Source organism: Budorcas taxicolor, chromosome 5 (genome assembly GCF_023091745.1).
Source record: "Budorcas taxicolor isolate Tak-1 chromosome 5, Takin1.1, whole genome shotgun sequence".
Taxonomy (NCBI): domain Eukaryota; kingdom Metazoa; phylum Chordata; class Mammalia; order Artiodactyla; family Bovidae; genus Budorcas; species Budorcas taxicolor.
Genome location: NC_068914.1, coordinates 146,743,456 through 146,881,868, shown reverse-complemented (window position 1 = coordinate 146,881,868; position 138,413 = coordinate 146,743,456). Strand labels below are relative to the sequence as shown.

The following is a 138,413-nucleotide window of genomic DNA, read 5'->3' as shown; positions in this document are numbered from 1 at the left end:
AGGTGGTCCAAGAAGGTAAGTCCTGGCAGGAGCTCTCCCATCTGTCCTAGGGGTTCTGAATTCTGTCCTGATGGCATGTAGCATGACTGGACCTCGTTAGCTCAGCCCCAGCCTGACCCCCACTCTGCCCAACCACACACAACAACCTTGACTTATACATAGTGTTGGGGTTTCCTGGTGGATCAAATGGTAAAGAATCTGCGCACAGTGCAGGAGACCAGGGTTCTATTCCAGGGTCGAGAAGATCCCCTGGAGAAGGAAATGGCAACACACTCCAGTATCCTTGCCCAGAGAATTTCATGGACAGAGGAGCCTGGCAGGCTGCAGTTCATAGTGTAGCAAAGAGTCAGATAGGACTGAACAACTAACATTCACTTCCTTCACATACTGTGGTATACCCTTGACTTACACGCTGGACAGAAAGAATGAACATTGCTCAGGCACTTGTCTTGAAACCAGTACTTAAGACATTGTTATATTGATCATGCCTTTTAAGATTTGATTCTGGGGAGAAAAACATTTCTCTCTTAAGTTAATAGATGTTATCCCTCTGTGGGTATATTTATATCTATATATCTATATACCTGCACCTATATCTACCTTGAGACATATCTAGATATAGATATATAGATACAGAAGTACAGACTCCACTATTTCCTAGATTTTATTTAATGAGTACATGTTACTTTTATTTATCTTACTTGTTTTTATTATTGAAAATGTGGTATGAGTTTCTCCCTACCAAGGCAAAAGATATATTCCTACATATTCTAACATTGACTTGCTAGGGGGAAAAACTCATATCATGTTTCCAATAATGAAAACAAGTAAGATAAATAAAAGTAACATGTACTCATTAAATAAAACTTAGCAAATAGTGGAGAATAAGGGAAAACAAAACTGCCACAATCACTAAAAGTAACTCAGTTTAATATTTTGAATACTTTATACTATCCATAGGTTTAAAAATGGAACTAACCACATGTATGTATAACTCTGAATTCTAATATTTTTCAAAGATAAATTCAACCTTTAACCATACAGCTAACTTGACCTTGAAGGCTAGCAAATTTGCTTTCTTCTGTTTTACAGTATTCATTTTCTATTTCCATGTGAAAAACTGCATTTTATTTGGTTCTTTTACTGTGCATCAGCTCAGTTCAGTCGCTCAGTCATGTCCGACTCTTTGCAACCCTATGGACTGCAGCATGCCAGGCTTTGCTGTCCATCACCAGCTCCCGGAGTTTAGTCAAACTCATGTCCATTGAGTCGGTGATGCTGTCCAACCATCTCATCCTCTGTTGTCCCCTTCTCTTCCCACCTTTGATCTTTCCCAGCATCAGGGTATTTTCCAATGAGTCAGTTCTTCACATTAGGTAGTCAAAGTATTGGAGTTTCAGCATCAGTCCTTCCAGTGAATATTCAGGATTGATTCCCTTTAGGATGGACTGGTTGGATCTCCTTGCAGTCCAAGGGACTCTCAAGAGTCTTCTCCAACACCACAGTTCAAAAGCATCGATTCTTTGGCGCTCAGCTTTCTTTATAGTCCAACTCTTACATCCATACAGGACTACTGGAAAAACCATAGCTTTGACTAGATGGACCTTTGTGGACAAAGTAATGTCTCTGCTTTTTAATATGCTATTTAGGTTGGTCATAACTTTTCTTCCAAGGAGAAAGCATCTGTTAATTTCATGGCTGCAGTCACCATCTGCAGTGATTTTGAAGCCTCCCAAAATAAAGTCTCTCCCTGTTTCCATTGTTTCCCCATCTATTTGCCATGAAGTGATGGGACCAGATGCCATGGTCTTAGTTTTCTGAATGTTGAGCTTTAAGCCAACTTTTTCCACTCTCCTCTTTCACTTTCATCAGAAGGCTCTTTAGTTCTTCGCTTTCTACCGTAAGGGTGGTGTCATCTGCATATCTGAGGTTATTGATATCTCTCCCGGCAATCTTGATTCCAGCTTGTGCTTCATCCAGCCCAGCATTTCTCATGATGTCCTCTGCATATAAGTTAAATAAGCAGGGTGACAATATACAGCCTTGACGTCCTCCTTTTCCTATTTGGAACCAGTCTGTTGTTCCATGTCCAGTTCTAACTGTTGTTTCCTGACCTGAATACAGATTCCTCAGGAGGCAGGTCAAGTTGTCTGATATTCTCATCTCTTTAAGATGAAAAAAAGCATCAGCTCAAGTCCTTATTAAAATTAAAGAGTTGGTCTTTTCAGGTGGAGTAGTGCTTGATGGTGGGGACAGGGTAGTCCAGCAGAGCTGGGAACACCTACAGGAACGTCTACCCCAGGCTGGGCTCACAGAGGCGTCTGCAGTAGCGGGGCCAGCAGGAAGGTGTGAGCGCCTGTTGTGATCTTCCCCAAGGGAATGCCTGAAAGGATGTGGGGTCTGGGGAGTGGGCGATACAGCAGGTCTTCAGGACACCTAGAGGTGTTGAGGTGTGCTGAAAAGCACCTGTCTTCGCTGTCCTGTATCAGCTGTGGGGTTTGCAAAAGTCCCTTATCTCCCCGAGCTTCAGTTTCCTTCTTGGTGAAGCAGCGGATAACAACTCAACCTTTGCAAAGTTGGTGTGAGGAGTCAGTGAAGTAACACGGGAAGCGCCTGGTTGTCGTTGTTGTTTTTTTCTCTGATTTAAAACAACAAAAAGAGCTACGACTCCGAATGCAGCCATGGGTTGTGCTTGGTGAAGCCAAGAGTTTGAGTATTTGAAGGTGGACTACAGGGGCTTTGGAATGTTCCAGAAATGAAATGAATTGAGACTACTCCTTCAGCACTTCAACAGGGGGTGAGAAGGCGACTGGACCCTAAGAGAGTATAGAAGAAGCTGCGTCTGCAGGAGATGGTGTTCAGAGCAGAGGTTAATGGGGCTTCCCGGGTGTGGCACAAGTGCCCTGGGAAGATGGAGGGTGAGGAGGAGGGGCTGTGGGAGGCAAGGATTTCTCTGGCTCTGTGGCCTAATTAGGTCTCCCTGCCTCCACCCGCCCACGCCCAAGGCGCAGTCCTGAACCCAGCCCTCTCCCGTCTGGGCTCCACAGTGGGTGCCCAGCCCAGCCCCTCGGGGTCAGTCCTTCTCACCCATCACTCGCCGGATCCAGTCCACGTAGTCGAGCACTTTGGTGTAGAAGCCGTACCCTTCGCCACACCCGACGCCCCAGGACACGATGCCCGTGGCCACCCAGCGCCGGGCGCGATCGTCCCACACCACGAAGGCACCGCCGCTGTCCCCCTGGCAGACACTCTGCGGCCGCGTCTGGTCCCCGGCGCAGAACATGCCGTTGGTGAATGCCTCGGGCCTCTGCCTCTCCCGGAGCCAGGCCTCGCAGGCTGCCCTCGGGGCCACGGGCAGCCGCGAGTACTTGAGCTTGGTGCTCAGCCAGCCCATCTCCACGCCAAAGCCGCTGACGTAGCCCCACCGGCCGGGCCGGTACAGGGCCTCGCGGTCCGGCAGGCAGACTGGGAGGAGGTGGGGGCCCAGGGGGACGCTGTGCTCCAGCTCCAGGAGCGCGATGTCTCCGTGGAAGTCGTGGGGGTCGTCCTGATGGTAGTCCGGGTGCACGACCACGCGGTGCACGGGGTGGCCGCCCAGCTCCAGCATCTGGTCTGTGTCTGTGTAGCCCAGGAATACCTGGGCGCTCCGGTTCCTCCCAAGCAAGATGCTGTCCTTGGGGTGGATGGTGTGGGCTGCGGTGAGAACCCAGCGGTCGCCCAGCAAGGCCCCGCCACCCCTGCCATAGATGCTGGTGAGGGCCTGCCAGGGGAAGCTGCCCAGCTCAGCTCTGGAGGTGCCAAGGGACTCCCGGGTCTGCGAGATGGGGACCACTGGCCGTCCACAGACTGAGAGAGAGGAGAGGTAAAGTCAGCGCTGTGTCAAGAGACGCTTATTGAAAACCTGCTTCTGCAACCTCCACTTCCTCCTCAGCCATTTTTAAAGCTGCTTTTTAATTTTCATCTTTATTTATTTACTTATTTGGCTGCACCATGCAGGCATGTAGGATCTTAGTTCCCTGACCAGGGATCGAACCCATGCTCTCTGTAGTCGAAGTGCAGATTCTTAACCAGTTGCACCCCTTTTTTCCTAAGCCACTTTTTTAGACTTCCTGCCACCTTCTTTGAACAGTATCGTGCAGCAAGCACCGTTTGTCTGTGGTGTCTCCTGTCTGTTTGTGTGTCATTTCTGTGTTTTTGACATCTCCCCCTCCCGGAGCATGAGGTCAGGCTGCCCCTGGAGCTTTCTGTGGCTCTGGAGTAAAACCTGACAAAGGTACTAAGATTGGGTTAGAAAGGCAATGTTTGACTGAGTTTCAAAAATGGTGGGTCTGAGGGAATTCCCTGGTGGTCCACTGGTTAGGCCTCTGTACTTTCGCTGCCATGGTAATTCCATTCAGTCCCTGTTCATTGAACTAAGAGCCCACAAGCTGAATGAGTCAAAAAATTAAGAACAAAACAAAATAGACGACCAGCCAGCAATGCTAGATTTGAACTGTCCTCTGTTGCTGGTAGGAATGTAAAATGGTTCAACTGCTGTGGAAGACTGTGTGGCAATTCCTCAAAAAGGTAAACACAGAGTTAGTGTGTGAGCCAGCAATGCCACTCCCAGGCCTATACCCAAGAGAACTAAAGGTGTTCTCGCTGTGGAATACCCATAAAAGGCAGAAAAGTGTAAATGACCCAAATGTCAACCCACCGCTGAATGGATAAACAAAGTGATTTGTCTGCACAGTGGAATTCTATTCAGCCATGAGGAGGAAGGGCTACTGACACGTGCTATAGCGTGGGTGAACCTGGAAGGCAACACACTAACTGAGAGAAGCCAGGCACAAAAGCCATTATAGGATTCCCTTGAGATGCCATGTCCAGAACAGGCAAGTCCACAGAGATAGAAAGTGGTTAGTGGTGGCCAGAGGACTGGGAGAAGGTAGAGCTGGAGTCTCTTTTGGGGATGATGGAAATGTTCTAGAATAAGTGCTAATGGTTGCACAAATCGTGAACATGCTAAAAATGACTGAATCGTGCACTTTAGTGATTTTTATGTTATATGAACTTTACATTACACACACACACACAAATGCTTTAAAACAATGCTAGGCTTTCAGGCACTACAGCATCAAGGTAGGGAGATTTTTTGGGGAAGAGAGCCTGTCTGTGTATCCTTTAAGCAGACCATGTCAATAGAGGGTTTTCTCTTATTTCAGCTCATCTGTTTCTCTTCCTCTTTCATTTTCCATCTGGTTAACTTCCCTCTGGCTTTTCCTTTCTGGGTTATCCCTTGACCCTCAAGAAGAAGGGGTAAGCTTCTTGCTTCTCCTTTTCTGGGCCTTCTTGGTTCCCCTTTCCTTCCTCACTTTCTGCCTTTCCTTCCCCCTTTCTATTCTAAGGCCGTCTGGCACCCACAGGCCCAAACGCAGCTGAGGCCCTTCTGGGAAGTGGCTGTCTTCATGGCACCACAGGTGCCCACTCACCAGGCACACAGCGGGGAGCCTCCTCCCTTTCCTGGGTCTGCTTCCAGGGCACCTGGACAGTGCAGGTGAGTGTTCCTGAGGAGCGAAACGAGGGAGGCAGAGAATAGGCTCAGAGCAGGGAGGTAGGGCCTGGAAGAGGCCTCAGGTCTCTCTGGGGTGGGAGGGCGTAAGACAGGTAGGAGCTGAATCCTCAGCAGCTGGGGACTCACCTGAGGGCTTGGCCTTGTAATAGGGCTCCTGGCAGCAGCTCTGGCTCTCAGTGGGGTTGTCTCCAGGTTTGTGGATGGCCTTGGGGCCCCCAGTGGCCTGGTTGATGGGCTGAGTATAATTCACAGCTATAGGAAAACAGTGGTCATTAGTACGGAGAACAGAATTGCAAACTGGCAACCCAGGGATTGAATCTGGTCTGTGGCTATATTCAATTTGACCTGCACAGTCTTTTGGAAATTTTTATTTTTTAATTTATTTGGCATTGCATCACAGCTTGGAGGATCTTAGTTCCCCGACCAGGGATTAAACCCAGGTCCTTGACAGTGAAGGCATCAAGTCCTAACCACTGGACCACAGGGAATTCCCAGCAGTCTTTTCTTTTTTTAAACATTTGAATTATTTGAATTGTTTTTCACCAATCAGATTGTTAATGCTAAAAAAGTTTGAAAATAACTGTGAAATTAAGGAAGGGGAAACAGACATTTTTCATATGTGGTTAGTGGGAGTGTAAATTAGTAAAACTTTTGTAGGGAAATTTAGCAATATAAAAATTAAAATTGCACACATTTTTCAATTTTTTATTTCTAGGAATTTATCCTCATGCATGTGTTCAATGATGTATATACGAAGGTATTTAGAGCAGTACTGTTTGTAGGATCTATCAGTGAAAGACTGATTAAATATACTATGATGCATCAATAAAGGAATATTGTATGGTCTTTAAAAACAATCAGGCAATACTAATTGCCTAAACCCTGGTGGTGCAGTGGCTCGGACTCAGCACTTTCACTGCCAGGGCCTGAGTTTGATCTCTGGTCAGGGAGCTAAGGTCCCGCAAGCTACAAGGTATGGCATATATATATATATATATATTTTTTTTTAATTGAATGAAAAAGGGCAAATTTAAAACATCGTGACTAGTATGCAACACACACACACACACCACAGGATTTGTATTCGAGCAGCCTAGAATTCCTTTGGAAGAATACCCAGGAAACAGAACAGGGTCATTTTTGGGCAAGGGAGCCAGGGACTAAGGGCCAGAGATCAGAGGAAGATTACTTTCATTGAAAATTTTACTCACGAGCATGTCTTATCTTTCAAAAAGCCTGGGGTTACCATTTGTAAATCTAGGATTTCACTTAAAAATCTGAATATTCAGCTTCTGTTAAAATATGAGATGATCTGCCAGCACTGGGCCTGTCAATCTGCACGGAAACAATGGAGCTGAGCTGGTGCCCCAGGTACCAGGCTACTCAACAGAGGGCAGGCTGGGCAGCAAGGGGCTAAGCCCCAGTGTCCCAAACCCCCAGTCTCAGCTTCCACTGGTCACTTCAAGATACCAGGGAGGGCTTCCCTAGTGTTCCAGTGGTTAAGAATCTGCCTTACAATGCAGGCAACATGAGTTTGATCCCTGGTCGAGGAAGATCCCACATACCACGGAGCAACTAAGTCCGTGCACCACAACTCTTGAGCCCATGTTCCTCAATAAGAGAAGCCACTGCAGCAAGAGGCCCGAGCACCGCAACTAGAGAGTAGCCCCCCTCACTGCAGCTAGAGAAAGCTGGCATGCATCAGTGAAGACCCAGCACAGCCAAAAAAGAAAAAAAAGATACCGGGGCCAGGGCTGTGGGCAGGGACTTCCCTCCCCGCACCCCGGGGGCACCCTCACCCACGGCTTGGTAGAGGGCCAGGAAGCCCTTGTGGAGGCCTGGGGTCTTGTCTTCAGAGGCCCGTGCACTGAAGGTCAGCCGCAAACTATTCCCCGAGGACACAAACTCCCTCTGACCAGGGGGCCTGCCAAGCAGGGAGCCCTGCTGCCCGCAGAACTTGCCGAGATCCATCCCACTGGCTGTGATCTGCAAGGGGAGGGGGTAGGCAGGTGTGAGGAGAACCTGACCACCCGTGGTCATAGGGTCATGTCAGAGTGTGGACCCCAGCCCCGCCTTGAAGGTTCTGCACACTGTTGGGGTTTGGAAGCTGTGTCACCTCCTGGAAACTTCCTTAACTCAGTTCCTGTTCCATTTCTGATTCCCAAGTTTCTTCAATTCATGACCAGATACCTAGCTGATTTCTTTAGCCTGCCATAGTTACATCATACAGCCCACCTTATTTCAAGAATTGAAATGGAAACTCAATAACTGGATTGTACAATGCTATGGATGGAAGTTCGTAACACTGTACCAGAGGCTGTGATCAAAATCATTCCCAAGAAAAAGAAATGCAAAAAGGCAAAATGGTTGTCTGAGGAGGCCTTACAAATAGCTGAGAAAAGAAGAGAAGTGAAAGGCAAAGGAGAAAAGGAAAGATATACCCATCTGAGTGCAGAGTTTCAAAGAATAGCAAGGAGAGATAAGACAGCCTTCCTAAGTGAAGAATGCAAAGAAATAGAGGAAAACAATAGAATGGGAAAGACTAGAGATATCTTCAAGAAAATTAGAGATACCAAGGGGGCTTCCCTGGTGGCTTAGAGGGTAAAGCATCTGCTTGCAATGCAGGAGACCTGGGTTCGATCCCTGGGTCGGGAAGATCCCCTGGAGAAGGAAATGGCACCCCACTCCAGTACTCTTGCCTGGAAAATCCCATGGACGGAGGAGCCTGGTAGGCTACAGTCCATGGGGTCACAAAGAGTCAGACACGACTGAGTGACGACACCTTACCAAGGGAACAGTTCATGCAAAGATGGACTCGATAAAGGACAGAAATGGTATGGACCTAACAGAAGCAGAAGATATTAAGAAGAGGCGGAAAGAATGCAAAGAAGAAATATACAAAAAAGATCTTCATGACCCAGATAACCATGATGGTGTGATCGCTCACCTAGACCAAGACATCCTGGAATGTGAAGTCAAGTGGGCCTGAGAAAGCATCACTACAAACAAAGCTAGTGGAAGTGATGGAATTCCAGTTGAGCTATTTCAAATCCCGTGCTGTGCTCAATATGCTAGCAAATTTGGAAAACTCAGCAGTGGCCACAGGACTGGAAAAGGTCAGTTTTCATTCCAATCCCAAAGAAAGGCAATGCCAAAGAATGCTCAAAATACCGCACAATTGCACTCATCTCACATGCTAGTAAAGTAATGCTCAAAATTCTCCAAGCCAGGCTTTAGCAGTATGTGAACCATGAACTTCCTGATGTTCAAGCTGGTTTTAGAAAAGGCAGAGGAACCAGAGATCAAATTGCCAACATCCGCTGGATCACTGAAAAAGCAAGAGATTTCCAGAAAAACATCTATTTCTGCTTTATTGACTACGCCAAAGCCTTTGACTGTGTGGATCACAATAAACTGTGGAAAATTCTGAAAGAGATGGGAATACCAGACCACCTGATCTGCCTCTTGAGAAACTTATATGCAGGTCAAGAAGCAACAGTTAGAACTGGACATGGAACAACAGACTGGTTCCAAATCGGGAAAGGAGTACATCAAGGCTGTATATTGTCACCCTGCTTATTTAACTTATATGCAGAGGACATCAAGAGAAACGCTGGGCTGGAAGAAGCACAAGCTGGAATCAAGATTGCCGGGAGAAATATCAATAACCTCAGATATGCAGATGACACCACCCTTATGGCAGAAAGTGAAGAGGAACTAAAAAGCCTCTTGATGAAAGTGAAAGAGGAGAGTGAAAAAGTTGGCTTAAAGCTCAACATTCAGAAAATGAAGTATCTGGTCCCATCACTTCATGGCAAACAGATGTGGAAACAGTGGCAGGCTTTACTTTTGGGGGCTCCAAAAACTGCAGATAGTGATTGTAGCCATGAAATTAAAAGACGCTTACTTCTTGGAAGAAAAGTTATGACCAACCTAGATAGCATATTCAAAAGCAGAGATATTACCTTGCCAACAAAGGTCCATCTAGTCAAGGCTATAGTTTTTCCAGTAGTCATGTATGGATGTGAGAGTTGGACTGTGAAGAAAGTTGAGCGCCAAAGAATTGATGCTTTTGAACTGTCGTGTTGGAGAAGACACTTGAGAGTCCCTTGGACTGCAAGGAGATCCAACCAGTCCATCATAAAGGAGATCAGTCCTGGGTGTTCATTGGAAGGACTGATGCTAAACCTGAAACTCCAGTACTTTGGCCACCTCATGCGAAGAGCTGACTCATTGGAAAAGACCCTGATGCTGGGAGGGATTGGGGGCAGGAGGAGAAGGGGATGACAGAGGATGAGATGGTTGGATGGCATCACCGGCTTGATGGACATGAGTTTGAATGAACTCCGGGAGTTGGTGATGGACAGTGAGGCCTGGTGTGCTGCGATTCATGAGGTCATAAAGAGTTGGACACAACTGAGTGACTGAACTGAACTGAGGCATCAACAGTATGTGAACTGAGAACCTCTAGATGTTAAAGGTAGAGTTAGAAAAGGCAGAGGAACCAGAGATCAAATTGCCAACATCTGTTGGATCATAGAAAAAGTAAGAGAATTCCAGAAAACCATCTACTTCTGCTTTATTGACTACACCAAAGTCTTTGACTCTGTGGATCACAACAAACTGTGGAACATTCTTAAACCAATGGGAATACCAGACCACCTTACCTGCCTCCTGAGAAACCTGTACGGAGGTCAAGAAGGAACAATTAGAACTGGACATAGAACAACGGACTGGTTCCAAACTGGGAAAGGAGTAAGTCAAGGCTGTATATTGTCACCCTGCTTATTTAACTTCTAAGAGTACATCATGTGAAATGCCGGGCTGGATGAAGCACAAGCTGGAATCAAGATTGCCAGGAGAAATATCAATAACCTCAGATATGCAGATGACACCACCCTTATGGCAGAAAGTGAAGAGGAACAAAGAACCTCTTGATGAAGGTGAAAGAGGAGAGTGAAAAATCTGTCTTAAAACTCAACATTCAAAAAACTAAGATCATGGCATCTGGTCCCACCAATTCATGGCAAATAGATGGGGAAACAATGGAAACAGTGACAGATTTTATTTTCTTGGGCTGCAGATGGTGACTGGAGCCGTGAAATTAAAAGATGCTCGCTCCTTGGAAGAAAAGCTATGACCAACCTAGACAGCATATTAAAAAGCTGAGACATTATCTTGCCAACAAAGATCTGTCTAGTCAAAGCTATGATTTTTTCCAGTAGTCATGTATGGATGTGAGAGTTGGACAGTAAAGAAAGGCTGAGCACCGAAGAATTGATGCTTTTGAACTGTGATGTTGGAGAAGACTCTTGAGAGTCCCTTGGACTGAAAGGAGATCAAACCAGTCAATCCTAAATGAAATCAAACTGAATAGTCACTGGAAGGACTGACAATGAAGCTCCAACACTGGCCACCTGATGTGAAGAACTGACTCATTGGATAAGATGCTGATGCTGGGAAAGATTGAAGGCAGGAGGAGAAGGGGACAATAGAGGATGAGATAGTTGGATGGGATCACTGACTCAATGGACATGAGTTTGAGCAAGCTGAGGGAGTTGGTGATGGTCAGGGAGGCCTGGCATGCTGCAGTCCATGGGGTCGCAGAGTCCGATGCGACTGAGCAGTTTAACTGAACTGAACATCCAGCTCCTGAGCCCGACAGTGCAGGCACACAACTTACTTGATGATGCATTTTTAATGACTGACGTGTGAGTTCTTGCTGTCGACTCTAGGGATTTGCAGTGTGTGTGTGTCCCTTGGTAAGGCTTCCTGACCTGTGGCCTTCTCTCTCGTTGGTGGGGCCCAGATGGCTGGGTGCACAGGTAAGCATGGTGCCTCAGCTGGGAGACCCGCCCTCCTGGGTAAGCCTCGAGTTTCAGGCCCTGGGCCCCTCCCGCTGCCCTGGGCCTCCAGCAGGGGCCCTCCCCATGTGGAGTCCCTCCAGAACCCCACCCAGCTCACTGTGATGGAGTCCTGCTCACAGTCCGGGGACGGCTCCAGGTCAAAGTCCTGAAACAGGAGCCTCACAGCATAGCCCTCTGGAGCCTTGATGTCCGTGGAGCTCTCCTGGCCTTTGACGTATGGCTCCGGGTACCCAGGGGATGTCAGGTTCTGGGGCAGCCACTGGGCCAGGAGCACCACGGAGCCCTGCGTGGGGAAAGCCTGGAGGACTCCCCAGAGGAGGAACCACCACCTGGGAGTGGGCCAGGGCAGAGGGGGCTGCGTGCCTGTGGCCTGTGGCCTGAGGAGACATGAGGGGGCAGGCGTTGCTAAGACTGAGAGGCCTGGGCACCTCTGTCCACACTCTTATGGCTCCTCCTCCCCCAATTCCTTCAGCCTCCTGGTCAGCCTGTGCTTGGACTGTGGGTTTTCCACCACTGCCCACCTCCCTGGAGAGGCTCATCCAAGCAGGGGCTGCTTTCTGTCTACTTCAGTCAACCCCAGCCCACCCTGGTGTCTGATGAGCCTGGAGGTTACAAGTGAGAGACATTTAAATATGATAGTGTCCTGGCTGGAGCTTGAGCCAGCACACCCCAGGGAAGGTTGCTGGAGGCTATATGCGTGTGTGTGTGTGTGTGTGTGTGTGTGTGTGTGTGTGTGTGTGTGAGCATGCACATGTCCCGGGGGGCCCTTCCCATGTCTCCAAACTTCTCTCAGCCTCTTCGGCCTCGAAACTCCTCAGCCTCCCCAGCCTCCCCAGCCTCCTCAGCCTCTCCAGCCTCCTCTGCCTCTCCAGCCTCCCCAGCCTCTCCAGCCTCCTCAGCCTCTCCAGCCTTCTCAGCCTCTCTAGCCTCTCCAGCCTCTCCCTCCCCAGCCTCCCCAGCCTCCTCAGCCTCTCCAGCCTCTCCAGCCTCTCCCTCCTCAGCCTGTCCAGCCTCCTCAGCCTCCTCAGCCTCTCCAGCTCCTCAGCCTCCCCAGCCTCTCCAGCCCCTCCAGGCACACTCACATGTTGCCTGGGCAGCGGGTGGAGTGAGGCTTCCCCAGAGACAGTTCCCGCAGCTCTGAGACCAGGCATCTGGAACCCGACATCTTAGCCCTGAGAGGACTTGGCCCGAGTCTGGGAACAGGAAGTGGGGCTGGAGAAGGCCCTGTGGGGGAGGAGGGAGAAGTTACTGGAAATGAGTTGAGTAATTCGCCTCAGTTCCCTTTTCTCTAATTCTCTGGGTTGAGCGCCACCTTCTGTCTGATTCAAGAAGAGCTCACCTACCCTGAAGCAGAGGAAAAAGCTCCACAACCGCCCTGGCCAGGAGAGGCCATCAGGGGTGGGTGAGTGCACTCACTGTTGTCTTTTCCGCACTGTTTAATTTTTACCATGTCCGTGTCTCACACTCGGTAGGATGGCTCCTTCTGAGTTAGCCTTTCGCCTTTAATCAGCAAAAGTTCTCCCTCCCTGACCTCCTGCTCATTCTGTAACCAGCCAGCCTCTTGTACACATCGAGCTTTATGACCACCGTACCTCCCGCCTCCCCAAACATGGCTGGGGGCCCGCACTGAGGCAGTCCTTGAATCCCGCCCACAGGACCCTGACGCTGCTTGTCCAGCAGGCTCAGGCTGACGCAGGGCAGGGTCAGCTTCAGGCCAAAATTTCTGTAGGCAGGTGTTGGGGGTGCTGCGGGTCTGTGGACAAAGGGCTGCCCTGTCTGAACGCCCAGCGCGTGCCATAAAGCTGATTCCTGTCTCTCCTGGTAGGTCACAGCACAGGGATTCCTCCTGTTAATTCAAGTACCTGCAGGCTCCAAAGCTCTTAAAAACTTTGGGGGGAAAAAAAAGTCAAGCAGAGTAATAGAATTTTACCTTTATGCTAGAAAGGAGAAGAGAGTCCCAAAGGTATCTGTCTGGTCTAACAAATAAACCACAGTCTCACAAGTACTTATGCTTTCTGGAAAGGGAAGAGGCTAATTAGTTAATTTACTATTATTTTATGGACCATTTATAAAGTCTTGATTGAATTTGTTACAATATTGCTTCTGTTTATGACTCAACTAGTAAAGAATCTGCCTGCAATGTAGGACACCTGGGTTTGATCCCTGAGTTGTGAAGATCCCCTGGAGAAGGGGAAGGCTACCCACTCTGGGATTCTGGCCTGGAGAATTCCATGGACTGTATAATCCATGGGGTCACAAAGAATTGGACACAACTGAGCGACATCCACTTTCACTTTTCTGTTTTACGTTTTGGTTTTTTGGCTGCAAAGTATGTGGGACCTTAGCTTCTGGATCATGGGTTGAACGTGCACCCCCTACATTGGAAGGTGAAGTCTTAACCTCTGAACCGCCAGGGAAGTTCCTGAAGAAGTTAATTTAAATATCGTTTTCAGAGGAATAAGTTATTAATGGCTGAGCAGAGTTGCAGCCTTTTATTTGTTTGTTTTGGGGCTGTGCTACACAGCAGCCAGGATCTTAGTTCCCCAACCAAGGCTTGAACCTGTACCCCAGGCAGTGGCAGCTTGGCATCCTAACCATTGGATTTCCAGATTATTCCTGAGTTGCCGCCTTTTAAAGTTTATAGATGCCATTGTACTGCTCCTATAGCAACCATCTCTGAAGTCTGAATATCTTAAAAAGATTCCTCCATACAAGTTACACTCCCAAAGATGACAGAAGTATAACAGAGAACAGGATTACCTATCTTCACTGAATGTTCTCGATTCACCCCTTTATCAGGATCAACTCTGTGAAGAAGAATCATGTCTGATTTTCTGCAACTCCAGGATAAGAAGGATTATACTCTCATCTTCCTGAGATTTATTTCATGAGCATTTGTGGGCTTGCTTTCTAAAACCAAGTGCCAGCATTTCATTATAGAGTATTTAGAGGAGGAAAAAAGGCAGCTTAACACGTTCAAAGGAAAAGAGAAAGTTAAATGGATATCGGACACATTGCGTTTTCCATCTTCAGGTGGGAGAACGGTCCTTTCCCTCCAAGCAGAGTGTGAGGACTTGGCCCAAGCAAGGCCGTGGGACTGTGTCTGGGGAAGGCTCAAGGAACAGGTACAGTGGAAAGTTCCTGAAAATATAGTGATTGTCAGCATGACCTTAAAAAAATCTCTAGAGTAGATACTACTGCTGTCTGACTCAGGGGTAAATATTGGTGATGGTTTATTTTTATTCTATTTTTTCGCCCTGTAGCATGCAAGATTTTAGTTCCCCAACCAAGGATCGAATCCTGGCCTTCCTAGGTTGGAAGCTCAGAGTCTTAACCACTGGAGCACCAGGGAAGTCCTGAAACCTGCCCTTTTACTGATATATAACTCTTAGGGTCATAAGGAGCACCTGGGAAGCCAGAGACATCCACAGGCGTGAACAACAGTACTGTCCATGATCCACCTGGTGGGAAGAAACCAGTTGAGGCTCCCATGGGGGCTGGGGATCCTCCTCTAGTCTTCCTTTGGAGCATCAGTCCCTGTTCCCTTGGACAGTCTGTGTGGGCTGGGTTGTACTCTGCTCCTAAGCTTGTGCTCCCTTCCTAAGAGCAGGATTTAGTGGAGTACCTTGGCTAGCCCATCGTTCCTGGAGACATTCTGGAGGAGAGGAGGAGGAGGCCCTTAAAAGAAAACCCCAAAGCAGGCAGGACGCCAATTTGCATGGGACTAAAAGCCTTCTTGGGATGTAGGGCTCTCAGTTTTGAAACTGGGGAAATTCTGGATGAACCAGGACAACTGGTCACTCTAAATGGACAGGGGGTAAAGTGCTGGGTGGGAAAGAGGGCAGGGGACCAAGAGGGTGAAGGGGAGTGACCCCTCCTGCAGCTGGAGTCTGGAGAGGCCCAGGGCCTGGACATAGTCCCCATTTTGGTGAATCTGACCCTTTGCACAGGAGAACCTGACCAGGGCCCACCTGGATGGTGCAGCGATAGTGTGTGTTGGGGTCAGGGGAGAAAGCCACCAGGGACTGGGGAATGAGAAGGAGCCTCAGCTGGTGACTGCAGGCCCTTGTGGAACTAGGGGGGCTAGTGAGGCAGGCCCATGTGGGCTGTTGGGGGTCAGCAGTTCCCCAGTCCTGCTTTCAGGATAACCTCCCCTCTTTGGGGCCTCCTCTCCAGCTGGCAGGGAGACAGAAGCAGCTGTTGCTCTGCAGTTTGTAAGCTGGGCAGAAGAAGCAGAAGTAGCTGCCCCATCGATTATGGCAGAGATTTAGGCATGGAGGGTCCTCAGGGCTGGGAGTGGGGAGGTAGGGGAGCCTTGAGAAAGGGAGCAGGTCTTAGGGAGAGCGAGCATGCCTTTCTTAATTTCTGCACCACCGGGTGCTTTTGCTCACCTCGACCTGCATGTGGGCACAGGCCATGTGAGGATAAGAGGTGGGGGCCATAGCATTGAGCCTGACCCACCTTCCTGAGCTCCAAGCTCAAGTGTATCATTCTCTCACTGTGTGATTCTTGGCTCATAATCCGGCTGTAAGCTACTTGAGTGTCTCAGATGTTTCTTCATCATTCCCCTCAACAATGGCTGCTTGGGGGCAGGCTCCAGGCAAACCAGCTAGGACTAAAAGAAGATGACTTAAATTTGGGCTACTGCTCATCTCAAGACAGTCTACAGGTTGAGTGAACCAAGTTAACTGCCTACTTGAAAAAAAAAATCAATAATTTTTGGAGAAACATCACTGAACCCACAGACTTTATAATGTCCAGGATATAATCCACAATTACTCCAAATAAGAAGAAACAGGAAAACACAAACCACACTCTAGAGAAAGACAACAGACCAGCCCCTGAGATGACCCAGATGGTGGAGTCAGAGCCCAAGGACTTCAGCACACAGAGATGCAAAGCTACAGTCCATCGGGTAGCAGCCTATGCTCCTTTGAAAGAAAAAAGACAGGAACACAAGCGGAGAAACAGAAACTTAAAATATAGAGCCACAGAGAGGCAGGATATGAAATTTTAAAAAAATCACTGGCTTAATAGAAGGATGGAGATGGTAGAAGAGTCAGTGACCTTGAAGATAGATAAATAGAAATTAATCGATCTGAAGGACAGAGAGGGAAAAAAACTTTTAAAATGAGCAGAAACTCGGGGGCATGATATTAAAAAAACTCTCTAAGATATGTATTCTTGGAGTCCCAGAAGGAGAGGAGAGAGAGAGAGTGAGGCAGCAAAAATATTCAAAGAAATAATGGCTGGAACTTTCCAGCTTTTGTGAAAGGCATATATCTTCAGGTTCAAGAAACTTCATAAACTCCAAGCAGAATTGAAAATAAACAAAAAGGCACATCAGAGTCAAACTGCTAAAAACCAAAGATAAGAAGGGAATCTTGAAAGAGGCTGGATAGAGATAAAGGACATGCTGAAAACAGAGAACAACATTCTCAATGTCACTGCTTTCTCATCAAAAACCATTTAGAAGCAAGCAGTGTTGCAGCATCTTCAGAACACCAAAAGAAAAAAAGTCCTCAGCTCCGAGTTACTTTGCCAGTGAAAATGTTCTTCAAGATTGAAGATGAAATGAAAGCATTTTCAGATAAAAGAAAACTTCAAGACTTTGTCGTGAGCAGAGCTGCTGTAGGAGAGATGCTTCTAGGGTTTGTAGGGTTATGGGCAGGAATCAAGGTGAATGAGCTACTGGAGGACAGATCAGGAGAGGCGGTACCCTGATGGCTCAGAGGGTAAAGAATCGGCCTGCAACTCGGGAGACCTGGGTTTGATCCCTGGGTTGGGAGGATCCCTTGGAGGAGGGCATGGCAACTCACTTCAGTATTCTTGCCCAGAGAATTCCATGGACAGAGGAGCCTGGCGGGCTACAGTCCATGGGGTTGCAAAGAGTTGGACACAACTGAAGCAAGTTGGTGCATAGTTGATTTATAGTGTTGTGCCAATCTTTGAAGAAATTAAGAAAGGCTATTGACAAAGAATGCTAATGCTGCAAAAAGAAACTAGAAACTATAAGGAGGAGTAAAGAAAAATTAGAAAATACATTTGCCAAGGACCAACTTTTGGTCCTTGGCTACCAGCTCAGGCCACATAGATCCTTTCAGTCCTGGGAGCTTATGCGGTGTGCTCAGCTGCTTCAGTCGTGTCCTACTCTTTGTGACCCCATGGACTGTAGTTTGCCAGGCTCTTCTAGAAGCTGAGTTAAAGGCCCTGAATAGCAGAATGAATAATGCAGAAGAAAGACGAAATGATCTCAGTACTTTTCAAGGGTACAGAGTTTGAGAAAAGTTGCCTAGAGCAACCACTAAAAGAAAATTTTAAAATAAGAAAAAAAAAAAAAAGAAGGCAAAGAGGTAGAGCTGAGGCCAATCTACGGATTGAAATGAAATTCTGAACTCTAACTCCATTTAATTTAGGAGGACTTGCTTCTAGTAGGGTGACCTATTAGAAATCATCCTGGTTTGTCTGGGACATGGGGCTTTCAATCCTAAAACAGATTTAGTCCCAGGCAGACTGGTAACTTCTTGTCTTTCAATCATCTATTCTGTCTCCTTTCCCTTAGTCAGATGTGAGCCTCTAAAGAGTAGAAGTACATTTGCTCTGTGGAGGCCCTCACCCTCAGCAGGAGAACTGAATAAAGAAAATAAACAATGAAACTCTAAGGACACTATGTCCACAAAAATAGAAAACACAGAAACAGTCTAAAATAAATACCCTCTAATATACAGGAACAGTATATTAGAGAATAGGGCTACGGATGGTTTAAAAAAATGTTACTCTGTTTAGTGAAATTCTTGTAATGTTACTAAATGACTTTGATAATTACAAAAGGGCTTGGTAATTATGGACGGACTGATGCTGAAGCTGAAGCTCCAATACTTTGGCCACCTGATGCGAAGAGCTGACACTGGAAAAGCCCCTGATGCTGGGAAAGATTGAGGGCAGGAGAAGAAGGGAGTGACAGAAGATGAGATGGTTGGATGGCATCACTGACTCAATGGCCATGAGTTTGAGCAAGCTGCGGGAGTTGGTGATGGACAGGGAAGCCTGGAGTGTGGTCGTCCATGGGGTTTTGCAAAGATTCCAACATGACTGAATGACTAGACAACAAAAATGATCATTGTGGCCAGCCAGCCCTTTCTAAGCCAGATGAGATTAGAAGAATGAGGCCGTGGATCCTGAAGACAATGACAGACCTTGGCTCTGGGGGCATCTTGAATCCATAGGATTAATGGAGAAGAACTTTTGGTCCTTGGCTACCAGCTCAGGCCACACAGATCCTTTCAGTCCTGGGAGCTTATGCGGTGTGCTCAGCTGCTTCAGTCGTGTCCTACTCTTTGCGACCCCCTGGACTGTAGTCTGCCAGGCTCTTCTAGGTTTCTCCAGGCAAGAACCCTGGAGGGGATTGCCATGCCCTCCTCCAGGAGTTCTTCCAGACCCAGGGGTAGAACCTGGTTTCCTACACTGCAGGCAGATTCTTTATTGCTGAGACCACCGGGGAAGCTCCTGGGAGTTTATATCTCAAGGCAAATCCGTATCCTGCTGTCTTTACTCTGCCGTTATCTCCAGTTCTCACTTACACCTTCTGAGCCAACTTCTGGGTCTACTGAGTTGTGTTTCTCATTAACTGAGGAAGGCAGAGGGCTGAGGTAGGGAGGGGGGCAGTCTTTAAAGCTGTGGTGGGGGATGGAGACAGAGCCGGGGGAGAACACGGCCACCAGGGCACTAAGTACAGAGACTCATTTTCAGTTTGGATTTTTATTTTTGCTTTTATTTTTTTAAAGTAAATCAATAAATTTACTTCTTTTTGGCTGTGCTGGTTCTTTGTAATAGTGCCCGGGCTTCTCCTTGCAGTAGCTTCTCTTGTTGCAGAGCATGGGCTCTAGAGCTCAGGCTCAGTAGTTGTGGCGCAGGGGCCTAATTGCTCCGAGGCATGTGGGATCTTCCTGGATCAGGGATCGAACCTGTGTCTGCTGCATTGGCAGGTGGATTCCTAACCACTAGACCACCAGGGAAGTCCTTTGGTTTTATTTTGGCAATTCCCATTGGTGCTGCCACCTGCTGTCCTGTGTGGGGAAGGGCCCATGGGGGCAGGGATGGCAGGGTGGCGGGTGGAGGTGGGGTGCTGGGTTTTCCAGATCAGGAAGGTTTTTCTGCAGCCTTCATTAGACCTCAGAATTTAAAGAGGAGTTTGCTGTCTCTTGGACTCCAGACAACCTCAGAAGACCCTGGGCTGAAAGGGTAGGGCAGTTTCCTGTCTTTAGACAGCTCGCCCTGGGTCAGGACAGGTTCCCTGCCCAGAGTCAGGTGAAGAGAGGTACAGGAGTGAGGTGGAGAGCAGATGGGGCTAAGGAGGCCTGAGTCAGGGATCTTGGGCTTCTGTCCCTAATGGTCAGTATAGATGTGGGCAGACCAGGGATTTAGAGGTAAGAGTGACTCTGCTGGAGATGGCAAACCAACTTATAGACAAGGGTTGAGGGGAAGAAGGAGAGGATGAAATGAATGGAGAGAGCAGTGTGGAAGCATATACTCTACCATGTATAGCATAGATAGCCAATGGGAATTTGCTGTATGACTCAGGGAACTTAAACCAAGCTCTGTAATAATCTAGAGGGATGGGATAGGGTGGGAGGTGGAAGGTGAGAGGTAGGTCCCAAAGGGAGGGGACATATGTACAGTTCAGTTCAGTTGCTCAGCTGTGTCCAACTCTTTGCAACCCCATGGACTGTAGCACAAGAGGGCTCCCTGTCCATCACCAACTCCTGGAGTTTACCCAAACTCATGTCCATTGAGTTGGTGATGCCATCCAGCCATCTCATCCTCTGTCATCCCCTTGTCCTTCCGCCCTCAATCTTTCCCAACATCAGGGTCTTTTCAAATGAGTCAGCTCTTTGCATCAGGTGGCCAAAGTAATGGAGTTTCAGCTTCAACATCAGTCCTTCCAATGAACACTCAGGATTGATCTCCTTTATGATGGACTGGTTGGATTTCCTTGCAGTCCAAGGGACTCTCAAGAGTCTTCTCCAACACGACAGTTCAAAAGCATCAATTCTTCTGTGCTCAGCTTTCTTTATAGTCCAACTCTCACATCCATATATGACTACTGGGAAAACCATAGCCTTGACTAGATGGACATTTGTTGGCAAAGTAATGTCTCTGCTTTTTAATATGCTCTCTAGGCTGGTCATAACTTTCCTGCCAAGGAGCAAGCATCTTTTAATTTCATGGTTGCAGTCGCCATCTGCAGTGATTTTAGAGCCCCCCTCAAAATAAAGTCTGCCGCTGTTTCCACTGTTTCCCCATCTATTTGCCATGAAGTGATGGGACCAGGTGCCACGATCTTAGTTTTCTGAATGTTGAGCTTTAAGCCAACTTTTTCACTCTCTTCTTCCACTTTCATCAAGAGGCTCTTTAGTTCTTTTTCACTTTCTGCCATAAGGGTGGTGTCATCTGCATATCTGAGGTTATTGATATTTCTCCCAGCAATCTTGATTCCAGCTTGTGTTCATCCAGTCCAGCATTTCTCATGATGTACTCTGCATATACGTTAAATAAGCAAGGTGACAGTATCAGCCTTGATGTACTCCTTTTCCTATTTGGAACCAGTCTGTTGTTCCCTGTCCAGTTCTAACTGTTGGTTCCTGACCTGCATAGAGATTTCTCAAGAGGCAGGTCATGTGGTATTCCCAAAGAGATGGGTATTCCCATCTCTTTCAGAATTTTCCACAGTTTATTGTGATCCACACAGTCAAAGGCTTTGGCATAGTCAATAAAGCAGAAAGACATATGTACTAATTCATGCTGATTAGCAGAAATGAAACCATTGGCAGAAACGGAACCAACATTGTAAAGAAATTATCCTTCAATTAAAAAACAAATAAAATTTTAAAAAAGAATGACTCTGTTGCAGTTGGGTCTGTCCTTCTTGCTCCCCTACCCCTGAGTCATCTCTGGTTTCAAGCTAAATTCCATAGCCTAAGGTATTTGGGTGGGATTGAGTCACTCTGAGAGCTTCTCAGGTGGTGCTAGTGGTAAAGAACAAACCTGCCAATGCAGAAGACTTAAAGAGATGAGGGTTTGATCCCTGGGTCAGGAAGATCCCCTGGAGGAGGTCATGACAACCTACTCCAGGATTCTTGCCTGGAGAATCCCATGGACAGAGGAGCCTGGTGGGCTATAGTCTATAGGGTTGCAAAGACTTGGACATGACTGAAGGGACTTAGCACGCGTGCACACACACACACACACACACACACACACACACACACACACACTCATGAAACAATCTGAAAGGCAGGTCTGCCACTAGCCTTGCCCCTCTTGTCCACCTTCCCTATTCTGTCAGCTGTCTGTCTACAGTATCCGCTGATCACACTCCTCCCCAGTTTAAAACTTTTCATTGACTTTTCTCTCTGATCCTCAAGATGAAGATCAAGCTCTTTCTTTATCAGGGCACCTTCTTCATTACAGGCCTGCAGAGGTACCCATCTATATATGTGGGTGAGCTCCTGCTGGGGGGGCAGAGCGTGAGAGCAGGCGTCAGGTAGCTGTTGGAGTTTTCAAGGCAGGTGCCCAGGGAGGAAGAGAGCCCATGGTGGACAGTGGCGCCCAGGAGCTGGGCTTGGCAGTGGGAGCGGATGGTCAGGGAGAAGGTGCCTGAGCATCCTTCCTGCTCTGATCCAGCGAGGGAGGGAGGGAGGCTCACCTCCAGTGTAACCCCGTGCCCTTCAGTGCTCCGAAGTGAGAGTTCCAGCCTTTGTCATGTGACCCCACCCCTTGATGCTGTGTTGTTGTTGTTGTGTCTAACTCTTTGCAACCTCATTGACTGCAGCACTCCAGGTTCCTCTGTCCTCCACTGTCTCTCGGAGTTCGCTCAAATTCATGTCCATTGCATCAGTGATGCTATCTAACCATCTCATCCTCTGTTGCCTGCTTCTCCTCCTGCCTTCAACCTTTCCCAGTATCAGCGTCTTTTCTAGTGAGTTGGCTCTTTGCATCAGGTAGCCAAAGAACTGGAGCTTCAGCTTCAGCATCAGTCCTTCCAATGAATATTCAGGACTGATTTCCTTTCGGATTGACTGCTTTGATCTCCTTGCAGTCAGTCCAAGGGACTCTCAACAGTCTTCTCCAACGTTCCAGTACAAAAGCATCAATTTTTCTGTGCTCAGCTTTCTTTATGGTCCAACTCTCATATCCATACATGACTACTGGAAAAACCATAGCTTTGACTATATGGACCTTTGTCAGCAAAGTGATGTCTCAGCTTTTTAATATGCTGTCTAGGTTTGTCATAGGTTTTCTTCCAAGGAGAAAGCATCTTTAATTTCATGGCTGCAGTGACGGTCCATGTTGATTTTGGAGCCCAAGAAAATAAAATCTGTCACAGCTTCCACTTTTTCCCTTCCACTGCTGGGTACCTTGCCCTTTGTTAGAGAGAGCAGTCTTGCGGATGGATGGTGTCCTCGAGATGGCTCGGCAGGTCCTCACCTGGTGGCCTGGCTAATATCCACTCTGGTCTTTATTTGGTGGCAGGGCTCTGGCACTGCGGTGGATCTGGCCTGGTGAGTGTTCAGAAGTCACAGTGAGGCTGGCCAGGGGGCTGCCTGTAGTCTCCGACCTTTGGAGAGAATACAGGGACACGGAGCCATTAAGACACCTTCCCTCGTGGCCTCCCCTTTCCCGTCATCAGATTTGGTTAAACCCGCTGGCATCTGCTTTGAGTCTTCTTCCGCCCATGTTTCTCCATCTCACCCTCCCTCTTTTCAGCAAAGAAGCATCTGGCTCTAGGATCACTGTGCTGGCCCCTGAGGGCTGGGAGGATCCCAGAGATTCCCTACTCGGCGAGGTATCCCGAGAGTCCAGGTGCAGGTACGGCTCTTCCCAGGCTTGTCTGTGTGGATACCACCCCACCCCCACCCACACTGCTGCTGGTCTTCGGGTCCCTGCCTCTCTGTCCTCTGCAGAATTTGTCAATCAGCTCCCCACCAGCACAGATGTGACTCTAGCTGAGACTCCCTCCCTGCCTCTGGACGGGCACGCTTTCTAATGGCGTGAGACTTACTAAGGTGGACTGTGCTGCACTATTGAAACCACAGAGTAAGTAAGGCCACACACCTGTCAGAGGGGCGGGGTATCACCTGAAGACGCTGGATGTTCTTTGTAACAATCACCTCAGGAAGAGGTGGGTTCTCAGATAGTGGTCCAGCAGGTGGGCCTCTAAGAGGAAGAACAGAGGCCACCTGCCTGTCTTTTTAGACAGGCAGGCCACCTACCTCCACTCTTTTTAGACTTCTGAGGACTGGACACTGAGATGCGGGCCCTGGTTCTGGGTGCTCAGGTGTCTGAGCTTAGGGCTTGGATGTAAGGGCCTATGACACTGGATATGGAGCCATAGCTTCTTGTGGATGGACAGGTTTTTATTGCCCTAAATCATCTTCCCTCGATTCTTTAAAATTTTTATTTTATTTTTTTAAATTATGAAAGTATGATAGCACATTCATAGGCGACTTGGAAAATACAGAACAAAGTCACATGCATTGTTGTTGTTAAGTTGCTAAGTTGTGTCTGACTCTTTGTGACCCCATGGATTGCAGCACATCAGGCTCCTCTGTCATGGGATTCAAGAATACTGGGGGGGGGGGGGGGGGTAGCCATTCCCTCCTCCAGGGGATTGTCTTGACGTAGGGATCGAACATGAGTCTCCTACATTGCAGGCAAATTCTTTACCACTGAGCCACCAGGGAAGCCCGAGAAAGAGCAAAGCGGGGCCCAAACGGCTTAAATTAAAAAAAAAAAATTATGGAAGAGCTCTTGACCTTAGATGTACTCTCTTAACAAAATTTTAAGTGTACAACGGTTAGCTATAGGCACAATGTCTTACAGAAAGTCTGAACTGTCTTTTATAATCTGGCCTTGGAAGTAACACAGTATCCCTGTTGCCATGTTATATTGGGCCCACAGACCAACTCTGAAACAATGTGGGAAGAGACAACTCCAGGAAGGGAATTCCGAGAAGCAGGGATTCTTGGGGGCCAGATTGGGGGCTGGCTATCACACAAGTAGACAGATTATTTTATTTTATGGTGTTTCTTTCTTAAGAATTGATTAATTAATTAATTATGGCTGTGCTGGGTCTCATCGCTGCATGGGGGCTTTCTCTAGTTATGGTGCCAGAGGTCTACCCTTCTTTGCAATGTTTGGGCTTCTGCTTGTGGTGGCTTCTCTTGTTGCAGAGAACGGGCTCTACGACATGTGGGTGTTAGTAGTTGGGGAGCATGGGCTTAGTTGCCCTGCGGCAAGTGGAATACTCCCCGCCCAGGGATTGAACCTGTGTCCCCTGCATTGGCAGGCAGATTCTTAACCACTGGACCACCAGGGAAGTCCAGAAGTAGACAGCTTATTTTAGTACAATAAATACAGAGGATCACCTAGCAGGATGTCATTTTTGCTAGACATGGTTGTATTTTAGATGCAGTAACCTGACGTCGGACACGACTCAGCGACTTCACCTTCATTTTTCACTTTCATGCATTGGAGAAGGAAATGGCAACCCACTCCAGTGTTCTTGCCTGGAGAATCCCAGGGACGGGGGAGCCTTGTGGGCTGCTGTCTACGGGGTCGCACAGAGTTGGACGCGACTAAAGCGACTTAGCAGCAGCAGCAGCAGCAGCAGCAACCTGAAGTCTGAGTGCCTTTCAGGCTCTGACCCTCTGCTCCTCACCCCTAACAACCAAAACACTCCTTCATCTACCCCATCAAGGATTGCAGAGATCAAAGTACGACCTACAGGGGACCAAACATGAGAAGAGGTGGGGATTTGGGAAGACAGCCAAGGGTTAAAAAGCACCAAGAAAAGGAGAGGGATGGGTAAGGAAAGAGGAGCCCCAGACAGGACGCCCTTTCCAACCTTGGGAGGGTAAACATAGTGAGAATCTAGGACTGCGGTTCCCCGCCAGCAGATCGTCCAAAGCGACGAGTTCAGACGCTGGAGGTTTCAGTTCCAAAGCTCTTACCCCCTCGGGGGCTTTGTGCTGACTCTCAAGCCTGAAATAAAGTCCTTTAGTGAAGGACTCTTTAAACATAGTGTGTATGTGCCTGGGTTGCCAATGGGCAGGCGGTTCTGCTGCAGCCAGCACCATCCCTTCCTTTGACAATAAGGAGTTTGTGGGCAAGGCTGCACTTGGACCTCAGATGATCCACTTCCATCATACTCTCTGTTCTAGCTCCTTTTGTTTTCTCCAAGACTTTAACAAACCCTTATTTGAAGCAGTGCCCCTTGTCACATCTATGCTGCTCACAAAGAAAGGAAGGGAGTGGCAGCAGAGGCAGGGGAGCCCTCCTCAGAGGACTGGGGGAGTGCTCTGTGACCTAGCTGCCCTCCCCTTGTCGGGGTTCTCTCTCCATCTGGGACCTCACACATTAAGAATGACAACAGGTTCTTCACCGGTGGGTCAAAGACAGCAGTGGGCAAGGTTTGTCTGCAAACAGCTGGGAGGAGAGAGGAGGCTGAGGGGAGAGGTGGGTGTGGAAGGCAGGATGGTAGATGTTACCCAGCATGGAGGCTGAGTGGACAGGTCCTGTGAAGAGGCCAAGGCTCAGCAGTGAAATAGTTTGCCCAAGGTCACACAGTGAGGCAGTGACAGCACCTTGGAAAGCTGTGTTTTTAGGTTTGTCTTGCCCAGAACATGGAAGAGAGAAGGGCTGGCTTCCAGCAATCCTCTAGAATGTGGATGACAGGCTGCACAGATGGGAGTTCCCTGGTGATCCAGCAGTTGAGAATCTGTCTTCCAATGCAGGAGATGTGGTTTTGATCCCTGGTCATGGAACTAAGATCCTACACGCCTCAGGGAAACATGCCGAAGATACAGAAAAGCCCCTGCCACAATGAAGAGCCTCACAGCCATCCCCCCACCCCCGCCTCTGCCCCCGCGATGGAATACACATATTCGTGGCTTATCTGCCAGGCTGGAAGGACTGGGTAGGCCCAGCACAAATGGAGGGATGGCTGGAGCCTCCTTCCTTCAGAGGATAACATTTGAGGGGAAGGAATCGGGCTAGGACTCTGCTCTCTCTTTTGGGACTCCAGGGTTTGCAGTGGCCTCTAAGAGTCCCCTGACGAAGTAGGGTCCCGCTGAGTTACAGGATCAGCTCCTGGTTGGGACGCCTTTGTGTTCTGCAGGTGAGGACTTTCCTGCTGCTCTTTCAACCTGCAAGTCTGGGCGCATGGGGTAGCTGCATGGAGATGGTGGCTAAGGTGAGGGGGCAGCTTGAGGGATACACAGCTTAGACTTTGTCATTCCTGCCCCCTGTGGAGCCCCAGCCAGAAGGTAGAGTCTGATTTCTTGGGCAACATGGCATTGTCTGCTTCAGGGCACATGCCCACTCCTGACCTCTTGTCCAAGTTGGTTAGTTTCTTCTGAGCGGAGGGATCTGGACTGACCTAGGGTAACTCAGCTGGTAAAGAATCTACTTGCAATGCAGGAGACCCTGGTTCGATTCCTGGGTCAGGAAGATCCCCTGGAGAAGGGATAGGCTACCCACTTCCTGGGTTCGATCCCTGGGTTAGGAAGATCCCTTGGAAGATGGCAAGGCAACCCACTCCAGTATTCTTGCCGGGAGCATTCCCACAGACAGAGGAGCCTGGCAGGCTATATAGTCCATGGGGTTGCAAAGAGTCAGACACAACTGAATGACTAAGCACAGCACAGAGAATCATTTGGGGCTCAGGCCTGGAAAGCTGCTTGTGTTCAGGCCTGGTGGATGCGGAGGGGTCAGGGGCCTGGCATGGGGCTGGGTTAGAAGGGTGCAGTCACTCTATGTCACATGGAGATAAACATCCTTGATTCCTGATCATCTCCCTAGGGGCTAAGACTCTGGTCAACAAAATTAAAGCTGATCCTGGGAGCCACGACTTTGTGATCCTGGAAAGGCTGGGATGGGACAACTTGTCCATAGCTGTTTTGCCCGCACTCCAACCCTTGCCTTTTCATCACTCACCCATCAGTGCCCCTGGTGACTAACTCCTCCATCTGAGAGTGAGTGGTTCAGCCTGATTTGAATGAGGGGTAGGGGCTTGGCATAGTGAGCCCATGTGGGCTGAGAACTGGACTGTGTGTGTGTCTGTCTGTCTGTCTGGCCAGAGTAGGGATGGAGTGTCTATCCAACAGGGTGTTGGAGGAGGGATTGAATTTGGTGGGTAACTGGCTCCCACTGCAGCAAGCAGCGCCCCCTGCTGCCCACAGGGGAAATAGCAGCCCTAATCTGGGTGGGTCCACTTCCACTTGGAGGGACCCCAGGCAGGCAGCTCAGTCCATACTCAGTCGGACTCTGTTGTGTCCGACTCTGTGTTCCTTTGGGGTCTGGAGGCCTCTTGTTGGATTCTGGCTCCTGGAGGGAAGGGGTCCAGGGGAGGCTGCCGATCCGCGGTGGGGAGGGTGTGGGTGCTCGCATCATAGGAGTCCCGGGGGATGAGGCTGCTTCTGCTGGGGTCCAGTGGTCACAGGGGAGGCCAACGTGCTCCCGGGTCAGGCCCTCTGGAGAGACCCCAGCCAGGGACCGACATGCAGAGCGCAGCGGGCAGTCCTGTGCGTAGAGGCCTGGACATGTACTGTGAGCTCCGAGTGGCCAGGACCTGGTGAATACACACACCCAGAGCATTTTTCCCATGGCTTCCCTGTGCCCAGAAGGGACAGGTAGGGTGCCCAGTTCTCGGAGGGCTCTCCCTTCCCCCCTCTGCTGGGGGCCCTGCAAAGAGGCTGTGCAGGGAAGTAAGGGCTCAGTTCCGCTCTGAGTTTGTCCTTGTCTTTTCCAAATTTGTTCCAGGCTGGTGCGGGGGTTGAGTGCTGCAATCCTAGTTTGTGGCCGGAGCCGCAGAGACCATCTCAAAGGTTCAGGGGCCCAGTCATTGCAGGAAGAGGAGGCAGGGGTGTGCATCCAATGAGCACCGGCCAGGGACTTTCCAGCAATCCCCTCCCCTCCCCCAGCTCGGCACTGTCCCCACCCGACCTGAGCCCTCTCTCTGTGCTCTTGCCCCATGGGACTTTTATTCTGAAAGAGCCAAGGCCTCTGTAGGTAGGGAGGTGACCAGAGGCTGCAGCTGGCCTTGCCTCTGGACAGGCCCTACCCTTCTGGGCTGTTTTCCAGGGCAGCGATTCTGGGCCCCTATGGGAGGAGCCATGCTGCCTTCAGTTGTCCTTCTTACCTTCTGTCCCCAGCCTTGCTGGACTGTAGGCAGAGGGTCTTTGAGGCCTGTTGCCTTCACACCTACTATTGCCTTCACACCCTCATGTCCTTCATCTTTCAGGTCCTTGGCCTTGAACCCTCTGAGAAATGGGGTCGTAGTGCATGCCTGCTCAGTTGTGTCCGACTCTTTGCCACCCCATGGACTGCAGCCCACCAGGCTCCTCTGTCCATGGGGATTCTCCAGGAAGAATACTGGGGTGGTTGCCATTCTTATCTCCAGGGGGTCTTCCTGACCCAGGGATTGAACCTGTGTCTCCTGTAGCTCCTGCTTTGGGAGGTGGATTCTTTACTACCGTGCCACCTGGGAAGCCCAGCCATATCATTAAACAAGGATATCATGGCCAATATCGAGTCCGGCCCTCCAAATGTGAATTTCTGAGCCCAGAGGGCACCCAGGAAGAACAATGCCTGCAATCCACCAGCTGTCAGGCTGCAGCCACTCCCTACCGTCCATCAGTTGAGGAACTAAGGATGTGAAAATCAAATCAAATCAAATCAAATTGCAGGATGCTGCCCCCAGATAGCTGAGGCGCATATGAAAGGAATGCTTTCAGTAAGCCCAGGCTCTTGCATCTTCCCATACATCAGTCAGTTCAGTTCAGTTCAGTCGCTCAGTCGTGTCCGATTCTTTGCGACCCCATGAATCGCAGCACGCCAGGCCTCCCTGTCCATCACCATCTCCCAGAGTTCACTCAAACTCACGTCCATTGAGTCGGTGATGCCATCCAGCCATCTCATTCTCTGTTGTCCCCTTCTCCTCCTGCCCCCCCCATCCCTCCCAGCATCAGAGTCTTTTCCAATGAGTCAGCTCTTCGCATGAGGTGGCCAAAGTATTGGAGTTTCAGCTTTAGCATCAGTCCTTCCAATGAACACCCAGGACTGATCTCCTTTAGGATGGACTGATTGGCTCTCCATACATAGAAAAGCGCTAAGTTCCTTAACTTGAGATATTTGGTTTTCCTTAATTAACAATAATCTTTTGATGTTCAGATTACCTGCCCCTTGTTGCAAAACTTCTTCACAATCTGACTGACAACGCCCACACCCCAACAGTTCTCTCAGGGTCACTTGAGATGCTGTCTTTTGGGTCTGAAGTCTTAAGAATTCTCACCAAATAAACCATAACTCTGAACTTTCAGGTTGTGACTGTTTTTAAGTGGACACCTTCATCTGTTTCCCTTTTCAGTCCTTTTTGACCCTCTTGTTGCCTGTCATTCCCAAAGCAGACATGGAGACCACCTCACTATTTAGAAACTTTCCGCCTCCCCTGGCACCAGATAAAGGTCTCACCCTGACCCATTCCTCTTCCCCAACATGTAGGATGCAAGCATATGATTGGCAAGGCTCATTAGGTGTCAGTCAACATGTCTGTTGAACTCTGTGTGGCTGGGGCCATGCCTTGGGCCTGGTTCTATTGAGCCCAGGGAATTTCTCAAGAAGAAGGACAAGGAACTGGACAAGAGCCCCAGTAGCTCCTGCTTAGATTCTTGAGAGTCCAGTCACTTTCTCAAAAGCTCCACCAGGATGGAGTTTCCACTAATGCTCCAGTGCATGAAGCTGAGTGCTTTCCTAGACGGAAAATAAGAGGCCAAATGAATGAAAGAGAGTGGAAGTCCGTTATTCTCAAAGGCCCTTTCCCTTTGTGTGTTTCTCTCATCCAAGAGGCCAGACCTTGAGCTGGATATGAGGTCACTATTGGGCAGTGGAATGTGAGAAGGAAAGGACTTTGGCCCGGGGGCTGCAAGTTATAGATTAACATGGGGTGGGGGAGGGGGGACACAGAGGCAGGGTAAGTGGCCTGGGACAGGGACCGCTGACCTGGGACCATCTGGGGCTTGAAGGGGACACAGGCAAGAGGAATCTGGGACTCATGTGGTCCAGGAGGGGAGAGCGGCCCTCAGCTCCTCTCCGGCTATTTGACCTTCCTGAAGACACACTGGCACACTGCATCCCGTGCTGTCACTTCCTGGGGGCAGAGTAGGAATAATCAGGACAGGGAAGATTCTTACTTCTTCTCACTCCCGTTTCTCAAGTTTCTTGACCTCCACTGAATCCTTCAGGATACGTCAGCTGGAGTGTTTGATATATGCGGAACTGTATCCTTTTTCCAAACCCTCAACTTTCCACCCCAGAAGAAGGAAGGGAGCTGGTCAGGGAGCTGAAGCGGCTAAGTCTCCATGTCTCCGGTCATGATTTATGGACACGCATCTGACCTGCAGCCAGGGCCCACCATGGCCACTTGACTTCTTCCCCTCTCCACTCTTCCCAGGGCTCCCATGTTCCTTCCTTGCCTTCTTTGGTGGGGGTCGGGCTGGAGTAGTAGACTTAGTTGATATGGGCAAGGGAATGGGTCCTAGCTGGAGGCCCCCCTCCCAGACACACCCTCATGCATCTCCTCTCCCAGTCTGCACCCCGCTCACCTGATGTAACATCTGTCCCTCCAGCCAGAGTCGCCAGCCCCGGTTAGGGACCTCTCCTCTCTGCACGCAAACCAGCTGCTCCTCTTCCCAGGTGACTATGGTCTACAGAGAAAGCAGGAATAAAGGAAGACTGGGGGGTGTTGCAGGGCACCCCAAATGCATCGCCTTACTCTGCTGGGCTGCCCCACCCCCTGCATCACAGCAGATGCTGTCTTGCTCCAGCCCCTTCCTTCTGAGTGACTCAGCAAAACTCCCTTCCCCTCCCACTCCTAAAGGCCACTGGAAGGGGCCCCACACTGTGTGGCAGTGACCATTTAGGTAGAGCGGGGATGAAGCAGGATAATCCCGCGGTTGGGGGAGATGAAATTGGAGGTTGGGTGATGAAGAATGGAGAATTTGTCCTGTGATACTTCTGGCTGACCCAGAGGAGACTTTGGGAAAGAAGGGAGATTGGTTGGGAGACAACCAGGGAATCTCTTTTCTCCTCTTTCTCAGTCTCAAGGGCAGCTGCAATGTCCTTGAGAATGAAGGGTCAACTCCCCAAATCAGAGCTGAGTGGACCAGAGCTAGGCATTCCAAGCAGCGTTATTTGGACCCCAATAGTCTATGTGTGTGCTTAGTAGCTCAGTCGTGTCCGACTTTCCATGATCCCATGGGCTGTAGCCCACCAGGCTCCTCTGTCCACGGGACTTTTCAGGCATGACTACTGGAGTGGGTTGCCATTTCCTACTCTGGGGGATCTTCCCAACCCAGGGATCGAACCCCCGTCTCTTGTGTCTCCTGCTTTGGCAGGTGGATTCTTTATCACTAATGCCACCTGGGAAACCCCAATAGGATAGACCCTACCCAAACCAGGAGTTCAGAATCCTATGCGGTTTTTTTTTTTTTTTTTTTATCCTTTTTGGCCATACCACATGGTTTGTAGGATCTTAGTTCCACAACAAGGGATGGATGGAACCCAGGCCCTCAGCAGTGAAAGTTCTGAATCCTAACCACTGGACTGCCAGGGAATTTCCAAGGAGCTCAGGATCTTGATCGGTTAGAGGAGAGGTCAGTAGGTATTATATCTGTGATACCAACAAGACTATTGGTGATGGGAGCAGAGAGGGAAGAGCTGAGTCTTCAAGGAAGGGAGTTAATTAGATTGGAGATGGGAACTTTCTAGCAAGAAAAGAAACAGAGGTAAGGAAGAAGAGTAGATAGTTGTGAGGGGGCTCTAACCTAGCGTGTTTTTTTGTGGGGAGGCCCTTGGATGCTGTGTGGAATGTGTGGACCTTACCTGGAACATACCAGGTTGTCTGAAAGGGTTTAAGTCAGGGAGTGACATGGTCACTTTTACATTTTAAAAGTACTGTGGTTATGGTAGGCAGAGTGGATTAGAGGAGAGTCAAGAATGGGAACCAATTTGGGGCACCAGATGAGAAATGAGGGCCTGAAATAAGGTGGTGTTAGAAAAGCTAGGAAGAAACAGATGAAAGCCGTGTAGACAACTGATGCTCAATAGAGTCCTAAATGCTAGCCACATATATAATTTTAAAAATTTCTAGTAGCCACATTAGAAAAGCAAAAACAGGTGAAATTAATTTTAGTATTATATTTTATTCAACCTAAAATATTATAATTTATCATATGTAATATTATATTATATATATTTCAACCTAAAATATTATAATATTTCAGCATGTAATCAATATACAATTTCTGAGGTGTCTTACACTCTTGTTTGGTATTGTCTTAAAAATCCAGTGTGTATTTCATACCGATAGCACATGTCAAATTTGGACCAGTTACATTTCAAATATCTATATATGGTTAGTAGCTGCCATATTGGACAGCACAGAGCAGTTATAAAGGCTTCTTGACTAATTACATGTGGTGCACATGTGCATACATGCGTGTGTGTGTATGCACGCATGTGTTGGGAACACAGAGATAAGGGAACATAAGGCAATAACTGTGACTCCCAGGCTTTGTTCCCGCTGGTTGTTGCCATTGATGGAGACAGTAAATATAAAGGCAGGAAGAGGTCTGTGTAGGAAGATAATGACTTTGGGTTTGACCTTGGGGCATGCAGATGGAAACATTTTGCAGGCAGTTGAAACTTGGCCCTGGAGCTCAGGTGGCACCTCTGACTGGAGAGTTTGTGTCTAGAGCAGTTTGTAGATTTCATTGAACACACGGGTGTATATGCTTTAGCCCATGGATAGTACATAGACAAGAGGGAGAAAGTCAAGACAAGATGCTAGGGGATTGCAGCACTATTTGCAATAGCTAGAAAACAGAAGAAACCTAGATGGCCATCAACAGATGAATGGAGAAGGAAGTTGTGGTACATATACACAGTGGGATATTACTCCACTATAAAAAGGAACACATTTGAGTCAGTTCTAATGAGGTGAATGAACCTAGAACTTGTTACACAGAGTCAAGTAAGTCAGAAAGAGAAAGACAATATTGCATATTCATGCATATATAGAGAACCTAGAAAGATAGTACTGATGATCCTGCTTGCAAGGCAGCAAAGGAGACACAGACATTTTGGACACAGTGGGGGAAGGAGATGGTAGGATGATTTGAGAGACTAGCATTGAAATATATATATTGCCATAAATAAAATAGACAGCCAGTGGGAGTTTGATGTGTGATGAAGGGAACCCAAAGCAAGTGCTCTGTGACAATCTAAAGGGGTGGGATGGTGAGGGAGGTGGGAGAGGGGCTCAAGAGGGAGGAGACATATGTTTACCTAATGTCGATTCATGTTGATGTATGGCAAAAACCATCACAATATTGTAAAGTAATTATCCTCTAATTAAAAAAAAAAGATACTAGGGGAACTAGGGTCTGCAGAGGAGGTCAATAGGAACACGAAAGAAGCAGAAAGGACTGCACAGGAGCGGAGTTACAGAGGTTGAGAGAAGGGACTGTGGTGTCCACAGGGCCACAGGCTAGAGGGTGAGCACAGGCTTGCTCATTGGCCTGAGGGTCACCTGTTCCTGTTGCCCTTTTGGCTGGTGCTCAGAGTGGGCAGAGGAGACACTGGAGAGAGTCGGGGGTGGGTGGGTGACATTAGCAGTCTGTTATCCCAGGGCAGGCTGCTGTGGTCATCGTTTCTTCTTGCTGTGACAGGTCATTTTATTTCACCCCCAGTTGTTAAGAGCCCCCATGCTCATCCACAGCCCCTTCCTACAGGCCTGAGAAAAGACACCTGGCATTTGCGTCCATCCACGATCCTCAGGTCCTCCTCAAACTCCACTCCCACCTCGAATTTCAGAATGTAGTTCCGGAAGGTGCTGAGGGTCTTCACCATCATGTGGTTGCCCTGCTGGTCAATCTCCTTGTCAGGCTTGAGCAGCAGGGCGATCTTCCGCAGAGCCATGTTGATATCTGTGGGGACCATCTCTGAGCAAGGGTCTGAGCGAGTGTCCTTTTAGCTGGCCGGGGGCTTCCCCACCCGCATCAGCAGCCCAGGACTGGGAGCATCCCCTTGCCTGGGTCTGGGACTGTGGATTTACTCTCTCCTAGCAATGCCCCTGGCTAGAAAAGGGGCCCAAGTCAGGTGCCAGCACCCCCTACCCCCAGCCTATGATGTCCAGACCCCAGCATCACCCCTTCCTCAATGGATTGGAGGCAGGAAGAGAGAGGGGAAGAGGGGAGTGAAAGGGTTGAGAGGGGTGAGGCCATTACTCAGAGCTTGCAGGTAGTCCTCCAGGTTCTTCTGGGAGACAAAGCGGTAGTAGCCGGTGAGGTTGGGAGGCATGGTCCAGGCTGGCCAAGGTGGAAGTCAAGATTTCAGGAGAATGTAAGACACTGGGGGAGGATGAAGGGAGTGTTGTCTGACAGGTGGGGCTGAGAGTCTCCCAGCCAGGCTCTTCACACACTGAGGCTGCCTGTGTAAGGTCCTAGCTGCCAGGGTTTTTATAGCGCTGGGGGCCCTGCTGCAATAAGAGTTCCTGTCAGACTTTCTCCCTCCTTCCCCCACGATGAGCATGAGGCTGGTGTCCGCAGCCCCAGAGAGGGGCAGGGGACTTGGCAAGGCTGTGCCTGACCTCAGCTTTTCCTGAGGAAGGAACCTGGACCAGGACTGGGGGCTGTCAGTCAGGCAACACTTGAGCCTTTCCGAAGGTGAGTTCTGGCTTCCAGCCCAAGTGTGGAAGGCTTGGAAACTATCCGAGGCCCCCCGGGGGCAGACTCCCCAGGGAGGGAGCCGACCTTACTGGATGGCGGGGAGGGAACTTTCGGACTCACCCAAGGATGAGTTCTAACAATATCTCACCTGAGATCCTGGGGCTGGCTCAGGGATCCCAAAAGGTATGAAGGGGAGGAAGGGGTGGGGAAAAAAGTGAAGACAGCCAGCTGGCCAGGAGTTCCAGTGAAGAAAATCCTCCAGCGCTGGCCCCCACAGCTTCGTCACACAGCTCTGCTGAGCTGGGGCAGCGACGCTGGAGTTCAGGACCCTGTCCTGCAGGACCGTGAGGAGGGAAGCATAAAAACTGCAGAGGGGGCTGTCTGAGTTGCTGAGTTCAAAGTCTGGAGCAGAAGGTGAGGGAGGAGTTTGGCTGGCTGTTCTGGAGAATTCTACACTCTTTGGCTTGGGACCCAGGGATTTCCCCTCTCCCTCTGGAGTCGTGGATGGCACCATCAGCTACCCTCATCCCCAGCCCTTGCACAGTCCAAGCTTCCCAGATGTATTCTCTTGCAGGCAGAGGTTGTGTGCTCTAGCCCTACCCTCCCCCCTCCCCACCACACTACACCACACTCTTCTCTGCCTCTCAGACCTACCAACTTTTCTGGCTTCTGAACCAACTAGGCTGGTTTGGGTAAACACGGTTTAAGATGAGAAATTTGGGGAGAGGGAGGCAGGCAGGGTAGACAGCAGGAAAAAATTCCACCTGGTGGTGAACTGTCCCAACAGGTGCGTGGGGTGGGTGGGGGAGGTGGGGCACAGACATCTCGCTTTTCCTCGGGTCCCAGAGCTCGGTCCACCGACTTGCTGACCACCCCTTGGCTTTCTCAGAGACTCGGGGCTGGGACCTGAAAGGCTAGCATCTCTGGGGCTCAGGTTGTGGGTTTTACTTGGCGGTTCCCGGGAGGCACCCAGCAGGGTCCTGCTGATGGAATGGGCTGTGAAAAGAGGTTAACGCAGAGTTGTTGGTGGGGTGGTGGTGGTGGTGGGGTGACGTGAATACTTGTCCCTCCTCGCCTCCCTCACATCTCCGTTTGACGTCTCCTCTTCCCACCCCCGGGCTTCTAGCTGCGCGATCCTCTCCCTGTCCCTCTTTTTCCCCACCTCCTCTACGGCTTTCCAGCTTCCTCCCCAGCCCCCGCAGTTCCCTTGCTCCCCCAAATTGCAGTCAGGGGAAAAAGCCCTAACACATCCTCCCGCCCCTGCTCCCCAGTCCCATTGGCTCCCTCCCGCCCTGCAGCACCTGGCCCCCCCAGCCACCCGATTGGCCAGCGGCCCCATCAATCCGCGCCTGGCCGTGCTGACGTCATCCTGCAGTAGCGGGGATGGGGTGGGAATGAGAGAGAGAGAGTGAGGACGCCCGGCTCCAAAACGAAGGAGCAGCAGCCACTGCCGGTTCCCCCTGCTCAGCCGCCCAGGTTGGGGTCTGCCCGGGTCTGCCCTATGGACTAGGGTGGGCGGCAGGCTCCTTTCCGTCTCTGCCCTGCTCTCTGCCCTCTCCCCTCCCCTCTTCGGAGAGCCCCTGCATCCCTTGCCCAAGGTGGAACAAGCAGGGCTCCAGGCTCTGGGGGCGAGCAATCGGGGCCCTGCCCTGCCTACACCACGCCATGACCCCCCTGCTGTTTCCCCTCTTGGTGGCCTCCCTGCTCCCCTCCAGCTCCTGTAACAAAGGTGAGTGTGGGGGTGGGGGCACAGAGGGAGGGGGTCTCAGGCCCCGCGATGTGGGGGTCCAGGCGGGCAGGCGCCCTTTAAGGCTCCCTGGAACACGACAGGTGGTTCTTCGCACCATCCCCCTTTCCATCCATTTTCTCAGACCTGTCCCCTTCTCTTCTCGCTGGCATCCCCAGAACCTCTCTCTGGTCCCTCCTCTCTGGTCCGTCTCTACCCATGTGCTTCTGTTGCTCCTAGGTTGGTCCCCATTCCCATCCTGGGGTCTGTATCTTCCCCTCCACCCCACCCCCCTCACCATTGCTCCCTGCTGGAGCAATCTCGGGTCTCAGAAGGACCTGTCCCTGAGGGGGGTGATGGACCTCTCTGGGCAGGTCCCCGTTTCTCGGGGTGTGTCGGCGCTGAGGGTGTGTGGCCACATCCATCTGGTCCCTCTCCATCTCATCCCGGGGAGGAGCTGTTCCCATAGTTCAGCAATTCGGAGCACGTATGTGTTGGCGTGTTCCTCTGCATCCATCCCCTTCCGCCTGCATACACGGCTGGGCTGGGGGTTACCAGAGCTGCCCTCTCTGGCAGACAGCTGATAAATTTAGCTGGGTGAGGCTGTTAGAGGGGCCAGGAGAGAGGGAGCGGATGAGGGCCAAGGGTTTAGGTAGGTGAAGACAGCAGGAAAGGGCAGAGGTGTGTGTGTGTGTGTGTGTGTGTGTGTGTGTGTGTCGGGGTGCTAATGAGTGGGGAGAGGGGAAGGGAGGTGAAGTGCGGGAGGGGATGAGCAGCGGCTGGACCAGGGTCAAGGTGGAGGCAAAGGAGAGGGAGAGGAATCAGGAAGAACAGGTGAGGAGAGGGTGAGGGGAAGAGCTCAGGAGGAAGCGGGGAGACCCAGGGAGAGAGGGCAGGGCTAGGGGCAGTGGTGAGCTGTGTGCAGCGTCTCCACCTTCAGCTCAGTCTCTGACCTCAGTGGGCTTCTTAGCCTCCCGACACATCCTGTGCTGCCTTCTAGGCACCATCTGCGGCTTTCTCCTCTGCCCCTAGGGAAGGGGGTTGTGGTGGTCCTCAGAGAGGAAGGGACAGGCATACCAGATACCAGAAGGCTTTGGGGGTGTCACTGGAGGAAAGGATGGAACTCGGGATTTCTCGCTCACCGTGACAAGCTGGGGATGAGTGTCCTTTGGGTGATTCCGTTTCTGTCTGATGATAAGTCTTCAGGTCTCAGTGATGGGCCCTTGTGGGTGTGCTTTGGGAGCCTGGCGCTTTGGCTTGATGGGATTCAATAGAGCAGGCAGTGGAAGCTGGGGTTGGGGGTGATATAGAGGGAGATGGAGCCCACTGAGCCTTCCCCAGAGCCCCACAGGGGCGAGTGGGCACTTGGCCCTGGGAGGAGACGGGACTGAGTTGAGTCTGGTAGTGGTTAAGGAGACATGGAGGCTGAGTGGGTTGCACTCCTGTCGTGGATTGGCCAGTGGTTGAAGGGAACAGGGGTGGGATAGGCGAGAATTAGCACTCAGCCATGACTCTATAAGAAGGGGGTTCAGGGTGTGTGGGGTTTGGTGGCCTTCTGGGGGACATAGGAGTCAGCTGGTTATGATTATGAGTGTGTTCTTTTGGGTGTGAGGGCGAGAAGCAGGGAGGGGATTTGTCGAGTTTCTAGGCCAGTTCGATAATCCCTGAGGATGCCAGCTCTGCTGGGCCCCGTTGTTTGGCATTGATTCCTCTGCTCCATCCCTGCCCCTCTCTGTCCCCCTCCCTCTGTCCTATATATCTCCCTTCTCCATTCTCTCCTCTTTCCTCTCCTCTGGAAGAATGACCTTAGGATGGGGCTTAGCCAGGAAGAGAAGGGAACAGGACCAAAGTGGGGTGGTGGTCGTGGTGGAGAGGATCAACAACCCGGACCTCAGGAAACGTCTAGTCTTCTTTTCCTAATCTCCACTCTGCCCTTAATCTATCCCTTCCCTTTCCCAGGGCCCTCTAATGGCCCATTGCTGCTCCCTGGAGGCCCAGCGTCCACACTCCAGCACTTGAAATGCCCAAGAAAAGTCTCCATCCTCTGACCAGGTTTCCCAGGGGAGATGGCAGGACCTCTTCCTCCCCACAGGGCAGGCTGTTGCCATGGAAACTGTCTATCCAGTGACCTCTGACTCCTTTCATGGCTGATTTCTTGCCCTCAGCCCTTCCCCCTGCGGGCGCTTCTGCAGGGGCTGAACAGGGTGGTGAGCCTGGAGTGTGCTGTCTAGGTCAACAAGGGTTGTGAGGTTGTGGAGGGCCAGCTCACAGGTGCTTCCTCTGCTCTCCCTGGGGGTGGGGTCAGCCAACAAGCACAAGCCATGGATTGAGGCAGAATACCAAGGCATCGTCATGGAGAATGACAACACGGTTCTGCTGAACCCACCGCTCTTTGCCTTGGACAAGGATGCTCCCTTGCGCTATGCAGGTAAGTGGGGCTGGGGCAGGGCAGGGTGGGTGGGACAGAGAGAAGTGGGCGGGAGGGCAGGGGCAAGGGAGGAGGGGGTAGGTCCTGGGAGGGAGAGTAGTGAGGACTTGGGCAAAGTAGAAGAAGGAGGCTCCAGGAGGGAACCGGGTGATGGTGAAGAGCAGTGGCACAGTGAAGGGAGTCAGAGGAGGATGTGGGCAGGCAGGGGTTAACACATCCAGATTTTGCCAGCTCTCAGAGCTGGTCGCTCAGAGGTTGTTGCTCAGGGAACCTGGGGTTGGAGTGAATGTTCGATAATTAATGCTTTTCCACGTGCAAGAAAAGGACTGGGTCTGGGAGGAGAGGTGAAGTGGGGGCCTGAGGGGAGGTCAGCGAGTGATGGAAGGAGACCCTGGAAGTGGAGCAGGAACCTCATCCTTGCCCCCCCACACCCCCCTGCCCCCCGGCCAGGTGAGATCTGTGGCTTCCGGCTCCATGGGTCCGGGGTCCCCTTTGAGGCCGTGATCCTGGACAAGGCGACAGGAGAAGGGCTGATCCGGGCCAAGGAGCCGGTGGACTGTGAGGCCCAGAAGGAGCACACCTTCACCATCCAGGCCTACGACTGCGGCGAAGGCCCGGACGGGGCCAACACCAAGAAGTCCCACAAGTGAGGACACCCTGCCCCTGCCCTTGCCCTCTGCTGCAGGTCCCCCCACCACGACCAGGCCCCTCACTTCCCTCTGTCCTCAGCGTCTTGACGATCTATCCCCTCCCCTCTCTGTTCATGGGGTTTAGGAGCCTTCAGCCAAGGGGGACAGGAGCATGTGGTGAAGCTCAGTGGGACCAGTCTGGGCTCCGTCTCTTTTGACCATGGACAACTTCTCAGACTTTCTGGATTTGCTTTTCCTTGTCTGTAAAATGGAGCAATGATGATGCCTACTTCTTCAGGTCACTGTGAAGGTGAAAGGAGGTGGTTTGTGTCAAAAGCAGGCACCGCGGTGCCTGCCAGTTGGGAAAGGATTCAATGCACAGAGATAGGATGCTAAGAGAGTGAGGAGGAGGATGGCACCTCAGTACAGCCCCGGATTCCTTCCCACTCACACACAGAACGTGCACTACACTCACACACAGAACGTGCACTGTGCACGTGCACAGCAGTGGGTGAGAGTGGGCAAGAAGGAGGCTGGGACCCGGGACTCCTACCTCTGTCTGCCCCCAGCTCACATCTCACTTGAGAATGGTGGGAAGGTGGGTGGTCAGGACACCGGGGCCACTATGAGGCGCTGGATATAAACTGCTTTGCTTGATGACTCAATTTCCCATTTGGAGATAGGACCTTTGCCTCTGGGCTTTGGGTGCTTGGATCTGGGCTGGGGGCAAGGCTCAGCATGAAGGGTTTAGCCCCACCCCCACCTTCTCTGCTTGCCCGATGGGGGCCGGAGTGGGGAGTGGCCACAGCTCACTGCACACATCAGATGACTTGAGACTCTGGTACAAAACCACTTCCCTGAATATGTGTGTGTGTTCAGTTGCTCAGTTGTGTCCGACTCTGCAACCTCATGGACTGTAGCCCCCCAGGCTCCTCTGTCCGTGGGGTTCTCCAGGCAAGAATACTGGAGTGAGTTGCCCTTCTCCAGGGGATCTTCCAGACCTAGGGATTGAATCTGTGTCTCCTGCTTCTCCTGCATTGCAGGCAGATTCTTTACCGCTTAGCCACTGGGGAAGCCACTTCCCTGAATATGGTTGTTTTTATTTTGGCTTTTACTCTGTATCTGCCTTGATTGGACCTGACTTTGTGAAAAAACAACCTGCCAGATTCAGAATCCTGTCTCACGCATCTTGCCATCCTATCCTTTAATATTCTGTACAGAAGTCATCAAAACCAGCCACTGATGGCCCCCAGGGTCATTCGTACCCTGTACATCAGTCACCCTTTCTCCTGAGGTTCCTCTCCCTTTGTGGTACCTGGTACCCCTGAATGGGGGACGGATGAATGTGACCAGGCTCTGGGTCACCCTGGTTCCATCTCCTTGGCTTCTGGTGTGGACTCCCATCGGGGGCTGACTCTTCCTTCTTCTCTTCCTGCTCTGGTGCCTGCAGGGCCACTGTACATGTGCGGGTCAACGACGTGAACGAGTTTGCCCCGGTGTTTGTGGAGCGGCTGTACCGGGCAGCAGTGACCGAGGGGAAGCTGTATGACCGCATCCTTCGGGTGGAGGCCATCGACGGTGACTGCTCCCCCCAGTACAGCCAGATCTGCTATTATGAGATCCTCACGCCCAACACCCCCTTCCTCATCGACAATGACGGTGAGTCCAGCCCCTGCCGCCCCAGCTGCTCAGCCCTGGGTGCCCACATCCCTCGTGATGCCCCGGGGCTGCGCCCTCCACTTGTTCTGCCCCTCACCTCCTTATTCCTCACCCTGCTTCCCAGGTATGGAACTTCTTTCCCCAGATTCCTTCCTGCCTGCTTCATGCTGCCTAATTCACCTGCCCTAAAGTTAGCTCCTGAGTCCTCCCCTGGACTTCCTCTAGTGCCCTTGACCCTCTCTGTCCCCCACCCCAGGGAACATTGAGAACACAGAGAAGCTACAGTACAGTGGTGAGAAGCTCTACAAGTTCACGGTGACGGCTTATGACTGCGGGAAGAAGCGGGCGGCGGACGATGCTGAGGTGGAGATCCAGGTGAAGCCCACCTGTAAACCCAGCTGGCAAGGTGAGGAGCTATGCTTTGGGGCCCATGATCCATCCTTCACCTTGGTCTCCTTCTTCCTCCCTTCTGACAACCACAGGGGCCAGGCTAGGAGCTGGGGAGGGATATTTGGGGGGCCACCTGATGTGAAGAGTTGACTTATTGGAAAAGACCCTGATGCTGGGAAAGATTGAGGGCAGGAGGAGGAGGGGCCGACAGAGGATGAGACAGTTGGATGGCATCATTCATTCAATGGATATGAACTTGGGCAAACTCCGGGGGATGGTGAGGGACAGGGAAGCTTGGTGTGCTATACAGTCCATGGGGGTGGACGCGGCTAAGCAACTGAAGGACAGCATTTGGGGGGCGGACTTGTAGCTGTCTCCCCTGGCTGGCCATTTTCTTAGGAACCCAAGGCCATCAGCAGAATGGGTAGGAGGGGCTGCCTTAACCGGCTCTGCTCCACTGCCTGCTCCCTCTCACCCCTGCAGGCTGGAACAAAAGGATTGAATATGCACCAGGCGCCGGGAGCTTGGCTCTGTTCCCTGGTATCCGCCTGGAGACCTGTGATGAACCTCTCTGGAACATTCAGGCCACCATAGAACTGCAGACCAGCCATGTGGCCAAGGGCTGTGACCGTGACAACTACTCAGAGCGTGCACTGCGGAAACTCTGCGGTGGGTGTGATCCCTTTGTGGCCCTCCCCCCATCCTCCCTGCCTGTGCCCATCGCCCATTCCCCCAGCCTTTTCCTGACCCTCCTCTACCTCTCTTAGGAATCTGTCTTGGGATTTCCCTAGCAGTGCCGTGGTTACGACTACATGCTTTTCATTGCAGAGGGCGCAGGTTCAATCCCTGGTTGGGGAACTAAGATCTTGCAAGCCATGCCGTGCCACCAAAACCAAAAAGAATCTGTTTTACATCTTCTTTTGCCCATCCATAAGTGGAGTGAAAGTTGCTCAGTTGTGTCCAGCTCTGTGTGACCCCATGGACTTTACAGTCCATGGAATTCTCCAGGCCAGAATACTGGAGTGGGTAACCTTTCCCTTCTCCAGGGATCTTCCCAACCCAGGGATTGAACCCAGGTCTCCTGCATGGCAGGCGGATTCTTTACCAGCTGAGCCGCAAGGGAAGCCCACGAATACTGGAGTGGGTAGCCTATCCCTTCTCCAGTAGATCTTCCTGACCCAGAAATCAAACTGGGGTCTCCTGCACTGCAGGCGGATTCTTTACCAACTGAGCTATTAGGGAAGCCCATCCATAGATGTATATATATCAGAGCTTCCCAGGGAGCACTAGTGGTAAAGAGCCCACCTGCCGAAGCAGGAGACATAAAACAGACTCAGGTTCGATCCCTGGGTGGGGAAGATCCCCTGGAGGAGGGCATGGCAACCCACTCTAGTATTCTTGCCTGGAGAATCCCATGCACAGAGGAGCCTGGTGGGCTGCAGTCCATGGTGTTGCAAAGAGCTGGATACGACTGAAGCGACTTCGCATACCACACACTGTATCTATGGGGGTTGTGGCATGTGGTTGTCTCTTGTGGCCCAAAGAGCACATAAACATGTGGTTGGCAAAGATGCATGATTATGGCCCAAGAAAATCACCAGATAAAATACAGAACAATGGCAGGGAGCGATGAAGAGCTGGAGGAGCTGAGGTCACTGGAGAGCTGTTCCTAGCCCTTCCTTTTTCGTCTCTGAGAGGCCAGAGGAGGTGGTGACAGTAGCTGTAGGGGGTCTTTTCCTGCCTGCATCCCGTCCCCCATCTGCCGCCTCTCGGCTCCAACACCTGTGCCTCTGGGGCTCCTGCAGGCGCGGCCCCTGGGGAGGTGGATCTGCTGCCGATGCCCGGCCCCAATGCCAACTGGACAGCGGGCCTCTCGGTGCACTACAGCCAGGACAGCAGCCTCATCTACTGGTTCAACGGCACCCAGGCGGTGCAGGTGCCCCTGGGGGGCGCTGCGGGGCTGGGCTCCGGGCCCCCGGACAGCCTCAGTGACCACTTTACCCTGTCCTTCTGGATGAAGCATGGTGTCACTCCCAACAAGGGCAAGAAGGAAGAGGAAACCATCGTGTGTAACACCGTCCAGAACGGTGAGCCTTCCCCGGGGCACCTGTCTAAGTGTGGAGAGGACTGGCTTCGTGTCCGGCCTCTGTCACTGTCCAGTCGGTGGCCGTGGGTGGGTCATTTCTCTCTCCCTTCGTATGTAAGATAGCAGTGCTGGGTTTCACAGTCCAAGCAGGACGAGCTGAGATCCTACTGCTCTCTGCGTGATGGGACCGCTCACCGGCCTTCTCATTTGTAGCTGCCCGATCGCCTTGCATCCCCTGTGTAGTAGACTACCTCCCCAGTCTGCTCCCTGTAAAGCCCCCTATCAGAATGGAAGAGGCTGAGTAATGCTGTGCCCCGTTCTTTCCCTTCCACCACCACCCTGGCCTCCTCCTATAAGGGCTTGTGAGCTCCAGCCTCCAGGACCCCCTTCCCTCTATGGCAGGAGGGTGTCCCTCTCCAGGGGGCTCAGCCTTGACCTACTCTTTCATTTCTGCCTCTTCTTGGAGCTCATTTCTCTTGATATGAAAAGGATCACTACCCATGAAGTTTGTATTAACCAAAGGAGCAGTAAAGATCTGGGTAGGAGCTGGCTGGTCACTGTCTCCCCTCAGCCAATCAGAGTGCCTGAGAAAACCCCAACACTGAACTCTGTGTATGTGTGTGAGTCTCAGAGAGAGCTGGAGAGAGAGTGACAGATCCTGAAGAATTAGAGAGAGACAGAGAGAACCTGAAAGAATAAAGGAATAAAGAGAATCCAGGGAGCCCTCCTTTCTGGCGCTTTGAATCTGTTCTTGCCTCCAGTGCTGTGTTTGACTCCTGTCTCCATCCTCTGCCCCCAGAGGACGGCTTCTCTCACTACTCACTGACTGTCCACGGCTGCAGAATTGCCTTCCTCTACTGGCCTCTACTTGAGAGTGCCCGGCCAGTCAAATTCCTCTGGAAGCTGGAGCAGGTGAGGCTGGAGCCAGGCTCATGGGAAAGCTGGGTGGGTGTAACTTGCTTTCAGGGGAGGAGGTCCTAGGGCAGGGCTGGGCATTTTCTGGGTTGCCCTGTGTCCCTTTTTTCAATCTCCACTTTCAGTTCCTGACTATTCTTACATCCCCCTGCCTTCCACCCCAGTTCCATTCTCTGGTTCTCTTTTCCGAAGGCTTGTCTCCTGCAGAAAGCACTCCTGGGTTAAGAGCAAGTAGGGAACAAATTACTACTAGCCCCAAACCAACCAACCATCCATCTCCTCTTGTTTTATTTCATCTTTCTTATCTGGAAACTTAGTGTGGATTCTGAACTCTCAAGCAGTTAGTGTGTTGTAATCAAGGAAATAAGTAACCTAGGGTACACAGATTGGGTTTTGGCTTCCCTGATGGCTCAGGTGGTAAAGAATCTGCCTGCAATGCAGGATACCTGGGTTTGATCCCTGGTTTGGGAAGATCCCCTGGAGAAGGGAACAGCTACCCATTCCAATATTCTTGCCTGGAAAATTCCATGGGCAGAGGAGCCTGGCAGGCTACAGTCCATGGGACTGCAAAGAGTCAGACACAACTGAGCGACTGAACACATATATGTATATAAATCCTCACTATTATTCAAAAAAGGATAAATAAAATGAGCAAAAAAAGAAAAAAGAAAAATCTCTTGAGCTAACAGTTGCAGCCTCTTCTTTATTCATCTCCAAGCTGACCACAGGGACCATAGGGACTAATTGAGTTTCCATCTCCTTCTGTTTTTCTTGTAAGCCCTGGTGGACTGGCTGAGTAAGCAAATGGCTGAAAAAAGGCAGGATGTGGAAGAGAGAGAAAGGGGAATGAAAACCCACAAACTCAATAACTGAGGGCTACCTACAAAAGTTTCTGTTTTCTGAGGCACTCTTTTAAAGAGATAGTCTGCCATCTGCTTCTTGATCTTTCCCCCGCATTGCTAATATTGGTAACATTCCTCTTCCTATTTTTGTTTTATTTATCCTTATTTATTCAACAGAGATTTAGTAAATACAAGTACCCTGCCGTTCTGCTAGGTTATGGGGATACAATGCAATCTAAGATGGAACGAAATCTCTGCCTTCATTGAGTATACATTTTAGTTGGGGAGATAGATTTTTAAAAGTAAGAAGACATGTAGTAAGAGCTTCCCTGGTGGCTTAGACAGTTAAGAATCCACCTGCAATGCAGGAGACCCAGGTTCGATCCCTAGGTTGGGAAGACCCCTTGGAAAAGGGAATGGCTACCCACTCCAGTATTCTGGCCTGGAAAACTCTATGGACAGGGAAGCCTCGTGGGCTACAGTCCATGGGGTCGTAAAGAGTCAGACATGACTGAGCAACTAACGCTTTTACTTTTCAGACATAATAAAAAAGATAAGTTGTGCTAACGCTCTGAAAGAAGAAGCAAGGAACCAAGGTAGAGAATAGGAGGCAAGGAGAGGGGAAGTCATCTCAGACTGGATGTTCAGGGAAGGCCTGATGGAAGCGAAATGTAAGCTCATCCTGAAGAATCCAGGCAGACGGAAGAGCAGATGGAAAGGTCCTGAGGCAGAAAAGTGTCCAGCATGTTCCAAGCATGGAAAGAGGGCCAGGCAGTTAGGGCACAGTGAAAAGGGCAGACACTGGATTTGAGGCTGGCGAGTTGGGCAGTGATCAGGTGTACGGTGGACTTGGTTAGCTAAAGTCATTTGGATTTTGTGCTATGAGAGATGGGAAGTCTTTTGAAAGGTTTATAGCTGGGATGTGGCCTGATCAGACTCACATGTTAAGAAGATCCTTTTGTATATGTATAATTACTTTATTTTGCTGTACACCTGAAACTGGGGCTTCCCTGGTGGCTCAGTGATAAGGAACCTGCCTGCCATTGTAGGAGATGTGGGTACAATCCCTGGGTAGGGAAGAACCCCTGGAGAAGGAAATGGCAACCCTCTCCAGTATTGCCTGGAAAATCCATGGACAGAGAAGTTTTGCAGTCCATGGGTCTGCAAAAGAGTTGGACACGACTTAGGGACTAAATAACAACATCACCACCTGAAACTAATGCAACATTGTAAACCAACTATTCTCCATATTAAAAAAAAGAGTTCTAAATTTTGAAGGCGTTGCTCCACAAATTTAGGATGTATTTCTCAATTAAAGATAAATTTCTGTTGCAAAAATGTTAATAATTTTTCTAATTATGCATCTGAAAATATTGGTTACAAGTAATGTATTTAATTTGCAATTAGCTATGATTTTTCAATAATTGTCATTTATATCTGGGAACGTTTGTGAAGTGAGGAGAATCCAATCTTCTCAAGAATAATGACTTGTTAGTGAATACTGTTTGACAACATTAAATTTGGTAGTGATTTAAACACCGGAAAAAGGAAGGCAATCCCTTTAGGAACTATGGGAGGAGGATATCAGAGAGAACTGAGTGCAAGTGCTCAGATGAGGGTGTTGCAACAGTACACACGGAAAAGGTTGGGAGGACTTGCCTGGTGGTCGAGTAGTTAAGACTGCCTTCCAGCACAGAGGGTGCAGGTTCCATCCCTGGTGGAGAAGCTAAGATCCCGCATGCCTTGGGGCCAAAAAACCAAAACATAAAACAGAAACAATGCTGTAAAATTCAATAAAGAGTTTAAAAATGATCTACATAAAAAATAGTCTAAAAAGGAAAAAAAAGAAAGACTGAGGATGGGTATGATGTGTGGACATGGAGACGGAAGAAGACTGCACGGAAACCTATAGCTGTTAGTTCTGTCTGGACTCGGGATGCGCAGCACCTGCCAAAGGACACAGTGGTGCTCCTCTTAGGAATGTTGATGGAGTTAAAGGTTTATGGAAAGAGTGGAATTTTAGGTAGTTTACGTATGAGGTTGAGCCTGATCCATTCTGGGCAAGGATTCCTTGAGCTGGGTTGGCAGCAATTCACTAGCAAGCCCTGTTGATAGACCAGGGAACACGAAGGGCTGTCTCCTGCCCCCCAGGGGGTGGGGCAGTGCCTGGGGCTCCTTCCTGGGGATGCAGTACCCGAGGGCTTCCTTCCTTTCCCTGTTCCCAGGTCTGTGATGATGAGTGGCACCACTATGCTTTGAATCTCGAGTTCCCCACGGTCACACTCTATGCAGATGGCATCTCCTTCGACCCCGCCCTCATCCATGACAATGGTCTCATCCACCCACCTCGAAGGGAGCCCGCGCTGATGATTGGGGCCTGCTGGGCTGGTAAGTACCCCCGCCTCAACACTGAGCTTCTCCATGGAGGCGCTCATGGTAGAGGTGCCGAGTGGTTGGTGAAGGAGCAAGGGCAGCTTGACCTTATGACCTCGTCTCCCTGAAGTTGGGCAGGGAGGCTGGGAAAGCTCTCCGATGGAGGAGACCACCGCCCCCTGGTCTCCTGCCGGCTGGACTAGTCATCCCCTCTGACTCGGCCATCACCAGCATCTCACTTTCTGTACCTGCAGCCGCTTCATACTTTGATCTGTCCCCATCATGATTTCACAGCCTTTTCCTCTGCTGGAGGACAGTAACCCTGCAGAGAGTCAGCAACCTTCCAACTTTTAAGCTGTTTCTTTGATTTTTTCCTTCTGGGATGGGGGGTGTGTGTGTGTGTGTGTGTGTGTATGCGCACGTGAATGTGGTGTGTGTGTGTCGTGTGTCATATGTTTGTGTATGTAGTATGTCTAAGTGGTGTGTATGTGGTATGTGTGTATGTGGTGTGTTTGTGTGTGTGGTGTATGTGTACATGTGGTATGTGTATGTGTGTAGTACATGTGGTTTGTGTGTATAGTGTGTGTGGGGTGTGTCTGTATGTAGTATGTGGTACATTTGTGTATGTGATGTGTCTAAGTGGTGTGTATGCACTGTGTGTATGTGGTATGTGTGTATGTGGTATGTTTGTGTGTGTGGTGTGTCTAAGTGGTGTGTATGTACTGTGTGTATGTGGTATGTGTGTATGTGGTATGTTTGTGTGTGTGGTGTGTCTAAGTGGTGTGTATGTACTGTGTGTATGTGGTATGTGTGTATGTGGTATGTTTGTGTGTGTGGTGTGTCTAAGTGGTGTGTATGTAGTGTGTGTATGTGTGTAGTGCATGTGGTTTGTGTGTATATTGTGTGTGTGGTGTATCTGCGTAGTCTGTCGTATGTTTGTGTATGTAGTGTGTATGTATCTAGTATGTGTGTATGTGGTGTGTTTGTGTGTGTGTGTGGTGTATTTGTATATGTGGTGTATGTATGTAAGTAATGCATGTGGTTTGTATGGTGTGTGTGTGTTGGGGGGGTACCAGAGTCCTTGTGTTTCCTCAGCAGCATATCTGGGTTTTGTCTACAACAGAGGCCTGAGATAACCTCAGACAAGACGAAAGAAGGGTTGGGACTCAGTTAGAGGTTCAAGTCCACATGGCCGGGGGCAGCCCCCGGAAGACCTCCCCAACCTCTCTGTCGATCTGGCCCCGGCATCCCTGAGTTCACTGGTGCTCTTTCTCCCCCAGAGGAGAAGAACAAAGAGAAGGCAAAGGGAGCTGACAACAGTACGGACGCCACAGCAGGTACTTGTGTGAGACCTGGAGGCCTGCAGAGCTCGCATCTCAGCCTGGCGCTCTGGGCTCCGCATCCGTGCGGTCCAACCCGGCCTTGCGCTTCACCGCCTCGCGCGCCACCGGGGTTACAGCCTCCGAGCAGCGTGGCCAGGCGGAGAGAGTGCAGCCGGATGGAGCCGGCTGGGAGCCGGTGTCCTCTTCTGTCCACAGAGTGACATCCAGGGTTCCCGCGCTGGCTTTCTGCGTGGCAGAGCACAGGGGGCAGGAGACGGCCACGCAGCCAGGAGAGCTGGGCATCCCTGAAGCTCCCACGCATCCCTGCCGGCGCCCCCCGCATGCACCGCGGAGACTCCTTCGCTTACTCTCCTCTTTCTCCTTGGGTCTCTTTCCTCCCTTTGGTCCTGCTTTCCTTCTTCTCTTTATCCTGGAAGCCTTTCTCATTCTGTGGCTTCTATTTTTCGCCTTCCGTCCCCCTCTGCCCAGGTTTTTATTTTGTCTTCTCCCTCTCCCATCTCCCCTTAGCCTCCCTTGCCTCTCATCCATCCTTTTAGCCCTACCTGGCTCCTGTCTGTCTTCTTTCTCCAGCTTGCTGCTCTTTCTCTGTCTTGTTCTCAGCCTCCTCTACCTGGGGCCTCCTCCGCCCTCCCCTCTGTCACCTCTTACCTCCCGTCCACCCCTGTGTTCCTGCCCTAGGAGACCCCTTGCCGATCCACCACTACTTCCACGGCTACCTGGCTGGTTTCAGCGTGCGCTCAGGCCGCCTGGAGAGCCGTGAGGTCATCGAGTGCCTCTATGCATGTCGGGAGGGGCTGGACTATAGGGATTTCGAGAGCCTGGGCAAAGGCATGAAGGTATCGCCCCTTCCTCTGGCCCCCTCCCTCTGGGCATGCTCCCTGTCCCCACCCCGCCCCACCCCACCCCCTCGGCTCCCTTCCTCTCCGTCCTGCTCTCAGCCCTGTCTGTGTCTGGGGCCCAGGTCCACGTGAACCCCTCGCAGTCCCTGCTCACCCTGGAGGGGGATGATGTGGAGACCTTCAACCATGCCCTGCAGCATGTGGCTTACATGAACACTCTGCGCTTTGCCACGCCTGGCGTCAGGCCCCTGCGCCTCACCACTGCCGTCAAGTGAGTGTCTGGTGGGTGGGCAAGTCACAGAGCCAGACAGTGTCAGAACTCTTTGGCCTTAGATGCCATCGACAGCTAGGCACATAATGCATCCCCTCCCCTCTGGTTTTAGGGATGGAAAACTGACCTGTCCAGTTGCCACAGCAATGCAGCAAGAAGAGTCTGGACTAGACTCAGATTTTTCAACTATGAGTTCATTACTCTTTCCACTTGTTAGCTCAGATGGTGAAGAATCCACCTGCAATGCAGGAGACTTGGATTCAATCCCTGGGTCGGGAAAATCACCTGGAGTAGAAAATGGCAACTCACTCCAGGATTCTTGCCTGGAAAATCCCATGGACAGAGGATCCTGGCGGGCTACAGTCTATGGGGTCACAAAGAGTCATACATGACTGAGCAGCTAACACATACTCTTCCCACCAAAGCACACTTCCAGCATTTAGGAGTTTTAATCTCTGTATCTCTGTGCTGACATGTAAAAGGGGACAGAGGAGGGTCCTGGATTGGGCGCCAGGAGTGGTGGTTTGATTGCTCAGTTGTGTCTGACTCCTTTGCAACACCATGGACTCAACCGCCAGGCTCCTCTGTCCATGGGATTTTCCAGGCAAGAATACTGGAGTGGGTTGCATTTCCTTCTCCAGGGATCTTCCCGACCCAAGGATTGAACCCATGTCTCCTGCATTGGCAGGCAATTCTTTACCGCTGACCCACCCAGGAAGCCCTTAAGTATATTAGTTATTTAAGAATACAGATTGATTGAGGGGTCATGAAAACACAAGAGTTATAGATACAGAGTTTTTACTTACTAGCTTTTTTAGTACTGAGAAAGTGCCATCAAACAGAGATACAATAGAATCTAACTCATGGAATTGTTGTGAGAGTAAACAATACTGAGTTCAGATCAAATGCCAGCAGAGTGCCTGTTCTGCACACTTAATGAAAGTGAAAGTGAAATTGCTCAGTCACGTCTGACTCTTTGTGACCCCATGGACTGTAGCCTACCAAGTTCCTCCGTCCATGGGATTTTCCAGGCAAGAATACTGGAGTGGGTTGCCATTTCCTTCTCCAGGAGATCTTCCCGACCCAGGGATTGAACCCGGGTCTCCCACATTGTAGGCAGATGCTTTACGGTCTGAGCTACCAGGGAAGATTATTACCTGAAGGCATTTTCACCACTTATTTTTTTTTAATATAAATTTATTTATTTTAATTGGAGGCTAATTACTTTACAATATTGTATTGGTTTTGCCATACATCAACATGAATCCGCCACGGGTATACACGTGTTACCTGAAGGCATTTTCACCCTTTATGTTTGTAGGGAAGTTTTAAGAGCTACTGCCCTCTAGTGGGAGCATCACACAATGGAGGGGTCAGGGTTTCTGGGTTCCCTTCTCCCCTGCTCTGCCTCAGTTTGTCCAAAAGCTGTCTGAAGAGAAGCATCTCTGACTTGCCCTTATCCTGGCAGGAACAGGTTTGGAGAGAAGGCTCTGAGCCCCAGAGAGTGATGGGCATGGTTGTCAAGCCTCCCAGTTGAAGCTGTGGAAGACGGGGCCGGGTTTGGGGAATAGGGTATGGTCCTGGTGTGGAGCTGAAGGCTATGGGCAGATGAGTTCTCGTGGACAACGATCAGTGCTCAGGATGGGCCCCGCCAGGTTCCAGTGAGAACTCTAACTGTTAAAGGGCTCTCACCCAGCTCTGAAGGTGCCAAGGTCTTCATCCCTCAGGGACGAAGAATTGATCTCATCTCTTTCACAGGCTTAGGGGCCATGTCAGAGGGAGGGCTCTGTCTTCTGGCTTAGGATGGAGCTTTGCAAGGGGCAGCCCCACAAGGTGGGAGTTGATGCCCTCTCTGTTGACTGGCTCATCTGGATTACTCTGACCTATTGGGCTTCCCTGGTGGCTCAGAGGTTAAAGTGTCTGCCTCCAATGTGAGAGACCCAGGTTCGATCCCTGGGTCGGGAAGGTCCCCTGGAGAAGGAAATGGTAACCCACTCCAGTATTCTTGCCTGGAGAATCCCATGGACAGAGAAGCCTGGTAAGCTACAGTCCATGCAGTCGCAAAGAGTTGGACATGACTGAGCGACTTCACTCACTCATTACCTTGGCAGGTAATCTGGATTACTCTGACCTATTACCAGGGAAGAGGCTTATCTGAGGGTTGGGAACCTGAGCTCTTCCTTTAGTAGAGGGGTGGGGCCTTCTTCCTTTGTGAGGTTAAGAGGGAGGGAGGTCTCATTTTTCCATTTCAGGGTTTCCATGTGGTTAGTGCTACACTAACACCTCATTGAGGGCCTTCCCTGGTTGCTCAGCTGGTAAAGAATCCTCTTGCAATGCAAGAGACCCTGGCTCCATCCTGGGTGGGGAAGATTCCCTGGAGAAGGGATAGGCTACCCACTCCAGTATTCTTGGGCTTCCCTTGTGGCTCAGATGGTAAAGACTCTGCCTGCAATGTGGGAGACCTGGGTTCGATCCCTGGGTCGGGAAGATTCCCTGGAAGAGGACATGGCAACCCACTCCAGTATTCTTGCCTGGAGAATCCCATGGACAGAGGAGCCTGGTGGGCTACAGTCCATGGGTCCACAGAGTCAGACACGACTGAGCACTTTCACATGCAACTGTTCAGTCAATGTAGGTTTTCCCTAAGTTTTTTTTTTTTTTTTTAATCTTTCTGGAATTCTTGGAAAGCCCATCTCCTCATGGCATTGACCACTGAACAGATGGCCACCACATCCTTTTTTCTAGCTCTGTTCGCTCTCCCTAGCTCTTGAATTTCTATGTGCTTGCTGTAATCTCTGTCTGGGAAGTTCTGCCCACACCTCAAACAAACGAGCTAAAGCTTAATAATGAACTTCAGTGCCTGAACCAGCCCTGCCCCTGAATTCTCTGCCTCAGTGGCGGTGTCTCTGTCCTTGCAGTCACCCTGGCTTGCAGCCTCTGACCTGCCTTGGAGCCTCCCTATGTTTATGCGCCACCCCCGTCAGTCATCTGGTCACCCAGACCCCTCTGCACCCGTGTCTGGTATCTGCTTCCTCTTTCCCCATGTCTGTGTTATGGCTCCAGCAGGCTGTCATGCCCACTCCTCTGGCCTCTTGAGATAGCCTCCCAACTGGTGCCTGTCTAGTATTCTAGCTTCAGTTCCACCTCCACCCAAAGGCTAGGTTAGTGATCCGAAATCCAAATGTCCATCCTCACACTTCCCTGCTGAAGACGACATCTGTGGTTCCCTCCTGCCTCTCACAAAATTGCGCTCGGAGCCCTGAACCATCTGTCCCAGCCTTTCCTGCTTCGTGTTCCTCTACTCCCCTCCGTGTGCTCCGCACCATCCACTCGAGGGTCAACTTTCTACTTCCTTCAAAGGCTGGGTCGCTTGCTGCTTTTTCCCAGTATTCTTACGCTCCCTGACCAAATACCCCACTCCCATCTCAGCCAGAATAACCTCTCCCACTTTGAACGCTCTGGGTTTTGCATGTGCTCCATTTATGTGATGGTGACCACATTGGCTCTTGTTTGAAGGTTTGTGTAGAAATTCTAATTTCTCGACCAGATCATCAGTGCCAGGGCCAGCCCCCTGGTCCCCTTTGGGTCTCCTTTGGAACACCCATCGCAGTGGGAAAGTCTGCTGGAGGCCAGCCCCTTGGTTCCCTTTGGCCCCCTTTTGGATCACCCATCACAGTGGGAATATCTGCTGGAGGCTGTGCTTCCGGAGTCAGCTGGACTTATTTCCCAGGAGGCTTTGATGGGGTCTCTCTAGGACTGTGTGGACTGTCTCAGGCCCTGCTCCTTAGGAACTCAGCAGGTTGTGGGTTTGGTTCCTTCAGGGGCTCTGCATTCATTGTATCCACTGAGGTTACGCCTTCTCCCTTTTGGCTCCAGTAGTCAAGCTGGACTCACTCAGTAACAAAAATGACAATCTTTTTAGAAAAATAATTTCCCTTAGCTGAGGCAGGTGGACCGCAAGCCCTGCTCTGGAATTGCCTCCTCCCCTGTGAAAGCTGCATGTTCAAGGGGGCACTTTTTTTTTTTTTTCCTGCACCATGCAGCTTGTGGGATCTTAGTTCCTCAACCAGGGATTGAACCCAGGTCCACGGCAGTGAAAGTGCCAAGTCCTAACCACTAGATCGCCTGGGAATTCCAAGGAGACACTTCTTTATAAATAAATTCGATTTGTGCAAACCCAGGTTCCACATGGTGGCTGTGGGTTAGTGGAAAGGTGTGTACTTGGAATGAGAAGAATGGGTTCAAGCCTGGACTGGGATGCATATTTCTTATGTGGCCAAGATGCTTGACCCAGGAGCTTTGGCTTCTGCTCCTTCTTCCAACAGCAGTGAAAGAAGGTTAAGTGAAAACATATGGGCAAAATGCTTCACAGTGCAGCAAGTGCTCTGGGGATAACCCTCAGATTGCCTGGAGGAGATCCTGGGAGTGTGTTCTGGAGTGGCTGTGATGTTGGTTGCTCAGGACTTAGTGCTCTTGGGAGGCTTTGTCTGGCACCAAGGCCAGAGAGGCTTCATGGGATGGTGGATGCGGTCTGAGATGGTCAGATTAGCTTGCCTACTGAAGAGTGTTTCTCTGGTGCTGGACCAAATGAGTGGAAGATACACCTGGGAGGAGGATGTCCTTTTTTTTTAAATTGTAGTTGATTTACAGTGTTGTGTTAGTTTCTGCTGTACAGCAATGTAATTCATTTATACGTATATATACATACCTTTTTAATATTCCTTTCCATTATGCTTTATCATAGGATATTGAACCTAGTTCTCTGTGCTATACAGTAGGCCCTTGTTGTTTATCCATTGTATATATAAAAGCTTACATCTGCTAATCCCAGCCTCCCACTCCATCCCTGCCCCAACCCCCTCTCCCTTGGCAACCATCGGTCTGTTCTCTGTGTCCGTGATTCTGCTTCTGTTTGACAGATAGGTTCATTTGGGTCATATTTCAGACTCCACATATAAGTGATGTGCATGCATGCATGCTCAGTCGCTTCAGTTGTGTCCAACTCTGCGCGACCCTATGGCCTATAGGCCTCCAGGCTCCTCTGTCCATGGGATTCTCCAGGCAAAAATACTGGAGTGGGTTCCCACTCCCTTCTCCAGGGGATCTTCCCGACCCAGGAGTCAAACCCAGGTCTCTTAGCTCTCCTGCATTGGCGGGCAGGTTCTTTACCACTAGTGCCACCTGGGAAGCCCGTACATATAAGTGATATCATATGGTATTTGTCTTTCCCTTTCTGACTTACTTCACTTAGTGTGATACTCTTTAGCTGCAAATGGCATCGTTTTGGTTTTTGATGACTGAGTAGTACTCCGTTGTATATATGTACCACGTCTAATTTATGCATTCATCTGTCAGTGGACATTCAGATTGTTTCCACATCTTGGCTATTGTGAATAGTGCTGCTATAACACAGGGGTGTGTGTATCTTTTGAATTATAGTTTTGTGGACATCCTTTGACACACTTCCCACTCCCACCCCACCTTTGTTGTTGAATATTTTTTGACACATATCTACCAGTCCAGTAGTTAAGACTCCGAGCTTCTACTGCAGGGGTCGTGGATATTGAGGAACCAGGATCCCTGCATGACTTGGTGTGGCCAAAAATATAAAAAAGAAGGTGATAGATTCCCCATATAAGTGATATGTATGGTATTTGTCTTTATCTTGTTTGTTTCACTTAGCATAACACCTTCAAGGCCCTTCCATATCATCACAAAAGGCAGACTGAATAGTATTCCATTGTATACATGTCACATCTTCTTGGTGCATTCACCTATGGACGGACCCTCTGGTGGTCTCTGTGTCTTGGCAACTGTGAGTAATGCTGGGGTGAACATGAGGGTGGAGCTAGTGCTCTGAGATAGTGATTTCATCTTTAGATATATACCCATATATACTCATACTTGTTTTCTTTAGATATATAACTGACTCTTTGTGACCCCATGGACTATACAGTCCACAGAATTCTCCAGGTCAGAATACTAAAGTGGGTAGCCTTTCTCTTCTCCAGGGGATCTTCCCAACCCAGTGATCAAACCCAGGTCTCCTGCATTGCAGGCGGATTCTTTACCAGCTGAGTCACAAGGGAAGCCCAAGAATACTGGAGTGGGTAACCTATCCTTTCTCCAGTGGATCTTCCTGACCTGGGAATCAAACCGGGGTCTCTTGCATTGCGGGAGGCGGGAGGATTTTTTACCAACTGACCTATGAGGGAAGCCCTCACACACCCAGGAAGGGAACTGCACTGAATGTGTGCTCAATCACTCCGTCGCGTCCGACTCTTTGTGACCCCATGGTTGATAGCCCACCAGGATCCTCTGTCCATGGGATTGTCCAGGCAAGGCTATTGAAGTGGGTTGCTGTTTCCTTCTCCATGAGACAGTGATTTCATTTTCTTTAGATAGGTACCCAGGAAGGGAATTGTACTGAATATGCTTTTTAAAAATCAAAGCAACAAAAAAGCTCTTAGATGAAGAGCTGTGTATGTATTTACATTTCCATAAGTTCAGTTTGTAAAATACAGTTCTATGGTCTTGGGATTGGGCATTGGTGATGTCATAGGTCAGGGTTGCCTGACCTTTGCCCCTGCCCCTTCTCTGCAGTGGCCTCCTCCTGGGAAAGGGATCTCCCCCTCCAGCTTTGCTGTATGTGTGTGTGGGTGGTCTGCAGAGACACTGTCCCCCTTTCCTCCCCTTTCCCTCTCTGACATGGGGTGCTCTCTGCAGAGGTGGGGGTCCCGACTGATGGCCAGATTACAGATTATCAGGGAGCGGGTGCTGGGCTCACAGGCTGCCTCCCTCCCCTCTCCTGATGCAGGTGCTTCAGTGAGGAGTCCTGTGTCTCCATCCCTGAAGTGGAGGGCTACGTGGTGGTGCTACAGCCGGATGCCCCCCAGATCCTGCTGAGCGGCACCGCTCACTTTGCCCGCCCAGCTGTGGACTTCGAGGGACCGGAGGGGGTTCCTTTGTTCCCTGACCTTCAGATCACTTGCTCCATTTCGCACCAGGTGGAGGCCAAAAAGGACGAGAGTTGGCAAGGCACAGGTAAGCATGCCTCCCAGGGAGGGGTCGGTGTCTGGAACCAACGTGAAGGAGAAAATCTGGAGCTGGACATGAGAACAGTGTCGCCCCACATTCGCTTTTCGAGAACACCTGGCTACTGGGAAGGAGGGCTGGTGGGAGGCCCCCAGGTATAAGGAGGTTGTCAGGTAGTGACCTTCTTGACAGCGATGCTGGCAGCTCTCAGGGAATGACCTGGGAAGGGGAGGAGGAGCAGCCAGGAGGTGGGCCCTTCAGCTCTGACCCGACCCCGACTCCCTCCCGTCCAGTGACAGACACTCGCATGTCAGACGAGATCGTGCACAACCTGGATGGCTGTGAGATCTCCCTGGTGGGGGATGACCTGGACCCCGAGCGGGAAAGTCTGCTCCTGGACATGGCATCCTTGCAGCAGCGAGGCCTGGAGCTCACCAACACATCCGCCTACCTCACCATTGCCGGTCAGTGGGGCCCGAGAGGCGGTCCTCTTTTCTTGGGACACCCCCGTCCATGACTGAGTCTCTGGGGAGCCCAGAGGGTCCTCCTTCCAGGTCCAGGAATGTGACCAAGTGTCCCCTTGCACCTTCCCCACCTGGAGGTCCTCTGGCTTCCAGACTGTCCCTAGAGGTGGGGGCCGGGGTTAGGAATCCTGATGTTTTTTTCCCAGCGTCTCTGTCCAGCCCGGCTCACCTCCGCTCTGGGCTCCACTCTTCTCTGGCTCAGGCTCTGCCTGAGCTGTCTTATTCTCTGGCCATTTGCTCCTCACCATCTTCTTTGTCTTCCATCTCACTGATTTCTTGGATTCAGCATAGCTTTTCTTTTCTTCTAATATTTATTTATGTGGCTGTGCTGGGTCTTAGTGGCACGCCGGGTCTTTTTTAGTTGCGGCATGCGGGGTCTTTAGCTGTGGCATGCAGACTCTTTAGCTGCAGCCTGCGAACTCTTAGTTGCAGCATGTGGGACCTAGTTCCCTGACCAGGGATGGAACCCGGTCCCCTTCATTGGGAGCATGGAGCCTTAGCCACTGGACCCCCAAGGAAGTTCCTAAGTGCTCATCTCTTAATGTTTGGTGGTAATGACTTGGCAGCTTTCCAGGGAAGCCTGCTCCTCTCCAAAGGACCCTCTGTTGGGGAGAATAGAAGATGAGGTGGCCAGTCCCTTCCTGTTTCCATTCCCTTCCAGAGCCTCATGGAGGGCTTCTGTGTTTGCCCCTCACCGTCTCCCCGCTGCTGCCTCCTCCCTCTGTCCTGCATGCATCCCTGTTTTCCTTCTCTCCATCCCTCCTTCCAGCTTGCAAAGGAGGGCAAATGGAGCCTCGGTTTCTCTGTCCCAGTCAGGCAGAGCTGGCGGGGTGCTGGGGAGCCTCTCTCCCTCTGAGGACTCCTGTTGAGTTGAGGGGCGTCAACAGGTGGGAGTCTGGGAGAGAGACCCCGGGCCTCCTCGCTGGCTCCTGCTCTGAGCCGCCTCCGGTTCCCAGGGGTGGAGAGCATCACCGTGTACGAAGAGATCCTGAGGCAGGCGCGTTATCGCCTGCGACACGGAGCAGCCCTCTACGCCCGGAAGTTCCGGCTCTCCTGCTCAGAAATGAATGGGCGTTACTCCAGCAATGAATTCATCGTGGAGGTAACCCGAGCCCCCTCTCTTCCAACCCCCCCCTCCCCCCCGCCCCCGGGCGAGGAGCCGGGATGGGGGTGTGGACTGAGCCCCCTAGTGGTTGGGAATGGAAACTGCAGCTCGGGCAGGGGACTCCTGGACCCGGGCTGTGGGTAGAGAAGGAGGGGAAGTTGATGCGGGGGTGGGGGTGGAGCGGGGGGTGGAGCGGGAGGTGGGGGTGGGTGGAGCGGGAGGTGGGGGTGGGTGGAGCGGGAGGTGGGGGTGGGTGGAGCGGGAGGTGGGGGGGGTGGAGCGGGAGGTGGGGGGGGTGGAGCGGGAGGTGGGGGTGGGTGGGCGGGGCAGAGGTGAAGAGATGGGCATCCGAGGGCTAGAGGAGGACTGAGGAGAAGGAAGCGTACCCACTGAGCCCGTGCTTGCCCCAGGTCAGCGTCCTGCACAGCGTGAACCGGGTGGCCCACCCCAGCCACATGCTCAGCTCCCAGCAGTTTCTGCACCGCGGTCACCAGCCACCGCCTGAGATGGCTGGACACAGCCTGGCCAGCTCCCACCGCAACTCCAGTACGTAAGGCTGGGTGGGGCCAGGGGGCAGGTGGGCACAAGCATCCTCCCCCCACCTCTGGGGGTGGTGGGTGAGGAGGAAGGGATGGAGCCATGGATTCTGTGAAACCTGGCATGGTTGATGGTTCCGATCCAATCCCTTCACCCCTGGCTCATTCACTTTCCCTAGTGGAGAGCGCGAGCCCCGGGTCATCACAGGGTCACTCATATCCCGGCTGATGGTCAGTGCGGGTGTAGTCTTTGTTGTTGGTGCTGCCAACAATATCAAGTCAGCCCCGGACTTCGGGATCTTCAGTAGTGACGCTATCACGTATTAAGCACCTACTGTATACTAATGCTGTCGACAATACCATTAAGAATACAATTATAAGGTAGATACAGTTTCTATTCTAAATAAGGTTGGTGCTATTGCTTGTCAAATTATGTGCTATATGGCAACCCACTCCAGTACTCTTGCCTGGAAAATCCCATGGACGGAGGAGCCTGGTAGGCTGCAGTCTATGGGGTCACTAAGAGTCAGGCACGACTGAGTGACTTCACTTTCACTTTTCACTTTCATGCATTGGAGAAGGAAATGGCAACCCACTCCAGTGGTCTTGCCTGGAGAATACCAGGGATGGCGGAGCCTGATGGGCTGCCGTCTATGGGGTTGCACAGAGTCAGACGTGACTGAAGTGACTTTGCAGCAGTAGCAGCAGCATAAAGTCATAAGGCTACTTCTGAAACAAAATATGCAAACATGTGAAGTGTTACATCCAAATGGACTGATGCCCTTCAGAGCCATCTTGTTCCTTGGCCAGGGTTGCTTACTAGTGATGCAATTTTTAATTCATGATTTGAAATGCTTAATTATAGAAAAATTAGAAACTATAAGTGTAAAGAAGAAAAGTTATCCATAATTCCACCACAGTTGACCCATTGTTAATAGGGTCTCAACCCAGTTTTTGCCTATGCGACTGTTTTCTTTTCTTCTTTCAACAAATATGAGATCAAACTATTTTGTAACCTAATATTTACACCTAATATTATAAATTGAGTCTTCACATTGTTAAAAACTGCAGTGATTCTGATGTTGCTGGAAGTGATTTTTGGAATCCCTTTTTTAGCATTGCTTTCAAAGTCAGTTCATGAGATGCATTTATTTTTGTTACTTTCAGGACATACCTTGCCTTTGGCCTAGTTCAATGTTACCCAACATCAGAATCCACTTTTGTCAGAGTTGGCTCTGGATAGCATTTTGCATTTGTACATGTAAAACCCACTCCGGAAAGGCAGAGATGTGTCACGTATTAGGAAAAGTCAGGGACTTCCCTGGCGGTCCAGTGGTTAAGACTCTGTGCTTCCCCTGCAAGGGGCACAGGTTTGATCCCTGGTCGGGGAACTAAGAGGCATAGCCAAAATAAAAGAGATTAACAAAAAGTCAAAAGGCGAGTTGCAGGCTCTGAAGGCAATTCCCTGAGGAGTTCCAAACACACTTTCTTGGAACAAGGTCCTGGTCACTCACTGAGCCTTACCCTGAAAGGACAGCTCTCTTGTCAACCATGTAATTATTGAGAATAGTGAACATTGGTGTGCCAAGCACTTTGCCTGTGAATTTTACACCTATTAACCCAGTGAGTCATTATAGACAACAGATGAAATAGGCACTAGAATGATCCCCCCTAAAGGCAAGGAAACAGAGACCAGAGAGGTTAAGTACCTTATCCAAGATCACACAGCAAAAGTATAGTGGAGCCAGGATTCGAGTCAAGCCAGCAGAATTCCAGAACCTGTGCCCTAGCCATCACGCTTCATATCCTCTCCATGTTAGATGCTTAAAAAAAAAGTCTCACAACTTTATAGTTGCACCTAATTTGGGGGAGACTTTGAGGGCTTCCCAGGATGTCTCTGACTGAGGCTGGCTCCTGGGCACCCCTCAGAATTCAGTCTGGTTTCGTCTCCTCGGGCAGCGGCCCCCACTGTGCTGTCTCTTGTGTTTGCTTCTCCCTGGGACTGGCTCCCCTCACCCTTGCTCTTCCTGAAAACAACTGCAGACCCCTTTTAATTGTTTTCCTGTGATGCCTACAGCAAAGCAGATGGAAGTAGGGGTGAGGAGGGAGTGTAAGGCATAAGCAAGCTGCAAGGTTCTAGGAAGCTTCACACAATCTTGAGAGACATGTGAGTGAACTCGACCTGCTTTTGTTAAATGGGCTTTTGGGGCCATGACTCCCTAGCTCTTCTTCCAGTTCTTTCCTTGGCAATCATCCCACTCAGCCTTGTTGGGGTTGGATACTGGGTCTACCACTCAGATTAGGCTCAAAGTGGGTCCTGGTTGGCATTGCTGTTGGGCTCAGTAACTCTCATCCTTGTTATCTCTGCTTGTTCTGAGATCCCACTTGAGAGCGGCAGCCTGCTTTTCCTTTCCCCTGACTTTGGCCTGAGTAGGGTACAGAGTTCATAGTTTACCCGAGGGCCTTGGTGATTGACAGCTCCTGAACTTATCAGGAGATCCATTTTGTCCATGTACCTTTCCTGACTCTTCAAAGTGTCCCCTTTCTCTCCCTTCCCTCTAGCCCTGAGAGTGGAGTTACAGAATTGTGGTTTAGCGATTTCAAACTACTCTGACCATGCAAAAGAGGAAGAGATAGAATTCTCTCCAATGGGAAGGGTGGTTCATTTCTCTGAAGCGCCTAAGTGCACCAGGAAAGAGCTCAGTGTGAACTGGCACAGTCAGCCAGGGAAGGTCTGCTGGCACATTCAGAGCTTGACCTTGAACCTGGAGGGTAGAAGGGAGTCTGGATGGACATGAGAGAGAACAAGAGTGTGAGAACTGGGGGCGGGGGGGGGGGGAGGAGGTGGCTTGGGGGGTTGTGTTTGGAGAGAACGATGCTGCCTGAGAAGGGTAAGATGAGCAATGAAGACAAGATTTATCCAGTCCTGCCAAATTTTGATGCACATCAGAATCGCCTGGGAGCAGTAAAAACACTTAGTGCCTCGGCCACATCCCATACCAGTTCAATCAGAAGGTCTGGGGTGGGGAGCCAGGCTTCAGTGGGTTTTTAAAGATCCTCAGGTGATTCCAATGTGCAGTCAAGTTAGGAATTATTTCCTTGCTTTGTTACCTACAAGTATTTGAGACTTTGTGGAGAGACCCACAGTGCACTAGGATGAGAATAGAAAATGAAGTTGGACGTGAGGCAGAAAGGACAATGATGGAAGAAGATGAAGCCAGGGAATAAGTCAGTTCATAAAACATATGCTGTGAGATACTGCACAATTGCTTGAGTGGCCAGAATTTGGACCTGAGCTTCCTTGGAGCTGAAACAGGAGAAAATCTGAGCAGATAGGAACGTCATATGATGGGACCCACCAGTGTTTCTGGTTGGAGGTTTCTCCCCAGTCTCTGCAGAAAGGGGGCTCCACGCAGGGCTGTGGACAGGGCATCCACGGTGCCTTACACTCACACAGAGCCAGGGGTTTCACATGGGCTACTGGCTAGAACTCAAACACTCCTTCCTGTTGGCCTTGGAGGTAACTCGAGGCCAGAGTCAACTACTTGGAGCTAATGCAGTAAGAAAGGTTGATGATGTTTTTTGAACTCTTGGTTTCCATCCGTAGCTAACTTAAAAATCCTCCCATCTCTCTGGCCTCCTGGCTCAGTTTAAACTAATTAACTGTGCTTGTTTGCCTGCACATGCAGTGTCTGCACTTGGTCTTTCCTGTGGTCCTTTCTGATGGCCGGCAGTCAGCTTGTCACTTCCTTTACCAGGCCAGGGGCTTGGAGGGACAGATGCGTTTGATTAGGGCACAGAGCAGAAGCTCTGGCTCTTCGTCACTGTGGCTGTGGAGCCAGTTCACCCGCTGTGGCCTCCACCCCGAGGAGGCGTTTCTACTTCTACAGCCTGGGCTTGGCTACGGGGGCATTCTGCTGGTGGGGGTCACTGTTCTGGGATCCTGCCCCACCGACCTGGAGACCCGAGAGGGGCTTTTTCCTGCAGAGGAGCCGACAGGCCAGCTCGGCCTCCCCTCTCCTCCTCCTCCACCCCCAGGCAGTTGAGAAACACTCATTCAGCCAGGCTCATCTCTCCTCAGAGCCGGCGCCCAGGGAGCCCGCCTCCCTTGCTCTGCAGAGTCAGTTGTCATCGGCCCCAAATGGGCTATGGGTCGGGTCAGAGTGGGGACCGACTTGGCAGAGCACCATCAGGGCGGCCTCAGGGAGGCGTGAGGCCAGTGCGACTGCTCCCACACCTGCTTGTGTTTCCACACCGGGCTGGCTCTGGAGCATGTGGCAGCGTGTGCGTGCACTCTCTGCTGGAGGACGGGTGTGCACCAGGGTGTGCCCCACGCTGCGTGCTTCCCTGTGCTCTGCTCCGTCTCTGGCCACGTGAGTCTCGGAGGCTGTGGGTAAACTTGTGTGTGTGTGTGTGCGTGTGAGACGCATATGCTAACAGCCCCTCAGCAACGGGATCACCCAGGGTGTGGGTCCTACGCAGCCTCTCTGGTCAGTGAGGCGCTGCTCCTACGTGGCTGGCAGGAGTGGGCACGCATGTGGGATGTAGTCACCCAGCTGCCCGTGAGGGCACTGGGCCTGGGGGCACGCCTGTGGGGTCTCTACCTCCACCTGCTGTCCGTGGGGCTGTGGGCCCCTCTGTTTTGCCTCCTCCTGCTTTTCCGCGTGCTGTCCATGTGTGTGCAGGAGCTAGGCAAGGCTGTGCTCACGGCTGCTGCCTCTGTGGGCGTCTGGATCCAGGTCTGTGGAGGGTACATTGTCCTGCAGGGGCTCGCCTGGACTGCCCAGCTGGTGGGGAGCTGCGTGGCGCTGCACGTGTGGCTCTGCTGTGCCTTGATGGAGACTCTCAGGCACGTCCTTTCCGTCCTGCCATGTGAGCAGGCCGTCAGGTGGCTGGTGCGGGCAGGCGTGCTGGCTGGCAGAGGCCTGGCGTGGGTGCGGGGCGTGGCGACCCTGGTCCAGGTGTGCACCCACACCCTCTTCCTGGGCGTGTACCTGTGTCTGCACGTGTGCTTTGCCGCCATCAGCTCCAAGGTCCGAGTGAGGGTGCACGCCCCGCTTTGGGTCTCCCTGCCCTTTAGGGTCCACGCCCCGCTGAGCCTGGGCTTCAGAGTGAGGCTGCAGGCCCAGAGGCACGACAGGGCCCAGGGGACGGGGGGTGCATCCCGAGGGGAGCAGAGCCCCCTGGTGTCCAGTATGCCCCCAGTGTCCAGGACGCCTCTGGCATCCAGGAGGCTCGAGCCCACAAGGAGACGGGAGGCATCACGGAGCAGGGGTGAGCTCTATCCAGGTGGGTACTTGAAGGGGCTGCTTTCTACCTCTTGGTCCTGTCCCCAGCCTTGGGTGTCAGGCCACACTTGGAGCCCACTTCTCCTCTTCAAATGAAGGAGAACATTCTCTCCTCTTGTATCATCAATCCTGTGTGGCCACCTCTCTCCTTTCCCGTCTGGGCTCCTGGGACCTCCTTCTTGGACTGAGTGGTCCCCAGGGAAGGCGCAGGCAGAGGACCTGGGCAGGGTCCAGGCCTTGCCCTGTCTGCCGAGCCCAGAACCACTCAGGGCAACATTGGGCTGAGGGCCCTTCTCCTCCCCTTGCCCTTCCTCCTGTGCAGACCTCCTCCCTCCCTCAGGCTCTCAGTCCCTCCAGCCGCCCCCTTCCCTCCCCGTCTCTGCCCTTCCCTGGGTGAAAGTGAAAAGAGAAAATGATAGTCGCTTAGTCGAGTCTGATTCTTTGTGACCCCTTGGACTGTAGCCCGCCAGGCTCCTCTGTCCATGGGATTTCCCAGGTAAGAATACTGGAGTGGGTTACCAGTTCCTCCTCCAGGGGATATTCCCGACCCAGGGACTGAACCCTGGTCTCCTGCATTGAAGGCAGATTCTCTACCCGTGGGATTCTGCTTCTCTTCCAGCTTCTACAGTGGAGACCTCTCTTTTGGGCCATCATGGACCCTCTCTTTTGCTCAGAGATGCCCTCTCCCCAGGCCCCTGACGCCCTCCTGCCATCCCCTCCCCCCTCCCCCGCCGGCAGAGTTGGCTCAGGTGTGCCTGGCTCTCTCTGCAGTGGTCCCCAGTGCGGCAACCCTCATCATCGTGGTGTGCGTGGGCTTCCTGGTGCTCATGGTCGTCCTGGGTCTCGTGCGCATCCACTCACTGCACCGCCGCGTCTCGGGGGCCAGCGGGCCTCCCGGGGCCTCCAGCGACCCCAAGGACCCTGATCTGTTCTGGGATGACTCAGCTCTCACCATTATCGTGAACCCCATGGAGGTGAGTGGGGGGCCTGGCAGAGTCAGGGTGCAGCTGGGGCGCACTCCCAGCAGGAAGACTCCCAGTGAGCACCCCCCCTCCACCCTTCCCCAGTCCTATCAGAGCCGGCAGGTCTGCGTGGCGGGCGCTGCGGGTGGCCAGCCGGATGACGAGGACAGCAGCGACTCGGAGGCAGCCGACTCGCCCAGCAGCGATGAGAGACGCATCATTGAGACCCCCCCTCACCGCTACTGAGGACTCTGCCCCTCCCTAGACAGAGAATTCTGTCCCGGTGAGACAGACACACCCAAGAGACAGAAGGACCTTCTTAGAGGAGAGAGACCAGGTGGGGTGGAGGAGAGAGCTCTTAGGAGTCCTCTCCTAATCTCAGAATCCGGGGGCCCACCAGAGCCCGCCCCCTCCCCCTCAGCTCCCAGCCCACCCCCGCTCCGTGCCTCTGGGCTCCTACTCCCGGGTGGGGGAGATTCTGGCTGCCTTCTCTGTCCGCCAGGCAGCCACCCCCTTTGCTGATCCACGTCTGTCTCTTCCCCCACCGGCCATGTGCTATATGGGGGGGAGGGACTGAAGGAAACCTTGTCCCCTGCCCTTACCTTCTCTCCTGTCCATGGGGCCCCCTGGCCGGGCATTCTCTGCTTCTCGTAATGAGCCCCCCCTTTCCATTTCACTTTGGGGATCCCCTCCTCTCCTGGCCCCCTTCCCTCCTCTTCCTCTCCTGTCCCCCCCTCTCTGAGACCTGGCTGTGGCTGGGCTGTAGGGGTGGGAAGTGCGGTGGGGGCCCCGGCTGGATTATATATAATGTATATTTTTTCATGTTGTCGTGAGCGCAGCCCCTGTGTTCCGTGTGCAGCTCACAACCTTGTGTGCGTGTGGCATTGTCACGTCCTGGGGTGGGAGTGGGAGTTGGGTGGTGGGTGTGTGAGGGAGGGGACACACCCTAGGGTTTTCAAATAAAACAACTGGAGAAAAGCCTGGTCAGCTGCCTCTGGCCTGCTTGATGCCTGGTGGGCGCTCTGTGGGTGGCCGCTCTGGGGTCTCTGAGCTGAAGTGAGGGGCGGGGCTGGTTTTCTGGGTGCTGTGGCCAGGATCGGATGGCTCCCACTGCACCCCGGGAAGAGTGCAAACAGTTGAGGGGATGCTGCATACGCCAGGGCTTTGTGGAGGACATTGTCATCACCCCCATCTCTGGAAAATTTTCACCTGGGGTGCCTGTGTGCCCAGCCCCAGGGGAGTCGAGGGGGAGAGGGCAGGCAACCCTGCTATTTGTTTTTTAAAAAGGGGTTTCCCTTTTAAAAATTAATTAATTGATTAATTATCAGCCACACCTTGTGGCCTGTGGGCTCTTAGTTCCCCCACCAGGGATTGAACCTGTGCCTCCTGCAGCGGAAGCACAGAGTCTTCCATGGGACCAGCAGAGAAGTCCCAATCCTGCTGTTTGTAAGAGAGAACGGGCTCTGAGAGGTGTCCCCCAGGTAGAAGGGGCAGGAACCAGATGGGGTTATTTCCGAAGAGTACACTGTAGACGGAGCATCCTTCCTATGGTGTCCTGGCCCCAGGGAAGACCAGGGACACAGGTCTTAATTACTGTGTGTGAGATGAGGGGCTTAGAGTATCAGTCATGTTACCCCAGGTGGCACAGTCGGTAAGGAATCCGCCTGCCAATGCTCTCAGGTTTGATCCCTGGGTTGGGAAGATCCCTTGGAGAAGGAAATGGCAACCTACTCCAGTATTCTTGCCTGGGAAATCTCATGGACAGAGGAACCTGACAGGCTATAGTCCGTGGAGTCACAAAGAGTTGGACATGACTGAGCCCACACATGTGTTTGCACACACACACACACACACACACGTTATCCCTACTTCTCTGTGGTCCTCGTGGACTCAAGGGGGTTGGGGTGGAGCTTACTGGCCCACCGCTCTGCCACCCATGCCTGGTCTTCCCTCTGCCAGGCACCCATCCTGGCCCCTGGCTTCAGCTACTGGCCATGTGTTGATGTCCACCCAGACCTCCTGCCCAGCTACCTAGTGGCACCTCCACTAGGGCATCCTGTACTCCAGATGCAACCTTGACCCAGATTCTGCTCTGTCTGTTTCGCCTTTCTCCCAGTTACCTGAGTCAGAGACCTGGGAATGGGTTGGGATTTCTCCCTCTCTCTTAACCTCATGTCCACATGGTGACTAACCCTCTTGTTTTTACTTTTTACCCCTTAAAATCTCTCCAGTGTCTTTTTCTCCCTGGCACCCCATTGCTGGTGCTGCCTTGGTTTTATCGTCTTCAGCACATGCCTGGTCTGTTGCAAGAGCCTCTTACATGAGGCTCCTGCCTCCTACCTCTTCTTGCCTCCTACCTCTTCTTGCCTCCAGTGTTTTGCTCCACTCCACCTGCCTCTGGGTCGGAGTGACTTTTCTAAAGTGCAGGTTCTCCTCCTGGAACCTTCCCTACTTCCAAATCACTGTCAGGGTCAAGTTTGGACACCTTGAGAGGCCCCTCAACCCACCACCCCCCATCTCCCTGGCCCTCCCTGCCACCACCCCTGCACATCTAAGTACCAATCACACAAACCACCAGTCTTTCCCCAAACCTGCCCTGCTGCTTCTTGTAGCACGTACCATTCACTCTGTCTAGTGTGCCCTTTCCCCTTCGTGTGCCTAGCCATCTTGTCCTTATCACTCAAGACATAGCGTTGCCTCTTCCAGGGAGTCTTCTGTGCTCTGGCACCTCTTGATCACACCTCTGTCACAGCCCTCTTCGCTACATGGTGGTTCACATCTGTGTCCACCACCAGACTCTCTGTGTCCTCAGAACTTACACAGGGTCTGGCACGCAGTAGGGGCTCTGAAGGATGAATGAGATGCATGTGGCTCTCAGATTGATTCTATGAGAAAAGATGAATTGATAGGAGGGGAGGGGGACCTGCTCTGGTGGCCCGCTGGCCTGGGGGTGTCAGTGCACAGAGGACAGATGTGACCCAGCAAGTGCCTGCAGAACCCTCTCCTGGAGGGGCCCTTGTGGATGCCAAGGTAATGTTTCCATGTCTGTGGCAATAACACGTGGGAGGCAGCCTGCCCGTTCTCCCTGGAGCTGCTCAGAGCAATGGCTCAATGGGCAGAGCCTTCAGATATCGAAGCCTCAGTGCTAACAAGGTGTGAGAGTGAGATTTTAGTCATTGGTCTTAAACTTCAGAGAGCTCACCCCCTCTCCCCTTACTGTCCCTCCTAGTCCTCACGCATCCCTGGCCTCAGGGTCCACAGCTTCCTACACAGAGCAGTGAAGTCAAGTGTTTGCCCTCCTGCTCAGTCACTCAGTCGTTTCTGACTCTGCGACTCCATGGACTGTAGCCTGCCAGGATCCTCTGTGCATGGAATTCTCCAGGCAAGAATACTGGAGTGGGTTGCCATTTCCTACTCCAGGGGGTCTTCCCGACCCAGGGATCAAACCCACATCTCCAGGTTTTCTGCACTGGCAGGTGGATTCTTTACCATTAGCGCCACCAAATGGGAAGCCCATTTGCCCCTGGAGCCCCCACAGTGTGGCCAAGACTCAGGACCCGGGGTCTTCACTCAAACTCAAGCCCCAGCTCTTGGGAGCAGGTGGGGCAAGTACACACATCGGCAGCACAGAGTCCATCTCTTAGCGTCTGCCCAGTTCCGGCCTCCGTGGATCATCCATCTCTGGGACCAACTGAGGTTTCTTCTGAAATGCACCCTTTCTGCATTCGTTTCCTGGGGACTCTCCAGGGTCATGGACCACTGACTGTGTCTTACAGGTACAGCCTTTCCTGTCCCTCCTGTTCATCCCTAGTGCTGACACCCCAGATGCCAGCCCATGGCTGCCAGAACCTCCTGACATGACAGCGGGGCAGGTGGTCCTGTCACCATGGGGTGGGTGGGTGCCTGGAGAAGACTTTGAAGCCCATGTGCCCCCACATTGCCCCAAGTGACCACTCTTGCTTGTGGACTCAGTCTCCTCTCTCAGTCAGTCTTTCTCTCTCTCTCACACACGCACACTGGAAATGGGAATCAGGAGTGAGGCAAGATGGTGACTCCCATTGTGCAGAGAAGGGGTGGCAGGCAGGAGTCCAAATGGGTTTCTATTTTGTTTCTCAAGATCTCCTGGAAAGTTCCCCAACCTCCCTCACAGAACCTCTCAAAGCCTCAGGACACCAGGATTTGGGCAGGGCTTCCCATTTCTCTCCTCATGTAATTTGATACAGCAAACATCTCCTTTGGCCTCATTCGGATCTTCTCTTTCGCACTGAAAGCCTGTTTTCCTGTTAAGTCCATTCTCTGCAGTGAAAATTGATGAGCTTCCTGGAAAGTGCGTGATGGAGAGCCAGATCCTTGAGAGAAGCTGTAGTGGCAGAGACGGTAACCAAGTGATCAAGAATCAAGTGTCTGCATCCTATTACTAGACCAGAGACCTGAACGCTCACCTTTGTGTCTTCTGGGAAGTGGACACGCACGCACGCACACACACCAGGGCTCTGACCACGTCAGGATTCCACCACACTGCAACCTTTCCACGATCCTAAAACCTGCATTTCGGCAGCTGCCAGCCCCTGCCTTGGGGGCTTTGCTGGGACAGGTCAGGCATGACGTGTCTGCTCCCAGTCTCCTAGCACCCGTGGAAGAGCTCATATTACCTTCACATTTTAATCTCCATGTTGTCCCCCCAAAATATGTCCTCTGGTTCCCCTCGGGGTTCCTCTGGACCAGTCACCTAGATCCTGGCCTTTCCTGGTGGCTCAGATGGTAAAGAATCTGCCTGCAATGCAGGAGACCTGGGTTGGATATCTGGGTTGGGAAGATCCCCTGGAGGAGGGAATGGCAACCCACTCCAGTATTCTTGTTTGGAGAATCCCATGAACAAAGGAGCCCGGTGGGCTACAGTCCATGGGGTTCCAAAGAGTTGGAGACGACTGAACGACCAACACACACACACCTAGACCCTAGGACGTTCCCAGGGTGCCTGTAGCATGAGCTGAGCTTGCATCCTCAGTGCTCCTTGGTGCACTGTGGGCTCTGGGCGTCCTGCACTCTGCCTCCCGGGAAGCCCTCTTCTCACCCACCGACCTGCTGAGGTCTCCCGCTCCGGGGCGCCCCCTCCTGGAAAGACGAGGAGCGGCAGGAAGGGAGCCGGTGCGGAGGGAGATGGGTGAGTCCAGGCCGGCAGGCAGGCGCATCTGAGAGACGGAGGAACTGGCACGCTTATTTTCATCGCGCTGGTGTCGCTGCGTCTTCCGCGGCACCACGCTGCTGTCGCTCCCTAAAATAACCTCGTTCTACAGGAAAAGGACAGATGAGGTTTAAATTTAGCAACGGTGGGTGGGAGGGGGTGGGGGAATGCAGACTCTGGGATGTGGTGGGGCTGGCTTTTTCATTGAAGGAATTGGAAGCCCGTGATGCCTGCCTGAGGATTCTCACCCACAGGATAAGGGAACGTCCAGCCCGAATGTAATGTCCAGTCTCGAAGACCTGCCCTAAATATCCGAAGTTCTCACCCCAAGTCTGCAGTCCCGCCCACCTCCTCACCAGACGTGATCTTTTCCCTTAAACAGCTGAGTTGGGGTTATGCTGCCATTTCTCCACGGGCTTCTGCGTGGCTGGTTCTTTGGAGAGAGGCTGTTAAAGGGCAAAAGCAGAAGTTGAGAAAACCCCGGAGTTTCAGTCGGCCTAATGAAGGGAGAGGAGTCTTCCTGGGCTCAGGGCGCCACGGACAGGGAGAAATCCAAAAGGCACAGGAGCTGTGGAGAGACGGTGATGTCACTTGCGGATGGCAGCAGGGCAAAGACCCAGGGCACCAGGCCCAGGCGACTCAGCTGCCTAGTCCCCCTGGAAGTTCGGCAGCCCCCCAACAGACCACCCAGCCAATGACCCTCCACCTCGGGGCCCGCTCTTCCTGCATCATCTTGCTGTTTTGAGGAAATTTCAAAGCACAGGGGGCACCTCCTGCCAGGGATGGTATGGGGAGGCGGAGTAAAGGAGGAGGGAGGAGGGACTGGGGAGCCCCGACCCCACCCCCCACCCCTATGTTCACATCTCAGCAACTTAGTGTTCAGCCTTGGTCTTCAGCTTCTCTAAGCGATGGCTCACTGGCTGTCAAAAGAACTGCTTACTCCAAGGGTTCAGTGAGGCTTCAATACGATCACTTTTTCTGGCCCACGCCATGAACAGCCTAGGGGAGGCTTGCACCTACATGAAGCGCGTGCACCCACCAGTGCTTCAGAGTACTTCAGTCACTGGTTTGCCAAGAAATTCCTCAGGGGGCACTGCTCCAGGGTCCCATGCATTGACCTCTTCAAGCACTACCATCAGTGTGTTCAGATCAGAAAGCAACAAAGGAGAAGGAGATTCCTGGTGAAGGACTGGAGTTCACGAGTCATGGCAAAGAAAAGCCTGAAAGCTCTTCTTGACCTTGACAGTCACCTTGAAAATGGATGTCTCAAATCAGGAAATTGAGGACTCTGGTTCTTGTCAGTTAGAACTGAAGATAGCATTGATTTGATTAATTTAGGAGGGAGGAGTTTCCTTTCCTCCTTGATATTTTTCTCTCACTTGTAAAAGATGGTGAACCGTCACTCTTTGCTTTGAGATTTCCGGCTTTGGCATCTCAGCAGGAATATCGGTGTTCTAAATAATGGGATTTTGGGGGATTATGGTTGTAATACTTGGTCTGGGGTCAGTTTTAAATATGTCTTATATGAAAACACTCGTAACCTTGTCAGGATGTCTAAGATTGCCTGACCTTGAGTCATTCTTTGAAGAACTTTACAGACACTCTACTGGGGTTATTTGTTCTTGGAAGTAACTGGTTAAGATCTCTTTTCTCTGAGGGAACTAGTGCTCCAGAAAGGGTTCCCAGCACAATAGTTGCAGTCAATGCTTGGGAGCACAGTTTTATTTTTATATAGTAATTTAACTGTTAAGGTTGCTGGTAGACTGGGTTAGCCAAGAGGAAGATGGATTTCAGTCTTCCTGTTAAGACAGTTCCCTATCTTAATAAGAGGTGTCAGAGCTCATATTAAGATGTAAAAGCTTCATGAATGCTGCATTTCAGAGTTCATGGTGTAGTTCAGGAATTAAAATTCTTGAAGTGGCTATGGAGAAAGATCCTAAATTACAAAGATTTGCTGCTGCCAGCTACCAACCTAAGTCAATGAATTAAGTCAACCTGTATATCCTAAAAATGCCAAAATGCTGCCTATGATTAAATGGGGGTGGGGTGGGATGGAAAAGAGGTTGCTTAATTTGCCTTGTTTATTCACCCTGCTCTGTAATGCCTGTAATCATGAAAATGGAATAAATTGTAATATTTAGTTTAAAAAAAATCACTTTTTCTGACGCAACTCAGAATCGGCATAATATACGTGAGCTATCGTTATCATTAATTATTGGGAGATGGGCAGGTGATGAAGGGGTCTTTAAAACATGGCCTCTAGGGGATGGCAGGATCGCTGAAGTTCCTTGCCCCTCCGCCACCGACCCCAGACTCCGACAGTATGGCTTGTAGAAAAAAAAAACAAATGGTGATTGCATTTATTTCTAATGTGTATGTATTTATTTATTTTGACTGTGCTATGCAGCATGTGAGATCTTAGTTCCCCTGACTATGGATGGAACTCACAACCCCTGCATTCGAAGCACAGAGTCCTAACCACTGGACTGCCAGAGAAGTCCCCGGGCTTGTGGTTTTGAACACATGCTTTGGAGCTAGACATGCCTGGGTTTTTCTTCACTTGGCAGCTTACAGAAGATTACTGTGGCCAATGCCCATAGGAGAGGGGCTATTTTCATAGTTTTCAGGCTGATTTAAATAAGCACAGGGTTGTTTTTTTTTAATAGGTGGGGGATCTTGGCCACAGGAGTGGCTAAGGTCTCTATAAGCAAGAGCTCACTGGCTTTCAGGTGCTGACTTCATGGTCAGAGGTGACCTGGTACTATAGATAAGGCAAAAATAGAGGTTAGTTCACCAATAGATGGTCTTTCCTCAAAATAGGCAGGATCTTAGCTATAAGTGCTTTCCAGGTAAGACTCCGGTATGGAATAGCTTTTTCTTCTGTAGTGGTTTTCAGTCAGAGTTTTAGGTTGAGCTCAGACCGCAAAAGGAGCTGAGTTTCATGTTTCACTCCTGACTGTGTGTCCGTGAGCCTGTGCAGGCCCAGGTAGGCCATACCTGTCCTTGTGAACTGTGTCAGTCAGGGACAAGGGAATGAAATGTGGAGAGTTCAGTATCTCAGGTCATTAGGCTTATCCACAAGCTCTCATGAGATACCCACAACTATCTCCAGGTAGCTCTGGAATTGTAACCTTTATCATCCTTTTGTCAAGTATATAGTCCTTGGCCAAGCATTTGAATTTTGGACTGTGATTTTAGCTACCAAGGGTGGTATATTTTTTTCTAGTGAAGATACCAAAAGAGTGAAGATTGCTTATTTAATAGAGGATATGCCATTTTCATGTGAAGATAGAACAATAATTGAACTTATTACCCTTATATACAAGGGTTTGTGAAGGCAATTCAAGAGGGCAGTGTCTGGAATATTCTAAGAAGCATGCTTGCTCAAGGAGTCAAAAAAGAACTGCTTAAAAACAACAACAGCAAAATAGGATTTGACCTTTCTCCTGGAATAAGAAAGGTGAAACTTTTGAAGGAAAAATATTGGGTTGGCCAAAAAGTTCATTCAGAGTTTTTGTATGATGTGACAGAAAAAATTCGAAAGAACTCTTTGGCCAATGCAGTGCAAGGCTGATTGAGCTGGAGGAAGATGTCGATTTCTTTGGAAGAAAGGTCTGTGGTCTTTAAAGACAAGCTAGGCACATATGGGAGGAGTGTGAGGTCTTAGAGGTCAGGCAGGTTTGAAAAGGAATAGGAGGCTTATGCGGGTGGGTCTGATGACCCTTAATTAGAGGCTTAGAAAAGAGGCCATTGACAGGATCAGGTTAAAAAAAAAGGGTGCTCAGTTGCATCTGACTTTGCAATTCCATGGAACTCAGCCTTCCAGGCTCCTCTTTCTATGGAATTTTCCAGGCAAGAATCTTCCCCACCCAGAGTTTGAACCCATGTCTCCTGAATTGCAGGCAGATTCTTTATCGCTGAGTGACCGGGAAAGCCCCCAAAAGAAAAATACAGCAGACTTATTAAGTGAAGGAAATTCGCTGACCTCTAGGTGGGAGCGTGGTAGCCGTCCATCTGCCCAAGGTGGGATAAAGATGCCCTGCTGTTGTGAACTGTGAGCTAGTCCAGCTGAAAGCTCGCCCTGCGGTCAGCAGAGGTAACTCCACCTGGAAAAGTCTCAGTAAGTTCACGGTGGTGGAGGTAGGGGGTTACTGTGACTGCCTGTAGCCCCTGAGCTCTCCTGCTCTGCTCTTCAATCTGACAGCCAACTGTTTACGGCACTAATTTTTTGACCTGCTAACCTCAGCCTTTCCAACAAGGTCAAACTGGTCTCCTGAGGAGGTGTAGAATTTAGTATAGAGATGGTGAAGTAATCGTAATATTTTGATGTTAAGGTAAGCTTTGTGTTTCCAACTTGAAATATCTATTAATTTCAGAATTATGAGTTTTAGTTGAAAGGTGTAAGACACTGCTCAAGTTTATAAACAAATAAATGAATAAACAAATTTAAACAAACAAAAAAATAAACAAAGTATTAGAACATTTAAGAGAAATCAGACAGCAGAACATAGTGAATTAAGTAATTAGATTTACAAGAGCTGCGTATGATATAAGAACGATTTTGTAAGTATTTTTCAGTCTACCTTGTCAGGCAATTGAAGTGCACAAGGGGAAAAAAATCAGATATATCAAGCATATGAATATGGTGTAAAACAGTTATGGAAATTTTACTAACTTTGTGGATGAGACTAATTGCTAAAGAAATGTAAATCTGTTCAAGTTGATTTAAACATCAATCAAAGAACAAGTGGAAGCAATTAAAAAAAATTAGTACATTTAGAAATAGAGTTTCAAGATTTGTAAGTTGAATTTCAAGGTTTGAGCAAAACTGTGTTTTATACTCACAATTTTAATAAATTAAACATTAATTTAAACCCCAGGTAACTGGTACTAGATTTTTCTATGCACACCAGACATCACGAATATTCACAATGATGGGGTATTTGTGGAGCTGGTATCAGTGATTGGGTTAGAAACTGATGGACCCAAAGAAATCTGAGATGGAGAAGGCATGGCCCAGACAAGACAGGGTGTGCCAGAAAGACGCTCCCATCCAGGACACAACTGAGTGCTGTGCTGTGCTCAGTCGCTTTAGCCGTGTCTGACTCTGCAACTTTATGGACTGTAGCCTACCAGGCTCCTCTGTCCATGGCACTCTCCAGGCAAGAATACTGGAGAGGGTTGCCATGCCCTTCTCCAGGGGATTTTCCCCATCCAGGAGCGGGTCCCTCAGATCTGCAGTACAGTTCACAAGGGAACAACTGAAAACTAGATGATCGAAACAGCCCTACCAACCTCTTGGTTGGAAAATCCTTTCAATGGAGTTTAATTTCATCATCTCTGGTACAACCTCACAATGGTAACCAGAAGGGTGGACTGTTGTAGAGATCGTCAGCTTCTCACCAAACCTTAGTCCAGCCCACTGTAGTCATTCAGCTAAATTATATTTCCCAGCCTCCTCTGCTACTAAGGTGGCCTAAAGGCTGAGCCAATGGAGTGTGGGCTTGATATCACATCAGCCTCCTGATTGGAGAATCCCTTCAACAAAGTTTAATTTCATTGTCACTGGCATAGCGTGACCCTGAAACCAATATTTCCCCCATTTTTCATTTTCTCTAGTTACTTCTAAACCTTTATTTTACTATGGGATTCGGCTGCATAGCCACAGAGTCTCTCACTTGCAATCCTGAAATCCACAAAATTTTGAAAACCAAAAGTGTTTTTAGGTAGTCTAATGCCAAAATTCATCCTGCCCTGAACAGGTGAAACTATTTATAGACTTCGTTTCAAAGTAAATATTCACATTTTTCCGAAGAAGTATTTTAATTAATTAATTAATTTGATGCTTTTGAGCTGTGGTGTTGGAGAAGACTCTTGAGAGTCCCTTGGACTGTAAGGAGATCCAACCAGTCCATACTAAAGGAGATCAGTCCTGGGTATTTATTGAAAGGACTGATACTGAAGCTGAAACTCCAATACTTGGGCCACCTGATGCAAAGAACTGACTCATTGGAAAAAGACCCTGATGTTGAGAAAGATTGAAGCCAGGAGGAGAAGGGGATGACAGAGGATGAGATGGTTGGATTGCATCACCGACTCGATGGACATGAGTTTGAGCAAACTCTGGGAGACGGTGAAGGACAGGGAGGCCTGGAGTGCTGCAGTCCATGGAGTCGCAAAGAGGACACAGCTGAGCAGCTGAACTGAGCTGAATTAATTTGACTGTGCCAGGTCTTAGTTGTGGCAAATGTGATCTTTAGTTTTGGCATGTGAGATCTTTTTTTTTTTTTTTTTTTTTTCAGTTGAGGCATAGAAACTCTTAGTTGCCGCATGTGGGATCTAGTTCCCTGAAGGGATCAAACCTGGGCCCCCTGCATTGAGAGCGAGAAGTCTTAGCCCCTGGACCACCAGGGAAGTCCCCAGAGGAAATATTAATGTGCTTGATTCTGAGGGGCTGCCCCAGAGCTGGCCGGGGAAGGTATGGAATTCACATACACTGGTGTATAATACATAGCCTATGTTTACCTCAATAAAATCCCCGGAGATCGGGATACTGAAACATGCGCTGTACTGTGCTTAGTCATGGCTGACTCTGCGACCCCATGCACTGTAGCCCGCCAGGCTCCTCTGTCCATGGGATTCTCCAGGCAAGAATATTGGAGTGGGTTGCCATTCCCTCCTCCAGGGGATCTTCGCAACCCAGGAATTGAACTGAGGTCTCCCGAATTGCAGGCAGATTCTTTACCATCAGCCACCAGGGAAAGTGAAAGTGAAAGTGAAAGTGAAGTCGCTCAGTCGTGTCCGACTCTTTGCGACCCCGTGGACTGTAGGCTACCAGGCTCCTCTGTCCATGAGATTCTCCAGGCAAGAATACTAGAGTGGGTTGCCATTTCCTTCTCCAGGGGATCTTCCCGGCCTAGGGATCGAATCCGGGTCTCCCGCATTAGAGTCAGACGCTTTAACCTCTGAGCCACCAGGGAAGCCGTGCCGAAACATAACTGGTCCCAAGAGTTTAAGATGAAGGAATGTGGACCTGAGCAACTATACATATCTGGATTGTATTATGTGTTGTTCCAGATTCTGGGAACACTGCTTTGCTTGGTCCAGTCATTTTGAATTAGATACCCAGGCTGTATCCATCTGTGCCTCAGCCGTTTCCAACACAGGATTTCCAAGGTCACCATGTATGGTTGGCTGTACCAAGATGGAAGGAGCAAGTATCAGAGGATGGCATATGGGGGGATTTCACAGACCAGGCCTGGAAGAGGTGATTATCATTCTGCTCAGTTTCCGTTAGGGACTGTCCAGTCATTTGGCCACCTACACAGCTGGGGAGGCTGGGAAATGTAGTTCAGCTGTGTGCCCAGGATGAGGTGGAGTGTTTCAGTAATCAGCAGGCAGTCTCTGCAGCAGCCCATCCTCCTGGTGTTTCGGGTGCAATACCCATTTCACCCGTCTTCCCACATGGAGAATACACACCCCTCCTTCCCGAGAGACACATTTGAGTCCCGTCTAGGATTTCTGGATAGTGTATAGTCTTCTCCATATGACTCTTCATTGTCTGGTAACTTATGAGCTGAAGACACAAGTTATCTGAACGCTGTCTCCTCCCCACAACCTTTGCCATGAATGCATTGGAGTTCAATTTTTTTGTTTGTTTCCAATTTGGGAATATTATGACCTTCCCAGGTGGTGCTAGTGGTAAAGAATGTACCTGCCAAGGGAGGAGATGCAAGACACTCGGGTGTGATCCCTGGGTCAGGAAGATCCCTTGGAGGAGGAAGTGGCAACCCACTCCAGTATTCTTGCCTGGAAAATTCCATGGACAGAGGAGCCTGGCGGGTTACAGTCTATGCGACCACAAAAAGCCAGACACGACTGAGGGACTGAATATTATAGGCAATGCCATTGTGTACATTTTTATACCTGTGTACCTCCAGACATCTGTGTGTAAGAGTGTTCCTAGGTAAGCATGATAGAAGTTTGGTCATGTATGCCTTACTGTGTAATGATAAACTGACTTTTTTTTGTTTGTTTTTTGGCTACACCATGTGGTATACAGGATCTTAGTTCCCTGACCAGGGATCGAACCTGTGCCCCTTGCAGTGGAAGTGTGGAGTTTTAACAACTGGACCACCAGAGAAGTCGCATGACAAACTGATTTCTGCTCAGTAAATCAATTTATCTATTTGTCAGTACATTTATTTATCTGTTCCTGTATCAAATACCATATTGTTTATAACTCTTGATATCTGGTGAAGCAAATTCTCTCACCTTGTACTTCCTTGTGTGTGTCTTTATTACTGGTTCATAGGGTTAGAGTATGCTTAATTTTGTCTTCCAAAGTGACTATACCATTTTGCATTCCCACCAGCTATGAATGAGAGTTCTTTTTGCTCCACTACCCCACCAGCATTTGGTGTTCTCAGAATTTTAGACGTTGGCCATGCTAACTGTGTCATTCAGTTCAGTTCAGTCGCTCAGTTGTGTCAGATTCTTTGCGACCCCATGAACTGCAGCACGCCAGGCCTCCCTGTCCATCACCAACTCCCGGAGTTCACCCAAACCCATGTCCATTGAGTCAGTGATGCCATCCAGCCATCTCATCCTCTGTCGTCCCCTTCTCCTCTTGCCCCCAATCCTTCCCAGCATCAGAGTCTTTTCCAATGAGTCAACTCTTCGCATGAGGTGGCCAAAGTACTGGAGTTTCATAAGTGTGTAGTAGTGTATTATTGTTTCAACTTGCATTTCCCTAATGACCTTTGCGGAAAAGGCAACGGCACCCCACTCCAGTACTCTTGCCTGGAAAATCCCATGGACAGAGGAGTCTGGTAGGCTGCAGTCTGTGGGGTCGCTAAGAGTAGGACATGACTGAGTGACTTCACTTTCACTTTTCACTTTCATGCATTGGAGAAGGAAATGGCAACCCACTCCAGTGTTCTTGCCTGGAGAATCCCAGGGACGGGGGAACCTGGTGGGCTGCCATCTATGGGGTTGCACAGAGTCGGACACGACTGAAGCAACTTAGCAGGAGCAGCAGCAGCAATGACATTTGATGTTGGGCACCTTTTCACATGCTTATCTTCCATCTGTATATCGTCTTTGGTAACGGGTCTCTCCAGATCTTTTGCTCATTTTAAAATTGGGTTGTCATCTTCCTATTGAGTTTCGAGCGTTCTCATATCTTAGATGCTGCTGTTCTGCCTCTTCGTCGTCTGACTCTTTGAGACCCCATGGACTGTAGCCCGCCAGGCTTCTCTGTCTGTAGGATTTCCCAGGCAGGAATGCTGGAGTGGGTTGCCATTTCCTTCTCCAGGGGATCTTTCTGACCGAGGGATTGAACTCGAATCTCCTGCATTGTCAGGAGGTTTCTTTATGAGTGGATGCCACTCCTTTATCAGACATGTGTTTTGCAAATCTTTTGTTCCAGTCTGTGGCTCGTCTTCTCATTTTCTTGAAGTGATATTTTTTAGAATCAATGAATGCCTTAGGGGCCTCGATGGAAGTCAGGTTGGGAAGCTGGGTGGGAGCAGACTCTTTTAGGATGATGCTTCTAAGGGCAGGAAGTGTTGTGTGTGGTGCCGGTGGTGGGATAGGAAAGGTTAAGGCCCTGGAGCAGGATTTAAAGGTGATGTAAGTATCTGGTCAAGGCCATTTACCAGTGTAAATAATAAGGAATTAGGGAATTAGCATAAGGGCTTGTGTTTGATGCATATTTACTGAAGTACTGAATTAAAATGGACTATCACACTGGCTTTTACATGGGGCCTTTGACATTATTCACTGAATGACAGTCTCAACCTAACATCACAGATTTTCTAGATGGTGGCTTTTCGGATATCTAACGAGTTCTATCTCTCCCAGGTTGTAAACGAGAAAATGAGAGGTCAGGTCAAAGTTACTGCAACTCATAGGCAGTGAATATAACCAACCAGCAGGAGAATTGTGATTCAAATCCAGGTTTCATGCTTTTAGCTAGTGCTTATTCCGAACAGCAGTGCTATAATTTTGTTTCAACTGTCAAGCACATTTTAGAAAACCCAAGTCTATTGTTTTGATCCGTATTTTCGCTTAGTGTATTCTTTCTACTTTGATGATGTTCCGAGAGTTTTTCTTAGAGAACTCCTTTCAGTCCTTCATTTAAGGCAAGCCTGTTGTGACAGATTCTCTGTAGTTTCCCTTTATTGAGATTGTCTTGATTTTCCCTTCTTTAAAAAAAGAATGTATGGATTTATTTAGCTGCTCTGGGTCTCAGCTGTGGCCATGTGGGACGCTTCACTGTGGTGCGTGGCCTCTCTAGCTGCGGTGCCTTGGCTCAGCAGTTGCAGTACGTTGGGCTTAGCTACTCCATGGCACGTGGGATCTTAGTTTCCCGACCAAGGGATCAAACCCACGTTCCCTGAACTGCAAGGTGGATTCTTAACCTCTGGATCGCCAGGGAAGTCCTGATTTTCCCTTCATTTCTGAAGGATATTTTCAATAGTGTGGTGCAGAATCATGTCCCCTGAAAGATGTCTATGTCATAATCCCTGGAACCTATGGCTATTTTAGGCAAAAGGGGAATTAAGTTTGCAGATGCATTAAGGTTGATAATCAGCTGATCCTAATATAGGGAGATTATCCTGGATTATCCAAATGAGCCCATAGCACTCACAGAGGTCTTTATAATTAGAAGAAGGAGGCCGAAAGGAGAGAAAGAGGGGTGGTAGTGTGAGAAGAACTTGGCATGAACTTGCTGGCTGAACAGAGGATGGAGGGAGGAGGCCATGAAACAAATAATATGGGTAGCCTCTAGTGTCTCGAGAGCCAGGAAATAGGCTTTCCCGAGAAGGAATAGAGCTCTGTTGGTTATGGCTTAGTGGTAAAGAAAACACCTCCAAGGCAGGAAATAGACAGAAGACACGGGTTCCATCCGTGGGTCTGGAAGATCCGATGGAACAGGAAACGGCAACCCACTCCAAATTCTTGTTTGGAAAATTCCATGGACAGAGGAGCCTGGCAGGCTACAGTCCAGAGTCTCAAAGAGTTGGACATGACTGAGCATGCACGCACAAGCATTCAGGTTACCTTAATTTGATCCTGGAGAGACCCATTTCAGGCTTTTGACCTCTAGGATGGTAAGATAATTAATTTCTCCTATAGGCAAGATGTCATTTTCCTCTGGTAGTTTTTGAATAATTTTTCTTTGTCTTTGGTTTTCTGAAGGTTAATTTTGATGTATCTTGGTATATTTCTGTGGGTTAATCCTGTCAGGGCTTTGCTCAGTTTCATAATCTGTAGGATTATATTTCTTGGCAAATTTGAGTTTTCAGCCATTATTACGTTGACTATTTTTTTCAGCCCTGCCCTCTTTATCTTCTGGGACTGTGATGATACAAAGATACAAACATGAAATCTTTTGTTATAGGCCCAAAGATCCCTGAGGCTCTGGTTTTTTTGTTTTTTCTTTCTTTTGTTTTCTTTTCGGTCTAATTTTTTTCTGTTGTAATTTCTATTGTTTTATCTTCCAGTTAACTGATTCCCCCCACCCCCACCCCCGTCCTATCCATTCTACCATTAAGCTCATTTGCTCAGCTTTTAATTCGGTTACTATATTTTTAAGTTATAAAAGTTTTCATTTGTAATTTGTATTGTATTTGCTTGTTTGAGCATATTTCTCATGGCTGCCTGAAAATAACTCTAATATCTCTATCATCTCAGTGTTGGCATCTATTGGTTGACATTTTTCATTCAGTTTGAGACCTGCCTGGTCCTGGATATGATGAGTGATTTCTTATTGACACCTGGATACGTTTTGCCTTTTGACTCTGGATCTTCGCCTTTTAAAGACTGGTTTATTCGTTTTCAGCTGCGACGGTCTTCGCTGCTGTGCACGGGTTCTGGTTGTGCCGCTCTTCCTTGCGGCGTGCTGTCTTCTCACTGCGGTGGTTTCTCGTGTTGTGGAGCATAGGCTCTGGGCGTGTGAGCTTCAGTAGTTGTGGCGTGCCAGCTCAGTAGTTGCGGTGCAAGGGCTTAGTTGTTCTGTGGCATGTGGAGTCTTCCCGGAACAGGGGTTGAACTGGTGTCCCCTACATTGGCAGGCGAATCCCCAACCTCTAGTCCACCAGGGAAACCCTGTGTCTTCTGTTTGACTGGGTTTGAATGGGTTATTTTTACACCACTTTTGCAGGGAGAGGAGGGGCACTGTCTTATCATTACTACTTGGAGATTGAAGTCCAGAGTCCCCATTTGGCCTTTGTTGACACCTGAAGGGCTGGGGCTTCTCCTTCTGCTGGGCAGACCATCCCACTGGTCCCCACTGACACTGCAGGGAATGGGGAAGAGCCTAATGACTGGTCTGTGGGAACTGGCCTCTCTGACATACCCCAGCGTGGGGTGTCTTGTTACAGTCTCATGAGGTTGGAAGTCTAGGTTTCCCTCTTGGCCTTTGCTGGTGTGGATGTGAGTGGCTCCACAGTTTTTCAGTGGGCGTTTGGCTGGAACAGAGTGTTTATTTTTTATTTTTATTTTTTTGTAGACTACCCCTTTTCTGTTTTTTTTGGCTAGATGGCAGACTTTATCAGAGCTTATTTTTTGGTCTATGCATGCTGGTGCTTCCAGGCTGCTGACTAGCATCAAGTCTGGGATGCAAAAGGTAAAAAGAAAACCCATGGAATTCACTACCTTCTTGTTTGTTGGGTCGTAGCCAGTGTGCTTTCTTTTTTCCACCTTTCAGAATTCTTCTTATGTTTGTTCTACATATAATATCCAGGGTTTTCAGTTGTATTTAATGGGAGAAATAGAGAAAAGTATGTCTATGCCATCTTCTCCCAAACAGAAGTCTTCTTCCAAACAAACAAGTCAACATACAAACATATTGTATATCTGTGTATGCTATAGATGTTTAGGAAAAATCCTGAAAAGGGAGAAAAACCACTAATTTGGGGAAATACTCCCAAGTCAAAAAAACTTGAATTGTTTTTTCCTTTCTTCCATTCTTTGGGGGAAACAGGATCAAAGATTTTCTAATTGGATTTTGGCAAGGGTGACAGACCTCTTGCCTGGTGGCTCAGATTGTAAAGAATCTGCCTGGAATGCGGGAGACCCAGGTTCAATTTCTGGGTTGGGAAGATCCCCTGGAGAAGGGAATGGAAACCCACTCCAGTATTCTTGCTTGGGAAATTCCATGGACAAAGAAACCTGGTGGGCTACAGTTCATGAGGTCACAAGAGTTGGACACGACTGAGCAACTCACACACACACACACACACACACACACACACACACACACAAGGGTGACAGATTGAATCCTCCCTGTGTTGCTAAAAATCGTAAGATTCTGCTCCAAGGAGGGATAAAGGGACCAGATGCACAGTCCTTATTGCTGTCTGAGAGGAATTCCCTGCTATGTGTCCAGGCGATAGAGTTAGGTATCCAAATGTACATTGGGTTTATATGCAAACCTAAATTGGTAGTGCTGGCCATATCTAGATTTCATTACTCAGAACACTTTTAAAGTGAAGTGAGCTTTGTCCAAGTATATTAGATGGAGACAGATAAAGCTTAGATGAATCCAGGTTTTTGATTGGCTCTGTCTACACAAACAGCTTTCTTCCCTTGCCCAGTTGTCTCCACCAGTGATGTCAACTGAGGGGGAAAGGATCATGGGTAAACACACTCAATAAGCCCTTCCAACTGTGCATATGTGAAGGCTGTACCTTGATTTGCAACTTCCAGAGCATGGACATTTCCATTACACTGCATCTTATGTCATCAAGCTGGTTTTAGAAAAGGCAGAGGAACCAGAGATCAAATTGCCAGCATCCACTGGATCATTGAAAAACCAAGAGAGTTCCAGAAAAAACATCTATTTCTGCTTTATTGACTATGCCAAAGCCTTTGACTATGTGGGTCACAATAAACTCTGGAAAATTCTGAAAGAGATGGGAATACCAGACCACCCGACTTGCCTCTTGAGAAACCTATATGCAGGTCAGAAAGCAACAGTTAGAACTGGACATGGACCAACAGACTGGTTCCAAATAGGAAAAGGAGGATGTCAAGGCTGTATGTTGTCACCCTGCTTATTTAACTTACATGCGAGTACATCATGAGAAATGCTGGGCTGGTTGAAGCACAAGTTGGAATCGAGACTGCCGGGAGAAATATCAATAACCTCCGATATGCAGATGACCACCCTTATGGCAGAAAGTGAAGAGGGACTAAAAAGCCTCTTGATGAAAGTGAAAGAGGAGAGTGAAAAAGTTGGCTTAAAGCTCAACAGTCAAACGAAGATCATGGCATCTGGTCCCATCACTTCATGGGAAATAGATGGGGAAACAGTGGAAACAGTGTCAGACTTTATTTTGGGGGGCTCCAAAATCACTGCAGATGGTGATTGCAGTCATGAAATTAAAAGACACTTGCTCCTCCTTGGAAGGAAAGTTATGACTAACCTAGACAGCATATTAAAAAGCTGAGACATTACTTTGCCAACAAAGATCTGTCTAGTCAAGGCTATGGTTTTTCTAGTGGTCATGTATGGGTGTGAGAGTTGGACTAAAAAGAAAGCTGAGCACCAAAGAACTGATCCTTTTGAACTGTGGTGCTGGAGAAGACTCTTGAGAGTCCCTTGGACTGCAAGGAGATCCAACCAGTCCATCCTAAAGGAGATCAGTCCTGGGTGTTCATTGGAAGGACTGATGTTGAAGCTGCAACTCCAATACTTTGGCCACCTTATGCAAAGAACATCATTTGAGGGTCATTTGAAAAGACCCTGATGCTGGGAAAGATTGAGGGCAGGAGGAGAAGGGGACGACAGAGGATGAGATGGTTGGACGGCATCACCGAGTCAATGGACATGGGTTTGGGTGGACTCCGGGAGTTGGTGATGGACAGGAAGGCCTGGCATGCTGCAGTTCATGGGGTCACAAAGAGTTGGACATGACTGAGCAACTGAACTGAAGTGAACTATGTCATCAAAAAACCAAAGAATCAAACCAGATACGGAAATTCCTCTTTCCCAACTTTTCTCTCAACAAACAGCTACAAAGTAACTCAACACCTACAAAGTAAGGACATGCATATACCCAAGTGAAGTTGTGAAAGAAATTAGTTGCACAGTGAATGAGACAATAAAAACTAGATAAGATTGTAACTTGTAACATTATCAGTTGAAGCAAATGGCTTTGGGGAATCCATGACACAGGAGACAACTTCATCTTTAAAAATGGGTTGAGAGTGTTTGCTTGTGACTGAAACAGCATCATCTTGGGAGTATGCAGGTCCTAAGTTTTGTCTTATCCTCTGTCGTCCCCTTCTCCTTCTGCCCTCAATCTTTCCCAGCATCAGGGTCTTTTCAAATGAGTCAGCTCTTCACATCAGGTGGCCAAAGTACTGGGGTTTCAGCTTCAACATCAGTCCTTTCAATGAATATTCAGGATTGATTTCCTTTAGGATGGACTGGTTGGATCTCCTTGCAGTCCAAGGGACTCTCAAGAGTCTTCGCCAACACCACAGTTCAAAAGCATCAATTCTTTGGCACTCAGCTTTCTTTATAGTCCAGCCCTCACATCCATACATGACTACTGGAAAAACCATAGCCTTAACTAGACAGACCTTTGTTGGCAAAGTAGTGTTTCTGCTTTTCAATATGCTATCCAGGTTGGTCATAACTTTTCTACCCAGGAGTAAGCGTCTTTTAATTTCATGGCTGCATTCGCCATCTGCAGTGATATTGGAGCCCCGCCCCCCCCCCCAAGTCTGACACTGTTTCCACTGTTTCTCCATCTATTTGCCATAAAGTGTGGGACTGGATGCCATGATCTTTGTTTTCTGCATGTTGAGCTTTAAGCCAACTTTTTCACTCTCCTCTTTCACTTTCATCAAGAGGCTCTTTAGTTCTTCTTCACTTTCTGCCATAAGGGTGGTGTCATCTGCATATCTGAGGTTATTGATATTTCTCCCAGCCATCTTGATTCCAGCTTGTGCTTCTACCAGCCCAGCGTTTCTCATGATGTACTCTGCATATAAGTTAAATAAGCAGGGTGACAATACTGTCTCAAGCAGCCTTGACGTCCTCCTTTTCCTATTTGGAACCAGTCTGTTGTTCCATGTCCAGTTCTAACTGTTGCTTCCTGACCTGCATATAGGTTTCTCAAGAGGCAGGTCGGGTGGTCTGGTATTCCCATCTCTTTCAGAATTTTCCTCAGTTTATTGTGATCCACACAGTCAAAGGCTTTGGCATAGTCAATAAAGCAGAAATAGATGTTTTTTCTGGAACTCTCTTGGTTTTTCAATGATCCAGTGGATGCTGGCAATTTGATCTCTGGTTCCTCTGCCTTTTCTAAAACCAGCTTGAACATCTGGAAGTTCACGGTTCACGTATTGCTGAAGCCTGGCTTGGAGAATTTTGAGCATTACTTTACTAGCGTGTGAGATAAGTGCAGCTGTGTGGTCATTTGAGCATTCTTTGGCATTGCCTTTCTTTGGGATTGGAATGAAAACTGACCTTTTCCAGTCCTGTGGCCACTGCTGAGTTTTCCGAATTTGCTGGCATATTGAGTGCAGCACTTTCACAGCATCATCTTTCAGGATTTGAAATAGCTCAACTGGAATTCCATCACTTTCACTAGCTTTGTTCACAGTGATGCTTTCTAAGGCCCACTTGACTTCACATTCCAGGATGTCTTGCTCTAGGTGAGCGATCACACCATCATGGTTATCTGGGTCATGAAGATCTTTTTTGTACAGTTCTTCTGTGTATTCTTGCCACCTCTTCTTAATATCTTCTGCTTCTGTTAGGCCAATACCATTTCTGTCCTTTATTGACCCCATCTTTGCATGAAATGTTCCCTTGGTATCTTTGATTTTCTTGAAGAGATCTCTAGTCTTTCCCATTCTATTGTTTTCCTCTATTTCTTTTCACTGATCACTGAGGAAGGCTTTCTTATCTCTCCTTGCTATTCTTTGGAACTCTGCATTCAAGTGGGTATATCTTTCCTTTTCTCCTTTGCTTTTCACTTCTCTTCTTTTCAAAGCTATTTGTAAGCCCTCCTCAGATAGCCATTTTGCTTTTTTGCATTTCTTTTTTTGGGGGATGGTCTTGCTCCCTGTCTCTTGTATAGTATCATGAACCTCCATCCATAGTTCATCAGGCACTCTGTCTATCAGATCTAGTCCCTTAAATCTATTTTTCATTTCCACTGTATAATCATTAGTGATTTGATTTAGGTCATACTTGAATGATCTAGTGATTTTCCCTACTTTCTTCAATTTAAGTCTGAATTTGGCAATAAGGAGTTCATGATCTGAGCCACAGTCAGCTCCTGGTCTTGTTTTTGCTGACTGTATACAGCTTCTCCATCTTTGGCTACAAAGAATATAATCAATCTGATTTTGGTGTTGGCCATCTGGTGATGTCCATGTGTAGAGTCTTCTCCTGTGTTGTTGGAAGAGGGTGTTTGCTATGATCAGTGTGTTCTACTGGCAGAACTCTATTAGCCTTTGCCCTGCTTCATTCTGTACTCCAAGGCCAAATTTGCCTGTTACTCCAGGTGTTTCTTGACTTCCTACTTTTGCATCCCAGTCCCCTATAATGAAAAGGACATCTTTTTTGGTGTTAGTTCTAGAAGGTCTTGTAGGTCTTCATAGAACCGTTCAACTTCAGCTTCTTCAGCATTACTGGTTGGGGCATAGACTTGGATTACCATGACATTAATGGTTTGCCTTGGAAACAAACAGAGATCATTCTGTTGTTTTTGAGGCTGCATCCAAGTACTGCATTTTGGACTCTTCTGTTGACTGTGATGGCTACTCCATTTCTTCTAAGGGATTCTTGCCCACAGTAGTAGGTATAATGCCATCTGAGTTAAATTCACCCATTCCAGTCCATTTTAGTTTGCTGATTCCTAAAATGTCAACGTTCACTCTTGCTATTTCTTGTTTGACCACTTCCAATTTGCCTTGATTCATGGACCTAACGTTCCAGGTTCCTATGGAATATTGCTGTTTACAGCATCAGACCTTGCTTTTATCACCAGTCACATCCACAAGTGAGTGTTGTTTTTCCTTTGGCTCTGTCTTCATTCTTTCTGGAGTTGTTTCTCCACTGATCTCCAGTAGCATATTGGGCACCTACCGACCTGGGGAGATCCTCTTTCAGTGTCCTATCTTTTTGCCTTTTCATACTGTTCATTGGTTTCTCAAGGCAAGAATACTGAAGTGGTTTGCCATTCCCTTCTCCAGTGGACCACATTCTGTCAGACCTCTCCACCATGATTTGTCCATCTTGGGTGGCCCTACATGGCAGAGGATGAAATTGTTGGACGGCATCACCGATTCAATGGCCATGAATTTAAGTAAACTCCTGAGTTGGTGATGGATAGGGAGGCCTGGCATGCTGCAGTCCATGGGGTCGCGAAGAGTTGGACACGACCGAGCGACTGAACTGAACTGACTGAATGGAACTGAAGTTTTGTCTTGGTCTCAGATCTCTGACCTTTAAGTATCTGTACAGTGGTTAAAATTTAACCCAGTAATTTTGACCTACCTGAACCAGTAAATTTGTTTTACAGATGTATATATGTGACATTATGAATTTAAGTGTTTGATGTATAAGAGAGTCTAATGTATTAACCTTCAATGTGGGAAGTAAAGTTTTAGCCTTGAGATTTTAAGATGACTAAGATAATTTGAAAAATGTTTATGTGTGATCTATTAGACTTACAAGGTTGACTCTAGGTTTAGAAATTTTGCCTGTAGGGTTGTGTGAGCTCTCAGGCATTTAAAGTGCTTAAAAGGGACTTGCTTGGTGGTTAAGAATCTGCCTGCTAATGCAAGGGACATGGTTTTGATACCTGGTCCAGGAAGATTTCTCATGCCTCGGGGCAACTTGGCCTATGTGGCACAGCTGCTGAAGCCTTCACACCCTAGAGCCTGCACTCTGCAACAAGAGAAGCCACTGCAGTGAGAGGCCCATGCAATGCAGCTAGAGAGTAGCTCCCACTTGCTGAAACTGGAGAAAGCCTGTGAGCAGCAACAAAGACCCAGAACAGCCGAAATTAAATACAAATTTTAAAACGTGCTTTAAAATATGTGTATTAAATGCCATGTAATTTAAAATATTTAAGGAAATAATTGAGTTTTTTTTTTTTTTTCACCAAAGGGTAAATCTAGCATAATGCTTAATAGCAGGGATTCTGGGAGCAGGTTTGTAGGTCAGGGATCATCAAACTATGTCCTATTGTCTGTTTTTGTACAGTCTGTAAGCTAAGAATGGTTTTGACATTTTTTAATGGTTGAGAAAAATCAAAAGAAGACTAATATCTTGTGACATTAAAAAATAATATATAAAACTCAAACTTCAGTGTCCATAACAAATTTTACGGGATGATAGCCATTTGTTGTTCATTTGCCAAGTCATGTCCAACTCTTTGCCACCCCATGAACTGCAGCACTCTAGGCCTCCCTGTCCCTCACTATCTTCCAGAGTTTGCCCACGTTCATGTCCATTGAATTGGTGATGTCATCCAACCATCTCATCCTCTGTTGCCCTCTTCTCCTTCTGCCTTCAATCTTTCCCAGCATCAGGGTCTTTTCCAATGAGTTGGCTATTTGCATCAGGTGGCCAAAGTATTGGAGCTTCAGCTTCAGAATCAGTCCTACCAGAGTATTCAGGGTTGATTTCCTTTAAGATTGACTGGTTTGATCTCCTTGCTGTCCAAGGGACTCTCAAGAGTCTTCTCCAACACCACAGTTCAAAATCAATTCTTCGGTTCTCTGCCTTTGTGATGTTCCAGCTCTCATACCTGTACATGACTACTGGAAAGACTATATGGACTTTTGTCAGCCAAGTGATGTCTTGGCTTTTTAATACACTGTCTGGGTTTGTCATAGCTTTCCTGCCAAGAAACAATAGTCTTTTAATTTCATGGTTGTCACCATCCATAGCCCTTCCTTTATGTACTGTCAATGGCTGCTTTCATGCTACAACTGAAGAATTGAATAGCTGTGACAGAGACATATCCTTGCCAGGATGAACGTATTTTCTGCTTGGCCCTTTACAGATAAACTTTGATGACTCTGGTGTAGGTTCAAAGCACAGCTTTGTTACTTACTAGTACAAGCTTGGCACGTCACCTAACTTCTCTGTGCCTCAGTTTCCTCATCTGTAAAATGGGTATGACAATAGTTATTATCATGAGAATTAAATAAATCAGTATTTGAAAAATGCTTCAGAATAATGCCTACTGCTACTGCTGCTAAGTCGCGTCGGTTGTATCCGACTCTGTGTGACCCCATAGACGGCGGCCCACCAGGCTCCTCCGTCCCTGGGATTCTCCAGGCAACAACACTGGAGTGGGTTGCCTTTTCCTTCTCCAATGCATGAAAGTGAAAAGTGAAAGTGAAGTCGCTCAGTTGTGTCCAACCCTCAGCGACCCCAAGCACTGCAGCCTACCAGGCTCCTCCGTCCATGGGATTTTCCAGGCAAGAGTACTGGAGTGGGGTGCCATTGCCTTCTCCGGAATAATGCCTGGTGCATAGTAAATACAATGTAAGTGTTTAAAAGTTGGGGAAAATTTAGCTGTGTGTTTTTGGCCAAGTCTTATTTGTGAAGTGAGACCACAATTCTTACTTCATAGGGGTATTATGCAGATTAGAAGTGTTAATGCACATAAAATGTTTAGTGGGATGTCTGGATTTTAGTAAACATTCAGTAAACATCAGTAATTATCATTGTTACCATTCTCCTGCAAGTGGCATACATAATGAGTTATTGCTAATCAGTTACTAAATGCCTAGCAGAGCTGAAGGTTATGTGTGTGCTATGCTTTGAATGGTACTGGGGTCTGGTTGCCTTGATTTTTCTGACATTCTACTGTATCAATGTGCTTTCAGTTAAACATTGCTCTGTCCAGGGATCCTCTTTTTTTTTTTCTTATTTATTTTTATTGAAGTATGATGGACTTCCCTGGTAGCTCAGTGGTAAAGAATTCACCTGCCAATGCAGGAGACATGGGTTTGATCCCTGGGTTGAGATCACCTGGAGAAGGAAATGGCAACCCATTCCAGTATTCTTGCCTGGGAAATCCTGTGGACAGAGGGGCCTGGCGGGCTGCAGTCCGTGTGGTCACAGAGTCAGACACGACTTAGTGACTAAACAACAGCAACACTGAAGTATAGTTGATTTACAATGCTGTTAATTCCTGAGCGATCCTCTTTTAAAAGTATGCACTTTTCAAAGGGGCATCCCTTCCTCCTTGGCATGGTTTAGTTTATTTCAGTTCAGTTGCTCAGTCATGTCTGACTCTTTGTGACCCCATGAATCGCAGCATGCCACGCCTCCCTATCACCAACTCCCGGAGTTCACTCAGACTCACGTCCATCGAGTCAGTAATGCCATTCAGCCATCTCATCCTCTGTCATCCCCTTCTCCTCCTGCCCCCAATCCCTCCCAGCATTGGAGTCTTTTCCAATGAGTCAACTCTTCGCATGAGGTGGCCAAAGTATTGGAGTTTCAGCTTTAGCATCATTCCTTCCAAAGAAATCCCAGGGCTGATCTCCTTCAGAATGGACTGGTTGGATCTCCTTGCAGTCCAAGGGACTCTCAAGTCTTCTCCAACACCACAGTTCAAAAGCATCAATTCTTTGGCGCTCAGCTTTCTTCACAGTCCAACTCTCACATTCATACATGACCACTGGAAAAACCATAGCCTTGACTAGACTGGCTTTTGTTGGCAAAGTAATGTCTCTGCTTCTTAATATGCTACCTAGGTTGGTCATAACTTTTCTTCCAAGGAGTAAGCGTCTTTTAATTTCATGGCTACAGTCACAGTCTGCAGTGATGGTACAGGTATTTGCTTTACAGTGGCAGCCTGAGAACAGAGTCCAGGCAAGGAGTCTCAGATTTTCCCTGCCATTCTGTTCCCCTGAGGTGTCAGAGCAGCTTCTCTACCATCAGGGACATGTTTACACAGCCTTGCCCTTATGGTCCGTTGGGGCTTCCACCTTTGAAATCTATCCCAGGGACGGGCGAGCCTGGTGGGCTTCTGTCTATGGGGTCGCACAGAGTCGGACACGACTGAAGTGACTTAGCAGCAGCAGCACAGCCAGGAAGCAAGCTTGGCCCAGGGCGCCACCTGCTGATAACCTTCCTCTCCTGCACCCTAGGCTGGGATGATACTCTTTTTTTTTCCTTTTGGCACAAACTTGTCCTTGCTCAACTGCCCACAGCCTTGAGCACCTCCTGCCCTTCTTCATGACGTCAGGACACCCTGGGACTTGGAGGCCGGTGAGATTTCAGGGTTTGTCTTCCAGTATCCTTGAGGTTTGACACCAGAGTCAATTTTGTGGCAGATGGTGGGACCTGAGGCTTATTCTGTGATTAAAAATCGTTTCTTGCATTGATAGTTGTGCTGTCCCAGTCTGGGACCGTGGTAATAGGTCACCACGGTGACCTTGACAGGTGGCGACAGAGGAAGGAGGGGAGAGAAGTGACTCACTGTGCACCTTCCCTGTAGGTTACCAGCTTGAAGTCTCAGGATGTGTTGGACGCTATTTTAGTCACCGGAATTTGCTGTCATTTTGTGCTATTTTCCCGAATACGCAGATGTGGCTGAGGGATTCGGGGGCAGGCCTCTGTCACCATGGAAACTGTGACGCTGTCCTGCTAGGGGCAGTTTGGAAGCGGGGAGGCCTGGAAGGCTGGGAAAGGCCTGGAAGGCTGGGGAAGGCCCCGGAGTTGACCTCCACTATTCCTGCGTTAGAGCCTTTCTCTAAAACCGAGACCCAGAAAGGGAGGGAACATGCCGGGGTCACAGTGCGCCCCCCCGGGAAGAGGCAGAACGATCTGAGCCCACGATTCCCCACAAAGCCCAAGAAGCCCTCCTAGCTCCATTCTTCTTTGAGATTTACATCAAATAAGTCCTAGCGTCCACGATCTTTTCGAACGCTCGCCTAGTCGACGCTCCAAGACTTCTCCTTTAAGGCGCTCTTCCCCTTTAAGACCCATGACTCCGCCCATTACGCTGCGCCGCGTACTTAAAGCCCCGCCCCCCCCAACAGCTTCCGCAGGGCCACGGCGGCCGCGCGACGGTCACTGCCCCTTTAAGCCCTAGCCCCGCCCCTGGCTCCCCGCCCCCTCCGCTCCGGTCCCCTCTGGCCAGCACCAGGTGCCGGGCCTGATCGTGCGGCTCCGCGCGCGGCGGTGAGCTCTGGGCCCCGAGGGGCGCGAGGACACCTTCCTTGTCTTCCCCCCGCCCTTGCGGTGTCCTCGCGGGGCGCGGGGGCGGGGCTTGAGCTACTATCGGGGCGGGAGAGATGGGGTGCTAGGAGCGCGGGAGGGGTGGGCCACGACCGGCCGGACAGGGGGAGGGGCCCAGGTGACTTAGGGGGCGGGAATGGCCCCCCCGCGGTGCTCCCCTGGCTGCAGGGGTGTGGGAGCCTGGACTGACTGCCCCGCGGCGTGCCTCTCTTCCTTGCCCGGCCAGTTTCCGCGTACAGCTCAGCTGCGGAATGGTCACCCTTGGTTCCTAGGGGTCCAGGCCCGTCTGTGGGGGGCGGTCGCCGTCCGTCCCCCAGCCTGAGACCGCAGTCGTGGAGGCCGCTGGAGAGGCCCCGGCGGAGCGCGGCAGCCTTTGAGAGGGGCGGCAGGAGGGCACCGGCGCCCCGACTCCTGGCAGAGGTGGGGGCAAGCCGAGAAGGCGCAGTGGCCCGCGGCCAATCACCTGGGACGGACGTCTGCCTGCCTCCCCCAGATCCGGGCAGAGTTGTGGGTTGGGGAAGGGTTTGGCTCTTGGACCTCATTTCCAAACCTCTGCCCATCAGAGAGCCGGCGGTCACCATGGCAATGCGGGAGCTGGTGGAGGCGGAATGTGGGGGTGCCAACCCACTCATGAAGCTGGCCGGCCACTTCACCCAGGACAAGGCCCTTCGACAGGAGGGCTTGAGGCCCGGCCCCTGGCCTCCAGGAGCCCCAGCCTCGGAAGCGGTGAGTGCTTTTGCGGTGGAAACCCCAGTGGCGACTTGGGATGGATTGTCCAGATGCACGCTTTGGGATAAATGCTTGCTTTATTGTGTTTAAAATAATAGCAGTTACTGATGAGTCAGCTTTACTGTATTAGGCATTGAACGACTTTGTATAGCAGAAGGCAACCATTTTGTAGATGAACAAACTGAGGCTCAGAGACGTTTTGTCACTTGCCCAAGGTCATGTGAATGGAAGAGCTGGAATTTTTACCCAGGGCTGAGTTATGGGTCTGTGGTCTTCACTACTGTATCATATCATCTCTCTTTCTTTTGTCTTAGGTCTCTAAGCCTTTGGGGGTAGCCTCTGAAGATGAGGTAAATATACCAGTCTCTCCTGTCTCATTTTTTGTTTGCTTGCTGTATTTTTACTTTAAACTTGGCTCACACGTATTTCAGTCTGCAGACTTCCCTGATCCAATGAGAGTTGCCTCAGCTTTCTTGTTTGTTTTTGCTTATTCTTTTTTTTTAACTTATTTATTTGTTAACTGAAGGATAATTGCTTTACAGAATTTTGTCGCTTTACGTATTCTTTGAGTGTTTCCAAATCTATGGGTTCTGGGTTTCCCTTTCCTTGTGTTTGACGTTTGTGTCCCTCATGGAATGGGCCCCTGTTTCTTGCTGGGTTCGCTTTACCATCTCTCTTCTGACAGTTGGTGGCTGAGTTCCTCCAGGACCAGAATGCACCTCTCGTGTCCCGTGCCCCTCAGACCTTCAAGATGGATGACCTCCTGGCCGAGATGCAGGAGATTGAACAGTCAAACTTCCGCCAGGCACCCCAGAGAGGTGGGTCCAGGTTCTGGTGTTAGGGAGGGGAATCACCATTTTCTGGGCAGATGGAGACAAAGGGATTTTGTATTTGGAAGCTGCTGATATTGGGGAACTGAGTTATAGAAGGAGACAAATAGAGTAGAGTGTTTTCACATGTACTCAGGGCTTCCTTGTTAGCTCAGACAGTAAAGAATGTGCCTGCCAATGCAGGAGATGTGGGTTTGATTCCTGGATCTGGAAGATCCCCTGGAGGAGGAAATGGCAACCCACTCCAATATTCTTGCCTGGAGAATCCCATGGACAGAGGAGCCTGGCGGGCTACAGTCCATGGGGTTGCAAAGAGTCGGATACGACTTAGAGACTAAACAAGAGCAACAACAGGGTTCCTGAGGCCTGATGGAATGATGTGTATTTTCCTCAGTTCTCTCTCTCTCTCTCTCTGAAGCTCCTGGTGTGGCAGACTTGGCCTTGTCCGAGAACTGGGCCCAGGAGTTTCTCGCAGCTGGAGATGCTGTGGATGTCACTCAGGAGTATAATGAGACTGACTGGTCCCAAGAGTTCATCTCTGAAGTTACAGGTGAGGCTTGTCATGGGAAAATCTAAAATAGTTCCTGTGGTGCAGGGTTCTACACGGTTATCCTCATTCATGTTTTTTTTTTTTTTTTAAACCCTCATTCATTTTAATGTATAGAGTGATTTCAGCTGCTTATGACCTTTTTGAACCTTTATGACTCTTTTCTATAGGGCACTGAACCAGGTTTCTCTTAGATGGTAATAGGGAATTGAAACTTATGCAGAGGAGTGGGTTTGAACTGGTTGAGAGACTGGGAGGAGAGAGAGAACACGAGGAGTTAGGTTTTCTTCTTTGTTACCTGGAACTTTATTATTGTAGTTTGGTGGAGAGGATCCACGGATTGGATGGGTAGCAGTGTTGCCTAGGAAGAAAGAGCTGTTCACGGCATCCCTGGGGATTCTGGCATTAAGTCGTCCTGAGCGGGGTTGGAGCCTTGGAAAGTGGAATTGTGGAGTTCAAAGGCTTGAAGTGTACGGTCTTGGTGATGATAATAAAAATTAATAATATTAGTTAATGTTTACTTCGCCATGAGCTAGGCTTTGTTTTAGTGCTTTAAATGCATTGTCCATTTAATCGCCCTGAAAACCCTTGAGGTTGTTACTGTTTTTATTCTTAGTATATAGATAAGAAAACTGAGGCTGGGGGATTAAGTAGTTTGCCCAAGGAATCATGGCTTTGTAAGTGATGGAGTTGGAATTTGACTCTGGGTTTGAATGATTCCAGAGTTGGTAGGCTTACGCATACCAGGCCTGCATCTTAAGCTCTTCAGGGTCCCAGCCTAATTTTCCATCTTTGAGTTGTCCAAGGTCATCGCACCCTGTGGGACTGCTTTTTCTCCCCTCAGCCTGTCTGAGGACAGGCCTGAGCAAGGGCCTTCTCTTCAGCTTTGCTTTTCCTGATTCCTCTCAAAGTGAGCACTGTTAGGCTATTTTCATTTAAGAAATCGAGAATAACAGGAGAGATAAAGGGAGAAAGTCACAAAGATTCTGGCCTCTCAGAGTCCTCCTGTCATCATAGTTACTGAATTTTCATGACACAGTTAATGACCTAATGGGTACCTCCCACCCCCAATCATTTTTATTGTCCTAAAGATAGACCTTCCTCTACACACAGGAGAAAACTCCCCAAATCTAGCAACTAAAATAAAATAAAGCTGCTGGTCTCTTTTATCATGACTCCCTTTCCCTCTTTTAAATTGGAGTTTAAGGAAGAACAGTGAGTGTTCTTGGTTTCTGGGCACTTTATATTCTCAAAGCCAGTTGAGCTTCCCAGTGACAAAAGGTAGATATTCTGCCCACATTTTATAGGCATGGAAATTGAGTTTTGAAAGGGTTAATATTTTGTCTGATTATCATTCAGTAACAGAGGTGATATTCAAACTTATGTCTGACTCCAGGCTCCGTACTTAGAACCATTACACTATCATTGAGAATCTTCCTTGGAATTGCCCCAACTGGAAAATCTGAGCTTTAACCATGAAGTTCCCTCCACCAGACTAGTACTCACCTTTATGTACAAACTTTAGCTTTAAGTGCTGTCTCTTATACAGAGATATTTCTGTTATAACTCATGAGCATCAGTCATTTTTGATAACTCAGGATGAGTTTTTAGTTATTATTGATGAGATTTTTGTTATTACAATTAATCAAGTGCTTGGAGCCACTGAAATCTTCCTTATCCTGTAAATAAAGAGCTACTTTAGAAAACGTGTTGGACCTGTCTTATGTGTTAAATTCTCTTTGGAAGATCTCTTTCTTCCTTCTCTTATTTCCTGGAGGCAAGGATGTGAAAAACTGGAAAGGAAAGTTGAGCTATGTGGGATCTGTCTTTGTATAAATGCTCTGTTGCAGTAATGTATTGCTTTGTATGTAGTGGCCCTTCAGGATTTATTGAATGAAAGAGTTGAGATTTGGCAGAAAGAACTAGAAGGAACTGACTTCCTAGTACAGTCCTTTGTGGTATCTGCAGAGATTTGGTTTCAGGACCCCTGTGGATGCTCAAGTCCTTTATATAAAATTGCGTCATATTTGCATAGAACCTAACCTCGCATATGCTTTAAATCTCTGGATTAATTATAATATCTAATACAGTGCCAATGCTTTGTAAATAGTCGCCAGCATGGGACAAACTCATGTTTTGCTTTTTGGAACTTTTTAGAATTCCCCTGCCCCCCCACCCCCTCTGAATATTTTCCATCTGTAATTGGTTGAATCCGTGGACGTGGAATCCCTGGACACTAACCTCATAGCATTTATGGCTGATATTTTCAGAATAGTGACATAGCCTGTTTCTTTGTGGATAAGTAGACTTCAAGATGAGAGAAGGTTATATTCTTTAAATGTTTATTAAGTCTCCATTGTAAGGATTCCAGAATCTAGTTTAAAAGGAAACAGTTTTTTCTTGTTTTAATGTTGTATTTGGAAATATAGTTCCTATGGAAGTCGCAAAATACATGTACAGAAAGTTTCTGTGTGTCTTTCCCTCTGTTTTCACCATTGGTCATTTTTGCATTTGTTCGTTATGTGCAATATCAAAATCAGAAAATTGCCATGATCCATGTATCTTATTAGATTTCACCAGTTTTACGTACTTTTATTTGTGTGTTTATAGTTTCATGTAGTTTTATCACATGCAGATTTGTGTAACTATCACTGCAATCAAGATTCAGAATTATTCCATTACCACATGAAGCTCATTTTTTAGTCTGATGTATTTCCTGATGGAACTCCAACCCTCCCCTCTTGTTTGGCAATCTTCTGGGCCACATAACTATCTATCTTGTGATTGCTCAGCTCTAGAGACGAGAAACATCTTTAAGGGGTTTTGAGTTTAGACTGCCTCAGGTAACATGGTGTGTGGGGTTTACATGACAGTCATGAGAGATAAAGCTGCTCTTTCATAGGAAGACCAGTGGCCAGAATTAGCAGATGGTGATTGGTGACAGCTCTCCCCTTGATGGCAGCAGAAAGGCTGTGGAATAAAAGGAATAATAATCTCATTGTGATGTTTCCACTTTTGTATGGCTTTGCCTTGAACAGGCAGGAATGATGATAGTAGCTAATACTTGTTACTCTGTGCTTTACACTGGCATTATCCCATCCGGTCTTCACAAGAATCCTGGTGAGGTAGCTATTATTATCTCTATTTCACAGATAAAGACTTAGAAACTTAGGGGGTTGACTGATTTGTGGGGAGGGAGACGTGGGGCAGGAGACGCACAGTGAGTCAGTGATAGAGTTGGGATCCGAGTGCAGGTTGGCTGACCCTAGAACCTGCCTTCTTTTTTTCTTTTTCTTTTTTAAGTTTAATGAGTTAATTTGGCTGTGTCAGGTCTTAGTTCGCGCACACAGGCTTCTCTCTGGTCATATCGAGAGGGCTCCAGAGTGCGGGGTCTGTAGCTGTGGCATGCGGGCTTAGTTGCTGCGCAGCGTGTGGGATCTTCGTTTCCCGAATCAGGGATCAAACCTGTGTCTTGCGCGATGGAAGATGGATTCTTAATGGACCACCAGGGAAGGCCCTAGAACCTGCCTCTAGACCACTGTGTTATTTAGCGGATGTGGAAACTTCCATAGATAGAGGTAGGAAATTCTGAGTTTTTGACTGTTGAGTTGGCGTTCATGTTTCTAGATGAGATGAACACACACTGAGAATTGAAGTGAGGTGGAGGCTCTGAGTCAGGTGTCTGGTATCTAGGTTAGGTTGCTGGGTATCACTGTAGGATCTCCTGACTTTGGATAGTCCCTCCCACTCAGCAGGCCTTAGGTCCTTCAATCTCACAGGCAAGCAGATGGATCTGGTTTTCTATAAGATTTTCTCAAAAAGAATTGAAGGCCAGGTAGTATTCTTTTGATTATTTTATTTTACATCCTTTGTTGGAGTAGATTCCCAATGCCAGAAAATCTTGAATCTCATGGCCAGTATGGTTAAATACCAAATTACGGCTCTTTGATGATGATGCATCTCTGGGATTTTTTTTTTTTTCCCCTAAACTTCTTGTCCATTGTAGAGTCTGGGTCATTTTGTATTTTTTTTGTCGCTTCTTGTCCTATAAAGGAGGATTGCACAGAACTGGTGTTCTCTGTAATTCGAGGGGTATTTGTGGCCAGAATATGCTTTTGCGAAACATTCCAGCTGAAGGCATGACTGGAGGGTGAGGAGAAGGGACTGGTTATTTTTCAACAGAACAGGATAGGGGTATTAGGCATTTCCTTATTAGGTCTCCAGACTTGAGCCAACAGTCTAGCTGGGGCAAAGGAAAGAGAAATGTTGCCTGTAAAAGCCAGTGAGGGAAATCAGGATATAAATGTTAGGAGCTCTTGAAATTAAGAGACCAAGTCCATGATCAAAAAAGTTGTCAACCGTATCTTTCATTTTACTGTTAATAAGTCACTCATTATTTATGGTTAGGTGATATCTGTGAGTCTTGATTTTTTTTTTTTTTTCTTTTTCAGATTTTGGCATTGTTTTCTCAGATGTTGAGATTAACTTGTTGAAATTATTCAGACAGAGTGTCAGTTCAGTGGAATAGAAAGTTCTGTTATAAATCAATACTGAGAAGGTCACCTTGCCTCCTTGGTGTTAAAAGTGGTGACAGAGCTTCAAAAGACAGGATGACCGTGTGTAAGGGCAAGAGGGCAGAGCAGAAGGAAAGAAGACCACAAGCCCATCATTCACTTCGTGTACTAAATCCTTAGGGCCCCTTTAAATCCTTTAATCTGTCTCTCTCTCTCTCTTTATTTCTGGCCTCCGAGTAGTAAAGAGCAAAGTCCTGCAGGTTGAGAAAAGTTCAGCAGCCTCGTTTGTTATGTTTATTCTGAGATTGCCTTGGTGCAACCTTTGTCACGAGAGCTTCTGAGACAGTTTCTAGAATTAGACTGAAAAACGTAGCTCGCAAAACCAGGCAGAAGTGACAGAAGTCAGAATAGTGTTTATCCCGGGGTGGGTGGTTGTGGGGGCCTGCGAGAACCCGCGAGGGAACTGGAGACGGTCCATGCCGTGGGCTGGAGCGTGTCCACAGGTAGAAATTAATGACGCAGCACACCTAAGTCTGGCCCGCTCTACATACTTTCATGTCTGTATGTTACATCTCCAAAAAAGGTCCAGTGGGCAGAGTGGACCCATACATCTCTAGGTCTGGCTCAGCATTCTGCTCCTCAGATTCTCTTGGTGGTACATTATGTTAGGATGAAATACGAGCCTCCTGTGGCCTGGAGGGCGTGAACTGTATAGACAGAGACAGACAGAGGCTTGATTAAGGAGTGGGAGCGCCCATGTCTCCCTGGTTCCCTGAGGTCCCCGCATCACTTCTGAGGAAGCCGGAGGCCCGGCGCCTGGTGTCTTAGTGAGCACTCTTGTATTTCAAACAAAAAGGGTTTGGTCCATACCCCTCTCCTGAGCTGCCTCATTTGGTCTCCTGTCCCCAGCTCAGTACATTTGTCCCCCAGGCCCCTGGGGAGTAGGTTGGATATTGAAAACTTGGTAGTGTTTTCTTTTGACCAGGGGCGTCTGTGGGATTCTGCCTTGACTTGGTTCATATTCTCCCCTTCCTGCTCCCTTGCTGACTGCTCACTTCTCTGCTCCTTGCAGACCCTTTGTCCGTGTCCCCGGCCCGCTGGGCTGAGGAGTACCTGGAGCAGTCAGAGGAGAAGCTGTGGCTGGGAGAGCCGGAGGGAACGGCTGCCGCTAATCGCTGGTGAGTCCAGCCTCTCCTCTCTGGATGGGCTCTGTGGAACGAGCATTGGACAGTCCCCTCCCTCAACCCCCTGTCTGCTCCTGTGCCCCCAAGCTCCTCCATCCACATCCTCAAACCTAGTTGCAGCCCTTTCATCACCTACCCTAAGGCTTCCACGTGTACTATTATCCCAGTTCATTTATGTTTCAAATGAGATTGAATCAAGAACCCTAAGTATTGTACCAAGAATTCATAGCTTTATCTGACGCACCTGTTTCCCTTAAATTTGGAGCCTGCTACTGTCTGTTCCTTCTCTCTGTCCCAAAGATGGTTTGGGGAAGAGAGCGGTAGAAGCGTGTAGCTAGTGCTCTGCCCCTCCTGCCCAGAGGTCCTTCTTTAATGTAAAGTGGAATTCGTGGGAGTGTGGTCACCCTGTCTGTTCCCCGATGAGAACTCCAACTACCGTGGGTGGGGAGGGGGGAATGGTGAGGGCAAGGTAGTGCAGACCCACGTGTGCAGTTGGTGCATCTTCGCCTGTTCCAGGTATGATGAGTACCAGCCCGAGGAGGACCTGCAGCACACAGCCAGTGACTTTGTGGCCAAGGTGGATGACCCCAAGCTGGCTAACTCTGAGGTGAGCTGCATCTCACCACCGCTGCTTCATCCGAGAAGTCAGGGGAACCCTTTCCTTACCCCCGTTTAGTTTAAACAGAAAGAGCTGGGACCCGGGGTCCAGTCCTTCCTCTCTGGGGAGCAGAGACTTAGGGCCCTGCCTCTTCCCCCGAGTCTTCTTGCCTGCACTTCCTTGCCTGCCAACCCTCTGTCCTTTCTGTGCCATCTCCCATCTTGAGAGCCAGAGATCCCCCTCTCTTTGCTCTCCGCTTTTTCCAGGGTCCTTAGCGTATCTTGTCTGAAGCTAGAGGTGGTCCTCAGGGGGAGGGGTCAGCGTAGGCTCCTCTGGGCATGGTCGAGAGGGCACACCTGCAAGTCCTCTCCCAAGTGGCCTGTGTGTATCTCTGTGCCCCAGTTCCTGAAATTCGTGCGGCAGATTGGCGAGGGGCAGGTGTCCCTGGAGTCCGGCGCAGGGTCAGGCCGAGCTCAGGCAGAGCAGTGGGCGGCAGAGTTTATTCAGCAGCAGGTAGGCTCCTGTCACCTCCCAGCCCCACCCCGGAGCTGCTGGTGCCCCCGGCCGTGGGCTCAGGGGTCCCAGAGGGTGAAGGGAACCTATTGCCAGCTTGTTTGGTAGCATCCAGGTCCTGAGTGGGCGGGAAAGAGATTCTGAGAATGTTCTTCTCAGAAGTGCCCAGGTTGGTGGTGTCCAATGGGTGTTCATTGAGTGTTTAGTGGGTAGAAAATTGGTGGTGGTGCTATGACCAGCCTGCTTTGTTACAGGGCACGTCAGAGGCCTGGGTTGACCAGTTCACAAGACCAGTAAACACGTCTGCCCTCGATATGGAGTTTGAACGAGCCAAGTCGGCCATAGAGGTGAGAACAGCTGGCGAAGTGTGACCAAGCCAGGAGGAAATGCTCCTGTGGAGAGAGTGGTTGTCCCAGCGCTAGGGATGACAGACGTTGTATTTCATAATGTTCTGGATCATCTGTGTCAGAATTACTTGGGATGGGATGTGAGTGTGAGTGATAGTCACTCAGTCGTGTCTGACTCTTTGCAACTACATGGACTGTAGCTTGCCACACTCCTCTGTCCATGGAATTCTCCAGACAGGAATACTGGAATGAGTTGCCATCTCCTTCGCCATGGGATGGTGTGGGTGCCTGTCAAAAACACCAGTTCCTGGGCCTCCCAGACCACTGAGTCAGGATCTGGAAATAGCATCTGGGAAGAGCAGCAAAGGAAAGCTCTCCGGTGATCTGAGACACGTGGGAAAGGAAGAGCTACTGCACGGGGAGCCCGTTGTAGTGGCACTGAGAGCGGGGCGGGGCCGTCACAATGGACCTTCTTCCCTATCTGCCCTCCCTCCCTTACAGTCTGACGTCGATTTCTGGGACAAGTTGCAGGCAGAGTTGGAGGAGATGGCAAAGCGTGACGCTGAGGCCCACCCCTGGCTCTCTGACCAAGATGACCTCACGTCCGCTTCCTATGACAAGGTGAGAAGTGGCTGTTTTCACGTTGCAGGGTTTCCTTCTTTTATTGTCTCTCCTTTAATCCTGAATTTGAAGGGTACCCACATTTAAATAATCATTTTCTTGAGCCCCCTTCCATGAAAAGGAAGCCTGGATTACTCCCTAGCATGCTAAGTCACTTCAGTGGCGTCCAGCTCTTTGCGGCCCCATGGGCTATAGCCTGCCAGGCACCTCTGTCCATGGGATTCTCCAGGCAAGAATACTGGAGTGGGTAGCCATTCCCTTCTTCAGGGGATCTTCCCGACTCAGGGATCGAACCTGCGTCTTTTAAATCTCGTGCATTGGCAGGTGGATTCTTTACCATTAGGGTCATTCCATGTTCTTCTCTAGTCATTGAAAGTATTCTTTATTTTTGGGATATAAAAGTTAATAATAATAACAATAATAAGTGACATAGTACCTGAAACAGAGGTTTGCACATGATGCGTTAAGAGCACAGGAGGAGCTCTGCTTTGGAGGTTGGTTGAAAGCATTTTAAGAACATTGATAGCTCCTTTGGTAGAAAATGTTAGGTAGTAGGCCATCTCTGCCCTCCAACTTAGTATCTATTTACTTATTTGTTTAAAAAAAGTAATTTATTCTTTTGGCCACGCTGCAGGGCGTGTGGGATCTTAGTTCCCCGACCAGGTCCCCTGCACTGGAAGGCGGACTCTCAACCTCTGCACTGCCAAGGACGTCCCTGTTTTTAGATTCTTGAACCCTGTTTTGACATCATTGATACCTTGGGTGGGATATTGCACAATTAGGATTAGAAGCATTGAATTAATGTTCCACGAAAATATGCTAAACTTTATTATCACATGAACAATCCGGATTTTATCTGCCTTTTGCTGTTATTGAATTATATGTCAGTAGTAGTGTGTTTTTTTGTTTTTTTTTTTCAGATGTGGTTCTGACTCTGTCAAGTGAACTCATGGGTCTCTGAATGTAAAGTTTTTTATTCATGGTCCTTAAATTTGCAAAACTGCAGCCATACCGTGAGCAGCTATTGTAGACTGTTAAAATGAAGGCCAAAATTCTGTGATGGAATACACTCTACTTGGTAGTGATCCTGTGTTTGCAGTATGATCCTATGAAAGTTTGAGCAGACCAGACAGTGGATCAGGCCTAATGGTTAGACTTTTTAGGCTGTAACAGTGATCCCAGGCTTAGCCTGTATCTTGTAGGTTGTCACGGGCTTCCCTGGTGGCTCAGACAGTAAAGAATCTGCCTGCAATGCAGGAGAACCAGGCTCGATCCCTGAGTAGGAAAGATTCCTGGAGAAGGGAATGGCTGCCCACTCCAATATTCTTGCCTGGAGAATCCCATGGACAGAGGAGCCTGGCGGGCTACAGTCCATGGTGTCACAGAGTCGGACATGACTTAGTGACTGAGAAACAACAACATCCCAAGTCCATCTCCTGTATGTCGCATTTCTTAAATCTCCGTTGTAATTATTTAATTTTTATCTGTCACAAATAATTTGCATCTGATGGCTTACAGTGGTTTAGAACTTTGCTGGCAGGAATTAAGCATTTCTGGTTCTTGAGCGCTTTCACAATGATAGTGAAGAAGGGCCTCATCTATGTTCTTATTTCATAGTTTTATTCTGGTTTGTCCTTACGTGTATTCAGAAAGGGCCTTGTCCTGTGTTTTGTATCTTGTTTTCATTCTGGTGTGTTGTTTTGTGGTGGTGACCCCTGCTCTCCTCAAAGGAGCGTTTTGTTCCCTTGTCACAGTCACACGCTTGCTAGGAATCCAGTTTACCTAACACCTCTCTGCTGCGTGGACGGCCCCGGGACAGAACTCAGCACAACAGCATCCTAACCCCTCAAATGAGAACACCTCCACTAGAACAGGACGTGGAATTTAGAACAGGATTTTGGAATTTAGCTTTCATTTACTATCAGATACAGATTAATACTAATAACTTTTAAGAATGAAACTGGAGAATAAATTAAGTTTTTCAAAGTGCTTGAACACATACTATCCTGTCAGTATGCATAGGACTCTGTGAGCTGGGTGAGAGTTGCATTTGAATAGCAGAGCCTCAAATCACATTTCCTTTATATATTATCTCACTATTGCAAGATAACAAGAAAAGCCCTTTGAATAGCTAAAGAGAGCTTATCTCATACCCTAAGCAGATCCTGTTAAGAAATGTGCTCTGTCCAGTCCTGAGGAGTCAAGGATGTGGAAATATCAGCCAATAAAGACTTCCTAAAAATAAGTTTAATTGCAGTGTGGATCAGAGTTTGCCAGGCTTTCCAGCTGCTGGGAGCAGGGTAGCAGCATGGGCTGACTTCATGTGGTTGCGGACAGTCTCCTTCATGACATGAAGGGTTTGCCAGCATTTCTCCGGATCCCTTTGTGGAGGCCCTCCGCTTCCTCTCCGCCTCTTGCCTGTCCTGGTTGTCATCTCTCATTCCCACTGCTCCGTAGCGGCTCCCTCTGAGATTGCTCCTTCTGAGACCGGGTCTCACCTGGCTCCTCTTCCTTGTAGGGGTACCACTTTGAGGAAGAGAACCCCCTGCGGGACCACCCCCAGCCTTTCGAGGAGGGGCTGCGGCGGCTCCAGGAGGGGGACCTGCCCAACGCCGTGCTGCTCTTCGAGGCAGCCGTGCAGCAGGACCCCAAGCACATGGAAGTGAGCGGCTCCTCCTTCTGACCTGATTAGAGAGGGCTCCGCCAGTCTGAGGGAGGCCCCGAAGCGGGTAGTGCACAAGGGTTAGGGTCTGGGTGACGGCCTGGGGTGGGGGCCTGGGAGTGAGATGGTGAGTCCATGGGGAGCCAGAGGAAGGGACAATGACTACACGGGTGATGAAATCTGGCATCTTCTCTCTAGGCTTGGCAGTATCTGGGGACCACCCAGGCAGAGAACGAGCAAGAACTTTTAGCCATCAGTGCGCTGCGGAAGTGAGTACTCTGAAGAGAGGCACGGGTCAGGGAGGGGTGAGGTGGTCTTGCAGCTCTACAAACAGCGTTTAGAACGACAGGTCATGGTCTTCTTTCTGGCCACTAACAAGCGTTTTTTTCATGATGAAACTCTAAGGTTTGGAGTGAACTTGGGAATAATTGTCTCCATTCCCTCCCCAGCTTTTGGTTTTATTTGGGGGACCCTGGCTGATTCCTCAGCTGCTGAAATGTCCCCTTTCTCAGATCTGTGACTTTATTAATGACCCACCAGTAGGGAATTCCTCTGTATCTGGATGGAGGGAGTTGGCAGGTAACTCTCGGCTTGGATTGCAGGGTGCCGCTGCTGAGACCAGCCCTGTCCCTCTCGGTCCAAACAGGTGCCTGGAGCTAAAGCCAGACAACCGGACGGCCCTGATGGCACTGGCTGTGAGCTTCACCAACGAGTCCCTGCAGCGGCAGGCCTGTGAGACCCTGCGAGACTGGCTACGCTACACGCCGGCCTATGCCCACCTGGTGGCACCTGGGGAAGAGGGGGCCGGTGGGGTGGGCCTGGGCTCCAGCAAGCGCATCCTGGGGTCCCTATTGTCCGAGTGAGTGAGGGGCTCCTGGGGTGGCTGTTGGTGACCAGGGAGAGGGAGGACCTGGACAGTGGAAGTTGGGGTAGATCGCCGCTCAGTTCTGGGGGGTTGGGAGACTCAGGGTTGGAAGGAAGGAAGGGTGCAGGTGGACGGATGCATCGTGGGCTAGTTACGGGAGTACTGGGAATATAGACATATCCATCCACCTGCCTTTCTGCATCTTTGTCTTCCTCACCCAGCTCCCTGTTTCTTGAAGTAAAAGAGCTCTTCCTGGCTGCTGTGCGCCTGGACCCGACATCCATCGACCCTGACGTGCAGTGTGGCCTGGGGGTCCTCTTCAACCTGAGCGGGGAGTATGACAAGGCGGTGGACTGCTTCACCGCTGCGCTCAGCGTCCGCCCCGACGTGAGCATCTGGGGAGGAGGGGAGAGAGGCCCTGACTCCGTGTCCCAGGGAGGCGTCATTTGATGGGACCTTAGTGTCACGGGGTGTTTCCTTCCAGTTCTGTGTCCTGGTTTCCTTGGGAGAATTGGGAGGGGAAGGGCGGGAGTCCAAGCTCATCTGGGCTTAGGGGAGTCTGCAGGGGTGAGTGGAGACAGGAATGGGATCGTAACACGCTAGAGAAATAGAGTGGGGAACCAGGGGAGATGGGGCAGAGTTGGATCTGAGCCTGGCTGGTGTTTCTAACCCTTGGCCATCTCTGTCTTAGGACTATTTGCTGTGGAATAAGCTAGGGGCCACCTTGGCCAATGGAAACCAGAGTGAAGAGGCAGTAGCTGCATACCGCCGGGCCCTTGAGCTCCAGCCTGGCTATATCCGGTCTCGGTACAACCTGGGCATCAGCTGTATCAACCTTGGGGCCCACCGGTAAGAGTGTCTGCTGAGGAGGGAATGAATGAATGAATGAACGAACAAATGAACAAATGAGTGAGTGAACAAATGAATGAGTGACTGAATAAATGAATGAATGAGTGAATGAACTCCTCCCTGCCGTGGGCCCTGGCTTCTCCTTCTCTGATCTGTTACTTCACCACCAGGCCCAGCTTGCTTTCTCCCCTTGCCCACTGACTTGCCTCCTTCCCTGGGTGTCCTATCACCAGCTCTCATGCTTCTGCCCTGCAGGGAGGCTGTGGAGCACTTTCTGGAGGCCCTAAACATGCAGAGGAAGAGTCGGGGCCCTCGGGGTGAAGGGGGTGCCATGTCAGAGAATATCTGGAGCACCCTGCGTCTGGCCTTGTCCATGTTAGGCCAGAGTGATGCCTATGGGGCAGCCGATGCCCGGGACCTGCCCACCCTCCTGGCGATGTTTGGCCTGCCCCAGTGACAGTGGGATGAGCTGCCTTGCGAGTGTCTGCTTGGAGGGGTCCCTGCGCTGGACATGATTCCCTCTCCCCAAATGGGCCTACCAAGGGGGCGGGCTGATGACCACAAGCGGTACCGCCTCTCAGGGGCCACCTCCGCGTAGGGGTGGGTAGTCTGCATTCTAGTTCCTGCATAATTGTAGGAAAAGGAGCCGTGTCATTGGAGCCCTTGGTAATTCAAGGGCTGTCCGTCCAGCTCCCTATCTCTGCTCATCATGCCCTTTCTTGGTGCTGCTTTTTGGTTAGGACCCAAAGATAGAGGGTAACTCTTGTCATCAGCTGCCGTTTCTGATGGGTCTGCCACATTTGTAACATCTGTCCTCCCCTGACCTTTCCCAGGAGTTGATAATCACGCAGCCTCCTCAGGCAGTGGTGTGGGGCAGGTCCTACCGAGCACCTCTGTGATGACCGTGTCTAGGGCGGCATGTGACATTGAAGTGTTGATCTGGCTCAGCGGAGCCGGGTTTTTAGGGGTACTTGTGGTTCTGTCATCCTTGGACCTCCCCTGGGTGCAGCTTGGGTTTCCTGGTTGCTGCTGCACACAGTGATGGGCATCATTGCAGGAGGGGTCTTCAGGGGCTACCGGGGTCAGTTGCTGCAGAGTGTTTGGGTGGGGGGAGTGGGGAGCAAGGCTTGTTGTGGACTGAGCCTCAAAGGGACCAGATGGGCTCAGGTCCAGGGCTCTGGTCTGGGGCCTGTGGAGGGAGGACAGAGCAGGGACAAGGACCGTCCCGAGTACGGCCATCCCCTCCGCGTAGAACGGCCTGCGAGTCAGAATTGAGCCAGCTCTTCTGGAAAGCCAGTTCAGAAATTGCCACCTTGTCAGATCCCCAACAAAGAGAGGGTTCAGCTTTACCTTGAGCCTCTGCCTTCCTTCTTCCCCCGTACCACCTCCACAGGGGGAGAGTGAGCATGGATTCTGCCAGGAGACACACTCACCCCAAAAATGCCTGAGGTGGCCACGAAGCCGCTTGCCTTGTCTTCAGTAGCTAATGACCAGAGAGATTTTTTTTTTAAACTACCATGGTCCCAAGGTTCCATCCTGAAATTTATTTTTCTTTGTATGAATATGTGTAAATGATTTAAAAAATAAAGGTGTAAAATATTTGTATGAAGAATAAATGAAACTGACATGGCTTTGAGTCCTGCTACTGGGCGTGTAGTTGGTGTGGTGGGAGGGGAGTTGCTGTTTGGAGGTTGGTGTTCAACAGTTTTTCTCTCTTTTTCTTTCAAATTCTCACTGGAACATTGATTACCCAGCATCTACCCAGTAATTATTCAGCACCTAATACACGGGAGGTACACAAATGAGACGGTCAGGGTCCCTGTGTTCATGGTGCTGATGGTTTAGCAGGAGAGTCAGGTGTTTAGCAATCACGCATTTTTTACTTGTGTTACTTCAATACGGAAAAATATGGGCTACAATATAATTGCTTGGTATTTTTTTATTACAAATTATTGCATGGAAAGACTTCAGTAGTCTTTTTCAATGCTTAGGGCATTGAGATGCCAGCATTTCAATGTGGGCTTTGCCAGGTTTTATCAGAAACTAGAGACATATGAAGATGGGTCTGTATCCTAGGGAAAAAATTTAAAGTATGCATATTTATATTTGGAGGTAAATGTCTATGGCCATGTTAGAATTTGAAATGTCTAAAAGAGAACTGGTTCAGTAATCCAGACAGTGAAATATTATTTAGGTATTTAGTTATATTTAGGGAACAACATCCAACGATAAAGCTAACAATATAATGAGAAAGAAAAGGTTAGCAAACATTTTACAAGTCGTCTCAAGAAGAAAATGAAAAGAAGAAATTACCAGTATGTTAAATGTGTCAAGATTGTGAGGAACTTTTGCCCTGCTTTGTCATACTTCTCTTTAATTTACAAATTTCCTTAGTGCGTGTGTAATACTTATATAGAAAAAAACAACATTATGGGGAGGACAGCAGCTCTTGCTGCCACCTGGGTCTCTGAAGGGCAGTGGTGCAGGGCCCACAGTTCTGGGAGTGGGCTGGGCAGGCTGATACAGAAGTTTGTGGTGTGGAGATAAGGAGACGTGTCTGGCAGAGTAAATAGCCTAGGAGTTGAGTTAACTTCTGGTTTAAGCAAAATCTCCAGGTTGATCTGCTCTGCCTTGTGTTTGGCAGCATGAAGATGTCCACATGGATGCTTTTCTCATCAAGGCGAGATGCATCTTGAGGCCACATCAAATTCAGCCAGTATTTATTGAGCCCCCATCATGAACCAGATGCTTTTGGGTACCAGGGATGCAATTCACAAGGCAGACAAGGTCCCTGCTCTCATGGCTAATGTACTAGTTGAAGGAGCAACAGAATAAACAAGTAAATAAAACCTCAGGGACCTCTCTGGTGGTTCAGTGGCTAAAACTCTATGCTTCCAGTGCAGGGGTCTTGGGTTTGATCCCTGGTCAATGAACTAGATCCCACAGGTTGCAACTAAAGATTTCTCATGCTGCAGCTAAGACCCAGGGCAGCCAAATGCACAAACAAAAAGAAAACCTCAGTCAACGTGCTTTGAAGAAACAAAATCGGACATTGCACTAGAGAGTACAGTGGAGGGTTTGTGGGGGCAACGTTAGACAGTGTGGTCAGAAAAGGCCTTTGTCAGGAGGTGGTCTGAGTGGGAGGAGCCAGTGGTATGAGGGGTTCTGGTGGGAGCCTGGTCAAGGTCCCAGGAGGAATGACAAAGTCTCTGATCTGAGGCTAGAAGAGCCGGTGCAGTCCAAGGGGAAGGAGCTGGAGTGCAGGGAGAGGAGGAGTAGCAGACAGGACGGAGGTGGTCAGGAGCAATGATAGCTGGGCTCTTTTTAATTATGGTGGAGAATTTCAAGCTTATTCTAAATTCCACAAGAAAACACTAGAGAGTTTTAAGCAGAAAAGTGATATGGTATGACTTAGTTTTAAAATCTGGGAGCGTCCATGGTGGCTCAGTGGTAAAGGATCCACTTGCCAATGCAGGGGCACAGGTTTGATCCCTAATCTGAGAAGAAGCCACATGCTGCAGAGCAACTAAGTCCCTGCACCACATCTACTGAGCCAGTGCTCTAGAGCCCAGGAGCTGCAGCTACTGAGTCCATGTGCAGCAGCTTCTGAAGGCTGCATGCCCTGGAGCCCATGCTCCCCAATAAGAGAAGCCACTGCAATGAGAAGCCCGAGCACCACAGTTAGAAGATAGCTCCTGCTCACCACAACTAGAGAAACCCCGTGCCACAGTGAAGACTCAACACAACCAAAAATAGTAAATAAAACAGACAGCTCTGGTTGCAGGGTCTAGGCTGGAGATGGTGTGAGGATAGGGATGGGTGGCAGAGAGATGGAGGAAACAGGATGGATTTTGTAGGTACAAAATCCAGGTACAGCTGTTAGAACTTGCTGCTGGACTGGATGTAGAGGGTGAGGGCAGGAAGTGAAGGCTGACTCCTTGGCTTTTGGCCTCAACAACTGCAGGAATGGTGTTGCCCTCAGTAGAGAAAGGGGAAACTGGGTGGAGCAGATTTGGGAAGGAAAATACCAAGTTATATACGGAACACATATGATGGGAGGCAGAGATCTCTCCAAGTATAGATATCAAGAATCGATAGATGAATTGTGTATGTAAGTCTCAGGAAAAGACAGGGCTTGGTATATAAATTTCAGAGTCTTATTTATATAGATGGTGTTTAAAGCCCCAAGACTGGATATGTTTGCCTAAAAAATTCATCTAATTTCTCCCTCCCTACTGGCTCTTTTAGGCTTTCCTGGTGGCTCAGTGGTAAAGAATCACCTGCCAATGCAGGAGATGTGGGTTCAATCCCTGGTCCAGGAAGATCCCCTGGAAAAGGAAGTGGTGACCCACTCTAGTATTCTTGCCTGGGAAATCCCATGGACAGAGAAGCCTGGTGGGCTAAAGTCCATGGGGTTGCAAAAGAATCAGACACGACTGAGCAACTGAACAACAACTGGCTCTTTCATTTCATTAAATAAGCATGTGCAATTATTTCTCATGCTAAACGGGACAAAAGTGGAACCGATCCCCTGATCAATCAGCCAAACGAAATAATCTTTTCTCAGCCATGAATACCCCCACCCCCAGCCTGGCCCCTATCTCAAGAAGCCAAGCTCCTTCAGGATCCATGCTGAGTCTGATGGAGCAGGGCTTGCCTTGACCAGCAGGGGTGTTGCAGAGGACACTGACAGATGATGAGCTGCTCCCTGGTGACTGCGGGTGTTGCATGCTTGTTGGCCCTGCTTTCATTTACATGGGCTAGGAGGAAGGGGGAGAGTATTGGAACAGAGCTCGTCCACGGCCAATTGATAAGTCAGTCAGAAGAGAGCTTCACAAACCACACACAGGATTCTCAAGAAAATGTCAATAGAGCCCAAAAGGACTTCTTCAGACTAATAAACATTATTTTTTAAAAAAATTATTGAGGTATGGTTGATTTGCAATGTTGCCTTAGTTTCTGCTGTACAGCAAAGGGAATCATTTATACATATACACATATCCACTCTTTTCTTTTCCCACGTAGGTCGTTGCAGATTATCGAGTAGAGTTCCCCGTGCTATACAGTTGTTCAGTTGCTCAGTCGTGTCTGACTCTTTTGCGACCCCATGGACTGTATCCCGCCAGGCTCCTCTGTCCATGGGATTCTCCAGGCAAGAATACTGGAGTGGGTTGCCATTTCCTCCTCCTGGGGATCTTCCTGACCTAGGGCGTGCCCACATGTTTCCTACACTGGCAGGGAGATCATTAACCACGGAGCCTCCAGGGGAGCCCAAATACAGTAGGTGCTTATTACTTAACTATTTTGTATATGGTAGTGTGTACATGTCCATCCCAATCTCCCCATTTATCCTCCCCCTTTGCCCCTGGTAACCGTAAGATTAATAACACGATTTTCTAAGTAAAAATACAATAGAGAAACAAGAAGAGGACGATCACTACTGAGAACCAAACTGATGGTCTGAAAAGCAAGCAGAAACTGTAGAAAGTTATAAAAAAGCAGACATAATAATGAGGGGAAAGACAAGGGATTGGCTTGACAGATCTAGGAAACCTAATGTGTAAAACTTAGAAATTGCAAAAGAAGAATAAATGAATAAGTAAATTAAATGAATAACGAAAATTGTCCTGGGGCTCATGGCTCAATTAAAAAGCTCTTACAGGATCCTACCAACCCAACTGACGCCAGGAAGCACAATTTTTAATTAATCTTAAAAGCTATACTGAGCCATATATAAGATTAATTGAAAATTGTGCTTCCTAGCGTCAGTTGGGATGATGGTAGGAATAGCAGAGGCTGTTTGGAGACAGTTAATCGTAAGAGCAAGGCAGCCATAATCACTGTAATAGATGGCAAGGTTGGAGTGGAAATCAGGTGACCCTGACCCATAGGAAACTAGGGCAATGACTAACAGACCGTAGCGTTCCATGGAGTGAGTGGTGGATAGTCCAAGAGAGAATTGCAACAGGCTGACGTCAGTTGCTGAGATGGAAAAGCATGATCCCGTGACCAGGTTCAAGGTCTTAGTTATTGATTGAAAGGAAAGCTACTTTCTTTTGAAAGGAATCCTGCAATGCTACCACAAATACATTCAATAAATACTCTCCAAATCCTCTCTGAAGAGCCCTGTGGCCTTATATCAGAGTACTCATATACTAGGCAAAGGAGAACACCCAGATTTTCAAGGGACCTGCAATGCCGGCAGTGATCTTGCCTGGTAAGCTGACGAGTGAATGGAAGCTGGGAGTAAATGGAGTTGGGACCCAAATCTTCTTCCTAGTCGATCTAATGTGTTTCTTTCAGCATCTAGCTTTTCCTGACTAATGCAATTAGGTAATAACTAAAACCATCCTTCCCTCTAGTTTCCCAGATTGGAAACCTTCCTTCCCAACTCTCCCTCACTCCCACATCCCATCAGTTACTAAATTGTGACTGAGCCTTCCTTATTCATTGTTTGAAATGATCAGTTATGTAACTCTTGCTACAAAGACTTCATTCAATTTAACATATAATTTATGAACACAATCAAGAAATTCCTTTTAACTTCATAAGAATGCTATCAATGACATTGAAATTCTGTGCTTCCCTCTGTTTTATCTCCCTGCATTTTCCTCCGAAGTAACCACTATCCTACTTTTTATAAAATACTTTTATCACACATTTATGCTTCTCTAAACAGTAATGTGTTTATTTTAGAGTTTTCTAAAAATGATATTCTGTTGTAGTTTTCTGAGGTTAGCTTGTCTTCATTTAACACTGTATTTTGCAACCATTCTTATTTTGGTGCAAAGCTGAAGTTCACAAATATTACTCAAGTTCTTTGTTCATCCTTCTGTTGATTAATATTTTGGTTGCTTCCACTTTGGGCTATAATGAATTAATTATTGCTATAAAATATTCTTGTTGCTGCCTCCTGGTGCACATGGGCAAGAGATTTTTGAGAATATCCCAAGGAGTAGAATTATGAATGTTTAATCTATAAGATAATGCTTAATTGTTTCAAAATTGAGTGTGCCAACTTCCATTACCACCGGCAGTTTGTAAGAGTTCCCGCATACAGGGTCATCATTGCCATCTTTCTAAATTCCATATATATGTGTTAGTATACTGTATTGGTGTTTTTCTTTCTGGCTTACTTCACTCTGTATAATTGGCTCCAGTTTCATCCATCTCAACAGAACTGATTCAAATGTATTCTTTTTAATGGCTGAGTAATACTCCATTGTGTATATGTACCACAGCTTCTTATCCATTCATCTGCTGATGGACATCTAGGTTGTTTCCATGTCCTGGCTATTATAAACAGTGCTGCGATGAACATTGGGGTACATGTGTCTCTTTCAATTCTGGTTTCCTCAGTGTGTATGCCCAGCAGTGGGATTGCTGGGTCATATGGCAGTTCTATTTGCAATTTTTTAAGGAATCTCCACACTGTTTTCCATAGTGGCTGTACTAGTAAGAATCGAATCACCAGTCTATGTCTGATGCAGGATACAGCATGCTTGGGGCTGGTGCACGGGGATGACCCAGAGGGATGTTGTGGGGAGGGACGTGGGAGGGGGGTTCATGTTTGGGATCGCATGTACACCTGTGGTGGATTCATGTCAATGTATGGCAAAACCAATAGAGTATTGTAAAGTAAAATAAAGTAAAAATAAAAATTAAAAAAAAAAAGAATTCCCACTGATCTGTATTACCCCCATACTTAGTGTTGCTGGATTCCAACGTGTTCTCTAACTTGGTATTAACCCTTGTTGTTCAGTAGTTAAATGGTGTCCAACTCTTTGTGACCCCAAATGCAGCATCTTAAAGTTTTACTCAGGTTGTGCAAATGGGCTAAGTTAGTAGTCTATGGAATTTATACTAATGACTAAATTAAGAAAATCATTTTAAAAAACACATTATTTGAATTATTAAATTTAAATATTAATAGAATAAACTTATTTAAACATCCATGTGCCCACCTACGTACTTTTATATGCTCTTAATAATGACAAAGGTAATAACTTAATCTCTAAAGCAAGTATAAGTAATTTAGGATGTTTCAGTTAATCTAGGCTTTTAGAGAGAAAAATTCAAAGTCTTACATAAGGGTTAATGCCATATTTGCATTTTTATTTTACAATGTGGGAAAAATCAGAACAAAAATATACAGAAATCTTGTATGTCCAAAGTTCATATACCAATTTACTTCAATTTGAGTGAATTTGGATTAAAATTTAATTCTCATTTATTTTTGCTATTGTAACTTCTATTTTTTGATTTTAAGATCTTAGGACAAGAAGATTTTAAAATATCTTTCAATTTGCACCAATACATTTGAAGGGAATTTAGACCTGAAATCTTCTGTATTCAGTTTTATTTTCTCTTCAGCCTTTTATGGCTGATTGCCCATTAGCTTATTGTCCATTTGTATTTCTTTTGCACTTTTTTTGGGAACAGTGCGGGAACCCTGAGCTCATAAAACCAAAGTAACATTTCTTTGTTTTTATCCAAATGCCCTTTAAAGGATATTTATAAAGAATTTATTAAGAATTTGTTAGTTTATATACACATGTCCATACGTATCTAGTTTTTTCTTCTTGTCAATGTAGTATTTACTTCTAATCAAAGGATTTAAAATTCAAAGCATTTCAATGTTTCATTTGAAAAATTCTTTTCCAAGTAGAAAATCTCATCATTTTAAGATTTAGTTCTATGGGAATTCCCTGGCAGTCCAGTGGTTAGAACTTGATGCTTTCACTACCAGGGTCTGGTCTGGGTTCTATCCCTGGTTGGGGAACTTAAGATTTAAAAAATGAATTAGTCTTATGAACTATTAGTTCATAGGAGATACTAATATATTTAATATATTTGGGCAAACTGGAGTGTAGCAACGTAGACCATACTTTCATTTTCCAGCTAGAAAGTGAGTGAAAGTGAAAGTCGCTTAGTCATGTCCGACTGTGATTCTCTAGGCCAGAATACTGGAGTGGGTAGCCTTTCCCTTTTCCAGGGGATCTTCCCAACCCAGGGATCGAATCTATGTCTTCCAGTATTGCAGGCGGATTCTTTACCAGCTGAGCCACAAGTGAAGCCCAAGAATACTGGAGTGGGTATTCTATCCCTTCTCCAGGGCATGTTCTTGACCCAGGAATTGAACCGGGGTCTCCTGCATTACAGGTGGATATTTTTTTACCAGCTGAGCTATCAGGGAAGCCCTTTCAACTAGGAAACTTCTCAAAGAGCCAGTGTACTTAAAGTTTGGTTGGATATTTAGATTTTGTTCAGGTCAGGTCAGTTCAGTTCTGTAGCTCAGTCGTGTTGGACTCCAGTCCTAAAGAAAGGCAATGCCAAAGAATGCTCAAACTACTGCACAATTGCACTCATCTCACATGCTAGTAAAGTAATGCTCAAAGTTCTCCAAGCCAGGCTTCAACAGTACATGAACCGAGAACTTCCAGATGTTCAAGCTGGATTTAGAAAAGGCAGAGGAACCAGAGATCAAATTGCCAACATCTGTTGGATCACTGAAAAAGCAAGAGAGTTCCAGAAAAATATCTACTTCTGCTTTATTGACTATGCCAAAGCCTTTGACTGTGTGGACCACAACAAACTCTGAAAAAGATTTTGTTGGAAGATGTATTAATTTTCTCTTCCTGCAAAAACAAAAACAAAAACAAAAACAACACCCCAAAACTTAGTGTCTTAAAACAACAACAATGCTTGATTTCTTCTTTTTTTCTTTTTAACATATGTCTCCTCCCTCCCACCTCCCAACCCACCCCACCCCTCTAAAATCAGGTGCTCTGCGCTTGATTATTTCTCATGATCTGGGGGTTGGCAGCCCAGATAGTTCTGCTGTACTTACTTGGGTCTCTTCATGGGGCTGCCCACAGTCATCTGATGGTTCACGCAGGGCCCATGATTGTTCAGGGTGTCAAAAGGGAAGTAATAGGAATTACAAGACCTTTTATGACCAAGTCTCTGGGGCTCACACAGCCTGACTTCTGTCACCTTTTACTGGTCAAGGCAAATCATTTATTTTACAAAATTATACATGAAATGTCGATTCAAGGGTGTGAAGAAATAGACTTTGTCTCTCCATGAGAAGCGGTGACACATTACAGAGATGTAGACACAGGAAGTGTGAGTTCTTTTCTGGTTTTCAATGTAACTCATTTTTATTATGAGCCAAACTCATGAGTAAACTTTCATTATACCTTAGCTGCTTCATTTACTCCACAATAGTTTAATAGATACTATTTAGAAAAAAATAGTGCTTGAGTAAGCATGACATTTTTTGTCCCCAAATATATAGTCAGACAGTTTGGAAAAAATATGAGTAAAATTAACATTTATTATAAATCAAAACATGTCTTTTATAATTGCCAGAGATGAAACTCCAGAAAAAATAATATTATTCACGCATTGCTAGATAAAAAAAATCCAAACTAATCAGAAGAATGACATTTTAGCTATGAAAACATAATATTTAAGACAATTAAGTTTCAAGTTTGTATTCTAAATTTTTTTTACAAAGGATGAAATATAAATACAGATTTAAGATAGTAATCGCAGTTACTATCACATGTGAATCCTCAGGAAGTGTGATTTCTTTGAGGACTGTGTTACAATGATCTACCACAGTAGCCTTTGAGATTTCTTCCAGGATATATGTAGAATGCTTAATGGGCTTTCTTATATCATCCATAGCAATTGAGGCATTTCTTGGCCTTTAAATTAAAAAATATTCTAGAGACAGGCAAATGAATCTCAATCAAATTTTCCTTTAGTGGAGAATATACAAATGGGTTTTGTTCAATTTATCATTTCTTATTTTTTAAAATTGTTGCTGTTCAATTATTAAATCGTGTCCAACTCTTTGTGACTCCATGGACTGCAGCATGCCAGGTCTCCCTGTCCTTCACTGTCTCCTGGAATTTGCTCAGACTCATGTCCATTGAGCTAGTGATGCCACTAGAAAAAAATTTAAATTGAAATGGTAGTTGATTTATAATCTTTTATTAGCTTCAGGTATATTGTACAACAGAGTGATTCAATCTTTTTGCGGATTATAGTCTTTTAAAAGTTATCACAAAATAATAGCTATATTTCCCTGTGTTGTACAAGATATCCTTGCTGCTTATCTATTTAATACAGTGTAGTTTTATCTCTTAATCCAATACCCCATCTTAATTTTCTATATCTGTGATTCAGTTTCTGTTTTCAATTTACCCATTTATTTTCTCCAGAAATATATCACCACTGCAGATACTGCTTTTGAGTCCAAAGGCTGGAGTTCCCTTGCAGTCTTGAAACTGCGGTTTTCTGCTCACTGTCTTTCAATGTTCCCAGGCACTCATATAGGGAAACCAACTCCCAGTTGTTCAAACAATAGATGAAAATTATTAACGTTTGGTCACATTGGCCATTACAGGGAGTCTTGTGTTTCAAAGAAAAGAAATAGTCCAATCAGGGGGAAAATCCCTGCCCCTAATTTCAGGAAAAAATACTTAAACAGAGTGTCCTAGGATTTCTAATAAATCACACATTTATCCCACACTTTAAGGCAGTGGGGCCCTTGTCGTGAGAAAAGGCTGTCACCTAAAGTTGTGTCTTTTGTTCTCCTTTAAGTTCTATTTTGGGCTTCCGAGGTGGCTCGGTGGTAAAGAGTCCGCCTACCAGTGCAGAAGATGTGTTCGATCCCTGGGTTGGGAGATCCCCTGGAGGAGGAAGCGGTGACCCACTCCAGTATTCTGGCCTAGAGAATCTCACAGACAAAGGAGCCTGGTGGGCTACAGTCCATGGGGTTGCAAAAAAGTCGGACACAACTTAGTGACTAAAGAACAACAGCAACAAGTTCTATTAATATTCCAGTAAAAGTTTCCTAGCAGTTTGGGAACACTCACAGCTCATTCCTGCTGGGCAACTTAATCACAAATGACACAAAGAAAGAAATTATTTGTCTCAAGTTGAATAAATGTGTATCTAACTTGATAGCATCTTCAAATAATTTTGAGAAAATTCAAGAGGACAGAGCTCAGATCACTTTTCCTCTAAACTTGACTCCACAGGCTTCATCGGTTCAAAATATTTATGTGCTGATGCCACGAATGACATCTGGGAACCCCCACTGTGCAGAAAAAAACTATGACTGCACCACTGTTATATATTTGAAGTCCTCTTACATGCTGATGGTTCTCAAAGCCAAAGTAATTTCAAGTTCTTTGGACCAGGTTAAGGTAAGCACAAGTCAGACCAGCTCCAAAACTCACAGAAGAAAACTCATTTTGGAATCGTCATCTTCTGCCTTTTAATCCTTCCCAATTTAATCAACCAGTTCAAGGAACCATAGGTTAAATTAGAACCAGTTAATCTCAGTCTCTTTATTTGAATAAATGATCCAAACATAAGAAGAAAATATCACGTTTATGATCCAGTAAGAGGAAGAAAAAACCATTAGAGGGAATCCAGACCGTTTGCTAGTGCCAACCCCTAATCAACAGCAGATGGCGCCAGAGGACTTTGATAGGACCCAATAGCTTTGCTACCATCTCCAAGATTACCTTCTATTTCCCACACCATCTACCCAGGATTTCTAGGGAAGGAGTCATGGTTCAGACCATAGACTGTGGAGTCAGACTGCCTGGCTTCACAATACCGCATTTGCTAGCTGGGTGACCTTGGATGAGTCTTGAACTTGGTTTTCTTCTTTGTAGAATAGAGATGTTAAAAGCTCTATCTTGCAGGATTGCTGTGAAGATTATGTGAAGTCTTACATATAATCACAGCCAATGGCTTCTTGTATATAATAACCTTTCAAAGTGTTATTTGCTAGTGGACACACAATATAAAAGGAGGTTCCCTGGTGACTCAGAGGTTAAAGCGTTTGCCTGCAATGCGGGAGTCTAAGGTTCGATCCCTGGGTCGGGAAGATTCCCCTGGAGAAGGAAATGGCAATCCACTCCAGTATTCTTGGTTGGAGAATCCCATGGACGGAGGACGGTGGGCTACAGTCCACGGGGTCACAAAGAGCTGGACAGGACTTCACTTTCACACAATATAAAAAGAAGTTCTGTTGCTAGAGCAAAAGCATAATATTTAGGAGGGTGAGCAAAAGGGTAAATTTTGCGGAAGATTGAAATTAAGTTGCTATCAGAATAAAATTGACTGTCAGTTCTCTCTGTAAAGTGTCTTTTGTAAGCTTCTTGAAAACCAAAAAGTAAAAACCTACAGCAGACACGCAAAAGGTAGAGACTGCTAAGTCGCTTCAGTCGTGTCCGACTCTGTGAGGCCCCATAGATGGCAGCCCACCAGGCTCCCCCGTCCCTGGGATTCTCCAGGCAAGAACACTGGAGTGGGCTGCTATTTCCTTCTCCAATGCATGAAAGTGAAAAGTGAAAGTGAAGTCGCTCGGTCGCGTCCGACTCTTAGCGACCCCATGGACTACAGCCTACCAGGCTCCTCCATCCATGGGATTTTCCAGGCAAGAGTACTGGAGTGGGGTGCCATTGCCTTCTCCGAAAAGGTAGAGAGAAGGCAGAGAGAAGCACATCAAAGCACACCATCATCCAAAATTATCAATTCACGAAGGAAGGAAGGAAGGAAGTAAGGAAGCAGCAAGGAACTAAAATTTGGGGGCAAGAAACCAATAGGATGGGATTAGTAGTTCCTCAGTTCAGTTCAGTCCTTACCTATCAGTAATTATTTTAAATGTAAATGGGTTCAATTCTCCAATCAAAATAGAGTGGCTGAATGAATAAAAAAACAAAGCCCAGCTATATGTTGCTACAAGAGAGTCAGTTCACTTTTAAGGATCGATATAGGCTGATTAAATACATGGACAGTGATATTCCACGAAAATAGAAACCAAAAGAGAGCCAAGGTCCTATACTTATATCAGACAAAATAGACCTTAATTCAAAAGCTATAAAAAAGAGACAAAGATGGCTATTATGTTAGAATAAAGGGTTCAATTTATCAAGGATAATCAATCATCACTATATATATACATCCAACATCAGAACATCTAAATATAAAAGCAAGTACTAACATCTCTAAAAGGAGAAATAGATTACGCTACAGTCAGGAGGCTAAGAATAGTCAATGGGGAGAGGATAGTCTTTTCAACAGAAGGTATTGGGAAAACTGGATAACCTTGCGCAGAAGAATAAAATTGGATCCCTATCTTACTCAACACATGCATATCGACTTGAAATGTGTTAATATTAAAGACTGAAATGTAAGATCTGAATCTATAAAACCCTAAAAGAAAACGTAGAGGAAAACCCCATAACATTGGTTTAGGCAATGATTTTCTGGAAATGACACCAAAAGCAAAAATCAAGTGGGACTACCTCCAGCTGAAAAGCTTCTGCTTTTAAATGAAAATGAAAAGGCAGCCTGTGGAAGGGAGGAATATATTTTCAGACCATATATCTGACAACAGGTTATTATCCAAAATATGTGAGGAGCTAATATTATTGCATGGCAAAATAATAAATAACCTGATTAAAAGATCTGAATAGACATTTTTCCCCCACCAGAAAAAGACATACAAATAGCCAAGAGATACACAAAAGGATGCTCAACATCACTAATCATCAGGGAAATATGCATTAAATCACAGTAAGATATCATCTCGCATTGTCAGAATACCTGTCATCAAAAAATCAGGAGGTAAGTGTTGGTGAGAATTTGGAGACAAGGGACCCTTTAAGTACTTTTGGTGAAAAAGTAAACTATTGCAGCACTATGGAAAATGGTTTGGAGTTTCCTCAAAAAATAAAAGCAGAATTACCATGTGATTCAGCAATCTCACTTCTGGATATATATTTAAAGGAAATGAAATTATTATTTTGGAGAGGTATTTATAACACCATGTTCATTGCAGCATAGTTCATAATAGGCAAGACAGGGAAACAACTTGTGTGTACATCACTGGAAGAATGTTAAGGACAATATATACATGTACATAAATATATGTGTGTGCACATACACATAGAGTGGAATATTATGCAGCCATAGAAAAGGAAATCTTGCCATTTGAGACAACATGGTGGGACCTTGAGGGCATTATGCTAACGTAATAAGTCAGATCAAGAAATAAAAATAGCTTTTTTCCCACCTGTTCTCTGCTGGCTATACTTCTGCTCCCCAGGTTGTTCTGGCATCTGGGCCCTGCTCGCTCACCATATCCTGCTTTCACCATGTCCAGCAACTCACTCCGCATCTTGAATCTCTCCAAGGCTCGGAGCATCTTGGTGGTGCGTCTTCATGGTGCCACCCCAGCTGAGGCCTGGAGTGTGTAGTCAGTCAGTGCAGGCCCAGCCCTGCGTCTCCGCAGCTCCATTGAGGCCACCCCCTCACGATGCCCCGGGCAGTGCTGGGTGGCCACCATGGGCCATTGGTACTGTAGGCTGCTCCTGCTGCTGCTGTTCCTGGTGCCAGGCTCCAGCAGCGCCTCCGAGAGCACCTTTGAGCTGCCTGACAATGCCAAGCAGTGTTTCCACGAGGACATCACGCAGGGCACCAAGGGCACCCTCCAGTTCCAGGTAATCACTGGTGATCACTGTGATGTAGATTGTTGATTAGAAGATCCTGATGGTAATGGTTTGTACAAGGAGATGAAGAAACAGTATGATAACTATACCTTCACAGCCTCCAAAAACAGGACATACAAATTTTGCTTCAGCAAAGAATTTTCTACTTTTACACATGAAGCTGTATATTTTGATTTTCAAGTTGGAGAAGATCCACCTTTGCTTCCTGGTGAGAACCGAGTCAGGACTCTTACCCAGATGCAATCTGTCTATGTTTCAATTCAGGAAGCTCTGAAATCTGTCATTGACTATCAGACTCACTTCCAACTGAGAGAAGCTCAAGGCCGAAGCAGCGCTGAGGATCTAAATACAAGAGTGGTCTACTGGTTAGTAAGAGAAGCCCTCATTCTTCTAGTGGTTAGCATAGCGCAGGTGTTTCTTTTGAAAAGCTTTTTCTCAGATAAAAGAACCAGGACAACTTGTGTTGAATCTTAACTACGTTTTGAGAATTGATGCACCATTGCCACTGTAATATTGCTGTCCTCTAATTAACTTTAGGTAGGAAGAACTTAATATTGGGAACATTTTTAGAATCTTACTCATAGACTTGTGGGGTTGGGGGGGGGGGATGTACAATGCATATCCCCAAGCTGTGGAAAGGACACCTTTTTTTTTATTTGTAAAGGTAGAAAAACTTTGGGGTTTATTTTGGGCTATTCAAAAATAGTAAACACAATGATCTACACTTTTCTGGGTTGTTTCTATCTACTCTTTGCACACTAAACTTTGGTCATTTTGATACCTTTTAGCTATTTAAGAGTACTTTTCTTCCAAGTTGTGGATATTTTAAAAGCCTTTAGTTTAATGTCAACATGTGTGTGGAGGAAGAAAGTTACCTTTTAGTCGCTTATAGTAAATAAAGTTTTGTTTTTAAGAAAACCAAATGTGATTAACTGTAGCCCAAGCCCTATTCTTCACTATTTTAAATCTACCATAGAAATGTTAGTTAATATTGATAAAATTTTAAATTGACACATCACGGTTTAATTTTTTTCTCAGTAGCTTGGAAAATGTCATTTTTGTTCTTTGGGTTTATTCTATGAGCTATATAACCAGTTATGTTATTTTTTTTTCATAAAGATATTCTGACCTCATAGGAGCAAGTATGTTTCAGTAACATAATAGAGTTTACACAAACCTTAAAAGTCAGACTATTGTTAACAGGTAGAATAATTACAGAATAATTTAAGACACTACAATGGGGAGCAAATGACATGAGAAAACTTTTAGTGAGTTATCAGCACATGTTACATTTTCAGTGCTTTTACAAAGAAAAAAGGTGATCTGTTTCATTATAAACATTTGAATTGACTAGTTCTTGCTCTAATGTGGCTTTAATATCTGTTGTTAATATAAAAGTAAAAGTGTAAAAGTGCCATACATTTTATTCTAGTGGGTGTGATGCACTGAGAAGTTAGTTTCTGTGGTTTTTTCTTTCTTTTTCTTTTTGTTGTTATTGTTTTTTTTTTTTTTTGTCTTGCACACGTAATTTGTACAATCTCTGATTTAGCAGCCCTATGGCAGAAAGTGAAGAAGAACTAAAGAGCCTCTTGATGAAAGTGAAAGAGAAGAGTTAAAAATGTTGGCTTAAAGCTCAACATTAGAGAACGAAAATCATGGCATCCGATCCCATCACTTCATGGCAAATAGATGGGGGAACAGTGGCTAACTTTATTTTTCTGGGCTCCAAAATCACTGCAGATGGTGATTGCAGCCATGAAATTAAAAGACGCTTGCTCCTTGGAAGGAAAGTTGTGACCAACCTAGACAGCATATTAAAAAGCAGAGACATCACTTTGCCAACAAAAGGCTGTCTAGTCAAGGCTATGGTTTTTCAGTGGTCATGTATGGATGGGAGAGTTGGACTATAAAGAAAGCTGAGTGCCAAAGAATTGATGCTTTTGAACTGTGGTGTTCGAGAAGACTCTTGAGAGTTCCTTGGACAGCAAGGAGATCCAACCAGTCCATCCTAAAGGAGATCAGTCCTGGGTGTTCATTGGAGAGACTGATGTTGAAGCTGAAACTCCAATACTTTGGCCACCTGATGCGGAGAGCTGATTCATTTGCAAAGACCCTGATTCTGGGAAAGATTGAGAGCAGGAGGAGAAGGGGACGACAGAGGATGAGGTGGTTGGATGGCATCACTGACACAATGGACATGGGTTTGGGTGGACTCCAGGTGTTCATGATGGACAGGGAGGCCCTGGCGTGCTGTGGTTCATGTGGTTGCAAAGAGTCAGACGTGACTGAGCGACTGAACTGAACTGAAGATGATTTAACAATTTAGAATGTTGTGTGTGTTTTTCTTATTTGGTAATCTTCATTGGGTTCCTTGGGTTGTACTGCATTAATGAGTATTAAATGGTGCATTTTCTGTACACCATAGGGTTTAGTCTGTGTTTGTATTTTATAACTTGTATAGATTGAGCTGATTGAAATAAGATTTTGCTCCAAGTATTCTAGGATAGAATACAAGATGATGCAAAACTGTGTTTAAAGCTCTTATGCTGTTAAAAAAAAAAATTACGACTGCTTTTTCCATGTTTCTCTTCCCCACCTAAAAGTGAAGAGTGCTGGCAATGTGAATGGCATATTGTTAGGACTTTGGTATGTGGTGCCAGAGAACACTGATTGGACAGCAATTTTAGTCACTTACCACCGTGGACTAGAAGTTAGCTCTTTATTCTTAGTTGTCTTAAAATGCACATACACGTCTACATATAAGGGCAAGATGAATTCAGGTTGTCCTGCTTGCTTATTTAAAATGCTACACTGTAGCAAAGGATGAACATATTTTCAACCTTTTAATTCTAAAGTGTTTGAAGAACAAATAGCTGCTCCTTGAACAATATTTATCAATGGATTAAGCACTGAAGTTTAAGATTTTGCAGATTTCTCTGTTGGGGTTCTTATATTGGAGTTGTCCTACAGCTTTTTAAGTGTCCCTCTATATTTAGATATGCAAATTTTAAACAGTAATGTTACAGTGATAAACCTGAGAGTATGTTAAATGTCGTTTTCTGGTTGCCTGCCTACTCTGTTGTGTTCAGATAGAAAGTGAAAGTGAAAGTGAAGTCGCTCAGTTGTGTCCAACTCTTTGCGACCCTGTGGACTGTAACCCACCAAGCTCCTCTGTCCATGGGATTCTCCAGGCAAGAGTACTGGAGTGGGTTGCTGTTTCCTTCTCCAGGGGATCTTCCTGACCCAGGGATCGAACCCAGGTCTCCTGCATTGCAGGCAGACGCTTTAACCTCTGAGCCACCAGGGAAGTTAAGATAGTGTGTTCAGATAGTTACACCATAAGTTTGGCATAGATAATGCATTTATTTAATCTGTGCCTATCAAAACTTCATGATATTTAAAGACTATTACCACAAATAACCTGTGATGAAACTATTGCGGTCTATTAAAAAGTTTTAAATCACCACTGTTACTTGTTGTAGAAAATAATACTGACTTAATCTAGTCTGTAACTTGTTAAAGTTTGATGGCTTGTCTATACTTAATAGGTATGTATATAAAAATTAGAAAATACATATCTACCTGCATTTGATTACTATGTAAACTTTTCCTTCTCCTATAGAATTTGTAGCTCATCTTTTTTCTTTAATCCTTTCATAACTTGTTGTAACAGTTTGAATTTCTCAAATGTTTATATTTAGACACATGGCTGAGAATACTTATTTAAACATCATTAGCTGTATGTATTTTTAAAGTAGAATAAATAATGGGAAGGGACTTGATATGCAAGTTTATACTAAAATTCCAACTGTGTGAAGATACATTTAAAGATATTACTTTGCTAATAATCTAAACATTCTTTTTATTAAAGAAGCAGGTGGTCTGGGGTTCACAGCTTTCTTCCTGGTTTGATGATAATCAACTTTGAAAACACAGTGGACTGAAAAGCAATTTTATTCTTTTAAAGGTTTCCTTTAAATCTCTGTACTATCCATTTTTGCTTCAGTTTGTAAATGTGTAACATTTTTTTGTTAAATAGGACAAAGCAGACCCTATGACTATTGTTTTCAAAAATTAAACAAACTGATTATATATATATATATATATATATAAAGAAATAAAAATGCAGTACGACTGTTTTGCAGAAAGTTTTCACTTTTGTCTCAGGTTCAAAAGATTTTTTAGCAAAATAAGCCACTCGTTCTGTACAAATAAATAATATTTTTTAGAGAATTATCTAGCTTACTTTCAACATACTAACATTAAAAGAAAAGAGAAATAGAAGAGGACACATCACTAAATCGGTTTTTGACCAACATCCAGGCTTAAACAGCGCTGGGAAGTCCTGTGACACAGCACATCTGGAATCCCCACTGGGAAAAGGTCCTAGGCAGCCCATCTGTCCATTCCATGGGTGAGGCTTCGGACTGCTGTCTGTGGGCTCCCACTTACAGTCTCCAGGCTGCAAATGGTATCACCAGCCTGTGAGCAAAACTGCAGCTCTGCTATTACGTTAATTATTATTTTTTACAATGCTGTTTGCTTTGGTCTGCAAATCTGGGAATGTAGTTAAGTCCCCAGTTGGCTAGATTCTCTCCAGGGGCTCAACAAACCCCGAGATCCGCCCTCTGTCTATCTATGGTGCCTCTCAGCCAGCACTCACAGCAGGCATGGCTGACACAGGTGTAGTCAGGGCAGGGTCAAGCAGGTTAGAAGCAAGGTCTGAGGCCTGCTCTGCTTTGCCTCTGAAGCCTAAACAAGACTATCTATTTAATTTCCCTCACTTATATGTGGGATCTAAAAAAGCCAAACTCATAGAAACAGAGCCTAGGATATTAATTGACAGGGGCTGGCATTGGGGGAAATGTGGAGATGTTGACAAATGGGTACCGATTTCCAGTTATAAGGTGAATAAGTTCTAGGAATCTAATGGACAGCATGGTGACTATAGGTAACAATATGGTATTATATACTTGAAAGCTGCCGAGAGAGTAGATCTTAAAAGTTATCATTGTAAAATTAAAAAATGGTAATTATTGTATTGTATGTGAAAATTGCTTGGTTGTGTCCAACTCTCTGCAACCCCATGGACTGTAGCCCACCAGGACCCTCTGCCCATGGGATTCTCTAGGCAAGAATAGTGGGTGGGTTGCCATTTTCTCCTCCAGGGGATCTTCCTGACCCAGGCATCAAACCTGGGCTCCCACATTACAGGCAGATTCTTTACTGTCTGAGCCACCAGGGACATTTTGCAATATTTACTTATATCAAATTATCATGCTGTACATCTTAAACTTACAAATAGGTCAATTATATGTCTAAAGAACTGGAAAAAAAGAGTTCCTATTTTGTTTTAGGATGGGGAAATGATATATTGCATGGGGCAGAAGCTTCTGGGTACTGAGAGCCTGGGTATGGAGGTTTCACTGGGGTAGTCATGCTGCTTAAGAGGGCTGAGGACCCCATGGATTCGGATGGTGACCATTAACATGTAGTTAATGATATCAGCTCAGCAATACAGGAACCATGAACTTCCAGATGTTCAAGCTGGTTTTAGAAAAGGCAGAGGAACCAGAGATCAAATTGCCAACATCTGTTGGATCATGGAAAAAGCAAGAGAGTTCCAGAAAATCATCTATTTCTGCTTTATTGACTAAGCCAAAGCCTTTGACTGTGTGGATCAAATAAACTGTGGAAAATTCTGAGAGAGATGGGAATACCAGACCACCTGACCTGCCTCTTGAGAAACCTGTATGCAGGTCAGGAGCAACAGTTAGAACTGGACATGGAACAACAGACTGGTTCCAAATAGGAAAAGGAGGATGTCAAGGCTGTATATTGTCACCCTGCTTATTTAACTTATATGCAGAGTACATCATAAGAAAAGTTGGGCAGGAAGAAGCACAAGCTGGAATCAAGATTGCTGAGAGAAATATCAATAACCTCAGATATGCAGATGACACCACCCTTATGGCAGAAAGTGAAGAGGAACTAAAAAGCCTCTTGAGCAAAGTGAAAGAGGAGAGTGAAAAAGTTGGCTTAAAGTTCAACATTCAGAAAACTAAGACCATGGCATCTGGTCTCATCACTTCATGGGAAATAGATGGGGAAACAGTGGAAACAGTGTCAAACTTTATTTGTTTTGGACTCCAAAATCACTGCAGATGGTGACTGCAGCCATGAAATTCAAAGACGCTTACTCCTTGGAAGGAAAGTTATGACCAACCTAGATAGCATATTAAAAAGCAGAGACACTACTTTGCCAACAAAGGTCTGTCTAGTCAAAGCTATGGTTTTTCCAGTGGTTGTGTATGGGTGGGAGAGTTGGACTGTTAAGAAAGCTGAGCACCAAAGAATTGATGCTTTTGAACTGTGGTGTTGGAGAAGACTCTTGAGAGTCCCTTGGCCTACAAGGAGATTCAACCAGTCCATTCTAAAGGAGATCAGTCCTGGGTATTCATTGGAAGGACTGATGCTAAAGCTGAAACTCCAATACTTTGGCCACCTCATGGGAAGAGTTGACTTATTGGGAAAGACTCTGATGCTGGGAGGGATTGAGGGCAGGAGGAGAAGCAGATGACAGAGGATGAGATGGCTGGATGGCATCACCGACTCGATGGACATGAGTTTGAGTGAACTCTGGGAGTTGGTGATGGACAGGGAGGCCTGGCGTGTTGCAATTCATGGGGTCTCAAAGAGTCAGACATGACTGAGTGACTGAACTGAACTGAATGATATTGTGCTGTGTATTGGAAGTTGCTAAGAGAGTAGATCTCAGAAGTTCTCATCACAAGAAAAAAACTGTAGCTATAGTGTGATGGATGTTAACCACACTGGTGCTAAACATTTTGTAATATATGCATTCAGTAATCCCCACTTACCTGCAGTTTCCCTTTCTGGTGGTTCAGTTACCACCAGAAAATAGCAAATGGAAAATCCCATAAATAAATAAGTTAATAAGTTGCAAACCATTCACTGTCCTGAGTAGGATGATGAGATCTTGCACCTTCTTCCTTCCTCCAACCTGGTATATGAATCAACCATATGCAGTTGTAGGTGCTACTCACCATTCATCGCTTAACAGCCATCCTCAGTTACCAAACTGACTGTCTGGACATCATCATGCTTGTGTTTAACTTATGTTACTTAAGGGCTTCCCTGATAGCTCAGTTGGTAAAAAATCCACCTGCACTGCAGGAGATTCTGGTTTGACTCCTGGGTCTGGAAGATCTGCTGGAGAAGGGAAAAGTCACCCACTCCAGTGTTCTTGGGCTTCCCTTGTGGCTTAGCTGGAAAAGAATATGCAGTGAGGGAGACCTGTGTTCAATACCTGGGCTGGGAAGATAGAAAAGGGAAAGGCTACCCACTCCAGTATTCTGGCCTGGAGAATCTCATGGGCTGTGTAAGTGGATGGGGTCGCAAAGAGTCCGATATGACTGAGCGACTTTCATTTTATGTTACTTATAATGGCCCCACAGCACAAGAATAATGATGCTTGCAATTCAGATATTCTCTTACTGTGCCTAATTTGTAAATTAAACTTCATCACACATAGGTGTATATAGGAAAAAGCAGTTTGTAATAAGATTTGATACTGTCCATGGTGCAGGTATTCTCTGGGGGTCTTGGAATGTTCCTTCTGAGAATAAGGGGAGACGGCTGTATATCAAATGATTATGTTGTACACATGAAATGAACATACTATTATATGTTAATTGTAGCTCAATTAAAATAAAAATCAGGGAATAGAGACAATGGCTGAAGGGGTATCTAGGGTCAGAGACCCCGTCTTCATGGGTGAGACAGAGTCGTTGAAGTACTGGAAGGTGAAGTGTTGGCCTCCTCCTTAAAGTGTTATGATGGTAAATCTCCTTAGTATGGGGACCAGAGTGGATTGCATCTGGAGAATCTCACCAGAAAATAATTCAGAAATCCTCAGGGCATCAGGAAACGGATTTGGTCCTAAGCCATGCAGCTTCCAGAAAGCTACAGGTTGGATTCCTCACCCTAGCCTCCTCCAAACACCCTCACTTTCTTCCAGTGAAGCACTCTTGGGACAGAGAGAGGGTCTTCACTATTAACCTGTGTTCCAGGGACTAAAGCACTCCATTTCTGTAACACACAGGTTATATTCTTCTTACTTCTCACTTGACACTTTTTCTACCATCCTCTAAATAATCTTGAGCTTCTGGTATTGATGAGGTTTGGTACAGATGCTTCATTGGTTGTATTGCTTACCCAGGCTTCAGCCCCATCGTCCTATGGTGGGAGGAGGCAGATTCAGTTTTAGCTGCAGTCTGTCGATATTGACCATACCTTTCAGGCATCTGCCTTCCTTCTACTTGAGGAATACCTCTTTTTTTAAAACATGTATTTTGTGTGATGTGAGGATTTCCATGGGCTTTCTCTTCCTTCAGGAATCATTCTGATAAATTCATATAAAAGATGATTCTGGATTTCTAGCTGGATTCTATAATTCACTCTCTTCTGGGTTTCAATATCTTGATTCTTTCTTTGTCCTTGTAGCTCTTTGTCTCTGGAAAGTGATATTTAGCACCCATAATTCTTTGTGCTAAATCTCCCTGACTGTTTCCCCCAAACCCTACAAGTACCTTTCTGCTAAGAGTGTGGATGGTATGGTGGCGTATTCTTGGTATTTTTACTGAATGCTTTGGTAAGCTAAGTTGGTTTCTTGTTACTATATATAAATTTTACAGTTTAACAATTTTGGAAAAGTCCATATAGAAAAGCCTTACCAGCCACTCTGTTTCCTAAAATTTGGAAAGTCATGCAAATTCATAGCCAAAAAGAACTGAAACTGGACTTTCCTGGTGGTACAGAGGATTAGAATTTGCCTGCCAATGCAGGTGACACAGATTCGATCCCTGGTCTGGGGAGATTCCGCATGCCGTGGGTAACTGAGCCTGAGTGCAACAACTGCTGAAGCCTGGGCAACCTAGGGGCTCTGCTCTGCAAAGAGAAGCCACCGCAATGAGAAGCCTGAGTACCAGAATGAAGAGTTCTCACTGCAACTAGAGAAAGTGATCACGTAGCAACAAAGACCCAGCACAACCCCAAATAAATAAATTATAAAAAAGGGGATATGAGACTTTAAAACAGGTTATCATTTTTTAAAAAAAGAACCCAAACTTCCTGTATTTGATCATGAACATCTGTGAAATTCAGACGATAGAGCCAATCAGTCAATTAATTAACTAATTAATTATTACCTTCCCTATAAGGTTGCCTGTCTCTGCAGTCTTACTTGGATGGATGCCTCAAAGCCCTGTTTCCTGGCCCTCTCTCATACTTTGATTTCTTTCCTTCCCTTCTCACAGTTAAGCCTGCATCCTGCTACATGACCTGAGTTAATGTAGTGACGTGTGTGTATGAGCATTTAATTTCATCTTTAATGACTAATTTCTTTCTGCCTTGGGAAAACAGCAATAAGTTACAGATCAGGGAGGTCCAGACTTCTTGGGCCACTGAGTCTCCTGGGAAAATCCTAGCAATTTGTCGGGACTAATATGTCCTGTCTCTGTAGCCTGACCCTCCTGCTCCTCCTCTGACCGGTTGCGCAGAGCAGTTGAGCTGTCTGGGTTCTAGGGCATTCTTTGAGATCAGATCCAGAGGGCTCTCCTCTTGTAAAGTGAAAGACTAATGAAGCTGTTTTCATTTTTAAGCAAAAGAACTCTTCCTGCTCATCTTCTTCCTGATGTTACATAGATGAGGCTGCAGTACTTTTTTAATTGCAGTTTTTCTTCCTGTGATGTTCCTGTGTGGTTTTTACTTGAAAAGTAGCCAAATGATAAATCACATATAAATATCCTGTCTCCTCTATGAGATCTGATAAGACTTAGTAAGAAGCCACATGGCCTCCACCTTCTGGTATATTGCGGTTTGTCTTGTATATCTTTCGAGCCTAAGATTTGCAGAACTGGTTGTTATGTTAGCAACAAGCTGCTTGTTTTTGAACATTAAATTTGCCTTACTAATTGCTGAAATCCTATGTTTTTTTAAAAAGTAATTATTTACTTATTTTTATTTTGGACTGTGCTGGGTCTTTGTTGTTGCACAGGCTTTTCTCGAGGTGCAGCGAGCAGGGCTACTCTCTCACGGGCTTCTTATTGCAGCGGCTTCTCTTGTTGCAGAGCTCGGGCTGTAGGGCTTGCGGGCTTCAGTAGTTGCAGCTCATGGGCTCAGTGGTTACTGCTTACAGGCTCTAGAGCACAGGCTCGGTAGTTGTGGTAGTTGCTCCAAGGCATGTGGGATCTTTCGATCAGGGATAGAGCCTGCATCTCCTGTATTGGCAGGTGGATTCTTTACCACTGAGCCACCAGGAAGCCCCTGAAATCTTATATTTTTAAAGTGAAAATAGCAATAACCTATGTAATGTCCTAAAAATATTCCTTCTTATTTAAGGGAATTCCTTTTAAATGTCTAGCACAGTGCCATTCAGTCATTCAATAGACATTAGTTGTGGTGGTGGTGGTTTAGTCGCTAAGTTGTGTCCAACTCTTGTGATCCTGTAGACTGTAGCCTGTCAGGCTCCTGTCCGTTCGATTCTCCAGGCAAGAATACTGGAGTGGGTTGCCATTTCCTTCTCCAGGGGATCTTCCTGACCCAGGAATTGAACCCAGGTCTCCTGCATTGCAGGCAGATGATTTACCAACTGAGCTATGAGGGAAGCCCCCCAACATTAGTTGCTGCTACTGCTGCTAAGTCGCTTCAGTTGTGTCCGACTCTGTGCGACCCCATAGACGGCAGCCCACCAGGCTCCGCTGTCCCTGGGATTCTCCAGGCAACAACACTGGAGTGGGTTGCTATTTCCTTCTCCAATGCATGAAAGTGAAAAGTGAAAGTGAAGTCACTGAGTCGTGTCCAACTCTCAGTGACCCCATGGACTGCAGCCTACCAGGCTCCTCCGTCCATGGGATTTTCCAGGCAAGAGTACTGGAGTGGGGTGCCATTGCCTTCTAGTTGAGCATCTATTAAATTATAGAGAGTGGCAATACAGAGCCAGTCTCCTCGAAATCTGGTTTGGGAGATTAAGTGGCACATAACAAAATGAGCTGTAAATTTCTGGGGCAGGAAAGAGAGACACTAGGGAGTCATACTCAGACTTTTCATGCCTCCACTTACAAGTGACACAGGTGACACCACCCATGTTTCACTGGCCAGAATGAATCACCGAGGACTAGAAAAATAACTATTTGATGAGCATTACTGTCTAAGCCACATCCTTCAGTACAACCCTTGTTAGCACCACTGTCAGCTTTTTCATGCCTTGGAGAAGCTTCTGAGGTACAGCTTTGTGCAGAAATTGAATGTGATCTGACCCTCCCCGAGTAGGATTTGAAGGCTTTTCTCTGTGATTCCTTTGGCTGGTGTGTCTCTGACTGCTTTGGTAATAATTATCTCGCCGATTCTAGGTTCACACTCCCTGCTGAAATCAATTTTTCAGCAGACATCTTTGCTGTTTATCCTTCCAAGATGGTGTCTGGGACAAGGGGGTTTCTTACTCTCCAGTGGCAGTGGGGAAGTGTCCTTGCTCTGGGTGCTCTCCACTTAGAGTCTGCTTGTCTTTGATTTAGTAGGTTTGATCTGGTCTGGTCTCTGGGCATCTGATGCTGGACCTGTGGAGAAATGAATGAGGTCAATTCAGGGCCAAGCTTTTTGTTAGATGTTGCTGATCATAGAGTACAAAGGGCTGAACAAGGATGATGGGCTGGACCTCAGCCAGCTCATGACCTTGCTCTTTCCTTCACGCCCTTGTGATGAAGTGGTCTTTGGTAAAGGAGCTTTTACTAATCCTGGTACCATCCATGCAAGGAACACAGATGGTGAGGTGGGTCTCCAATAGTCTGGTATAATATTTCAATTAATTATTTCCTTTTAAAGTTATATAAATCATTTTTAAGTCAAAACTATTTTGTAATTTAGTCACTGATTTGTCTTGAGGGAATGTTGCTCACCAAGGATGCTTAATTATTACCTTCCCAGGAAAGAGACTAACTTAGCATCTTAAACTTCCATTTTCGAATGTGCAAAATGGGAATAATACTGCTACATTACAATGTTGTTGTAACATATTGTACTGCCTTCCAGTCCACCAGGCCAGTTAAAGTTGTCCTAAGTCAAAGAACAGAATTCTCTCTGCTCTTTACTTCTGCACTTCTCAGTACAGAAACTGTTGAACGAAATGTTTTTTAAAACAAAATTTTCTTCCTGTTACAGTCATGTGTGGTTTGGATTGAAAATGTGACAAATGGTAAATATATCAACATCCTGCCCTCTTGGCCATATCTGATTAAGACCAGAACACGAGACTTCACCGTCTTCACCTGTCAGTGAGCTCTGGTTTGTCAGCTGTATATTTGGATACACGGATATGTGCTGCATCTATACAGTTTTGGAACTGGCTGTCTCAGCACTGCTCTGAGAATGGAGTTACCTTTGTTTCTGGTTATTGGAATTTACTGCATTCATTGCAGAAATGTCAAAGCTGTATTGAACTGTACATAGCTTGTACCATTTAATAGTATTGAAATGTCATTACAACAAATGATGTAAATTGCATTGTGCTTTTAAGCCCTCACAACAAGTTGAGTTATGTTTTCAAACAATTTTTTCTGATAGGGATGATTTGTGTAAAACACTTCTCAATATTATTCATTCATTTATTCAACAGACATCATTTGGCATTTTAAATTATCCAGGCACTGGGGATATGGGGTTGAATTAGACACAGAACTTTTACCAAGTATATTCCAGCTTATAAAGCAAAATGAGCAAGTGCACAACTTAAATCATGACAGTGCACAGATGGCAAGATAGTTTCATGAGCAGTACAATGGTGGCACAGGCTTCCAGTGTGGCTCAGTGGTAAAGAATCCACCTGTAATACTGGGAAACGTGGGTTTGATCCCTGGATCTGGACGATCCCCTGGAGGAGGAAATGGCAGCCCACTCCAGTATTCTTGCCTGGAGAATTCCATGGACAGAGGAGCCTGGTGGGCTACAGTCCCTGGGGTTGCAAAGTGACTGAGCGACTAATGCTTTCACGTTCACTTTTCTGTCTAGGGCAGTTCCTTTAACTTATATTTTGTATCTTCTTTAGTATGCTTTATAGTACAGCTGTGTTCAGAATCCTACCAAATCAAACCCTCAATATACAAAGGGGGAAAATGTAAAGTTTAGAAATGCTTCGTCTTTCTAAATTATGTGTTTTCTTCTTGGGACTCCAAAATCGTATTTTGGAGGGCTAGAGTTGAATGATGACTCTTACTTTCTCTTTATTTCCTATAATAATCTCTTTCTCTCCCTGAAACCTCATTTGGTGACTAGCTGAAATGTAATAAAAGGAAAGGGATTTAGCATGTCTAAAAGCCCCTTATAGAGAATGGCATTGAAACATGTATACTATCATGTAAGAAACGAATCGCCAGTCTAGGTTCGATACAGGATACAGGATGCTTGGGGCTGGTGCACTGGGATGACCGAGAGAGATGATATGGGGAGAGAGGTGGGAGGGGGGTTCAGGATTGGGAACTCATGTACACCCGTGGCGGATTCATGTCAATGTATGGCAAAACCAGTACAGTATTGTAAAGTGAAATAAAAAAAATAAATAAAAGCCCCTTATATATACATATTGTGTCTCTGTATTTATGTATCAATATATTCATCTTTCACCATCAATCCATCCTTAAATCTACCTAATCAATTTCTTTAGTATCTATATTTCTATTGTAATTTATTTCTTCACAGTTCAAACAATGAAATTCCAATGTCTTCATCAACAGACCATTCTAAGATGTTTAAATATGAAAATAATATTGTGATCGTTTAAAAAATACCATGCACTTAGATTTCACTTGACCCTACCTTCCAGGAATTTGTCATTCCCAGCTCTGCCACCTTGTGGTCTTCCTGTAAACTGCATGCTTACAAAGTGGAACCTGATAGCGATTGATGTTAGCTGAGCAAGGTAATGCTCAAAATCCTTCAAGCTAGGCTTCAAC

The 138,413-nt window shown here is 47.8% G+C and overlaps 5 protein-coding genes across 6 annotated transcripts; 3 read left to right on the top strand and 2 right to left on the bottom strand.

Annotated features, from left to right (window-relative positions):
* Nucleotides 1–3,073: 3,073 nt before the first annotated feature.
* C1RL (complement C1r subcomponent like) lies at nt 3,074–12,586 on the bottom strand. The gene is made up of 6 exons (XM_052641131.1): nt 12,504–12,586; nt 11,519–11,798; nt 7,354–7,540; nt 5,681–5,806; nt 5,472–5,546; nt 3,074–3,846 (listed from the first exon to the last, which is right to left on the bottom strand). The coding sequence occupies exons 1-6, from the start codon at nt 12,584–12,586 to the stop codon at nt 3,074–3,076; spliced, it is 1,524 nt and encodes a 507-aa protein (XP_052497091.1).
* A 17,988-nt stretch (nt 12,587–30,574) lies between these two features.
* Nucleotides 30,575–34,839, bottom strand: RBP5 (retinol binding protein 5). Its single transcript, XM_052641137.1, has 4 exons — nt 34,767–34,839; nt 34,288–34,466; nt 31,083–31,184; nt 30,575–30,628 (listed from the first exon to the last, which is right to left on the bottom strand). Exons 1-4 carry the CDS (start codon nt 34,837–34,839, stop codon nt 30,575–30,577), a joined length of 408 nt encoding a protein of 135 aa, XP_052497097.1.
* Nucleotides 34,840–36,872: 2,033 nt separating this feature from the next.
* Nucleotides 36,873–66,404, top strand: CLSTN3 (calsyntenin 3). The gene is made up of 18 exons (XM_052640650.1): nt 36,873–36,936; nt 39,239–39,361; nt 39,812–40,007; nt 41,441–41,649; nt 41,906–42,055; nt 42,523–42,708; nt 43,845–44,126; nt 44,925–45,037; nt 48,108–48,270; nt 49,536–49,592; nt 50,277–50,434; nt 50,560–50,708; nt 57,526–57,752; nt 58,037–58,207; nt 59,224–59,369; nt 59,783–59,918; nt 65,968–66,170; nt 66,264–66,404. Exons 1-18 carry the CDS (start codon nt 36,873–36,875, stop codon nt 66,402–66,404), a joined length of 2,874 nt encoding a protein of 957 aa, XP_052496610.1.
* A 27,996-nt stretch (nt 66,405–94,400) lies between these two features.
* On the top strand, nt 94,401–110,430 carry PEX5 (peroxisomal biogenesis factor 5). 2 transcript variants are annotated; one of them, XM_052641307.1, is made up of 17 exons: nt 94,401–94,528; nt 94,812–95,005; nt 95,149–95,311; nt 95,629–95,664; nt 96,000–96,132; nt 96,563–96,694; nt 102,278–102,383; nt 102,906–102,996; nt 103,390–103,500; nt 103,755–103,847; nt 104,349–104,468; nt 106,987–107,130; nt 107,329–107,399; nt 107,777–107,989; nt 108,217–108,382; nt 108,687–108,844; nt 109,100–110,430. In XM_052641307.1, exons 3-17 carry the CDS (start codon nt 95,165–95,167, stop codon nt 109,299–109,301), a joined length of 1,923 nt encoding a protein of 640 aa, XP_052497267.1. In that variant the 5' UTR covers nt 94,401–94,528; nt 94,812–95,005; nt 95,149–95,164; the 3' UTR covers nt 109,302–110,430. The 2 variants fall into 2 exon arrangements, with proteins under 2 accessions (XP_052497267.1, XP_052497268.1); XM_052641308.1 differs by lacking the exon at nt 103,390–103,500.
* A 13,605-nt stretch (nt 110,431–124,035) lies between these two features.
* LOC128048247 (transmembrane emp24 domain-containing protein 7-like) lies at nt 124,036–124,863 on the top strand. The gene is given in 2 exon segments (XM_052640630.1): nt 124,036–124,092; nt 124,210–124,863. Coding segments are annotated over 2 exon segments (711 nt in total).
* The last annotated feature ends 13,550 nt before the right edge of the window (nt 124,864–138,413 follow it).

What these genes read in the sequence shown, in the direction of transcription:
- C1RL (XM_052641131.1), bottom strand. Translation starts at nt 12,586, where the DNA reads ATGTCGGGTTCCAGATGCCTGGTCTCAGAGCTGCGGGAACTGTCTCTG. An exon ending in GTGAGCAGGACTCCATCACA is followed by an intron (nt 7,541 to 11,518) that starts GTGAGCTGGGTG and finishes CTCCCCTTGCAG; the next exon opens with ATCACAGCCAGTGGGATGGA. An exon ending in GGCTCCCCGCTGTGTGCCTG is followed by an intron (nt 3,847 to 5,471) that starts GTGAGTGGGCAC and finishes CCTCTCTCTCAG; the next exon opens with TCTGTGGACGGCCAGTGGTC.
- RBP5 (XM_052641137.1), bottom strand. Translation starts at nt 34,839, where the DNA reads ATGCCTCCCAACCTCACCGGCTACTACCGCTTTGTCTCCCAGAAGAAC. An exon ending in TGGATGGACGCAAATGCCAG is followed by an intron (nt 31,185 to 34,287) that starts GTGTCTTTTCTC and finishes CTTTCTCTGTAG; the next exon opens with ACCATAGTCACCTGGGAAGA. An exon ending in AGGGACAGATGTTACATCAG is followed by an intron (nt 30,629 to 31,082) that starts GTGAGCGGGGTG and finishes CTCTGCCCCCAG; the next exon opens with GAAGTGACAGCACGGGATGC.
- CLSTN3 (XM_052640650.1), top strand. Translation starts at nt 36,873, where the DNA reads ATGACCCCCCTGCTGTTTCCCCTCTTGGTGGCCTCCCTGCTCCCCTCC. An exon ending in CTCCAGCTCCTGTAACAAAG is followed by an intron (nt 36,937 to 39,238) that starts GTGAGTGTGGGG and finishes GGGTGGGGTCAG; the next exon opens with CCAACAAGCACAAGCCATGG. An exon ending in TCCTCTGGAAGCTGGAGCAG is followed by an intron (nt 45,038 to 48,107) that starts GTGAGGCTGGAG and finishes CCCTGTTCCCAG; the next exon opens with GTCTGTGATGATGAGTGGCA.
- PEX5 (XM_052641307.1), top strand. Translation starts at nt 95,165, where the DNA reads ATGGCAATGCGGGAGCTGGTGGAGGCGGAATGTGGGGGTGCCAACCCA. An exon ending in GGGTAGCCTCTGAAGATGAG is followed by an intron (nt 95,665 to 95,999) that starts GTAAATATACCA and finishes CTCTTCTGACAG; the next exon opens with TTGGTGGCTGAGTTCCTCCA. An exon ending in CTGGGGTCCCTATTGTCCGA is followed by an intron (nt 107,990 to 108,216) that starts GTGAGTGAGGGG and finishes TTCCTCACCCAG; the next exon opens with CTCCCTGTTTCTTGAAGTAA.